At 50.9% G+C, this 140584-nt stretch overlaps 2 protein-coding genes across 15 annotated transcripts; one reads left to right on the plus strand and one right to left on the minus strand.

The window, feature by feature from the left end:
- Positions 1 to 2712: 2712 nt before the first annotated feature.
- KANK4 (KN motif and ankyrin repeat domains 4) lies at positions 2713 to 88346 on the plus strand. Of its 3 annotated transcripts, none has more exons than XR_016237304.1 (10): positions 2713 to 2907; positions 51578 to 51646; positions 58428 to 60344; positions 62478 to 62543; positions 65087 to 65305; positions 67358 to 67445; positions 68809 to 69028; positions 76352 to 76494; positions 81261 to 81461; positions 86569 to 88346. XR_016237304.1 is itself a non-coding variant. In XM_008265153.5 (10 exons), exons 2-10 carry the CDS (start codon positions 51631 to 51633, stop codon positions 86671 to 86673), a joined length of 3021 nt encoding a protein of 1006 aa, XP_008263375.4. In that variant the 5' UTR covers positions 2713 to 2907; positions 51578 to 51630; the 3' UTR covers positions 86674 to 88346. The 3 variants fall into 3 exon arrangements, 2 of the variants coding, with proteins under 2 accessions (XP_008263375.4, XP_051713650.3); XM_008265153.5 differs by having other exon boundaries at positions 62478 to 62589; XM_051857690.3 differs by lacking the exon at positions 2713 to 2907 and adding an exon at positions 45562 to 46202 and having other exon boundaries at positions 62478 to 62589.
- Positions 88347 to 110128: 21782 nt separating this feature from the next.
- L1TD1 (LINE1 type transposase domain containing 1) lies at positions 110129 to 125954 on the minus strand. 12 transcript variants are annotated; one of them, XM_089337285.1, is made up of 6 exons: positions 125384 to 125595; positions 124382 to 124448; positions 120805 to 120914; positions 119945 to 120049; positions 114552 to 115609; positions 110129 to 111720 (listed from the first exon to the last, which is right to left on the minus strand). In XM_089337285.1, the coding sequence occupies exons 5-6, from the start codon at positions 115467 to 115469 to the stop codon at positions 110488 to 110490; spliced, it is 2151 nt and encodes a 716-aa protein (XP_089193411.1). In that variant the 5' UTR covers positions 115470 to 115609; positions 119945 to 120049; positions 120805 to 120914; positions 124382 to 124448; positions 125384 to 125595; the 3' UTR covers positions 110129 to 110487. The 12 variants fall into 12 exon arrangements, with proteins under 12 accessions (XP_089193411.1, XP_089193409.1, XP_089193407.1 ...); XM_089337283.1 differs by having other exon boundaries at positions 124382 to 124475; XM_089337281.1 differs by having other exon boundaries at positions 124382 to 124483; positions 125384 to 125594.
- Positions 125955 to 140584: the final 14630 nt, after the last annotated feature.

Consider the following 140584-nt stretch of genomic DNA (forward strand, 5'->3'; position numbering starts at 1 on the left):
GTCTCTCTTTCTCCCTGTTTCCCGACATCCTCCTGTGAGCTTCTGAGGCCCCAGCTACCCGCCCCCCCCATCAGACCTTGTTCCTTGTGACTCAGCTTCACCCTCGAGACAGTGTCACTGTGAGTCATCGGCCGAGCGCCTGCTTTCCAGGACAGCGCCTGGCACCCCTGCTGCATCTTCCCGGGAAAGGTGTTGCCTCCACACCCCGGTGCCAGCCCCATGCCTCACTTGGCTCCCAACGCCCAGAAATCTAGAAACAAATTCTTCGTGTGATCTGAGAATGCAGAGGGAAACGACTCCAGCACCGGAAGCGCAGATGCGTAACTGTGTGACCTTGGGCTGCCTGTTCCTAGAAACAAACACCTCGAGTCTTTCCCACAAGGGTGCTAGGAAGCCCGAATGAAATAGTGTGCAATGCTCCAGACACAGGGCCACGAACCCCAGGTCTGCAAGCTGCATCTGCTCCATAAACCCTTTCATTTGCCTTGAACACTGTCCACATACATGAAGTATCGAGTGACTTCACTTAAATGACTGGGCTTATGGCTTCTCTCAGAAGAAGAGGCTAGCCTTTGAGGCACAGCATCTCCAGTCCTGGCTGCTCCACTTCTGACCCAGCTCCTGGGAAAGCAGCAGAAGATGGCCCAAGTGGTTGGGCCCTTGCTGTCTAGGTGGGAGACCTGGATGGAGTTCAAGGCTTCCAGCTTCAACCTGGTCATTGTAGCTATATGGGAAGTGAACCGATGGATTGAAGACACCTCTCTCTGTCTCTCGCTCTTTGTAACTCTGTCTTTCAAATACATAAGAAACAAATCTTTTAAAAATTATTGACTCTTAAAAGAACAAACAAATGGGAGGATCCGGCCTTATACACTCCTTTCCCATATACGCCCCTTTTCCCTGGAAGGCAAAAATCGCCTGGAACTGAGTCGCAGCAGCCTCTTCACTTGGAAGGGAGCCTGGAGCACCTCTCAAACTCACCACAGTCCTCTCCCCTCCCTATCATGCCCACCACTGGACCAAGGCTCTGTTGCCATTTTTTTTTTAAGATTTATTTATTTTATTTGAAAGGCAGATTACAGAGAGGCAGAGGCAGAGAGGTCTTCCATCTGATATTTCACTCCCACCCCCAGATGGCCTTAATGCAGGAGCTGCACCAATTTGAAGCCAGTAGCCAGGAGCTTCTTCCAGGTCCTCCACATAGGTGCAGGGGCCCAAGGACTTGGACCATCTTCTACTGCTTTCCCAGGCCATAGCAGAGAGCTGGATCAGAAGTGGAGCAGCTGGGACTCGAACCGGTGCCCATATGGGATGCTAGCACTGCAGGTGGCGGCTTTACCTGCTGTGCCACAGCACCGGCCTCCTCTTTTGCCATTTATTACTGTTTCTGTCCTTCGGTCCCTAGTGGAAGTGATGTCATTCCAATAACCAGGTTTCTGTCAAATGGAAACCGACAGTCCCAGAAATGTCTCTTGCTTCAAATTATTTCCTCCATCTGGGTCACAAGGCCAGCAAACACCGGGACACTGGGAAAGATGCTGGTGGTGGTGGGGTGGTGGGTGAGGGATGTTCAGCCCTGGTTGTGGAGTCCGGTGGGCTATCCCCAACACTGGACTAACCTTCACTGTTGGTCCTCTGTGAAGCAGCAGCTGCTTTCTCCTGGAGTGTTGTGCACAACCTGCTGAGCTGGGCATTCAAGGTTAGCCATTAAAACGCAAATATCTGGGCCAGTGTTGTGCAAAAGCTGGAGGGAGGGGGAACGACCCGAGGAGGGAGGGGGAACGACCCGACCAGCATCCCTTATGGAGTGCGGATGGAGGAGTCCGGATGGAGGAGTCCGTTACTCTGCTTCCCATCCAGCTCCTTGGTAATGCACCTGGGAGGTAGCACAGGATGGCCCAAGTACTTAGTTAGGTTCCTGCCAGCCATGTGGGAGACCAGGATGGGGTTCCTGTCTTCCTGCCGGGCCCATCCCTGGCTGCTGTGGGCACTGGGGAGTGAATCAGCAAATGTAAGCTAACTCTCTCTCTCTCTCTCCCTTTCTCTCTTCTCTCCTCTCCCCCACCCCTCCCTGCCTTCCAAGTAAATCAATAAATCTTAAAAAAAAAAAAAAAAAGGTAAAATGTAGCTATTTTGAATTAATAAGATTGATGGGATGGCCGAGTAGGAAGTGAAAGACAGGATTCTTGAATAAGGCTACGGCAATGACTGGGAAAGGAAAAAGAGCCAACCCAGGAGAGGTAGTTCTACCGCTGCCACCCCGGGCGACCTCACTCCCACACACCCCCTGGCTGGGGCCTCACGACATGTAGATTCCTAGAGTCCTGCCCTGGGCACTCATTTCTTGTCTGATGATCGTCTCCACCTATCTGGAGGCTAGAGGTGTCCAGATGAGCCGAGAGAAACGCACGCACGTGAACGCATTCTGGGAATGTGCAAAGCGCCATACACAGGCCACGAGTTTTCTGGTGTCTTTTCGAAAGTTTTCTTCCAAACCCTGCCTGAGTTCGGCAAGGCTAAGACCCTCCCCTCGCTTTCGCAATTCTGCCCCTTCCTGCACACCCAAGCCGGCGCCGCCTCAGGAACGCTCTTCCCCCGAATGAAGGCGGGGACTCGGCGGGGCTGGCTGCGGCGACGCGGGGCGCCCGGCCAGTCCCTCCTCCGCCGCGGTGGGTGTGCCCGCAGGGTGTGTGCCCGGCCCAGGCTGAGCCCGCCGGCGAGAGGGCGCCGGCAGGGGTGCGCGCCTGGGACGAAGAGGTGCGCCACCGGGGGGAGCGCGCCGGGACGCGGACCGTGCACAGTGCACCGCGCACCGCAGGCTGCGTGCGCCCCGAAGCCGCGTGTGCGCCCGACCGCGAGACCCCAGGCACCGCGAGCGCCTCCCGCCTATTCCCGCAGCTCGCCAAGGTAAGGGGCTCCGCGACCCCATCCTCGCGCAGTGAGTCTGCGGACGCGTCCTTCACCCCGCCCTGCGCCACCCGGGTCTTGGCGCGGGCGCTCTGCCACTCTCCTGTCGCCTCCGCCGCCCGCCTCGCCCCCTCCCCAGCGCCTTGTCCCCGGCTCCCTTTAAAGCAGAGGCTGCGGCAAACCGGGCCGACCCGGCGCCCCAAACCCCGGAGTCTGGGATCCGAAACGCGCAAGAGGGAGCTGCCCGGGCCGCCCGGGGTGGGCGTCGCTGCCTTCCCAGTTCTGCGGAGGGAGGGCATCGGTGGGGCGGGGAGGCCGCATCATCCTTGTATCCCAGGTGGTGCAGCCCCTGCCCAGCCTATCCCTGCGGGACGCAGCGGGAGCGAGGGCGCCCCGCCGCCGGCCGGGCGCTACCTGGAATCGAGCTCGTGGTCTGTCCTTTCGCAGAAGCCGGCCCCTACTTCTCACCCTATTGCCCGACGGCCCCTGGCTGAACTTTGCCGCGCTCCCCGGGGCCGCGACCTTGGGTGGAGGCAGTGGGGCGGTTGGGGGACTGGGAGCGGTAGACGCCCGGGAGGGCCCTTTGTCGAACCCAACTTGACAAGCCTTTGCGCCCGGTGGTGAGCTCCGTCCCCTCTCTCTTTTCTCCTAAGGTCAAACCGTTGACCCCAAGTTCTTCATCCCTGCAGAATGGCCAGTTACTTAGTATGGGAGTCAGAGAGTCCGGCCTGTGGCTCCCACGCGCGATCTGACCGCATTCTTGCCGTAAAACCTTGATTCCCAAGCCCCTGGGCTGCGGGCCTGCAGGGTGCGGAGGGGGCATTCTCCAGGAGAGGGAGGAGGAGATCCCTCCTCCCCCAGGGCTGACCCTCTGAAGCCTGGGCAGAGTTCTGTCTGTCGAAGGATAAGTCAGATGCAACATGACGAGGCTGCAACCCTGGGGAGGAGGCTGCGCCCTGGGGAGGAAGCATCTTGAATTAAGTGTGCTTCTGTTGGGGACCTGTCTGGAAGAAGCAGACCCTGGCTTCTTAGAGCATCTCAAGACAGGACCAGGGAACACAGAACAGGGGTCACTCTGATAGGGCTGTTCAAGTCCCACCCCCCTGCTGCACTTGCCCTAATGTGTCCCAGGAGCAGTGACTTTCGGGGATTGGCTCAAGGTCTAGACCACACGTGGGGTCAGTCCACAAAGGCTCTGTGCCAGGCACCAGGCGAGGTGGTGAGATGCGGGTGAGAGCAGGCCTGGCGCTCTCTGGACTCCTGGAGCGTGCTGCCCAGTGGCCGAGATGGACGCGAAGCCCATCACTCCAGTGTGTGCAGAACTCTGAGTGGGATGGGGTAGGTGCCCTGAGAACCCCCGTGGATCCAGTGTCACTCTGAAGTGGAGAGCAGGGAGGGAGTTGGGGGGGGGGCGGGAAGGAGCAGCATGTGAGAGCACCCTGCTCTGTGGCGAGCATCAGTAGAAAAGCCTTTGTTTGCCACGTGACCAGGAACTGAAATGGGCAAGTCCCTTAGTTCTGCATCCCATCAACTGACCCATCAGTGTCTGCCTGCCTGCCTCCTTTCCTTTAAGATTTATTTTTTTGAAAGGCAGAGTGACAGAGAGAGACAGACAGACAGATATCTTCCATCCAGTGGTTCATTCCCCACATGGCTGCAAAAGCAGCCAACACTGGGCCAAGCTGAAGCCAGGAGCCTGGAACTCTAAGTCTCCCATGTTAGAGGCAGGAAACCCAATACTTAGCCATCATCCGCCTCTCCCCAGGTTCATTGGTAGGGAGCTGGGTGGGAAGCTGTGCATCCAGGACTGGAGCTGGTACTCTCGTTTGGGATGCAGGCGTGCCAAGCTCCAGCTTAGCACGGCCCAGTGTCTTTTCTCAGCAGTAACTATGGGCTGGAGGAGGCCCCCTGCTAGGTTACCGTGCAGTGAGAAATGGAGAGAGGCTTGCATTCAGTCCACGCACGGGTGCTTACCATCAGCACCTTGGGCACAAGCCTGTGTCCTCTCCCAATGCCAAGAGCAGTGGTGCTGCTGTTCACTACTGCCCGTTGGGCTCCCAGCTGACCAAAGTTCCTGCCCAACCTCCAGGGAGAGTCCTGCTGGGAGTGCTGGCTCATCCCAGTCTTTGAATTCCAGAAGGAATTCGTTGCCCACAATGTAAATGTCATTAGGTGGCATACATGTGGTTTGCTAATCTTGGACCTGCCTGCCTCTCTAGCCTCCTTTCTGGCTTCTCCCCGTGCCCCATCCCCACCCCCCAGCCAGGCCCCTGCCATATTGTGTTCACAATTGCACTTCACATGATTCCTGGGCCACCCACTGCCTTTGCATGTGGTGCCCTTTGTCTAAAACACTCTCGCACTTGTTCACATGCTAAATGCCTACATAACCTACAACTTCAACCTTCAACCAGGGTCCCAAACTCCTCCGCAAAAGCCTTTCCCTCCCGGTCAACCACTGCCTTTTCTTTGTTTCTGAAGCTCCCTTGGATGTGTGTGTGTCGCAGGGAACTTCCACTGTGCTGAACACCATGATAGCGCATTTGTGTCTCGAGTACCTAGCACATAGTAGGACACATAAACAGCTCGATAAATGCTTGCTTGATGGAACCCAGCTGGTTCAGTATTTCTTAATTTCTTTAATGGGGGCAAGGGCTATGCGTATCTTTGCTCTTCAGGCAAAAATCATGGCTATTCACCTGCCAGTGCATGTAACTTAAGTTATCGTGCATGTGGTGTCACGTGATTCAGAGCCACCACCCACCCACCCCCCATCCACGCTGACCCCATGGCCAGAGCACTGGACTTTAATTTGGCAAGAATGGAAGGCTCGGTGAAGTGCACTGTCTCCCTTAGCAGCCACCGCTGGTTGAGAGCAGGGGCCCCTGAGCTCCTGACTCCCAGCCCAGTGCTCCCTCCGCCTCTCGGGGTGTTTCTTAGCCTCCTTTCGTGCCCGGCGTTTGATGAAGGCCGCTGCTTGGGGCCAGAAGATGGATGTCTTGGTTTTGCTTCAGTTCAGTAGCAGCCTGAGGTGTGACAGGGAGACAAATCTTATTATGGGCAGAGTTGACAGTTGGGAAGATGGATGGGCCATCTCCCTGGCCTGTGTGCCGCCCCTTGCCTGCATGTTCTTACATCTGTTTTAGCTGGAGAGGGGACCACGTGTGCTTCACAGTTGTCTTCTGGGCCCTGGATTGTGCCACGTGGGTCAGACTGGGAGATGCCCTGAGTGGGACCACGCAGACCAGGGACCCAGGACTTGGCCTTGCCTGCCCTCTCCCCCATCCCCTCCTGCCCCTGCTTTCTGCAACAAGACACCTGCTCCAGGCTCTGCCATGCTGACCTGCAGGCCACATTTCCGTTTGTTTGGTAATTCCTTGCGTCATTGAAACTACACCAAGCCTCTGCTCTGTGCCAGGCTCCGTGATGCTCCCAGTTTGTAAGGAAGGGTCATGGAGTGTGTGCCACTGTGTGCGTGGTTCTGCTTCTCAGAGAAAGGGAAGCGGTAACTCACTCCTGACTCTCCTGTACCTCGGGAGGTGTGGTAGGGAGCAGGTTTAGGACTTTTGAATGTTGCAAATGTGTTCACTTTTAAAACTGACCTTGTGAAAGTTGTATCATTTCTGGGGCAGATTTGATTTTTGTTAGCTGCAAAATGGGTTTGGTCAGGCCGGCGCTGTGGCTCAATAGGCTAATCTTCTGCCTTGCGGCGCCGGCACACCGGGTTCTAGTCCCGGTCAGGGTGCCGGATTCTGTCCTGGCGGCCATTGGAGGGTGAACCAATGGCAAAAGGAAGACCTTTCTCTCTGTCTCTCTCTCTCTTACTGTCCACTCTGCCTGCCAAAAAAAAAAAAGGGTTGGTCACAGTCTTTTCTTGCCTGTCTCTTGATGGTTGTGCAGACACAGTTATCACAGACCCACTTAACTGTGGGTGACACAGGAGCAGTGAGGTGTAGCCATTGCATGCACGGGTGTCACACCTCGGCACAGTTGATCCCCACGGTAATCCTAGAGAGAGTTCCTGTCGTAGTCCCCCACGTACGGATGAGGAAGGAGAGGCTAAGTTACTTCCTCAGGGTCACAGAAAGAGGAACCCACAAAACCGGGATCTGAGGAACTCTCTCCGAAGGCCAGCGGCTATTCCTTGGTGCGGTTCTGTAGGAGAGTGTGTGGGAGAAGCTGCAGGCAGGGAGGCCCCAGGCATCCTGGAACTGGAGACCAGATCTATTCTCAGCCAGCTATGTGGCTTACGGCTGGATGTGTAACCTCTCTGTGCCTCAGATGCTGATCTCCCAGGCAGAGTCGGGACCGAGAGGCTTCTTTTTTAAAAAAAAATTTTTTTATTTGACAGGTAGAGTTATAGACAGTGAGAGAGAGAGAGAGACAGAGAGAAAGGTCTTCCTTCTGATGGTTCACTCCCCAAATGGCCGCTACGGCCAGCGCTGAGTTGATCTGAAGCCAGGAGCCAGGTGCTTCCTCCTGGTCTCCCATGTGGGTGCAGGTCCCAAGCACTTGGGCCATCCTCCACTGCCTTCCTGGGCCACAGCAGAGAGCTGGCCTGGAAGAGGAGCAACCGGGACTAGAACCCGGCGCCCCAACCGGGACTAGAACCCGGTACCCATGTGGGATGCTCGAGAGGCTTCTAACAGGCCTTTCTGTGAACAGCCTTCCAGTCTACCCAGAGAACATCTCAAGCTAGGGTTAAAGGAAAGAAGAAGGGCTCTCCTGCTAAAAATACGCCTGTCACAGCTTCCAGGATAAAACAGAGGCTGTCCCAAGATTTCACGTCGATGGCTAACGTGATAAGCCAGTGGTTATAGACTGGTGTGTTGAAGAAGCTGGCTGAGCACTCTAGAGAGGGAGAGAGGCCTACAGTCTTCCAGAGGCGTGCGATGCTGTCTGCCCGGGCCCCCACCCTGCCCCTCGCTCAGCTTCCTGGGGACGAGGCATTGTGGGAGAAGAGAGAGAGCCCAATTCCCATCCCCCTCCTCCTTTTTTTTGTTCCCCCCAAAGTAAATAAAACTTGTCAGTCGACTGGATGTATTTTTTTTTTCATGTGGCTGTGGCTTCCCCCTCTGTGTGTGCAAGGATCCTTTGTCTGCAGAGTTTCCTTTGCTTTGTGTGTGACACAGGGACAAGGGGCAGAGACTGTGGCGCAGGTGAGAATTTGCCCCTCGCAGAGATCCAGGAGCAGCCTGCAGTGCCAAGGGCGCTGCACAGCCCGCCTCCTGCGCGGCGGCCACACACGCTGCCCTCGGCGCCATCGACGGAGATTCTCCATAGCAGGGCAGCGGGCAGCAGACAGCAGACAACGAGCTGAGTGTTTGCAGGTGCTGTGCTCATGGGCTAGTCCTCTCCCCGACTCCCTTACGCCCTGGAAAGTGTGGCTGTCCTGCTGTCCAGGAAAGGTTTAAAAGACAGACCATCAGGTTGGGTGGTGGTTGAGTATAATGGGGTGGTCACGGGTTTCCCTGTATTAGTTACTGTGTTCTGTGTGGAGGTACATTTGTAGATGATTGTCAGATATCATTTGTGGGATTTAAAAAAAAAAGATTTATTTATTTGAAAGGCAGAGTTAGAGAGAGGGATCTTCCATCTACTGGTTCACTCCCCAGATGTGTGCAATGGCCAAGGCTGAGCGAGGCTGAAGCTAAGGGCCAGAAGCTCCATCTGGGTCTCCCATGTGGGAGTGGCAAGGGCCCAAGCACTTGGGCCGTCATCTGCCACCTTCCCGGGCACATCAGCAGGGAGCTGGATCAGAAGTGGAGCAGCAGGGACTTGAACTGGCACTGGATGCCAGCGCTACTGGCTCATATGGGAAGCAGCTCCTTGACCTCCACAACACTGGCCACATGTGGGTAATTTTAAATCAATAAACAGTGAAGGTGATGATCTCCCTACTCTTCAATTAAAGGGAGAGGTGGAGCAGAAGAAGTGGAAAATGGACTCATCACTGAGTGGCCATGCAGCCTGAGCATAGTACTCAAGTTTACTGAACCTCAGCTTCCTATAACCCTGACTTCCAGCTCTTCTGATGCAGGAAACAGACTCCTTTAATCTGGTTCTAAGTGGGGAGAGAGAAGCCGGAAAATGCAGAATTGATTGCCACGCCCCAGGCCTGGAAGGAGGCCAGGCATCCTAGAGGTGGATGACGCCTTGAAGGGGGTCCTGAGTTCCAGGTCACTCCATTGGCCCAGCCGGTCATTGGTCAGTCCCTGGTCATCACCTTGTGGCTCAACTCAGCACCTACCCACCCCACCGCTTGCCATCCTGTCCCACAAACCTCACCTTCACTGCTTAGGTCAAGTTCTAGAGAAGGTCCCCTTGTGTGAGCTCGTCTCTAGACACTCCCGCTTTCTCAGCAGGCCTTGTCACAGCGGGCTCTGGCAGCCTGGGCTTGGGCCACGGCTGAGGTGGGCGTCCTCCCCGGGCCAGCCGGCTGTTGGATAGAGTCTTCACGGAGGGGGTCAGGGTGAGCGGGCACTCGGGAAGGTACTTGATGCAAACAGGAGGGTACTTCAAAAGTTGGTGGAAAATGGAATTAAAAGATGAGTTTATGTTGTGGTGTGAAAAACTTTGGAATCTATGCATTTTTTTTTTCACAATAAACATTTAACACAAACTTTTTTTTTCAGCCCCCCAGCCTCAAGCAGCCCCATCCTGTACCCTGGGGCTGAGCGCCGACTCCCCTCCACAAACTTTTTGAAATGCTCCCATACTTACTGAATTGGAAAGAACTTAGTAGGAATGCTTATGTTTTTTTGTTTTTTTGTTTTTTGTTTTTTTTTTAAGATTTACTCATTTGAAAGGCAGAAATACAGAGGGAGAAGGAGAGAGAGACAGAGAGAGGTCTTCCATCCACCGGTTCACTCCCCAAATGGCCACATCGACTGGAACTGGGCCAATCCGAAGCCAGGAGCCAGCAGCTTCTTCCTGGTCTCCCACGTGGGCGCAGGGGCCCAAGGACTTGGGCCATCCTCCCCTGCTTTCCCAAACACATCAGTAAGGAGCTGGATTGGAAGTGGATGCCAGCGCTGCAGGTGTGGGCTTCACCTACGGCACAGCACTGGGCCCCCTAGTAGGAATTCTTACCCTGAGGGGTCAACAGCCCCAGGGTGCTCATGAACAGAATTCAGAGGAGTCGGGACAGGCATTTTAACTGCAGTGGTGAAGACCCTACTTGGGATGCCCATATTCCATACCGGAGTGCTGGGTTCAGGTCTTGGCTGCTCCACTTGTCCAGCTTCCTGCTCATATGTGTCCTGGAAGGCAGCAGATGAGGACTTGAGTATTTGGGGCCACGTCACCCATATGAGAGACCCAGACTGAGTTCTGGGCTCCTGGCTTTGGCCTGGCCCAACTCTGGTGTTGCAGGTATTTGGGGAGTGAACCAGTGGATGGACAATCTCTCCCTGTCTCTCTGCCTTTCAGATAAAATGAAAATAAGCAAAAATGTAAAGGAAAATAGAAAATAAAGGATTCAGAGTCTGTGAATTTGGGTGGGAAAAGGAAGGACATCTTTATTTAGCATTTTCTTTGATTATAGATGTTGGCAACAGTGCATTTGCAACACTTGAAAGGTTGTGTTTTTTTTTTTTTAAGATTTTTAAAATTTATTTTACTTGAAAGAGTTACACAGAAAGAGGAGAGGTAGAGCGAGAGAGAGGTCTTCTCTCTGATGGTTCACTCCCCAAATAGCCACAATGGCCAGAGCTGCTCAGATCTGAAGCCAGGAGCCAGGAGTTTCCTCTGGGTCTCCCATGCGGGTGCAGAGCCCCAAGGACTTGGGCCATCTTCTACTGCTTTCCCAGGCCATATCAGAGAGCTGGACAGGAAGTAGAGCAGCCGGGTCTCGAACCAGCGCCCATATGGGATGCCTGCGCTTCAGGCCAGGGCGTTAACCCGCTGCGTCACAGTGCCGGCCCTGAAATGTTGTTTCCAATAAAAATGGCAGACATTTTCACTTTATATTTTGGTTGCTACAGATATTTAAAAATATTATTTACATCGGGACCTGAGCTATGACATAGCAGGTGGGGCCTCCACCTTCAGTGCCGGCATCTGTATGTGCGCTGGTTCGAGTCCTGGCCGCTCCGCTTCTGATCCAGCTCTCTGCTGTGGCCTGGGAAAGCAGTAGAAGATGTCCCAAGTCCTTGGGCCCCTGCACCCACGTGGGAGACCTGGAAGAAGATCCTGGCTCCTGGCTTCAGATTGGCACAGCTCCAGCCGTTGCAGCCATCTACAGAGTGAACCAGCGGATGGAAGACCTTTCTCTCTCTCTCTCTCTCTCTCTCTGCCTCTCTGTAATTCTGCCTTTCAAATAAAATAAATAAATAAATGTTTAAAAAACATATTATTTACATATATTATGGATTTGAAATTACAGTAGGCTTTATGCCTGCTGCTAGTGCTTGTTATTTAGTGCCTTAATAAAGACATGGATTGCTATATTTACTTCTTAATTTTAATAATGCTATTTCATTGTTGTTGGTTTTCTGTGTAGTTAAGCTATGTATTTTATTTTGTGCATTTTAAACAAAACGTCTTTGAGCATCACCAGTTTTCGTGTGCCGAAGAGGTGAAGGTACAGGAAAGTACAGGTACACTGCATGGAGTGAGTAAGCGGTACTCCGGATTTCCCTCCCGCTCTCACCCTAACCTTTCCTATACCCACCTATCTCTGTCTAATTAGTGGGAGACCTTCCTAAGCAATAGCAAATGCCATCTAGTAACTTGGCAAATTTACCAAAGCACAGGGTTTATGCTTTTAATAGAAGGTAGTGATGGGCATTCAGAGGTTGATCTCTAAATCACAGGCACACTGGGTGGCTGAGCCAACTCCGCACGAACCCAGCGAGCCTGCCCTGATTTCTCGGCCAGTGCCAGGCAAGCAGCGCCCTGAAGCAACCTCCATGTGGGCAGTTCGTCCTGAGAGGTGCAGGCGTCTGTGTGGACTCACGGATGAGTCACTCGATCAACTGCAAAGTGGACAGCAAGGAGGGAGACGAAGCTCCAGGAGAAATGGCTTTGAAGATGGGGGGAATGCAGGGGAGGTGGGAGCACCGACCAGATGTTGGTTTGAGGAGGAGTCCAGTGGAGCGGCATTAGAGAAATGGTCGCGTTTTGCTGCCTTTTGTTAGGCACTTAATGTCTGCAACTCCTTTGAATACAGCATCCATCTACTAACTGCCCAGAGAGGTATGGCTGTTCTGTTCCCATTCTGTTGGTGAGTAAAGCAAGGTTCAACATGTGCACTAGGCCACCAGCTCAGTCCAGATCTGGCAGATTCTAGAACTCCTACAGGCAACCATAGGAGAGTGTGTTTGAAAAACCCCAGGTTGGCTGGTGTCGCGGCTCACTAGGCTAATCCTCCACCTGCGGCGCCGGCACACCGGGTTCTAGTCCCAGTCGGGGAACCGGATTCTGTCCCGGTTGCCCCTCTTCCAGGCCAGCTCTCTGCTGTGGCCAGGGAGTGCAGTGGAGGATGGCCCAGGTGCTTGGGCCCTGCACCCCATGGGAGACCAGGAGAAGCACCTGGCTCCTGCTATCAGATCAGCGCGATGCGCTGGCCGCGGCGGCCATTGGAGGGTGAACCAATGGCAAAGGAAGACCTTTCTCTCTGTCTCTTTTTCTCACTGTCCACTCTGTCAAAAAAAAAAAAAAAAAAAAAAAAAACAGGCTGCCCTCTGGTCTCCCTAGCAAGTGCTTACTCTCCATCCTCGCCTTCCCCAGTTCGTGTCTCCAGCCTTTGGCCTGTTCTCATGCCCCTTCCCTTCAATCCCCTCCCCACCCTTAGCACACTCCCAGGAAAAAGGGTAGGGTGAAAACTGTAAGTGAAAGCTATGGAGTCCAGCACAACTGAGTTCCAGTTCTGGCCCTGACACTTGGCTGTGACCACGCGGAGCCTCAGTTTGCGCATCTGGGAGATGAGGGTAAAGGTGCCTCCTTCCTAGATGTGCAGCTCCCCTCTCCAGGGCTTTGCAGCCCCTTGGATAGATCTTTCCATTAGAATTCCTCCACTCTCCTCCTGGACTGAGTTGTCCCCATTTTCTCCCTCCCTGAATGCCTGCAAAAGCCGGTGCTGGGCCAGACTGAAGCCAAGAGTCTGTGTCATGGATGGCAGGGACCCAAGTTCTTGAGCCATCCCCTGTTTCCTGGGAGGGAACACATTAGCAGGAAGTAGGATCAGGAGTGGAGCTGAGACTTAAACCCGAGCACTCCAAAATGGAGCGTCCCAACCAGTGCCTGACCCTCTAGGCCAAACACCCACTCCTTCCCCACCCTTTTCACATATGAGTCTGATTCCCTGCAGCCCGGCCTGCGAGCAGCAGGTCTCACCTCTGTCGCAGTGGCTTTGGCCTTGGTGAAAAGCTCATCAGTGTTAGCGCCACCACGGCGCGGAAGCCCTTGCCCAGTACATGGTACTACAGCACCGAGTGCCGCGCTCTTCTCTGCGGAACCTTGATAACTGCGAATGAACAGGGTCCTTCAACACCCTCCACTCCCCTTGCCTATTCCCAGCACCCCCAGATCCCTCCAGACCCAGTTCGGGGTCCTACCCCTAGAAGTCTCTCACCTTTCTTTGGCCCCGGCCCCTGCTTCTTCCTCCCTCTGCAGTCTTTCCACCACCTCTCTTTGGCCGCTAGCGCTACTGCTCCAAGCGCGGGACTCGTGGGCTCCGTGCGAGTGCTTCCGGTCCTGCTGGGGGAGGAGGAAACCTCACCAGTTAGCTAGACCCCCTGTGCGGGCTTCTGGGTGGGGGCACTGAGGACCAGCCAGCGTGGGCACCTGGCCCTCACCGCACAGGGAGTAGCCGGCCAAGCCAGATGAGAAGCCCTGCCTGCCTGACATCGACAACGGCCATGTCTCTTGTCACTCGTCACTGGGCTGACCAGGGACATGTGAGAGTGCGTCCGTGGCAGCTGCTTGCTAAGACCCCTCCTGCACCTGCCTGGGGGCTGGCCTTCCCCCACCTGGCCCTCTTCTCCTTCATCCTGCCCCCATGGCCCTCAGTGTGGTCAGCTGCTCAGTGCAGCCCTGTGTTAGCCAGACCCGCGGGTGGGGCCCAGGCATCTGTGCTGAGAGCTCTGCCCACTGGCAGAGCTGAGGCCTGGCATTCTGTACATGAGAGCCATTCCTCGGGGTGACGTGGTCTTGGCAGAGAGCTATTGTCCAAACGCAAGTGTGGTCCCGGGTCTCCTGAGCCTGCCCGCCCACTGCCATGTGGCCCTGTGGATGAGCTGCCGGCCTTGGCCTTGGTTAACTCAGATCACTTCCCTGTCCCCCAGTTTCCTGTGTGAGAAATGGGGACAGGTGTTGGACGGCTACCCCAGGAGGAAGTGAGTGTGCAGGCCGTGTCAGGGGTCACGGATCAGCTCATTTCTTTTGTAAATTGCCAGGATTATTTGGGCACTTCCTTGGCTGAAGTCTTTCTCCTTAGTGTGTGTGTGTGTGTGTGTGTGTGTGTGGTGTTTTATTTCATTTTAAGATTTTTTTTTCTAATTATAAAATAGTTTTGAAGTTAATTGCTTGCCTTTAAAAAGCAGGTGAAAAGGTCTGATCTCACTGGTTCTTTGGTGCTTTTCTGAGCTACAGCTCCCGCAGAGACCAGGCCTGCTCGAGGCACTCGATGAAGGCTTGGAACTCCAGAACTCCTGTGTTGGAATCCTAACTCCCAATGTGGTGGTGTTAGGAGGCGGGGCCCCTTTTGGGAGGGTGATTTATTTATTAATTTGAAATGCAGTTACACACAGAGAGACAGAGAGAGAGAGAGAGAGCTTCCATCTGCTGGTTCACCCCTGAAATGGCCACAACAGCTGAGATAGGTCGAAGCAGGAGCCAGGAGCCTCTTCCAGGTCTCCCATGTGGATGCAGGGGCCCAAGGACTTGAGGCACCTTCCACTGCTTTCCCAAGCACATTAACAGGGAGCTGGATGGGAAGTGGAGCAGCCGGGACAGCAGTCGGTGCCCATATGGGATGCCGGCACTGCAGGCGGCGGCTTTACCAGCTACGCCACAGCACCGGCCCCCTCTTTCTTTGTGTGATCTACTAGAAAGATTGAAACATGCAGAGGTAATGGCAGTGCGAAATGCCGGAAACACAATGGCGAGGGCAGGGTGTAGCTTTTGGAGAGAACCTTGGTGTATGTGGACAGTAAATTGAGATGGATACTTAAGATGAGAAGCGGTGAGAAGAAATTCAAGTTAAGCAGATCCCTGGAGTAGGGGAAGGATTCTGATGGAGAAGATACACAGTGGCATCCTCCTGGGATGAGCACAGGCACCGAGGCATGACGTCATAGGGTGGAAAGGCAAAGGTGAGAAAGCACAGAGCTGTGAAGACACAGAGGTGTGAGGGCAGAGTGTGAAGTCAGGTGTGCGTGCAGAGGATGTGCAGGCATGGAGGTGAGAGGACAAAGGGTGTGAAGGCACAAAGGTGTGAAGACAGAGTTGTGAGGGCACGGAGTGTGAAGGCACTGGTGTGAGGCCCCAGGGCACAGAGGTGTTTTGAACAAATGTGTGAGGACAAAGAAGGGTGAAGGGACACAGGTATGAGGGCACAGGGGATGTGAAGGTGTAGTCCGTGTGGGTTGCGTTTGTGATTAGTGCAGGAGTTGGCGATGAGGCCACAGACAGGCTAAGTCCACCTTCAGTGCCTACTGGTGGGCACAGAGGTGGCGTTTGTCTCATTTGGGTTTGGTTTGACTTTCATCATACTTAAAACAAGAAACAAATTCAGTTAACTTTTAAAAAATCAGATTTTACATAAATCCACACTGCCAGCTGCATTTGAAAACATCAGGTCTGTTGGGCCGGCGCCGCAGCTCACTAGGCTAACCCTCCACCTGCGGCACCGGCACCCCGGGTTCTAGTCCTGGTTGGGGCGTCGGATTCTGTCCCAGTTGCTGCTCTTCCAGTCCAGCTCTCTGCTGTGGCCCGGGAGGGCAGTGGCGGATGGCCCAAGTGCTTGGGCCCTGCACCCACATGGGAGACCAGGAGGAAGCACCTGGTTCCTGGCTTCAGATCGGCACAGCGCGCCGGCCATAGTGGCCACTTGGGGGGTGAACCAACGGAAAAAGGAAGACCTTTCTCTCTGTCTCTCTCTCTGTCTAACTCTGCCTGTCAAAAAAACAGAAAAGAAAAAAGAAAACATGGGAACATTAACCATGAATGAATCCCTGAGTTGGCCACGCTTGGCCGGAAGGTGGGTGGTGGGTCCACAGCCATTCACTTGCCTGGAATCCGCAGCAGCAGGTCACTCTAGAGGTAAGACCGTGTGCTGGGAGTGCTCCAAATGAAATGTTAGTGCCTTGCAGGGGAGGAGACAGGAAATTCAGACCATGTGCAGTGGAACCCCTGTATCAGATCAGGGCTTGAATTTGACCGCTTCCTGGGAAAATGTTAATTGTGGATAGAGAGGTCGTTGGGTGGGACAAGTGGGATGCTTGAGGCCCAGTGGCTTGGCTAGAAAGCTCCGGGAGTGAGGGGCAGGGGCAGGGCGCCTGGAGAGGGGGATGTGAGGGAGCCCTGGGATGGGCCCTCTGCCCTGTGCTTGCCGCACTGTTCTGCTCTGCTTGTCTCCCGAGGCTGTCTTGTTCTGAACATACTGCTGGCCACTGCTTAGCGCCCGGGCTGTGGAACCGGACTCTGCAGCGGGAACCGCTGTTGGGCAGGAAGGGTTGGGCTTGAATCCCCGCTGTGCGCCCTCAGCCCCTCAGTAAAGTGAGGAGAATAATTCCTGCCTTCAGAGGTTCCCATGCTGGGGTAAGCAAACCATGACCGCGCTTCGCACACGCTTGTGGGTCTTGGGGAATCAGAGCCTGTCGCACCGTTGAGGAAATGCAAACCCTTCCTGCCCTTCCGGTTCTCTGGAGTCCCCATTCGCCACCCTTCGCCGCGGTGGGGAGGGCGCACAGAGAGAGTGGGTCGGGGCTGAATTAGAACTCTGCACAGTGGGGTGTGTTTCACATCCTCTTTTTTTTTTTTTCAAGATTTATTTTTTATTTTTTATTTATTTGACAGGTAGAGTTACAGACAGTGAGAGGGAGAGACAGAGAGAAAGGTCTTCCTTCTGTTGGTTCACTCCCCAAATGGCTGCCACGACCTGCGCGCTGCGCAGATCTGAAGCCAGGAGCCAGGTGCTTCCTCCTGGTCTCCCACGTGGGTGCAGGGCCCAAGCACTTGGACCATCCACCACTGCACTTCCGGGCCACAGCAGAGAGCTGGCCTGGAAGAGGAGCAACCGGGACTAGAACCTGGCGCTCATATGGTATTCTGGCACCGCAGGTGGAGGATTAGCCAAGTGAGCCACGGCACCGGCCCCAGACATCCTCTTTTCAATGGCAGGTGACATGCAAGGCTCGGGTGGCTCATGAACAGCCACGCTCGGGTTTTGTTTTGGACACTCTCCCGGGAATCACTTCTGTTTGTTCAGCTGCAAGAGAAGTCTTGGGCCGTGGAGTTCTCTGATAGGAAGGCGGAGCCGTGCTGGCTCCTGGGGGCGGGAAGCTGCTGCAGTGGGCGCCAGCCCCGCTTAGCACAGGCAGGCTTCCCACCTGGGCTTTGCAGATGGCGCCTCCCCTCCACTGGAGGTGACAACATACCCTTTCTTCTGTGTGGCACGCTGCTGTTCCCGTCACCTCATCAAAGCCTCTGGCAGCTCTGTACAAATGGGTCAGTGTTATTAGGTAGCAGGGGAAGCGGCTGTGGCCCGGAGAAGCTGTGCTATGCCTTCCACGCACACAGCGAGAGTTAGACAGATCTGGGTTAGGAGCTGGGTTTCTGGGCCTGTAAGCAGCACTGGTCAGGCTGGGTGGTGCAGCCTCCTTCCTTCACTGTGTCAGGCAGCTCCCATGAGGGAGGGCAGGGGAGGCGCAGTCAGCCCTGGCTTGGGCCAGTGTAGGGCCCGAAGGCAGTGGGTTTTTGGAAAGCGTGGGGTTGTAGGGCTTCAAGTCCTGGGAGAGCCTGGTGGGAGAACGTGGTGGTGGTGGTGGGGGGGTTGGAGGTCACCCTGAGGTCAGCGGGCGGCTGCATGGAAGCTGCAGAGGGACCTGAGACACGGAAGTGGGGAGCCAGTCAGCCCTCATCATCTTGGCGAGTCTGTGGCCCCTTGGGCCTTGCCTTCTTGCCCGCTCTGTAGCGTATATTCAGATCCTTGTCCACACCCCGAGAGGACCCCTCTGCTAATTCAGGTCCCGTCTCCGGGCCCTGCATTCCCATGTGCAGCAGATCACAGCTTAGTGCGCTTCCCATTCTGACAGAACAGCTGCAAGAGCTGCTCACGCGCACCCTGTGCTTAGGTGGACACACGGGCCTAATGCATTTATTTAGCCCACATTCAATATCGCAGCTGCCTCTTACACCAGCTCTTGACAGTAGAAATATAATGTGAGCCGCATTTAAGTTTGCCAATAGCAGGGCCTGCGCTGAGGCATAGCAGGTAAAGCTGGTGCCTGCAGTGCCAGCATCCCATGTGGGTGCTGGTTCAAGTCCCGGCTGCTCCTTTTCCGATCCAGCTCTCTGCTATGGCCTGGGAAAGCAGTAGAAGATGATCCAAGTCCTTGGGCCCTTGCACTCACGTGGGAGACCTGGAAGAAGCTCCTGGCTGCTGGCTTTGGATCAGCCCAGCTCTGGCTGTTGTGGCCATTTGGGGAGTGAAACAGTGGATAGAAGATCTCTCTCTCTCTCTCTGCATCTCTGTAACTATGTCTTTCAACTAAATAAATCAATCTTGAAAAATAATAAGTTTGCTTGTAGCACATTAAGCAAAATAAAAACAAATAAAATTAACTTTAACATATTTCATTTAACCCAGTATATCCAGAATATAAACATTTCAACATGTAATCAATAAAAAAAGAGCTTGCCTTCTTTTTTCATATTAAGTTTCAAAGGGAGCACTTTTTTTTTAATGAACTTCAATTTCTGTGTTTTTGTTGTGAATTGTATTATGAAACAGAGACATAGAGAAAGCGCTCATCAGGTTCCCTTTGCAAATGCCGGCAGTGACCGGGGCTTTGCTAAGTTGAGGCAGGAGCTGGGAACTGAGTCTGCCCTCCCACATAGGTGGCAGGGACCCATCTGCCTGCGCCGGCACGTGCTGCCTCCCCAAGTCTGCATTAGCACAAAGCTGGGTCAGGAGCAGCGCCAGGACTCCAACCCAGCCACTCTGATACGAGCTGTGGATTTACCAAGCGGTGTCCTACCCAGCTGTGCAGCACATTTCATTCACACATTTGAAGTGCACAGGAGCCACAGGTGCTAGCGGCAGAGGAGTTCTGAGCCTTCAGGAAGACTGTGGTGGGAGGAACAGCAGGGTGCTGGGGCTGGCTGGCAGCCAACTCTGCTGATCATGGCTATGACCTGTCCCCTCCTTGTGCTTGTGGACCTGGAGGACCTGACACTGAAAATGACCCCTTCCCCATTCTGCTCCCTTGTACACTGCATTCTCCACCTCTTTGCTCCTTTTACTTTAAACTTTACTGTTCCCTTGTTCTTTTTTTTTTTTTTAATATTTTATTTATTTGAGAGGCATAGTTACAGACAGAGAGAGGTCTTCCATCCATTGGTTCACTCCCCAAATGGCTGCAATGGCCGGAGCTGGACCGATTTGAACTCAGGAGCCAGGAGCTTCTTACTGGCCTCCCACATGGGTACAGGGGCCCAAGGACTTGGGCCATCTTTCACTGCTTTCCTAGGCCAAAGGAGAGAGCTGGGTCGGAAGTGGAATAGCCAGGACTCGAACCAGTGCCTATGTGGGATGCTGGCACTGCAGGCAGAGGCTTAGCCCATTGCACTGCAGTGCCAGTTCCATTGTTCGCTGGTTCTGACCCTGCCTTGGGACCGCTGAAGCCACTTTGCACCTGTGCGCTTTGACCTCAGCTGTCACGTGGCGACCCTCATCTTGGTCTCCGAGGCCTCACTGCCTGTTGCAGACCCCTTGCCCTCTCCCTGAGCTCCCAAGTGCACGCTCACAGCCATTGCTCCCCATTCTAGGCCTCGCCCAGCTGTGCTGAGAAGGTGGAGGCTTGTGACTTCAGCCCCTTCTGCGCACCTCCCTGTTCCTCTCCCTCTGCTCTCCTGTCCTTGCCAGAGCCAAGCCTTAGTCGCCTTCGCTTCCCGCCTTTGGAAACTCTCTCCATCAGACTGGCCCTTTAGGGAGAAGCCCCAGACGCTGGAGCCGGGACTTCTGGCTTCACCCTCAGCTCCGGCAGCCGCTACCATGGGGCTATGCCCATCCCCGCAAGACCAGGTGCCTTAGAGATAAAAGGAAGAACAATAAAATTACTGCACTCTAGTTCCAGAGGCCCGGAAGTCCAAGATCAAAGGGCTGGGAGGCTCAGTGTGTGTGTGTGTGGCGGGGGGGGGGGGGGGGGGGGGGCGGCGGGGAGGCTCTTCCTTGCTCACTGCCAATTGTCTTCCCCTGGGTCGGCACCTGGGGACTCTTAGGGCGCTGATCCCATTCATGATGGCTCTGTTCTGCCCACCAAAGGCCCCCATCCTAACTCCATCCCGGAGGTTAGGAATCCACACGACTTTTAGAAGCAACACAAGCATTCAGTCTCGCAGCTTCTCTGTGCCTAGTTGCCTCCCTGCGAGATAAGAAATAAAATAACGAAAGCAGCTAACTCCTGTGGCTGTGGCAGGTGCAGCAGGCGCAGCGCCTGGAGCTCACGGCGGTTCCCAAGCTATTTCCTCTTCCTGGTGTCTCCCCTGCTTCCTCTACCCGCAGACACGCTCCCCTGCCCTGGAGCGCGCCATCCCCCACCCTGATCTGCTGCCCGTTTCTCTCCTGCAGGCGCTGGGATCAGCATTTTATGCACCTCACTGCTCTTACGCTGCACGACCCTGTAAGGAAGAAAATAGTTTTTCCCAGTTTCACATGTGTGGACACTAGGATTTGGGTGTCGAGGTTGGAGACCTTAGTAACCACACACTGGTTAGTGGCAGGGCTGACACTCAAACCCAGACCACCTAGCTCCAGGGCCCATGACCTTGGTCTTTATGCTTTCCTGCCTCTGGCAGGTCTGGTCCCAGGCTCTGCTCTTTTCAGAACTCAGTAAGCACTGGATGTTGAATGCCACATGTGTGTACGGTCTTCTGTCTCTGTATAGTTTTTTTGTGTGTTGTTTCATTTTGAAAAATTCAAATAAATATATTCGAAAGGCAGAGTTCACAGAGAGAGAGAAAGAGAGACACATACACACACAGAGAAAGAAAGAGAGAGAGACCGTCCATCCACTGGTTCACTTCCCAAATGGCCACAATGGGTGGAGTTGCACGGATATGAAGTCAGGGCCCAGGAGCTTCTTTGCAGTCTCTCCTGTGGGTGGCAGGACTTGAGCTATCTGCTGCTGCTTTCCCAGGCACATTAGCAGGGAGCTAGATTGGAATTGGAGCAGCTGGGACTTGAGCCAGGACCCATATTGGGTGCTGGTGTTGCTGGTGGCGGGTTTACCCACCGCGCCACAATGTCGGCCCCTCTGTATAGTTGGTGTCTGTGTTCCCGCTATCCTGCTGTTCTCTGGGCTCCTCTCTGGTTTTCTCAGAGTCTGTGCCTGACACTTATTGTTAGCACTTAAAAGTCTTGACTGAGCCCGGGTCCCTGCTGTAAAATTGTGAAATTCAAGCACCCAGCAGCAGGGTGTGCACGTGTCTTTGAACAGGGCATACAGGTGGTCTTCTGAAAGCTCACAGGAGATGTGTATGATGAGAAAGCTGTGCATAGATTTCATTACTTTTTTGCATCAAAGTAATCGTGTGATTTCATTTCCATTTTTCCAAGGACTTTTTGAGGGACCCTTGAATCTCCCTTTCTCCCAGTCTCCCCATCTGTAATGAGGCAGGGGAGCAGCAGAGCTGCTGTGGCTCTTGTGCTCCGTGACCCTGCTCCTTGTGCTGCTTACCTGGGGGCCTGCGTGTGCTCGGCCCGTGACGCCCAGGACGGATGCCGATGCCAGCAGGCGGTGCCGAGAGAGCACAAAAGCCATTGTCACAAGCTGCACGTTAGCCCTGGAGGACAAACCCAGCATTCAGGAGACCGCCCCTAGAGGACATTATGTAATTATGCCCGCAATTTCAGATGATATACATTTGTGATGCTTCAGTAAAGGAAAAGAAAAGCAACTGTTCTCTTAAAAGAAAAAAGACAAATAAAAGAAGCATTTAGTGAAAAGCATTAAGTCTGGCCAGACTTCCTGTTAGACTTGCCTCTCTTTCTTCCTTCTCAAAAACAGTCCTTTGATTTTTTTAAAAATTCTTCAAATTTACTTATTTTCTTTGGAGGGCAGAGAGGCACAGAAAGAAAGACAGAGACACAGAGAGATCTCCCATTGGCTGGTTCACTCCCCAAATGCCTGCAACAGCTTGGCCAGGCTGAAGCTAGGAGCTGGAAGCTCAGCTGGGGTCTCCCACCTGGGTGGCAGGGACCCCAGTACTGGAGCCATCAACCCCTGCTGCCTCCCAGGGTGCGCATTAGCAGGTACCTGGAACAGGAGCAGAGCTGGGAGTGGATCCCAGGCGCTCTGATAGGGGATGCTGGTGCCCCAGGCAGCGTCACAACTGCCGTGCCAAATGCCTGCCTCGTCAGTCGTCGTCCCGTAAATATTATTGGGTGTCTGCTAATGGGCCGGTATCTGGGGGCGAACCCTCTCAGAGTTGTATCCAGAGCCCAGCTTTCCTCTCCTGCCCCGTGTAAGGACCCTGAAGGTTTGCTGCTCTGCAGAAGAGCAGCAGGGGGCTGACTTCGAAGCCCTGCCTTCCACATTCCCTGCCCCCGCCCGCCTTCTGGCTGCACGTGCCTCACTCCATCAGAGTGTTAGCATCTCTGCCCGGGAGCTGTTCCTCACCCTTCCAAGCACCGAGCACACACCGCATCTCTGATGCCTCCTGAGTTGCCTCTGCCGCTCCTGGAGCACCCCATGGCCTCGGGTAGCTCTCTGTGTCCCGCTTCAGACCGCATGGATTCCTAAGAGGAAGAACCTGCGCCCTGCTCCATGAACGCACAGAACGCAGCCTTGCCCCGGAAGGCCAATCTCTGGTGAGAGCGGGATTGCACACAGTCTGTCTGAACAGAAAGGCCCCCTCCCCGCCTCAGCCTGCTGGGCTGTGGCACTGTGGGCCTCGTGGCCCGTGGAAGCGACCGGAAGCCTCGCTGCTTCTTTCCCAAACGGCAGTGGGGACCGCCAGCCACAGGAGCCTCGTTGGCCCTGGAGGGCTGTGGTGAAGGAGGCATTTATGTTGGACTTGGCAGGCTGGAGGCCTTTGTGCTCCCGAGCACAAGTGGGCAAGTGTGTCCGGCAGGCTCTGGCTGCACATGCATGCCGAGGGGCCGGGCCCCAACGCCTTCTGACCTGGGAAGCAAAGGAGGCATTGTGTGTGCTGGCAGTGCGCCAAGGGAAATGTTCCAGTTGTTCTTCCATTTTGAGCCCCTTCTTTTAAAGTAAAAAAAGGCCAGAAGTGGAAACCTCTCTGCTGCTCCAATAGATCTACCTGCCGGTTTTATTTATTTATTTAATTAATTAATTTACTTTTTAAGAGTTTATTTATTTATTTGAAAAGCAGAGTTACAGAGAGGGAGGGAGGAAGAGAAAGAGAAAGAGAGAGAGAGAGAGAGAGAGAGGCCTTCCATCTGCTGGTTCACTCCCCAAATGGCCACAATGCCTGGAGCTGTGCCGATCTGAAGCCAGGAGCCAGGAGCTTCTTCCGGGTCTCGCATGCGGGTGCAGGGGCCCAAGGACTTGGACCATCCCCTATTGCTTTCCCAGGCCATAGCAGAGAAATGGATCGGAAGTGGAGCAACTGGGGCTTGAACCAGCACCCACATGAGATGCCAGCATTGCAGGCGGCAGCTTTACCTATTATGCCACAGCGATGGCCCCACCCGCCAATTTTAAATCAGCTGCTGTCTTCCAAACATTCCTCAATCTCATTTAATTCAAGTGCTCTGTCTTTCTGGAACATTCTGCTCTGGGTCAACACTCTACTGAAGGCACCAGGGAGGCAGGAACGGAGAATTCCCAGATGTCCAGATCCTCGTGGAACCTGACCCTGCTCCATCTCTTGGGCGTGGCTTCCCTCTGCCTCTTAGGGTTCTTTCCTGGAAGCCTCGTCTTCTGACTGTTCTTGGTCAGGTCTTGAATTGTGCTGCCTGGCAGGGTGTGTTGTCAGCCCACCACCTTCACGGACATGGAGCCATGTGAGTAACATTGTAAAATGGATGGTGTTCTCTTATACCCTCCATCTGCCGGTTTACTCCCCAAATGGCTGCAACAACCAGGGGTGGGCCAGGAGCCAGGAACTTCACCCAGGTTTCCAATGTAGCTGCAAGGGTCCAGGGACTTGCGCCATCTTCTGCTGTTTTCCCGGGCACATTAGCAGGGAGCTGGATCTGAAGTGGAGCAGCTGGGACTCGAACTGGCGCCCATATGGTCATGTACCACACAGGCTCTGGAGCTAGGAATTGTGCCTTGGTCTGTTAAGCTGTTCCCCATGCCTTCCCAAACAGACTGCACACTGGTCACATCTTGCTAAGTAGTGCTGAGGTGAGCAACGCCAGCATTTCCTGAGGTCCTGAGGGAAATGCAGGTTCCCAGGCCCCACTTCCTGTTAGCAAATTCTCAGCAGATATAAGAGGCACTGATGTTGTTTACAGAATGTTTTTAAAAGTATGCTAGAGAAGGGGCTGGCGCTTTGGCACAGCAGGTAAAGAAAGCCCCAGCCTGCAGCGCTGGCATCCCGTATGGGTGCTGGTTCAAGTCCCAGCTGTTCCTCTTCCAATCCAACCTCTGCTATGGCCCGGGATACCAGTGGAAGATGCCGCAGGTGCTTGGGCTCCTGCACCCACAAGGGAGACCCAGAAGAAGCTCCTGGCTCCTGGCTTTGGATCAGCTCATCTCTGGCCGATGCATTCACTTGAGAAGTGAATCAGTCGAATGGAAGACTTCTCTCTGACTCTACCTCTCTCTATAACTCTGTCTTTCAAATAAATAAAATAAATCTTTAAGGAAAAAAAAAAAAAGTATGCTGGAGTAGGAGCCGACACTTGGCCTGGTGGTTCAAGTGCAGATCGGGGTGCCCGTGTCCCATATCAGAGAGCTGGGGTTGCCATCTGGCTCTGACTGTGGCTCTGCTAAGGCAGAACCTAGGAGGCAGTGCTGATGGTTCAGGAATTGGGTGTCTGCCACCCCTGTGGGAGACCTGGATTGAATTCCCAGCTCCCAGATCCAGCTCGGCTCAGTCCCAGCTGTCGTGAGCATTTGGGGAGTGAACTAGCTGACTGGAACTTGCTCTCTCTGTTTCTCTGTCTGCTTCTCTAACAAATACATTTTTAAAGATCTTTAAAAATTGGTTTTTAAATGTCAGCTAGTACTTTTCAACTAGAGCGTGCCTCAGAATTATCTGGAGTGCTGGTTAAAATGCCCGTTCCTGCTCGGAGATCCTGATTCGGTATCCGTTGTTCTTTCTCGTTGGACCCCGCGCTTTCGTTTCATGGATGCCTTAGAGCAGATGTAGCAGGGTGAGCTCCAGGCAAGCTTCTGGGTCCAGTCTTGGCTTCCTGGCTTATACAAGAGTACTCCCGAAAGTTCATGGAAAATGGAATATATTTTGATGCAAAAAAATATATTTTGATGTAAAAATATTTTGATGCAAAAAAAATATATTTTGACGCAAAAGAATTGAGATCCATGTGGCATAGTGGTTAAAGCCGCCGCCTGCAACACCAGCATCCCATGTGGGTGCCCATTCATGTCCCCCCTTGCTCTACTTCTGATCCAGCTCTCTGCTAATGTACCTGGGAAAGCAGTGGAGGATGGCCCAAGTCCTTGGACCCCTGCACCTATATAGGAGACCCAGAAGAAGCTCCTGGCTCCTGGCTTTGGCCTGGCCCAGCCCAGCTAGCTATCATCTTTTCCTTCTCTCTCTCTTCCCTCTCTCTCTCTGTAACTCTGCCTTTCAAATAAATAAATAAGTCTTTCTTCAAAAAATAAATTGAAATCCAGCATAGTTTTTTCCCAATGTGCATTTTCCATGAACTTTTGGGAGGCCTTTTGGATCTGCCAGAACCACTAGCAAGGAGGTGGGCTGTACTCGCCCCTCCCCCACCAAGGCCCCCTGCAGCAGCCGCCCTGCGATGTGGGGAAACTGCCCATCTGGCAGGGAGCGATGTGTGTGTCCGTTATGCCAGCAGCAGCCACAGACTTCTGCATCAGCCGCTCCAGCCGCTCCAGCCGCTCCCTGCCCTGCCTGGTGAATGACAGAAACGAAATTAATTTGTAACCTAAACCCCTTGTATCTGGCCGGAAAATATGTCTTTCTAATGGAGAACCTGACAGAGTGCTGGAGCAGCAGAGAGCATTTTATATGAAATTGGTATCTGGGTAACGCGACTGCTGCTGTCTGGTTCAGTTGCAATTAGGCACCTCAAGCCTCCTTGGAACTTGAGAAGATTATTTGAAAAGTAATCGTGTTCTATTGATTAAATAATTTTCAGTTAATTAGAGGTCACTGCAGTTTTCAGTCTGTTCCTTCGCCAATAAATGTATCTTATTGTGGCACCCCCAAAACTATTGTTTTTATTTTAATCATCATCTGGTGTTTAATGAGCATGGTTAGTGATGGAGTTGAATGTGGGCTCATTCCTTTGCTAAATGCTGATGCCCGCCTCTCGCCTCCCCGTCGAGACTGCACTGGCTACTTGCTTCGTGGACAGTTACAGAAATAGGACACAGAAGGCAGAGAACATTGTGGTTAAGAGCTTGCTCTCCAGAATCAGACAAGCGCAATTTGAATTCCAGCCCTGCCGCATGTTAGACTTGTGCCCCTGAACCTGCTGTCTGAGAAAAGGATGTCATAGTGATAGGACCACTGTGGAATTAAATAACTTAGCATTTCTACAACACCACTAGCTGATAATAATAATTAATAATAATGGTGTAAGTATCTGCCAGTGTTACTATTAAGCTTCAATTTTTCTTTTCTTTTCTTTAATATTGTGTTTATTTATTTGAAAGGCAGAGTTGAAGAGAGGCAGAGGCACAGAGAGAGAGATCTTCCATCTATTGGTTCATTCCCCAGATGGCTACAATGGCTGGAGCTGTGCCAGTCCAAAGCCAGGAGCCTCTTCAGGGTATCCCACGCTGGTGCAGAGGCCCAAGGACTTGGGCCATTTTCCACTGCTTTCCCAGGCCGTAACAGAGAGCTGATTGGAAATGAAGCAGCCAGGACTTGAACTGGTACCCGCATGGGTTGCTGGCACTGCAGGCAGTGGTTTTACCCACTATACCAGTGCGCCAGCCCCAGGCTTCAGTTTTCTTTCTAAATAATAGGTGTGAAAGGGAATAATAAGAACATTAACATGTGAGTATTCAAAACTTTTTTAAAGATTTTATTTTATTTGAAAAGCAGATTTACGGGGTGGGGGGCAGAGAGAGAGAGAGAATGAGAGAAAATGGTCTCCCATCCACTTTTTCACTACCCAAATGGCCGTAATGGCCAGGGCTTGGCTAGACTGAAGCCAGGGGCCAGGAGCTTCATCCCGATTTCTTACATTGGTGGCGGGGGCCCAAGAACTTGGGCTATCCTCTGCTGCCTTCCTAAGGCAGGGAGCTGGATCGAAAGTGGAGCTGCTGAGAAATGAACCGGCACCCTTACGGGATGCCAGCATTGCAGGCTGCAGCAAAACTTGCTGAACCACACCATTGGCCCCCAAAACTTCTTTGTCGACAGGACATTCTAAACAATTCCCTTCCGAGGGAATCTCTGGCATAGCTTGCTTGGCTATTGCTCCCCGGCTGTTGTACGGATTGGGGCTCCAGTCATGAGACAGTCCTAGACACCTGGAGCCAGTACAGATAGCCCTCCGTATCCACAGGTTCTGCATCCATGGATTCAACCAACTGTGGGCTGAAAATAATTGGAAAGGGAAGTTGGCCTCAGTACTGAATATGTACAGACTTTTTGTTCCTAGTCGTGATACCCTAAATACTACAGTATGACAATTGCATAGCCTTTGCACTGTGTTAGGTGTTATAAGTGGCCTAGAGATAATTGAAAGCATACAAAAGAAGGTCCATAGATTATGTGCAAGCACCAGCATCTATGGAATTTGGTATCTGCAGGGGTCCTGGAACCAATCCCCTGTGGAGACCCAGGGGTGACTGTTGGAACTCCCAGGGCACAGGGCAGAGGGAGCCTGGCAGGGGATGGGTGAGTGGGTGGCAAAGGTGGGGACCAGGTGGAGGAATGTGCCCCGGGGACAGGGGAGCAGAGCGTGCTGCTTCTGGGGCATTTGCTCTGCTGGAAATAGATACTGAGAACAGCAGGGAGGGAAGAAAAATTTAAGACTTTTGCTTTGTGCTAAGAATGCACTTCCCTTGGTATTTTCTCTCGAGACTGCAGTGAAGGTTTGGATTGCTTCCAATTAATTTTTTTCTCCTTAACTGCTGTGGCTTTGAACACCACACCAAACTCAGCCTGGGCCGTGACGCAGCCATCTTTACCTCGTTTATAGAGCAGTCCTGACAACGTCTCCTGGGTAAAGGACCTACTCAGTGCAGAAGAGGTGTGTAGTTGATGGCGGTCACTGTTTGCACTGTGGTGCATCCTGCTTTTCCTGTAGCCAGAGGCTGCAAGTGAAGGTTGCCAGCCCCCGTTAAGCCACCATCAAACGGAGGGCACCTGCCTCCCATATTTTAAAGAAACCGCCAATTCCGTGTCCTCCAATATCACCCTGCAGCCCAGTGCTATCGGTGTGAGGCTTGTAACACTGCATCAGGAGTGTGCAAAGCAGCCTCCTGCCTTGGCCAAGCTGCATGGAATGAGAAAGCCAGGGAGCCTCAGTTTCCCCATCAATGAATGACAGTGATGCCCAGGGTCCTGTTTTATAGTTCTCTTCCCCCAGCAGCAGATAACCCGCAGGACTGACTGAGCACTTGCCACCTGCAGAGCTCTGGGCTGGTGCCACAGAGGCCAGGCAGAGGCACAGGAAGGGGCTGGCAGAAAGCTGTGAGTCACCTAACACAAACTCCAAATGCCTGGCCATCATGTGACACCTTTGAGCTGCTGTGGGCTGTGAATTTTGGCAACACCATTAAAACAAAGCCGAACCCAGACTACTGGCGGTTATCACCTTCCTTTGTACTGTCAGATGGGAATGACTCCCATGTCCTTCAAGGAGAGGTTGAAGTTGGCAGAAGCCCCTCGCCCTTGCCGCTTTCTGGTCCACCTCGGGGGATGCCTGCCCACCTGCCTGCCCTGCAGCCCACTTGGTGCTGAGGCCAAGCGTTCCTCATCCTCATTTGACCCACAGCACACTTGCACCTCTCCAGGCTGAATTTGCTAGAGGGTTAGGCGGATGTTGTGAAATAATAATAAAAGCCTTCCAACTTGCCCGAAAAATCTGACATCGCTGCTTCCACCCAGGGGTCTGGGGATCGCTTCTCGGGCTCAGATTGGTTTAAACAGACTTTCCTGAATGTGCAGGCTCAGTGTATTTGAGCCAAGAACAACCTTCCTCCCAACCCGGAAGGCAGATGTGACAGCCCACGCAAGCTCTGAACTGTCTGCACCTGCGGCTTGTACTGGGAAGCCAGCCTGATGCCTGCGATGGCTTCAGCTGGATTCCAGCCACGGACAAAGATGCTGCAATGGGAGCGGCCCAAAGAGGGTGGGCGCGGAGGTGCGCCCCCACGGAGCCTGTCGGCGCCTACCCTTGAGATGTCATCACTGACAGGGCCTTGGAGGGAGGGCGTGGAGCTCCTGGGAACCATTTGCTCCAAGTTGTGATTCCCAAGCACTCTTTTTTTTTTTTTTTTTTTTTTTTTTGACAGGCAGAGTGGACAGTGAGAGAGAGAGACAGAGAGAAAGGTCTTCCTTTGCCGTTGGTTCACCCTCCAATGGCCACCGCGGCCGGCGCACCGTGCTGATCCGATGGCAGGAGCCAGGTGCTTCTCCTGGTCTCCCATGGGGTGCAGGGCCCAAGCACCTGGGCCATCCTCCACTGCACTCCCTGGCCACAGCAGAGAGCTGGCCTGGAAGAGGAGCAACTGGGACAGAATCCGGCGCCCCGACCGGGACTAGAACCCAGTGTGCTGGTGCTGCAAGGCGGAGGATTAGCCTAGTGAGTCACGGCGCCGGCTACCCAAGCACTCTTGACAGTGACTTTGGTTGCACTAAAGTCCCTGTAGCCCACTGAGTCTACCCGTTCCCGTTTTCCAGTGGGGAAGAATCTGATAATACCAGAGGAGCAAAGGGCAAGAGGAGAACAAAGTGACAGTGCAACAAATACAGCACAGCGATCAATAGCAGCTCCTGGAAGTAATTTATGAGCAACACCAATTCATAGAATGGAAGTGATGCAAAAACAAGATAATGTCCATGCTGCATGGTAGCAGGCCAGGGTCACAGCCGCAAACAAGAGGAAGTGGGTGGAAGAGGGATTGCCGAAAGGGTGTCAAGTGGCCGAGCGGCAGCCACCACCCTCCCTGGAATCTGCAACCGTTCCTTTCCCAGAGTACTTTCTTCCACCTTGAAATCTGAGTCTCTGCCTGCTAGGCCAAAGTCACTCAGCCGGGCCCTAGCAAGAGGCAGGGTTGGCGCTGTGAATTCCGATAACCTTGCAGACGTGGGACTGCGAAGGAGGGAAGAAACCCGAGCTTAGGAAGGGTGTTCACGAGGCCTTGCACAGCTGCAGAAAGCACCGGTAACAGAAGGCCCTTCCTGAGAACTGCAGGAATTCTGGCTGCTGGCCTGGGTGCCTGCGAGGGGCTTTGCAGTGTGGCTTAGAGATGGGTAGGGGTCTCCCTCCTTTGTAGAACAGAGGATTCCTGTTCTCAGTAAACTCTGCCAACAGGCTAATTTGTGTTTCTTAATGCCGGAGTTTACTAACCCTCACTAACTCACCAATTACGTTCCCAGTTGTTTATAAAAATGAAACTCCGTGTGATTGTGTCACTTGCCTGTAAGAATTGAAGATCACACATGTATTAGTATCCGTTGATGACTGTTTTGGAACCCTTGCCCTCTACTGCTGGGCCAGGGGCTTTGCTTTGAGAATTACAGATTTCAGGAATGGAGACATACTAAATATAGTAAGAGCGCTTCAAGGGCCCTGGGAAGAGCCCTGGACACTGAACAACTCAGATGAAGTAGTCTTGGTTCTTGCCATCAAGAAGCTTCCAGTCTAGCAAGGGGGATTGGACAACTGCACAGCGGCACGGAGAGAGGCCAGGAGGAGACAGGAGCCATGAGGCAAGTTTGTTAACTTACCCCACCCATGTCTTCATAAATAATAAAGGCAACATTTAAACCTACGTCTGTTAGATTCCAAAGCTGACATTTTTTTTTTAAAGATTTATCTATTTGAAAAGTGGAATTACAGAGGCAGAAGATGAGGGAGAGAGAGAGAGAGATTTTCTATCTGCTGGTTCACTCCCCAAATGTCTGTATTGGCTGGGACTGGGACAGGCCAAAGCCAGGAGCCAGGAGCTTCACCTGGGTCTCCCACGTGGGTGGCAGGGGCCTAAGAACTAGGGCCATCTTCTGCTGCTTTCCTAGGCACATTAGCAGGGAGCTGGAATAGAAGGGGAACAGCTGGGACTCAAACCCCGTAGGGGATGCTGGTGCTGCAGATGGCAACTTAACCTACTGAGCCACAGCGCTGGCCCCCGACTTCTTCTTTAGCAAATACTTTCATGGATCTTCTGAATTTATTTCTTTATTATTTATTTTCATTCTGTTTGAAAGGGAGAGAGATAAAGAGAGATCTTCCACCCACCCTCTGGTCTGCTTCTCAAATACCTCAATAGCTAGGGCTGGGCCGACCCAAGCTAAGAAGTGGAACTCAGTCCAGCTCTCTCCCATGGGTGGCAGGGATCCACGGACTTGGGCCATTGCCTGTGGCTGCCTAGGATGTGCACTAGCAGAAAGATGGAATTGGGAGCAGAGCTGGGAACTCTAACCCAGGCACTCCTATATGGGGTGCAGGTGTCCCAAGTGGTATGTTAGCTACTACACCAAATGCTGCCCCTCTGGGCTGACTTTTGCCACTGCCCTGCCCACAGGCCGAGAAAGAGGTTGTTGGGCCGCTGATCTCCTTTTGTGAAAGAGGTGATCCGAAACATGTCCAGGTGTAGCAGACTGAAATTTTCTGCAGGCTTCCAGTGTTCACCTCCCACCAAAGTGTGCATCTGTTCTCAGCTAGAGGAGGCTCTGCTGGTTAGAAGTTGGATTCCTGATCCCATGTGGTCACACACATTAAGTAGTATTTCTCTACCGTGGGATTGCAGATGGAGAATCACACCTGAATGGGGCTCTCAAGATGCATTCCTCTGCAGGTGGATTTGATGGGCTGAGAGGGATGGGTGGGACATGGACAGGAGGAGATGTGAGTAAACAGTGATCTGGCCCAGTGGCACAGCCTGAGTAAGGGAAGAATCAAATTTGAAGCGTTTTTATCTAATTCGTTTTATTTGTTTGGAAAGCAGAGAGATGAAGATAGACAGGAGGGAGAGAGAGATCTTTTGTCCACTGTTTCACTCCCAAAATGCCAACAACCGAAGCTTGGAGGGTCTGAAACCAAGAGCTTGGAACTCTGGGTCTCGCACGTGGGTGGCAGGAACATAACTACTTGAACCATCACTGCTGCCTCGCAGGTGCACATTTACAGGAAGTTGGAATTGGGAGTGGAGCTGAGACTTGAACCTAGGCACTCCAACGCATTCCCAGGAGGGTCTTAACCATTGCACCAAATGCCTGCCCCTCAGATTTAATCCCTGATAGAGAGGTTGAGAGTGCAGTCCTCATCGAGAACTTGGCATGCTTCCTATGCACTGAGATATCCCTAGGTCAGGGTTATGAAGGAGAATACTGGACTGGGCCCTTGCATTGTCTCGGTGACACTGGATGTCACTTTCTTCTTATGAAAGCAGAGTTAGATGAGATGAGCTGTAAAAATCCTTTCCAGCTCTAATGAACCCTGAAACCATCATGCTAAGTGAAGGGATGCTGTGGCGTAGCGGGTAAAGCCGCCACCTGCAGTGCGGGCATCCCCTGTGGCCACCGATTCGAGTCCTGGTTGCTCCACTTCTGATCCAGCTCTCTGCTGTGGCCTGGGAAAGCAGTAGAAGACGGCCCAAGTCCTTGGGATTCTGCACCCGTGTGGAAAACCTGGAAGAAGCTCCGGCTCCAGCTGTTGCAGCCATCTGGAGAGTGAACCAGCAGACAGAAGACTGACCTCTCTCTCTCTCTCTCTCTCTCTATAACTCTGACTTTCAAGTAAATAAATAAATCTTAAAAAAAATAGACCATGTGTTGTATGATTCCATGTAGATGAAATGTCTAGAATAGGCGAAACTATGTGGACTGAAAGTAGGTTAGCGATTGCCTACGACTGAAGTGAGAGTGGAGAGACTGAGAGTGACTTCCAGAGTTAGGAGTTTCTTCCTGGAGTAATAAAAAGGTTCCAAAAATATATCTGATCTTTTCAAAAAATCGCGCTGGGGAAACGGAATATTCACATGCAGAAGGATGAGGCTGTACCCTTATCTTATATCATATGCAAATGGACCAAAGACCAAAACCCAAGAGATAAAACTGTAAGACTCTTAGAAGAAAGCATTGATGGAAATTGTCATGACATTGAATTTGGCAATAATTTAATGGATATCACACCAAAGCACAGGCAACAAAAGAATATATAGATTGAACTTCACCCAAGTTAATGACCTTTGAGCACTAAAGGATACTATCAAGAAAGCATAAAGACATCCTACAGAATAGAAGAAATCATTTACAAATCATGTGCCTGATAGAGGTTAATATCCAGAATATGTAAAAAGCCCCTACAACTCAACAGTAACCAATAAAAGCAAACAACTCAGTTCAAAAATTGACATAGGACTTGAATAGGCATTTCCCCAGAGAAGTCCTACAGTTGATCCATAAATACATGAAGAGATAACAAATATTGTTAGTCATTATGTAAATGCAAATCAAACTACAATGCAATACCACTTCATATCTACTACACCTACTAAGATGGCAGTCATTTTAAAAAATTATTGGTGGGAATATGGAAAATCTGGAACCCTCATGGACTGTGGGTATGAATATGAAATACTGCAGTTGCAATGGAAAACAATGTGGGGGTTTCTCAAAAGTTAAAAATAGGGGCCGGCGCGGGTAAAACCACCACCTACAGTGCTGGCATCCCATATTGGCACTGATTTGAGTCCCGGCTGCTCCACTTCTGATCCAGATCTCTGCTGGGGCCTGGAAAAAGAAGTAGAAGATGGCCCAAGTCCTTGGGCCCCTGCACCCATTTGGGAGACCCAGAAGAAACTCTTGGCTCCTGGCTTTGGATCAGCCCAGCTCCCCATTTGGGGAGTGAACCAGCGAGTTTAAGACATCTCTCTCTCTCTCTCTGCTTCTGCCTCTCTATAACTCTGCCTTTCAAATAAACAAATCAATCTTTTAAAAAAGTTAAACATAGTATTACCCAAAACCCAGCAATTCTTAAAGAACTGAAAGCAGGGACTAGAATATTTGTATACCAGTGCTCCTGGCAGCATTACCATGACAGCCAAAAGGTGGAAACAACCCAAATAGCCATCAACAGACGAATGGATAAACAACATGGTATGTCCGTGCAATGGAGTGTTATTCAGCCTTAAAAGGTAAAGAAGTTTTGATAGATGCTACAACTTGGATGACCTTGAAAATAAGCTAAATGAAATAAGCCAACAATAGAAGGACAAGGGAGTCTTTAAAATTTTCATGGAATATGTGTATTATGAAAAAACTACAAATATGTGTGGGTTTCAATTTTTTTTCACTCAAATTAACTTAACAACCAACCCAATGAAAAAATTCTGCACAGATCTGTATAGATATTTCTTAGAAGAAATACAAATCATCGAAAAAAATCTCAGTCATTAGCCATCAGAGAAATGCAAATCAAAACCATCATGAAGCACCATCTTATTCCAGTGAAAATGACTATTGTCAAAAATACAGAAAACACCGGCGCCACGGCTCACTAGGCTAATCCTCCGCCTGCAGCGCTGGCACCCTGGGTTCTAGTCCTGATTGGGGTGCCAGATTCTGTCCCGGTTGCTCCTGTTCCAGTCCAGCTCTCTGCTGTGGCCCGGGAAGGCAGTGGAGGATGGCCTAAGTGCTTGGGCCCCTGCACCCGCATGGAGACCAGGAGGAGGCACCTGGCTCCTGGCTTCAGATTGGCACAGTGCGCTGGCAGTAGTGGCCACTTGGGAGGTGAACCAATGGAAAAAGGAAGACCTTTCTCTCTGTCTCTCTCTCTCACTGTCTAACTCTGCCTGTCCAAAAAAAAAAAATACAGAAAACAACAAATTATGGCAAGGATGTGGAGAAAAGTGACCCCTTATACACTGCTGGTAGGAATGTAACTTAGTATAGCCATTAAGGAGAACAACACAGAGGTTCTTTAGAATATAAGAAATAGATCTACCATATGACCAGCTATCCCACTTCTGAGAATATATCTTAAGGCAGTGAAATCATCATAGGAAAAAAGATAACCCAGACTCCCAAATCCAAGGCAGCACAATAGCCAGGATAATGTAATCAACCTAGGTGGCCATCAGTGGATGAATGGATAAGGACAATGTGATACAGATATACAATGGAGTATTATTCCAGCATAAGAAAGAATGAAATCCTGACATTTGCAGCAATATGGATGAACTGGAGATCATTATGTTTAACTGAAACAAGCTGGGCACCGAAAGACAAATCCTGCATATTCTTCCTCATATGTGGAAGTTAAAAATAATTTTAGGTGCTGGTTCAAGTCCCGGCTGCTCCACTTCCTATCCAGCTCTCTGTTATGGCGTGGGAAAGCAGTAGAAGATGATCTGAGTCCTTCCCCAACCCCGCGTAGGAGCTCCTGGCTCCTGGCTTCAGATAGGCTCAGCTCCAGCTGTTGTGGCCATCTGGGGAATGAACCAGCAGATGGAAGACTTCTCTCTCTGTCTCTTTCTGTAACTCTGTCTTTCAAATAAATAAAATAAATATTTAAAAAAAATTTATGTAGGTTATATGAATATATATATAAAATTGTCTAAAATAAGTGACTACTGGAAGCTGGGAAAGGTTGAGTACTGAAACACAGTAGGGTGAACAGCACAATGGAGCAACTATGGCTTGCGATGATGTGTAATATCCCACATAAAAGAACATAGATGATGTATCTGTCCTCTGTAAATATATGATATGTAATGTCCTGTAGTAAAGAGCTGGAAGAGACCAGAAGAAGGAGATGGCAGGTTCAAAACACAAAGAAAACATAAGGAAGCAGAAAGACTGGTTGCCCAGTACCATCAGTTAGAGGTATGTTTATATGTTGAAAAGTTGCGTTGCACAATTAAAGTGTGTGCAGACCTTAAAAATGTGCAAATATTACATGTTCATCTACAATTTAAAGATAAAACAAAATTTAAAAAAAACTTTTAATTTCATTTTCTGTGAACTTTTTGAACTCCCCTCATGTGATTCTGCTTACATGAAACACCTAGAATAGGCAAATTCAGAGAATCAGAAAGTAGAGAGAAGTTACCAGGGCTGAGGGCACGAGGCAATGGGGAGCTGTTGTCCAGTGGGCCCAGAGTTTGCGTTGGCGCTGATGAAAAGTCCTGCGTATAGATAAGAGTGAATGCTAGATAATGTTGGGAATGCGTTTAAACTGTACACTTAAAAATAGTTTTAAAATTATAGATATCAATACTGTGTGTTTACACTACAACTTTTAAAAATTAGATGATGTTGATGTTAACTTTGAGCATACTACAATCAAATTTCACAATTTATATGAGTGAATTATATTGTGTGTAGATTGTATTTCCATAAGACTGTTTAAATAATACTTTCCAGCTGCTGTGACAGTCTCTGATCCGTCCATCCATCCATTTATTTATTTCTTCATTCAGTACATTTTTATTGAGTTCCTACCATGCCAAGTGTTAAGAATAGGTCAGTGAGGGGCCAGCGCCGTGGCACACTAGGTTAAACATCCGCCTGCGGCGCCGGCATCCCATATGAGTGCCGGTTCTAGTCCTGGCTGCTCCTCTTCCAGTCCAGCTCTCTGCTGTGGCCTGAGAAAGCAGTGGAGGATGGCCCAAGTCCTTGGGCCCTTGCACCCATGTGGGAGACCAGGGAGAGTCACCTGGCTCCTGGCTTTGGATTGGCACAGCTCCATTCGTCGCAGCCATTTGGGGAGTGAACCAACGGAAGGAAGACCTTTCTCTCTGTCTCTCTCTCACTGTCTGTAATTCTGTCTGTCAAATAAATGAATAAATAAATCTTAAAAAAAAAAAAAAAAAAGAATACGTCAGTGAATGAAACAAACATGATCTCTGCCCTTTCCTTGCTTTAAACGTGACTTTTGGGCTGGCTTTGTGGGGTAGTGGGTAAAGTCTCTGCCTGCCATGCCAGTATTCCATATAGACACTGATTTGAGTCCCAGCTGCTCCATTTCCAATCCAGCTCTCTGCTAATGGCCTGGGAAAGCAGTGGAAGATGGCCCAAGTGCTTGGGCCCCTGCTACTCATGTGGGAGACCTGGATCAAGCTCCTGGCTCCTGGCTTGGGCTTGACCCAGGTCCAGCCGTTGTTGCCATCTGAGGAGTAAACCAGTGGATAGAAGATCTCTCCCCCTCTGTTACTCTTTCAAATAAATAAATAAATCTTTTAAGAAACAAACTGAAAATTTTTAAAGACTTATTTATTTATTTGAAAGAGTTACAGAGAGAGGGAGAAACAAAGAAGACAGGAAGGGAGATCTTCCATCCGCTGGTGCACTCCCCAAATGACCACAACGGCCAGGGCTGGGCCAGACTGAAGCCAGTCAGAAGTCAGAGCTTCTTCTGGGTCTCCCACGTGGGTGCAGGGGCCCAAGCACTTGGGCCATCTTCTGCTTTCCCACACATGCTAGCAGGAAGTTGGATCAGAAGTGGAGCAGCCAGGACTCAAGCTGGTGCCCTTAAGAGATGCTGGTGCTACAGATGGCAGCTTAACCTGCTATGCCAAAAGCTATGGCCCCCTAAACTGCAAACCTTTAAAAGTAATCATAGCTAAATTCATCAAGTGTTTTTATATACCAGGCACCAGCAGAATCGCGTTGTATACCTTACCTCCTGCAGTGCACACCATACTGAGCTGTACTCTTCTTGATTAAAGGAATTGCACAAGGTCACACAGTCCAATTCGAACCCAGTCTATCTTAATCCCAAAGCACAAGCAGCTGGGTTTCAGCTACCTGGAATTGGGGTCTTTCTGGGAGACCTGTCAGGCTGGCTAATCACTGCAGAGAGAATTAGACACGAAGTGCGCAGACCTCCAGGTGGGAGAGGGTTTGGAAAATAAGGCGTAAGTCAGTGGAGTTATGTGTAGCCACTTAATGGTAAATATTATAAAGAAGGCATAACTATGCTTTTTTAAATGGTTATGTAATAGAATTTTATTGATTTAAAATTTTTAAATGTATTTATTCATCTACTTGACAGGCAGAGAGAAAAAGAGAGATCCTGTGCCCACTGACACACTCTTCAAATACCCACCACCGCCAGGGCTGGGCTAGGCTGAGGTCGGGTGGCAGGCACCCTTCACTAGCCCTGTCCCCTGCTGTGTTCCTCAGGACGTGCATTAGCAGAAAGCTGGACCTGGAAATGGAGTCCAGACTCAAACCCAGGTTCTCTACTAGCGGATGTGGGCGTCTCAAGAAATGTCTTAACCATTGTGGCAGACGCCTGATAAAGCTGATACCATTGTCAACAAAATTGAATTCATTATGGAATGCATTATAGTAATAGATAATATATTTGTTTATTAAGTATGGACTATATGCCAGTCTCTGTTCTAGGTTTATATGTGTTGTCATCTTTTTGAATCCTCCTATAGCTACATGACTTGTAGGCCATAATGTTCTATTTCACAAACAAGGCGATGGAGGCACAGAGAGGTTAAGCATTGGTCCAGAGGTTCACAGTGAGCGGTAGAGCTGAGATACCAGCCATGACTTGGAGCCAAGGCTCTTAACCACTTTGATTTGTTGAAATACGCAAAATAGGTGAACATGAAAATAGTCGTATGCAGGTGAAAGGGTTATGATGACTTTTGCTCTTCTTTCCCTCAAATAATTTTTTTATTTTTTAAAAATGCATCATAATACTGATGTTTTCAGAGCCAGGAAAGAAACCACATGTGACTGTGACCTTTCTTGTCTTCTTTAGCTCATGGCCATTTCATTTTGCTGTGTTTGGTTTTGACTCCACAAACTCAACAGTGCCACTGAGCACACAGGCAGGATACTGGGAGATGTTCACCACGTACCCGAAGTGACTGTGGCTCAGATACTGAGTGGGCTGCTCCTGTTCTGCAGCAGCCCCTGGGTCTGTGTCCCCTCCTCACCATGCTCTTAACATCGGTGAGGATCTTCCTTTGAAAGAAGACTTTTTCCTGACTTGGGAAAGAGTCTGTTGTACCATGACCAAGAGCATCATATTAGGGGCTGGCACTGTGGCATAGCAGGTTAAGCCTCTGCCTGCAGTGCCGGTATCCCTTATGGGTGCTGGTTTGAGCCCTGGCTGCTCTTCTTCCCATCCAGCTCCCTGTTAATGAGCCTGGGAAAGCAGCAGAGCATATGTTGCATCCACTCGTCAGCTAAAATAGAATATTACAGAAACCAGGGACAGTCACAAGTGAATTTTGTTGAAAATGAGAGGCAAGGCAACCGATCAGGACCGACACTCCTTACCAGGGTGCAGCCCCCAACAGCGATTACACAGCTTTTTATGGTATTTTGTCCACTAGGACTCACAATTTCAAACCCCTGGTATGCAGTGAACAATTAAAAAAAAAAAAAAAACCACACACCCAGAATATGGTTGTAAGATAACAGTTAACAATAATAATCCCAGGAACAATAACAAACCCAAGATATGGTTGTAAGATAACAGTGCAGGGCACAGTTCTGTCAACTTAGGCAGAACACTGGGGTTGTGTCCTTTCTCAGTTCCTTGGAATTTGGGCCCACTTGGTTTCACAAGATACACCCTTAGCCGTTGGCAAGCAAAGCTAATATGAACAGAAGCAAGAGATCTGCAATTAGCTTTTAGCCACGCTTACTCCATTTTGATTTTGACTCTACACATGGTCCAAGCCCTTGGGCCCCTGCACCCACATGGGAGACCCAGAGGAAGCTCCTGGCTCCTGGCTTCAGATCATCCTAGCTCTGGCCATTTTGGCCATTTGGGGAGTGAACCAGCAGATGTCAGATTCTCTCTCTCTCTCTCTGCCTTTCAAATAAATAAATAAAATATTTAAAAAAAAAAAGGCATGTTAGCATGAGAAAGACATGGCGCTGATAGTCTCTCTACCTGGGCAAGTGCTCTGAGCCTCCACTTTGCCCTTGGATAACAGAAATAGCAGCGCTGCTCTGTAGGACTTCTGTGGGAATTACACTGGCTAGCGTTTGGATTAGACCTAGACTGCCTGAGGTTAAACTTTTTTCAAATATTAACCATTTGTGTTTCTCTTTTTGATGAGTTGCTTGCTCCTGCCCCTTCCTCATGTGTCTGTTGGTCTCTTGACCTTACAGTTTGTTTAACCCAAGGGCTAAGAGCATTCTGGAAGCTTCTCAGTGGAAGGAGAGGTGTGGGGTGACCCCAGTGACCCCAGTGCTTTTCTTTTTCTCCCAGGAGAATTCCTTGCTGGTCGGGGTTGCCTGCCCTCTGCCTGCAGTTTTTCTCCCAGGAGAATTCCTTGCTGGTCGGGGTTACCTGCCCTGTGCCTGCAGTTCACCCTGTTTTACCCCTTTAGATCATTTCTGCTGCTTTAAAGAGTCCACTTTAGAGTAGCTGATTCCCATCTTGGGTTGCTGTGCCCACAGGGTGGCACCGATGACTTCTCGTTTCGTTCTCTGCACATTTGAGATGTGTTCCGTGAGAATGAGTGTGGCCACAGCAGGTCTGGTGTGCATATTCCTCAGAGCGTGCCCCTGCTTTGCCCTGTGAAATTGCCCAGACTACAGAGAGCTGCCCTTCCTAAGAAGGGTGCAAACACCTCAGGGAGCGTTCTGATGGGGGCACATTCCTAAGATAGCTGAAGGTCTTTTCCCTCTTGCCTCGCCCCTGTCTTGTCGCAGTTGGACAGTTCTTTGTTTTCTCTCTCTGGGAGCAGAAGGGACCTGGGTCATACAGGCTAAGGATCTCTGATTTGCAGAAGGCATCAACCCTCCTCTCAGCCAAACTGTTAGGAAAACTGGAGAAATTATTGTTACCTTGATTCTTTGTCTCACATGGAAGAAGAATTTCCAAGCGGACAGCAGAGAGATTTACATAGATTTATTAGCGTCAAAGACCTCCAGCCAGAGCGCGGTGGAGGGAGGCTTCCAAGAGAGGAAAAAGCCCAAAGGGTTGGTGGTCGTGAGGTTTTTTAGTACAATTTTGAAGGGAATAAAACTGAACAATCAGATTGGCATTCAGACTGGGACAAAACCCATCAAAAGGCCTCATTTACAATTCTCCATCATGTCTGGCCTGCTCAAGATAAAACAAAAAAGCCACCCAGAAGGGTGGGATAGGTAACTGGTTTTCACAGTTAGCTGTGAGCTCAGGAAGAGCTCCCTTGCTATTCTCATGGTAAACTTGGAGATTCCTAAGGAAGGTGGGGGAAGGAAGCAAATATTTTACACCCCAAATTCCACTGGGATCCCCTGACTACCTATTAACCCACCTGACTCCTCACCACAAGACTGTGGAGAGAGCACCCAACAGAAGCACGGACTCCCCTCTTGACAGGAGGGCGGACATTGTGGCACAGCAGGTTAAGCCGTCACCATGTGTGATGCCTGCATCCCCTGTGAGCATGCCAGTTCAAGTCCTGGCCCTTCTGCCGACCCAGCTTCCTGTTAATGCATCCTGGGAGGCAGCGGATGATGGCTTAAGTGCTTGGGCTCCTGCCACCCATGTGGGGCACCCAGATGGAGTTTCAGACTGGCCCAGCCCCTGGCTGTTGCAGGCATTTGGGGAGTGAACCAGTAGATTAAAGATATTTCCCAGGGCTGGCGCTGCAGCTCACTAGGCTAATCCTCCGCCTGCAGCGCCGGCACCCTGGGTTCTAGCCCGGGTTGGGACGCCGGATTCTGTCCCGGTTGCTCCTGTTCCAGTCCAGCTCTCTGCTGTGACCCGGGAAGGCAGTGGAGGATGGCCCAAGTCCTTTGGCCCTGTACCTGCATGGGAGACCAGGAGGAAGCACCTGGCTCCTGGCTTTAGATCGGTGCAGCATGCTGGCCATAGCAGCCATTTGGAGGGTGAACCAACAGAAAAAGGAAGATCTTGCTCTCTGTCTCTCTCTCTCACTGTCTAAATCTGCCTGTCAAAAAAAAAAAAAAAAAGATATTTCCCTATCTCTCTCTCCATCCATCCTCTCTGTAACTCTACCTTTCAAGTAAGCAAAAAATAACTAAAACATTTTTTTAAAGTGACTGGGGATTCCTGGGAAGACCCCTCTTCAGGGTGACATCACAGGCTGCCTGGACAACATCAGCCATGCACTTGTATCCCGACATTTGCTTGTCCATTGTTCACCTGCATGCCCAATTCAGGCTGTGTGGCTTAGCGTAGACTTTACTGGACTGGGAGGCAAAAAATCTGGTTTGACTTGGAGCTTTGCCTTTAAAATAGAAAAACAAGGTTTTGATTTTTTAATGTATTTATTTATTTGGAAGAGAGAGACAGACAGAGATTTCTCATCCACAAATTCATTCCTCAGATGTCCATAACAGCCAGGGCTGGGCCAGGCAGAAGCCAAGGAACTCAATCCAAGCCTCCTATGCGGGTGGCAGAGACCCAAGTACTTGACCTATCACCTGCTGCCTCCCAGGGTGTGCATTAACAGGAAACTGGAATGGAGAGAGGAGATGCCATTCAAACCCAGGCATCTGAAGTGGAGGTTTAACCACTGTGCCACACGCCCACCCCTACATTCCCTATCCCCCAGCCCCTTTTTTTTTTGACACTCTAACCTTGGAAACAGACTATTGCCTCCTCCAGAACACGGAAGATAACTTTCCCTGTTCTGTTACTTCCATGATTGACTTACGGGTTACAAAGACACTGAAAGAATTTTTCCCCCTAGACCTGGGTGGTCCCAGTGTCTGTCCCAGCACCTCCTGCTGAGCTTGAGAATGAGCAGTGCCGCTTCTGCACCGGAGGAGACACGGAGAAGTGAAGAAGTCAGGGGAACTTGACTTTGGTCGGAGTGTGTGTGTGTGTGTGTCTTTTTTTCCGTGTGTCTTCCGTGCTGGCATTTGAGCGAAGCTGATGGGTGGCACTGTCGGGGAAAAGCATTTCCTTTCCAGATGCTGCAGTCTTTTTTAACCTGATGAGAGGCCTGAAGATTTCAGGAGAGCAGCTCCCTTGGCTTGTAAGGGGGTGTCTGGAGAAGCCGCCTGTGCTGAGAGCCACAGGCACTGGGGTAAGCTCAGCTTCACAAGCTCAAGGAGCAGGTGGCTTGTGGTGTTGCCTGGGCTGCCAGACTTGGGAGAAGCTTGCCGAAGAGAGGGCAGACAGGCGCAGTGGCTGCCGGAAGGAGGGCTGGGGCACTTGAAGGGGAGCTGTGTGCTGAGGCTCTGGGGACAGGCAGGACCCGACCGGACAGGCACGTGAGTCAGCATTCCCCGGGGGAAGGTTGGGCCATGCAAGGAAGGCGAGCCAGCCTTTTGTCTCTTTGTCCTTGATAAGGAAGAATTTCTCCCTGGAGAGGGAAAGGGGATGCTAGTCTTGGTCACACAGATATAGACCAGAGGGGACCGTGGTGGTTGGGAAGGCCTGGGACCAAGTGAAATGGAGGGCTTTGGCCACTGCTTCCCACGGAAGTGCTGTACACCCCTAGCCAGCTTGGAGGGGCTGCCCAGCGATCATTTCTATTGCATCACAGATGCACTTGGTTCTTTAGGATGTTTTTCACATAACCTTAGAGTTCCCGGTACACTTCTGGGTCCTTTTTGTTTTGATGGTTTGGGTTACATACTCAGTTAACGTAGAAAAACACTTTTTTTAAAAAAAAAAGAGAGATTTATTTATTTATCTGAAAGGCAGAGTTATAGAGAGAAGTAGAGACAAAAAGAGATCTTCCATCCACTCGTTCACTGCCCAAATGGCTGCAACAGCTGGAGCTGAGCCAGCCAGAAGCCAGGAGCCAGGAGCTTCTTCTGGGTCTCCCATTTGGATTTAGGGGTCCAAGGACTTGGGCCATCTTCTGCTGATTTCCCAGGCTCATTAGCAGGGAGCTGGATGGGAAGAAGAGCAGCCAGCACTCAAACCGATGCCCATATAGGCTGCTGGCACTGCAGGCAGTGGCTTTACATGCTATGCCATAGCTCCAGCCCCAGAAAAATGCTTTTTAAAAAATTATTTTATGTACTTGAAAAGCACAATGACAGAGAGAAAAGGAAAGAGAGAGAGAGATCATCCACTGCTGGTTCACTCTCCAAATGGCCACAATGGCCAGGGCTGGACTAGGCTGAAGCCAGGAGCCTGGAGCTTCTTCCAGGTCTCCCATGCAGATGGCAGGGTCCCAAGCACTTGGGCCGTCTTCCACTGCTTTTCCAGGCACATTAGCAGAGAGCTGGATCGGAAGCCAAGCAGCTGGGACTCCAATCTGTGCTCCGATGTGGGACACCAGTGCCACATGTAGAAGCCGAACCTGCTGTGTCAGGACAGTGGCCCCCAGAAAGATGCTTTTACCATCGAGAAAAGTGAATGCTAGCATTCCATAGCCTTGTCCACCGTCACATCATCCTCTACTCTTCCGGAAGTGTCTGAGCCTCCATCTTGAGCAAGATATTCTAGAATCTTCCCAGGAAAGTAAATCCGTGATCAGTGTAGTAGGAAGAACACAGAACCACCCAGGAAGCTTCAACCCTAAGGAAGTCACGGAGACCATCCGTCTGTCCTTTTCTTTGTAGAGTACAGCACGGACACTCGCCCTGGTCTGGCTGCCCCGGGCACTAGTGTGAGGACAAATGCAGCCTGGGAGGGGAAGTGCTTTCCCGGTGTACCCGGATCAGTGCAGGTGGCGTGCCAGTGACGGCATTGATTTCAGGCGGAAGCTGCCTGGCCTTGGAAATCGCCTGGGGAGGTCAGAGCCACTCTGAAATGACTTACTGATGGGCTTCAATTCCTGGGACAGTCCCGCTCGCTCGCTCGCTCGCTTAGCGCCCTAGCGAGTCAAGGGGACAAGGTCCCCAGACTCCTCTTGCTAAGCCTGTATAAAGGAGCTCAGCGGCGGCCCCTGTCGGATGTCTCCAGCCCTCTGTATCTCCATCTAGTCCAGGAGCCTTGTGCCAGGCACCTCACCCCTGCCTCTGCTCCAAGGAGCGGCAGTGGCAGCTCTGGGCTGAATGGAGACTTAGCTGCCCTGCCTGGGACACCCCAGTGCCCTGCCCCCAGCGTCTCGGTCTGCACTGCAGACTGGAGCCACTGAGCAGTGATTTGGTCGGCACAGCAGGTATCTCCTTGGCTTTCTCTTCCTGTTAGAACTGGATGCATTTGGGTGTCAAAGGCAGCCGATGGGGAGAGGAAGCAGGAAGCTGGGTTGGCCAGTCTGGCCCCGGGTATTCACTGGTTATTGTTTCTGGCCCTGCCCTGCACGGACGGACTCCCATTCACTCAGTGATCAGAAGCTCTGGGTCCCGGGACTGCAGGAGGAAGTCTCTAAAGCAGAGGCGGGAAGAAAGCAGCGCACCCCTGAAGCGTTCAACTCCTAAGGAGGCTGTGTCCTCATTAGCAGCAGTTTTATTCACGAGCCACGTCAGCTGCAGGGTGGAGAAACGTGATGAAGGACAGCTGCCCAGCGCGGCTCCCAGATTTGGAGTCAGGGGGGTTGAGTGCTGTTTGGGTGTGTTTTCCGTACGTCGCTGCGAAGTGATGGCAGCTCCGGGAACTAACTTTACAGCAGAAGGAATTTGACCGTGCTTCCTCTTTTTGCAAGCTCCAGTCTGCGCTTATTGAGTGGTGCATTCCTTTTGGACCCCCACTCACCTATTCCCGGGAGCAAAAAGGAAGTCAGTGTTTGCTTTTCCAGCAAGGTCACGGATCACCTGACCCAGTCCTCTAACAGCTGGGAAGCAGACGGGGCTGTGCTGAACTCATTGTGCACAATCAGCGCTCATCCTGCAGCCCCCGACCTGGCTTTCTGGGAAGGAGACGCGGAAGCCGTTCCAGCTTCTGGTTCCAGGCTCTGCAGGAGAGGATGCAAAAGGAGGTAATGTGAGCAGAGCTTTCCTTGAGAAGCCCCAGAGCCAGCTGCTGCAATGCAGGCAAAAAAAAAAAAAAAAGACAGGCACTTGCAGAAAAATGCGGGCGTGGGGTTGATGAGATTGCGTGGCCGTGTTGCTTGTTGAGTCTTGTTTCCTGGGTCAGCAGAGAGCCGACCGGACAACTGGGCTGGTGGAATCCTGTGCAGGAGTGCTAAGCAGTGGCTGTCAGATGCCTCCTGCTGCTTAGCGCAGGTACCCTTTCCACTCGGAGGCTTGAGGTTCTGGGATGGGGCAGCTGTCCCTGCTGGGCAGGATCCGTCCAGGGTCTGGGTGATTTGTTTTCCCTTTTGGAAAGAGCTTTGTCTTTGCAAGTGACCGTGCAGGCATTGGCAGGGTTCCTGTTTGGTGCACTACCTTGTGAAATATTTGACTTTGTAAGGTTGAATTCTCCAAGAATTCTCATGGCAGTGAGGCAGGGCTTTGAGCTGAGCTTTCTTTTCAAGGAAATCCAAGGTGCTATTTATTTTGGCATGTAGCCTGTGCTGGGATGAAACACAGCATTTTGGTAATTGCAGACTAGAGAAATGTTTGAAGAGAACAAAAGTGTGGAACCAGGTTTCAGTTTCAGGACAAAATAAGGGAGCATTTCTTTACGATTGGATTTGAGGTTAGAAATGAGGTTGAGGGTGGCATCATGAAAGCAGTAAGGGTCGAGGGGGCGCTGTGGGTAATGCTGCAGAAGTTGGGCTGACCAGGAAGAAGGCCTTGCTCTTGGGCACCCAGGGTGCACCCTGCTGGCTCCTTTCTAACACAGCCTGCTACTTGCCCACGGACCGTCGCGGCCATCCCCATCTCTGCACTACCCAGTTGGCTTTGAAAGGTTCTGTGGAATGATGGAGTCGCATAAGCCATCCTGCCCCTAAGTCACTGAGAAACTTTAGGTTGGCCACTTAGCCTCTCTGTGCTTTTGCGTCCTCATCTGTCACTTGGACATGACACCCATTTGCCAGGGTTGTTTCTGGGAGGTGAAGGGAGGAATTATATCCATGACCTGACTCCCAGTGTAACTGCTTAGCTCCTGCTAGTTTTTGTCGTCATGGTTTCCATTTGAAGACAGGTTATTTTGCTCTCCTTTTTTGTTGTTCGTTTCAGAACTGGGAAATAAGTATCTGCCTCATGTTAGACATCGGGACTTGGGGGTGACATGGGAATGAGTCTTGCAAAAATTCTGGCCTTCACATGCGTACTAGTAGGTGAGAAGAGAGGCAGAGACAGAGAGAGAATGCTGTCTACCCTCAGAACATCTGCAATATGATGAGCTAATGAGGAAGGTTGGGCCTCAACTGGGGATCCTTGGGCTAGGACATACACAAATGAAAAGTTGCAGAACAACATCAGGCAATAAAAGAGGCTGACCCGGGTTGGCATTGTAGCACAGCGGGTTAAGCCACTGCCTGCAACCACCGGCATCCCATATGAGTTCAAGTCCCGGCTGCTTCACTTCCAGTCCAGCTCCCTGTTAATGCACCTGGGAAAGCAACAGAAGATGGTACAAGTACTTGGTCCCCTGCCACCCACGTGGGAGACCTGGGTGGAGCTCCTGGCTTGATTTAGACTAGCTCTGGCCATTGTGGCCATTTGGGGAGTGAAGCAGCAGATGGAAGATCTCTCTGTTTCTCTCTGCCTCTCCTCTTTCTGTAACTTTGCCTTCAAATAAATAAAATATTTTTTTTTTTAAAAAAGGTACTGAATCCTGAGGGATACAGCTTAACAGAATGAGTGATAAATTGCTTTATGTCAAAGCTTTAAATACTCCAGAGGGTTGCAAAATTCCTCTTCCAAAGAGAATTCTGTGTTATCGCAGAGTAGCTTTGCTCCTCCTTTCCACTCACCTCTCCACGTCAACCATCCGCCCCCCAAGAGAAGCCCCCTAGCTAAACTCCCACGACATCTGCCCCAAGGACCGTGGATTATGGTGGGAGGCTGGGGCGGTGGTTACGGTGGGAGCTAGACATGCCGTTCCTTCCTTTCTCCTTTAGAGGAAAAGTTGGCTGAGCCCCTTTCTCGGCTCCATTTGATTTCTGTAGCCTTGAAATCATTCATTCTAATAAAATTCAAGTCATAGAGAAACCTTAGGGGTTCCTATGTCGTTCTTTAGGAAACTGACCTAATGTGTGCTGGTGACTACCTGAGGCCGTAGGGTGAGATACACAGTGCGCAGAATTCCTCGTTCTGATGGAACGTGAGGGACTTCCTGGTGAGGATGGGAGTGTGTGCGGCCAGTGGTCCAGCTGCACCCAGGTTGCCCCACTGCCTCAGCAGGGGCCCGGCTGCTTGGTGGCCAGTGTGGGAGAAGCAGGGGAGCCTCCGTCCCCGCTTATGGAGAACTAGGGATCAGCCGTGGCCTCGGTGGCCAGGGCTGGCTTACAAGGTGGCCAGACGATTACAAATCACATCTGTTCCCACTGCAGGCTTGGAGTTGGCCAACCTTGAGGACAAATCCTGCCCCAGAACTTGCTTGTTATGTGCCCTTCAGTGGGCCTTTCAACTCTCTCAGCCTCAGTTTCCCTCTCTGAAAAATGAGAGAAGTAATCTTTTCTCTGGGGCCAGCATTGTGGCATAGTGGGTTAAGTCACCGCCTGCAATGCTGGCATTCCACGTGGGCACCGTTTCAGTCCTGGCTGCTCCACTTCCAATCCAGCCCCCTGCTAATGCACCTGGGAAAGCAGTGGAAGATGGCCCAAGTGCTTGCACCCCTATACCACATGGGAGACCTAAAGATCCAGGTGGAGCTCCTGGATCCTGGCTTCAGCCTAGCCCTGCACCCTTTCGACCCTTTGAGGCCTCTCTCTCTCTCTTTCTTCCTCTCGCGCGCGCTCTCTCTCTCTCTCTTTTTTTTTTTTTTTTTTTTTTTTTTTTTTTTTTTTTTTTTTTTTGACAGGCAGAGTGGACCGTGAGAGAGAGAGAGACAGAGAGAAAGGTCTTCCTTTGCCGTTGGGTCACCCTCCAATGGCCGCTGCGGCTGGCGCACCGCGCTGATCCGATGGCAGGAGCCAGGTGCTTCTCCTGGTCTCCCATGGGGTGCAGGACCTCAGCACTTGGGCCATCCTCCACTGCACTCCCGGGCCACAGCAGAGAGCTGGCCTGGAAGAGGGGCAACCGAGACAGAATCCGGCGCCCCGACCGGGACTAGAACCCGGTGTGCCAGCGCCGCAAGGCGGAGGATTAGCCTAGTGAGCCGTGGCGCCGGCCCCTCTCTCTCTCTCTCTTCCTCTCTCTGTAACTCTGCCTTTCAAATAACAAATGAAATCTTTAAAAAATTAATTTTAAAGAATCCTTTCTGAGTTATGATGAGGACTGCTTGAGATAATTAGCGTACATCAAGTGACCAAGAACAAGAGAGGGCTGCGGTGCTGGAGAGGGGGCCTGGGGTTTTCCCCCACCCCCCCTTCCCTCCCCAGGCATCACTTGAGCCTCTCCTGCCTGCCAGCAGTGCTCACTGCAGACTACAGGCCCGGGTGTGGAGAGGGGTAAAGTGTCCTCCGCCCGAGAGCCCGCTCTCTATAAAGAAGGGCAGAGGCAACTGGCCCTCCCTCTCCTCTCCACCGCCCACCCACTTTACAGCCACACTCAGCTGCAAGAGCCTGCTTTATCCCTCGCTTCTCTCTTCCACCAAACTAAACTCCAGGACAAGAGTCTTCAGGGAGCTCATGGCAAATGCGTATTATGAAATGATTATGCATGGATTTCAAAATGTTTTTGCACCAAAATAAATCCTTTCATGCCGTTTTCCATGAGTTTTTGTTTGCGGGTCAGGGACTTGCTCTGCGGGACTTGGTGTTGGCATTCCTTCTGCAGAGTGTCTCTGCTTCCAGAAAACCTGCCTGTCCTTTGCACTCCATCTGACCGCAGAGGGCAGGCCGCTGTGGTAGCTGCGTGGAGAAGGGTTTGCAGGAGCCAGGGCAGGAGCCAGGGCAGTGACCTTGGCGCACAAGCAGCACGCACAGAAAGAAGTCGTATTAAACTCCCTGTGGGCCAACTTCAGAATTCCCCTCTCACTTGCGGGCCTGGTTTTCCCAGCTCTCTTCTGTGACTTGTCTCGTCTCCTTTTCCCCCTCCTTGGTTGCCAGGGTGGCATTGTGGGGTGGGGGGATCACTCCTCATCCTTCTCTCTCATCCTGTTTTTCCCAGTCCTTTCCTCATCACTGGTCCACTTTTCTGTCTGGAGTTCATTGTCAAGTGTGTCAGGATCCCTAAAGTAACCCCACTGCTGCCGTGGCATCACACGTGTATCTCATTATGCTGATGTATGTGGAGTTACGATCATAAAAAGCCGATTTCCTGGATGACTGATTGTAGTGGGGGCAGGAGCTGGGTTGTGCACCATTTGAAGGAAGAATCTTGGGACTGGATTAAAACTTTGGGGAGACTGTGTGGTCGCACATCGTAAGGTACACTAATTGAGAGTCAGGACCATAGTTCTGATAGGAGCCAGCATTGTGGATGCCAAATGGAGACCCGGCTGCTCCACTTCCGATCCCACTCCCTGCTACTGTGCCTAGGAAAGCAGTAGAAGATGGCCCAAGTCCTTGGGCCCCTGCACCCACGTGGGAGACCTGGAAGAAGCTCCTGGCTCCTGGCTTCAGGCTGGTACAGCCCTGGCTATTGTGGCCATTTGAGGAGTGAACCAGCAGATGGAAGATCTCTTTCCCTCTCTCTCTCTCTCTCTCTTCCCCTCTGTTTCTCCTTCTCTCTCTGTAACTATACCTTTCAAATAAATTTTAAAAAATAGTTTCTGATGTGTTCTGGCCACCTGGGTTGAACTCATACTACCCGTGGCTAGAAGTCACCTCCAGGTAACGGCTGCTCATCGGGAGCAGATTGTCCGTCTTTGTCTTGTATTTGACGTGGATGTCACAGCTCTTACGTGGATGACACAGTTGTAGGCTCTCTGACTCCAGCTTTCTCATCCAGTGGAATAGAAGGACAAGGACAGATAGATTGCAACTCTTGAGATTATGGAAAGGCCAATGTGCTGGTTCCAGCTCCGCACTAATACACTGATCTTAAATCTTAATCATGTGAGATCTTAGATCTTAATCATGTGAGATCTTAGAGCAGCGAATGTCAGCCTCAGTTGCCTCTTCTGCCTAGTGAGAGGGGTTGGACCAAATGCTTCCTTTGTGGCCAGCGGTTGCCAGCATTCCACAGGACACACCAGAATCGGGCTCCAGGCGTGCGCCCAGGTTTGAGCCTCCCTCCTGGAGGGCCGGGAGCTCCGGGAAAAGCAGGGATGGGAGTTACTTTCTCGGGTGCTGTGCTTGCTCAGCTCTCTTATTCTAGTGTTAACGAGACTCGACCCCTCTGTCCTTTCTTTCAGAGTCCTCAGCTGGAGGAAGAGTGCCTGAGAGGCTGAGGGTGACACTGCCGAAAATGGAGAAGACAGACGGTAGGCGGGCTGCTTCCTGTTCCCAGGCTGACAGGGACCCTGTGGACTGCGAAGGGGTTGTCGCCGTAACCCTGGAAACAGCCTCCGAGAGGCCAGGCAGGCAGTGCTGGGAGGCCCACGCCATGTACAGAGCAGCAGTGGCAGAACTTGCGGCCCACGGGCCACAGAAGACCTGCAAAATCATTTGGTGTGGCCTTGCCAAAGCAAGCTCAGGCGGGACTTAAAGTCCAATAAATCTCTAGCAGGCCAATTTTTAAGTTGATAATTTTGAATTTGATAGCTGATAAATATCAATCCCGTGAATAATGTTGTAAATATCCAAATGGCACTTGGCAAAAAAAAAGTTTCCCTAGCCCTGATGTAGATGTAAGGAAGCCTTACAAAGTGTGGGAGGGTGGACTTGTGTAATATTTGGAGCATTTTCTCATCTCATCCGAGCACCAAGAAGGAACAGTGTGCTCCGTCTCCCTACTCTTGTTTTATAGATGTAGAACCTGAGGCCAAGGACAGAGGCATGCTACGTGGCGAGAGAGCCTCCAATCGAGTCATTTACTGTCTCGGAGCCCCAGGCCCCTCATGTACCAGTTAGCTTTGCTGTGCAACAAGCCACTCGAAAATTTAGCGACTTAAAGACATTCTTTCTCCGGATTCTGTAGCTTGCCAGGGCCTCTAATCTGGACTGGGCTGGCTGGGCTGATCTTTCCTGCGCTCATTCAGGTGTCCGTGGTCCTCTGGGTGACTTGGCTGGGGCCGAGTGGCTTAGAATGGCCATACTCACAAGCTTGATGGTGGACCTGTTGTCACCTGGGGCATGGGTGATGACTTGGCCACGTGTCTCTAATGTAGGAGGCCAACTTGGGCTTGTCCATGCGATGGTACAAGGGTTCAAGCATGAGAACACACAAACCGAAATGTTTAGGCATTGTTCACCAGTTTGCATGTGACGCATTTGCTGTTGACCCACAACCCAGTGTCAGCGGAGGAGCCCCTAATCCCCCTTGAATCACAGGGCCCATCCTTTAACACAGGATACAGGGGAAAGACACCCGCTCCAACCCCGCCTCTCCTCCTTTTCTCCAAATGCAGTGACCATGTGTTCCAAAAGTCTGACCTTCTCCGCAGAGAGCCGCCTTCACAGTGTGTCCCTGGAAGTGGTCCCACGGGACACCAGCCAATTCCCCAGTGCCCTGGAGCCTGTCATCTGGCCACCTGGCTGGGCCTGCAACCTCTGCTCCTCCCCCTCCCCCATGGGACTGTCCACAGCTGGCTCAGGACAGTCCCCTCCCTTCAGGCACAGGTGTCTCCCAGGACAAGGAGGGGGAAAGCTCCTAGGCTGTCTCCACCTTTTGAAAAAAGCTCGTTTAAGTCCCCTTCTGGCCAGCTATATTTTTGGCTGCTTTCTCTCTAGTTTCTGTTTTTCCCGTTTCCTCTGAAACTGAAGTTAGGCCTTGGGACTTTTCTTACTTAGGGTCTCCTGGTGAGCTCACGCACCTGCTGCTCACTGGCACTGGAGTGCCATTCACGCACTTGGCACTCCCTCCTGACCTCACCCCTCCCATCCTCCTCCCTCCTGCCTGTGTGTGACTCCCAGGCCGATGGCCGTGTCTCCACATCATTTACAATGACGCAGGGAGCTGCTATATTTTCACAGCAAAACTCTGCAGGCACTTCCAGGGAGCTCAGAGCCTCTTTTTTTACAAATGTATTTTTATTTTTTATTTATTTGAAAGGCAGAGTGGCAGAGAGAGGGAGGAACAGAGAAAATGGGTTCTTCCATCCACTGGTTCACTCCCTAAATGGCTGCAGCCCAAGTGAAGCCAGGAGCCAGGAACTCCATCTGGTCTCCCACATGGGTGCAGGGGCTCAAGCACTTGGGCCATCTTCCATTGCCTTCCCAGGTGCATTAGCAGGGAGCTGGATCAGAAGTGGGGCAGCAGGGATCCCAATTTCGGAAGCCAGTGTTGCAGGTGGTGTAACAGCTTAGACCACTGTGCCGCAATGCCGCCGCCCCCCTGAACCTCTTGAGTCTTACCTTCCCTTTTCTCCTGACTCATCTTCTTACTCGCCTTCCCCTCAAGACTGATTCGTCACACACAGAGCTCCGTGTTCCACGGAGAGCTCTCCGAGAATCCGCCCCTGTTCCACTCAGAACCTGCCCATCCTGCCTCTGTGTGCCTTTGGGCAGCCCCTGCTCTGTGCCGTGCGCTCTAATAATCAATCAGGCAGCGCCGCAAGCCAGACAACAGTGCCTCCCTTTACAGGTGGAGAAATGGAGGCCCAGGGAAAGGAAGTCGTTTCCCCAGAATCCCACAGGCAGGAGACGGCAGCCGGGATTCAAATCCCGCCAGCTTGGCCGTGTGTTGGTTCATCTGATTTCGACCATCATTTTGAGCAGACAGTCCTCTTAATTAATTCTTGCCCTGGCCCAGAGCCCGGAATTCTGAGCTCCTGCCTGCCTGTCACCAGGTAGAATTAGCAGGTGATCGTGGGCATCCCTGGATATCAGCTCAAGCTCACTGCCAGGTCCTGCACTGTCCTGTGCACAGGGAGAAAGAGAAGGAACGAGGAGTGACAGGTAGCAGGCAGGGCTCTATGATGGATTACTGTGTGCTGTGTGTGAGAGAAAGAAAGAGAGTGTGTGTGTGCATGAGAGAGAGAGAGAGAGAGAGAGAGAGAGAGAGGCTGGCACTGTGGCTTAGAGGTTAAGCCTCTGCTTGCATCACCAGCATCCCATATGGGTACCAGTTTATGTCCCGGCTGCCCCTCTTCTGACCCAGCTCTCTGCTATGGCCTGGGACAGCAGCGGAAGATGGCCCAAGTACTTGGGTCCCTGCACTCACATGGCTCCTGGCTGCTAGCTCCAGATAGGTCCAGCTCCGGCCATTGTGGCCATTTGGGGAATGAATCTTTTCTCTCTCTATCTCTCCCTCTCTCTCTGTAACTCTGCCTCTCAAATAAATAAATAAATATTGAGAGACAGAGAAAGAGAGGGAGAGAGAGCCCATAGGGCTAGCTTAGGAACGCACTCACTAAACTTGCCACCCTGGTTGGCTGCTCAGCTCACTCTCCCTTCTCTCCCTTGTGGAAGATTTCACCTCTGAATCTGGGATTTCCTTCTTGTGTGTGCTCTGGACCTGGTCCCGGGGCCACTGGTGCATCTGTGCACATCTTTTGCATAGAGGTGATAAGCAGGTAAATGATGCAGTCTGTCTTCAGGAGCCTCCTTGGCCTTCTGGGTCATCAGTCTGCTCTCAGCTTAGCCGTAGATGAACCTCTCCTCTCTGATTGGCCCTGTCCTAATAATCCGAGAGGCTGCTGGGGGACCAGACCATGGGAGAGAACAGCAAAATACAACTTGGAAAGGGCGATAAAAGACACTGCTCTCATATTGAAGCTGCTGGTGTGCTTCCTTGGGCATTAATGGGCACTTGTTTGGAGTTTTGCTGGTGCTGGAAGAACACTTAGTCCGTATCCACCTGCAGCCCAGGTACCTCCCACAGAAGCTCTGGAGCTCACTGGGGGCCATCCATGGGTCAGCACCAGCGCCCACCCTCTCCCTGCCTGTGACTGTGACGGAGCTGCCCTGGCTAAGAGCTCTTCAGCCTGCCAGCTGTACTCGGCAGGGAGGGCTGCTGGCCTCAGTGTCTCCACGACCTTGGGTTCAGCCTGGATGTGTCTGCTTGGTTTCATTTCGTTATTCGGTGATAACTGCACTTCCCAGAGCACAGAGAGCCACGTGGCAAGCATCATTAGAAGAGAGCAGAAGGAGACATCAGGCAGGCGAGGTGGGAGGAACGCAGCCCTAGTCTGTCAGCAGCCTGGGGGTCGGGTGGGGGGCAGCCTCAAATGTGCCCTAGGCAGTTTCATCATTTGGGCCTTTTGTTCTTTTTCTTTTTTAAAAAAGATTTATTTATTTGAAAGGCAGAGTTACAGAGAGGCAGAGGCAGACGCAGAGAGAGAGGTCTTCCATCCGCTGGTTCACTCCCCAAATGGCTGGGCCAGCCTGACGCCAGGAACCAGGAGCTTCTTCTGGGTTTCCACATGGATGCAGGGGCCCAAGCACCTGGGCCTCTTTCACTGCTTTCCTAGGCCCTTAGCAGGAAGCTGGATTGGAAGTGGAGCAGCTGAGTCTCAAACTGGTGCACATACGGGATGCTGGCGCTGCAGGCTGCGGCTTAACCCCCTATGCCACAGCACCAGACCCTGTGCATTCTCGTTCTAAGACACCCACGTGGATGCTACAATGCTTCTCACCTTAGCATCAGAATTCTCTCCACATCAATTCTGCCATATTCTTATATCACAGCAGTCAAAGGCCAGCCAGGATTCAAAGGAGTGGGGAAATGAAACCTACCACTCAGTGTAGGACTAGCTTGCTTGTCTGACGGGTTAGAGACTGATGGCGGCCAGCCTGGAGACAGAGTGCCACAATGCCTTTCATTGTCTTGTTCTAAAAAAATCCTTTTGTTCATTTAACACTGGTTGTGTGTCACTTTGGTGAAGTCATCCCTCTCCTACCGAGGCAAAATTTGCCTCCAAATCCAAGAATTAATTCTGAAAAACTGGAAAAATAAGAAGACTGTGCCTTGCAAGTGTGTCTGTTGCTTTCCTTACCATGGTGTGTGTCTGGACTCTGGCTTGGCCGTGCCTCTTCTTGGGGAGCAGGGCTCTACCTGATTGTTCTTCGTGTCTTTAGGCTCTGGCTTAGCTAATGACACATGGGTACTTCATAAGCCATGGTTGCGGCCAGTGGATTCAACTGCTGCTAGTTTATAATTGTGATTGTAACATTGTCATTATATATTTTTTAATTGTGATCAGTCACAGAGGATTTGTGAACCCCGCCTGTGTATGCAGCCATGAGTCACTGAAGTTGGTTTCCATTATGGTCTTTCATGTCTCTATACTGACTGGGAAATGGAGTTTGTCCTGAATGTTTGCTTTGTGCTAAGTATTGCTCCAAGCACTTTGTACTTAACGGAGCCTCACAATATTCTTGTTTCTGTTATTATTTCCACATTATTGGTGAGCAGACACAGAGCAGCTAGGTGGTTTCCCCAAGGTCACAGAACAGAGATGTAGACCAAACTCCAGAATCTGTATTCTTAACCTCTGTTTCTCTGCTGAGCCCAGCATGTTCACAGCACATTCAGTAGAATGGCACGTGTGATTGGGGCTGTCGCACCTGAAGAAGAGTGGCTGGGAGACCAGTCCCCGTGGATTCAAATGGTCCCAGGAGCAGCTTGCCCCCTGTGTGCTCTGTGTAGTCGGTGGTGGACACCGTGAGGGTGGGGCCCTGGAGCAATGGGGAGCTGGCTCCTCCCCAGAGTTTGGGCCACCTTGAAAAGCCATGAGAGCCACACCTCTTGGTGTCCCTTTTGATGTTCATTGGCCCTTTGCCCTCACTACTTTTCCCCTTCTGTGACAAACGTGGTATTTCCTTCCTTGGCATGGGTCTTTGAAAGCGGAATTCATGTTTGCTAAGCACGAAGCAACGTTCAGGTGGAGAAGAGCATTGGCTGCACATTAGTCTGTGTTCCAGTTCTTTCTAACCTTTGTGTACCTGCAGGCTCGGGCGTCTGAGGAAGCCTCCATAATGTAGAAGGCATAGCTCATATTTTTAAAAAAGATTTATTTATTTGAAAGGCAGAGAGAGAGGGAGAGACAGAGATCTTCCACCTGCTGCTTCCTTCCCCAAACGGCCACACCAGCCAGGCCTGGGCCAGGCTGAAGCCAGGAGCCTGGAACTCCATCCAGATCTTCCACGTGGGTGCCAGGGACTCAAGCACTTGGGCCACCTTCTACTGTTTACCCAGGTGCATTAACAGGGAGCTGGATCAGAAGTAGAGCAGCAAGGACTCGAAGCAGTGTTCATATGGGATACCATCATAACAGGAGGAAGCTTAACCTGCTGTGTCACAACACTGGCCCTGAAGCCGTAACTCATTGATACCTCTGCCTTTCGCAAGATTTCCTAGTACCTGTTAGAGTAATGCAAGTTTTTTCTTTAATGCTGAGACAGCTGTATCTCGTCCCCGAAAATCTGTCCTATCTATAGTTGCCTATTAGTGCCCTCATTTAGCAAATTCCTGCCACCTCAGTTCTGCCACTACATCACTCAGACCCAGGAAAGCAGCATTCAACAGTTTTGTTTTGCTGGTCTGCAGGCAGATTCCACAGTAGCAACGGAGATGACATACTGCAAATTAGAAACCATTCCCTCCACCTGTTTCCTCGTGGACTCTGGCTAAGTATACACTCATTTAATAAGATGTTCCAGAGGCTGGCGCTGTGGTGCAGTAGGTTAATCCTCTGCCTGCCTGTGGCACAGACATCCCATATGGGCGCCGGTTCTAGTCCCGGCTGCTCCTCTTCCAGTCCAGCTCTCTGCTATGGCCTGGGAAAGCAGTGGAAGATGGCCCAAGTCCTTGAGCCCCTGCACCTGCGTGGGAGACTTGGAAGAAGCTCCTGGCTCCTGGCTTCGGATCGGCGTAGCTCCAGCCATTGCGGCCATTTGGGGAGTGCACCAATGGAAAGAAGACCTTTCTCTCTTCTCTCCCTCTCACGGTCTGTAACTCTAGCTCTCAAATAAATAAATAAAATCTTTTTTTAAAAAATAAGATGATGTCCCAGTACAGCCCCAAAGACTGAGCGTCTCAGTGTGATTTAGAGGCCAGAACATTGAGGAGCATATCGTGTGTGGCCATTTGGCCTCTTTATTCTGTGATTCTTACTAACTTCGTGCTTTTTTTTTTTTTTTTTTATGTGTTGTGTCTCCCAGCCAAAGACCAGTCCTTTCCGGGGAATGAAAAGAAGAAAGACCCTCCAAAGAGCCATCCTTACTCCGTGGAGACCCCATATGGCTTTCACTTAGACCTGGACTTCCTCAAGTATGTGGATGACATTGAGAAGGGAAACACCATCAAGAGGATTCCTATCCACAGAAGGGCCAAGCAGGCCAAGTTCAGCACTCTGCCCCGAAACTTCAGCCTTCCAGACAGCGGGGCCCGCCCCCACGTAGCTCTTCCCCACCAAAACTGGTCCCCAGGGGTATCAAGGAAGGCACTGCTGGGGACTCGGGAGCAAACGCAGTCACTGCCCCTGGGTGATCCCCCGCAGGCCTCAGCCAGCAGCAGTGAGCTGAGCTACCATAGGAAGGCGCTGCTGGCAGAGGCCGCCAGGCAGCTGGAGGCTGCTGCTCCCGAGAACGCCGAGCTCGCCCCTGGGGGTGCACGACCCCACCTCCTGAGAGCGTCCAGCATGCCGGCCACGCTGCTGCAAAGCAGGGCCCCGGAGGAGTTGAGCCTGAGCTCAGCGCCCCCCATCCCTCCTGCCTTCCCTCCACCGCCAGGTGAAGGCAGTGTCTGCGATGGCACATTGGGCCCCGTGGAAGGGTTTGCAGCTGTACACAGCTTCAGCCCAGGAGTGTCAACCCAAGTGAAAGTCAGAGAGTTGGGAGACCTGGGGCCGGGGATTTCGGAGCTGGTCCTGGAGGCAGCCGAGCCTCCTGAAGGTGAAATGAAGGCTGTCAGTCACCTCCCTCTCCCAAGTCCTCCTTCCTCGTTCCCAATGGCGCTTGTGGTTCTGGAGGATGCAGAAGACAAAACCAGAGACGCCGACACGGTGTTCACCCCCAGCTCCCTGACACCAAGCCCTCCACCTCTGCCATCACCCATCCCTGAAAGTGAGCTGCCCCTAGAAGAAATTGAGCTCAATATCAGCGAGATCCCGCCCCCGCCACCTGTAGAGGTGGAGGTGCGAAGCATTGGCATTCGGGTAACGGAGGAAAGCCTGGGTCTGGCCGGGATGGATCCTGGCAGCATTTCCAGCCTGAAGCAGCAGCTCTCGGCCCTTGAGGGTGAGTTGTCTGGAAGAACCAAAGAACTGGCTCAAGTCAGAGCTGCCCTGCAGCAGCAGGAAGAGGAAACCAAGGCTAGGGAGCAGAGGATTCAAGAGCTAGAGTGTGCTGTAGCCCAACTGGAAGGAAAGCTTAGCCAAGGGAGCACCAGAGAGGCCGAGGGCCAGACTGATGCCACGGTGAACACTGACCCTCTCCATGGACTGGTGGCCAGGGAGTCATGCGACAAGAGCATTGGGGTCAACCTGGTGGGCATCATGGACTCTGAAAGCTGGGGGGTCAGAGGGGAGGAGAATGGCCTCCCATGGGGGCAAGACAGTCACTCACAAGGACTTGCAGAGCGTGTGCCACCACCCCAGCTGTCACTGCCACAGGGACCCAAGAGGGTCCTCACCTCCCCTTTACACAGCTGCCTCTCCACCGAACTCAGGATCGAAGAAGCAGGCTCTGAGCAGGAAGGAGACCCTCGGGGAGGAGCTGAGGGCCTGGCCGAGGGAGCAAGAGGCTCTTCATGGAGCAGCGATGGAGAAGCTCCCCCAGCAGGAAGAGAGGAAACCAGTTCTGAGCTCCCAGGCAAGGAGCGCCCAGGAAGACCACCAAGTTCGCCAACCGATGCCACGATTGGGCAATATGTGAAGAAAATCCAGGAACTGCTGCAGGAGCAGTGGAACTGCCTGGAGCACGGGTACCCGGAGCTGGCCAGTGCCATCAAGCAGCCGGCCTCCAAGCTCAGCAGCATCCAGAGCCAGCTGCTGAGCTCCCTCAACCTGCTGCTCTCTGCCTACTCGGCCCAGGCGCCAGCGCAGAAGGAGCCCCCTGCTCCCTCCTCCCCGCCAGTGGGTAAATACAGATGCCCGAGACAGGGACCCATTCCTCCCTCACCCCGCGACTCCGAGCAGGGAACAGTTTTAATGGCATGAGTATGCCTTTAAAAAATGATGCAGCACCTCCAGAACTGATCGGTGCAACAGCAGAGGCTCAGTACTGCTCATGCCTGTGCTCTGAGTCCGGTCAGCACGTGCAGCTGTACATGCAACGCACACATGCATGCCATTGTGTACATAGTTCATACATACGTGCTGTTGTACATATAGTGCATGCATGTAGGTGTGTTGCAGTGTGTACATACACACAGCTGTACATGAAGTGCATACATACATGCAGTCACATATATAGTGCATACACACATGTGGGTGTACATTTAGTGCATACAAACATGCAGTTTTGTGTATATATGCATGTACTTGTCTATACAGTGCACACATACACGCAGTTGTATAGAAGGTGCACACGGATGTGCAGTTGTACATGAGGCACATGCATGTGTGTGGTTGTATGTGCAGCACATGTATGCATGTGGTTGTATGTTTGGTGCATATGTGCAGTTGCACATACAGTGCATACACACATGCAGTTGTATATAAAACTGCATACCTACATGCAGCTGTGTGTACAGTGCAAATGCCAGCCAGGGAGGACAAAAAGGAGTAGGAAACCAGCCCACATGCCATTTCCAAGCCTCGTGCCTACAGCACTACATCCACCCAGAAAGGCCTAATCTCACTTGCATCGCACAAAGGCAAAGTCTAGGGCACCAATGCCCCAGCCTGGTGAACTCCAAATCCTCGTCTCCCTTCATTGTTTTTTTTTATTTTTATTTTTATTTTTTTTGACAGGCAGAGTGGATAGTGAGAGAGAGACAGAGAGAAAGGTCTTCCTTTGCCGTTGGTTCACCCTCCAATGGCCGCCATGGCCGGCGCGCTGCGGCCGGTGCACCGCGCTGATCCGATGGCAGGAGCCAGGTGCTTTTCCTGGTCTCCCATGGGGTGCAGGGCCCAAGCACCTGGGCCATCCTCCACTGCACTCCCTGGCCACAGCAGAGAGCTGGCCTGGAAGAGGGGCAACCGGGACAGAATCCGGCGCCCCGACGGGGACTAGAACCCGGTGTGCCGGCGCCGCAAGGCGGAGGATTAGCCTAGTGAGCCGCGGCGCCGGCCTTCCCTTCATTGTTTCTTAGATGCTTTTATTCCTTTGGTTCCTCCGGGTTCTCACACATTACAAGTGTTCTCTACCCTGGTTTTGGAGGAACAATAAGAGGAGTCTTTTAAAAGTTCATGGAAAATGCCTATTATCAAAAAGCTATGCATGGATTTCAAAAAAAAAATTGTGCCAAAATAAACTTCTCTTTCAATTCCATTTCTCCATGAACTCTTTGAGGTACCCTGATCTATACTGTGGTCTGCAGCAGTTCACTGACTATTCTTTCTGTGTGAGCATGTGTGTATGAGAGAGAAATTGAGCCATGCTCACACATGGAAATCAGCCCTTTGGCTGAGCCCCACTTCCCTTGTAACAGGTCATACACTCTTCCCTGTTGAGGGAAGTGGAACCATATTTTGCTTTGCTTAACAGGCAGCGTGAGTCTGCTTCCAGCCACAGACCCTGAGTTGGCTGCATTCTCTTCATTTCCGGGCTAGTTTTAGTCTTGCCCATTGTGAGAGGCCTCCCATATGACTGAGCCCAGCACCAGAAGATGTGTGCCCTAGCTCCCATGGCAACCGTGAGCACAGTGCCATCGCTACCCCATTTCACCTGTGTCAACTTGCATGTGAGCTGGGAGGGACTGCTGAGACGCCCGTGAGCAGAGGTGGGCACGGGACCACTCATCCAGGGCCCTAAGCTCTCCCCTACTCTGCCACTCATTGAGCAAGGCAGGGCCCCAGCTTTCCCTCGGCACCTAGCAGGTCTTCCGAGAATGCCCAATCCCACTCCTGTGTCGTCCAGGCATAGAGGGGCACTATCAACACAGACATCATTGACCGGAAAGCCAGCCCTCCCCCAAACCCCCAAACATTTCATTTGCATTATCCTGGTTCCCTGGCCCCTTCACACACCTGCAACCTATCTCCCCTCCCAGCCAGAGTGCTAGGTGTCCCCCAGATCATTCTAACCTGTGATGTTGTATCTACCTAGAGATCTCCCCGTCGACCAGCCTTAAATCCATTATGAAAAAGAAAGACTATGGCTTCCGTGCAGGAGGTAATGGGACCAAAAAGAACCTTCAGTTTGTTGGGGTTAACGGTGGGTAAGCATCGCTTGTAAAGCCCCGACCGCCTCCCCTGCTGCCCATCCTGCTGTTGTCCGTGGCCTTTTCTTTTCCTAGGGGGAGGCATCTGGTTTTCATTCTCCCCGGGAATTAATCTCTGTGGCCTTTTAAAGCTGCTCCCTCCCGCCCCCATGTGCATGGCTGGCTCCTTGCCAGCTGTGCTGGTCTGTTGCAACCTCTGTTTTTAATATGTCTTGGCTGTGGTCCCCCCAGGGCCCTGGTTCCTGTTGGAGGGGTCCACGGGCCTTTTGAAGTAGGCATTTAACCTGAGCCACATCATCAAAACCAGGACCAACTGTTATTTAGTGAACCTCAAATTTCATCCTTTTGACTCCTTTCTTCCTTTAACTGCAAACCAAACCTCAGTTTTTGGCAGGGACGGGAAGGGGGGAGTGAAGAAAAACAGCCAGTCTGTTGCCTTAGAATACGGATCAAGCCTTAGAATATTTAGAGAGTCGAACATTGGATTTAGAGTGTCTTCTACATCAGTCATTCAACAAACATTTATTCAATGCCAACGGTGTGCTAGGTGGTGGGGAGAAGGAGTCTGGGGAATCATGGGCCCTGCCTATAGCTCACAGGGAAGACAGGAAGTAGGAGGTGCTGGCCTGTCAAGCAGGGGAAGCGTGGATGCTGTGGACACCCACGCAGGAGGCCCCCAGCCCAGCCGGCAGCGGCTGCACAGCGCTGCTCAGAATCCCTGCTCACTCGCGTCACCAGCTGCAGACCAGGGGTGACCGCCACGGCGCAGGCGCCGGGAGGGAGACGGTAGCTGTGATGAAATGGGCTCTCGTGGGGAGCTATGGTTCCACTTCTGCTTAACGTGTGTCTCTGTGATTGAGACAAAACTGTTTTGAGCTTTCTCCAGTTTGTGTACGGAGAAATCAGCCAAACGTAGCTCCTCTCTCCCAGCTTAAACACCAGCATTTGTCCTCACTCTGTCCCAGCCTGGCAGGTCCAGACTGTGGCCCTGGCCTGCTCCATTTGCTCCTGCTGGCTCCTGTCCTCTGTCCCTTGGGGATTCGGGGTGCAGGTGCCTCTCCTCGTCGCCTCTCTGGACGTGTTACTTTAGCACAGTGCTTCTCCCTCGTGGTTGTGTGCTGGGAACACTGGGAGAGATTTTAAAAATCCCAATGCCTCAGTCCCAATCCTGAAGACTCTGGCTTAACTACTGTGGGGTGCATCTGCGTACTGGAAATTCTGATAGTCGCCAGGGTGCTCACGTGCAGCCAAGGTTAGGACCATCTGCCCTGATTAAGGTAGCCCTTCCTCCCATCACACTATCTCATGGCCCTTTTCCTCGCACTCGTTGTGCTTATCACTGAGTATAAAATAATATTTGTTTCCATGTTTATTTCCTGCCTCTCTCCACTGTATGCTCCAGGAGAGCAAGGACTTGGGTGCAGTGTTTAGACAATACCTGGCACACAGTAGGTGGTCAATAAGTGTCTGTTGAATGAATGATTGCATTTCCAGGTGAAGTTTTTATGGGAGCGATTCTAAGATGAGCACTGCTTGGTAAGTGCAATTTGCTGTCCACTCTCAGAATCACAAAACCAAAAGGCTGTTCCAAGCACCAGGGAGGAAGAGGTAGCCAGGGTTTGAACCAGACAGAACGCTTGGACAGTGAGGAGTGGGTAAATTTGCAAAGTGGGGGACATAAGGGCCACTGTTTCAAGAAAAGGCCTTTCAGGGGGCCCATGGAGGCCATAGCTACTGGCCCCTGTGGCTATCTGGTGGCTCCACAGCCCAAAATCTCTAACTTAAGCCCAGCGCTCCTTTGTCGGGGTCTCCTGTGGACATCAGTGGTGGGATCGGTAGGTCTCCCCAGACCTTGCTCCATGGCCTCTGTGTGACACTTCTATAGAGTCACTTGTCCCTGGACACAGGTGTCACTGCCGGGAGGGAGGGCTGCGGGCCCCGTGGCCTGTACCCGCCCTTTCACTGCTCCAAGCAGCAGCTCCAAGAGGCCGTAGCCAGGAAAGGTGGATGCTGTGTTGGGGCGTGGGCGCCCCTGAGTTCATGCCAGGCGCTACCTGGGCTGGAGCAGGGGGGCAGCGGGGGTGACCCACAGATGTGAAGACTCCTCAGGCAACTCGGGGCACTCAGTGTGGGGCGGGGTTGCCTGTTTTGTGGCCCTCTCTGGATCTCACCGGAGGATTCCAGAAGGAAAGGCTTCTCTGGGAAACGTGGATTGCTTGTCTGGACCGTCCGGATACATGACCACTTAGGGCCCAGGCTGTGGGTCGGTTTGCTGACAAGGGCTTGGCTCATTATCTCTTCTCTCCAAACGGCGTCCAGCGGCAGAGCCACAGCTCCTGGCCACCTGCTTCTCCCACTCAGATCCCCGGGGCTCCCATGCTCCAGCCTACAGTGGTGAGGGTGGAGGAGGTAATTCACAGGTGGTCCTCACTGATGCGACCGTGAGCACTGGGTGGGCAGGCACAGGACGAGCGCCCCCCGTCTGCTTCCACAGCTACGAGACCACCTCAAGCGAGGAGACCAGCGATGAGGACAGCACCCCGGAGGACTTGTCTGAAGGCGAGGCTGAGAAGAAGCGCGACGGTCCGGAACACAGGCGGGCCAGGGATGCCCACCCTAGCTGTGAACCCGGGCAGGGCGTCCCTGAGGACGCCAGCAACGCCGGCCAGGAAAGGGGGCCTGGGGAAGAAGCCCCCCACGCCAAGCCTGAGAGGTGAGTCAGCTGGCTGTGGAAGCGGCACGTGTTCATCTGAAAAGGCCCGGGGTGTGTGGTCAGCCTCTCGCTCCATCCTTTGTTCCTTCGCTTGCTCATTTGTCCATGCGTTCGCCAGTGTTCTGTGACAGGCACAGCTAGACAGATGTAGTTGCTGACTACACGGTGCCGTCACAGCCAGAGCTCTGCGTATAAAGCCACCGGGGTGGGATTTTCACAGCCAGAGCTCTGTGTATAAAGCCACCGGGGTGGGATTTTCAAGCGATACCTTGTATAACATTGAACAATGCTGCAAGGCAGAAATGATTAGAACCCGGACTTTACAGATGAGGAACCAGGCCTACAGCAGCGAAATGACACAGCTGGGCTGGTGGAGTGGGGATTCTGACCCAAGTCTTTCTGATTCTTTTCCTTTTTTTTTAAGATTTATTTTATTTATTTGAAAGGCAGAGTCACAGAGAGGCAGAAGCAGAGAGAGAGAGAGAGAGAGAGAGAGAGAGAGGTCTTCCATCTGCTGGTTCACTCCCAAATGGCCAGAGCTGGGCTGATCTGAAGCCAGGAGCCAGGAGCTTCTTTCAGGTCTCCCACACGGGTGCAGGGGCCCAAGTACTTGGGCCATCTTCTTCTGCTTTCCCAGGCCACAACAGAGAGCTGGATTGGAAGTGGAGCAGCCGGGACTCGAACCAGCACCCATATGGGATGCTGGCACTGCAGGTGGTGGCTTTACCCGCTACACCACAGCACTGGCCCCTGTTTCTGATTCTTACCCACAACCTTTTCTACCTCTTTGTTGGCCATACTGACGTGACTGTTTTTCAGAGTGACAGGAGGGGTGCTGGCATTGTGACGTAGCACATTGAACTGCTGCCTATAATGCCAGCATCCCCTGTTGGAGTGCCAGTTCAAGTCCTGGCTGCTGAGTTTCTGATGCAGCTCCCTGCTAACACTTCTGGGAAGGCACCAGAAGATGGCCCAGGTGCTTGGGAACTTTCCATCCATATATGCAACCCAGATGGAGGTCCAGGCTCTTAGCTGCAGCCTGGCCCAGCACTGGCTATTGTGGTCATTTGGGGAATGAACCAGTGGATGGAAGATCTCTCTCTCTGTCTTTCCCTCTCTTTCTATCACTCTGCCTTTTAAATAAATAAATCTGTTTTTTAATAAATGACAGGAGAGCATGCAGTGAGACCAGAGAAGAGTGCTGCTTGCACTGTCGGGCACACCTGGATTCAAATGCTGCCCCTGCCTTGGTGTTCCTTGAGACAAGATCCTTGTAAGCTGAGGTTGCCTCAGTTTCCCCATCTGTAACACACGGACAACAAGCACCTGCTAGGTCGGATCTGGGGACCATATGAGAAAAAGCAAGCAAAATGCCCAGCGCTGTGCCCGCCACAGAGTAGGCTGCTGGCGCTCAGTGGCAGGAATAAGACTAGGCAGTGCCTTCAGCCTCCTTGTCGCCGATGCAGCCTGGTTGCCGGGGGAGTGATGAGCAGGGCAGGGAGCTGCTTGTCAGGTGGGGCTGCAGTGCTGGGCAGTGTGAGAGGCCAGCGGGGGCGGGTGGGGCCTCTCGGGAACTGACACCGACGCAAAGAGGAAAGAGGGTCTGCCCAAGTCCCAGAAAGGGCGGAGCGCTTGCCACTGCGGCCCCACCCCCAGCGCCAGTCATTCACGTGCTGTTGGCTCTGGGAGTGCGCACGGTGCCCTTCATGGAAGAGCAACCTGAGAAGCTTGCTGGTACGGCTCGGATGCTGTGGCGGTTTCAGGTCACCCAGGCAGAACGTCCAGCGTCAGGAGACAGCCGTCCACTTGCCAGCGGCCCGCCCTGCGTGCTGCGTGCGCAGGCTCTGACCGCTGGCGGCATGGGTGGGGGGAGGGCCGCGTGCCCTTCGGAAGATCTCCCAAGTGGAGCTGGCTCAGGATGGTGTGTGCAGCCATCCTGACGACTTTCCCCTGCCCTGGGGTTGCTGCCCAGCTATTGAGAGCGAAAGCCTTTAATGGCAATAAAAATCAATATGGAGGACGGTTGTATAAGGGTATGTTTGTTTTCTTTAGATATAAACCCTCAGAAGAATTTCTGATTGCCTGTCGGGCCCTGAGCCAACACCTGCCAGAGACTGGGACCCTCACCGACGGACTCCCGGTACTTGGAGTTTTCGCTGCTGTGTAAAGACCTGTGTTGCGCTTCAGCCGGTAGCGCCCTGGGGTGACCTTGGGCCCTTGCCTGAGCAGCAGTGTGAGTGTGAACGCTGTGAGTCCTCCCAGCGCTGCCACCACGGTGGTGCCTGACGCTGGGGAGGTGGAAGCAACCTCTGTGCACAGACAAGCAGGCTGGGGGGCTCAGGGGCGTGTGCCCAGTTGTTGAGCGTCGCCCTGAGTGTCGTCTAACTCTGTGGCTTCAGCTCCACATAGCCCCATGGTTCAAGAGAACCGTGGGGCAGAGGAGTGAGCGTGTGAAACGGGAACTGGGAGTTCCATTCCCAGGACCCTCGTCACTGGGAAGTGGGGTGAGTCAGCTCTGTGTTCACAGCCTCAGTTTCCTTGTCGGTAACCTGGGGGTGGGGGGCAGCCTGTCCCCAGTCCTCTCCAGCCCTGAATTGAATTCTGTAGTTGTTCCTGTTTTTCTTGGATCGCACCTATGGGTCAGAATACCAAAACCAAGAAAACACCCTTGTTGGCGCCTTCAGGCCTTTGTAGTTCCATGAAGATTTAAATGTGGAAAGCGTCGGTTCTACTTTTAATCAACAGACACTGGTGCGGTGATATTTTCCCAAGTTACGATGGATGCTGGCTGCCCCAAAGTGGAACAGCCCCGTGGGCGTGTTTGCAACCCAAGCTGCTCCCCTTTGCCCAAGAGCCCCGGGAATAAGGCTGACCAGTTCTGCCGTGTTTCTTACTTGCCCAGCCCATTTTCGTTGCTTTATCTCGGCTGATCTGGCAAATGTGCCCAAAGTATTAAACGATACTCACACTCTGAAAATATTATTCAGGCACACCCGTTCAGGTTTTTATTTCAAGCATCAGTGGGATGTGTTGTTGGTCTTAGCTCTCAGCGTGCATTTTTCTTGTTTGTAAAATGCTGTGATGTTCCAGCTGTGTCCGTTAAAAGCACACAAGGTCCTGGCAGAGTCTAGGGCGAGTAGGGTCCGCGTAGGCTGATTGTGCGTGTGAAGGAGAGAGTGCTAGGCAATCCTTGGCTTACAGAGACGTGGCCTAAATGTAAAACAGAGCCAAACTGTCACCGGGAAAGTGCTTGTGTGACAGGTGATTGTGTCCCCCTGCCAATCTCCCTTTCTACCTTGTATGGGGGGGGGGGGGCACGCTACAGAGGATGTCACTGCATCCCCAGCCCTGTTGAACCTGAGGCCTCTTGGGAATACCTCACACAGGGAGCTGGAGGGCAGGGAGGGACAGGGCCGGAAGCAACCACAGCTGAAGGCTCTAATGGAGGTCAACGAGCCCTGGCTGGGGGAACCCGTTGGGATCAGACTCTTTTGGGGTTCCAGAGGCAGAGCCTGAATGCCATCAGCCAGGAGTGGTTCCGTGTCTCCAGCCGGAAGTCGTCCAGCCCTGCCGTGGTGGCCGCCTACCTCCTCGGGGTCCAGTCTCTGTCCCCACGTCTCCTGAAGCTGCTTGTCAACTTGGCTGACCGCAACGGGAACACGGCCCTTCACTACAGCGTGTCCCATGCCAACTTCCCCGTGGTGAAGCTGCTGCTGGACACAGGTCAGGGGTGGCGCCTCTGGGCGGGCTGGGTCCCTGACCGAAGGGGGATTCTCCTCTCGCAGGCAAGGAACTCCTTCCCTGTTCCCAGGGCCTCTTGTAGTCCAAGAGCTGGGCTAGGCCATGCTACTGTAATGCACCATTTACTCTTCAGGCATTCCTGTGGCAGGCTCAGGAGTGCCATTATTCTCATGCAGCATTTGAGAAAATGGAGGCTGAGTCTCTGGGTCGCTGGGCTGCCGGGTGGGAGGGTCTGATCAGGTCTGTCCAGCTCCAGAGCACTGGAGAGATGTCTCCTCTTCCTGTGACCCTAAGATACTTTTTAATCCAAGGTCATGGCTCTGTTTGACCAGTTTGATTGATCCATCCTTCATCAGATATTTATTGGCTACATATGAGGTCCACACTGGCCACAGCACCAGGTGTCAGCCCTCCATTTCCCAGGAACATACAGCCTGCCTGTTGGAGCAGATGATGGCTCACTAGAGAGAGAGGGATCCAGATGTGATTTAAGAACTCAGAAGAAGTGAGCTCATGTCCGGTGCAGAGAGCAGCAAAAGTGCCCTGGAGCAGGTGGGGTTCTAGCCGGCAGAAAAATGTCCCCAGTGCAGAGCAAGCAGCTCCAGGTACCTGGACACCAGAAGGCTTCTGGCTTGGGTGGGATGTGAATGAAGATCGGCAAGGTAAGTTAGAGCCGCAGCACAGCAGACCTGCAGAGCCAGGCCAATGCTGTTGGGAAGGCACCAGGGAGTCCGTGGCAGGTGCTTGTGCAGGGAGCACCCCTGCGGAGGTGTGCTCTAACAAGGGTCATGTGGCAGTATGGGTAAAGTGGAGGGAGCAAGGAGGAGGTGTCGAGACAGAAGGGAGGGGCTGGCCTTGTAGAGCAGTGGGTTAAGCCACCAGTTGCAATGCCTGCATCCCAGATGAGTGCTGGTTGGAGTCCCAGCTGCTCCACCTCTGATTCAACTCCTGGCTAATGCACCTGGGATGGTTGGTGGAAGATGGCCCAAGTGCTTAGGCCCTGCTCTCCATGTGGGAGACCTGGATGGAGTTCCAGGCACCTGGCTTTGGCCTGGCCCGGCCCAGCCCTGCCCCAGTCATTGTAGCCATTTGGGGAGGGAACCAGAAGACATTTCTTCCCCTTCTCTCTCCCCCAACTTTTTCTGTAACTCTGCCTTTCATATAAGTAAATAAATCTTAAAAAAAAAAAAAGAGGCCATTTCAGGGGTCCACAGAGAAGAGGTGAGGGCTCACGACAGGTGAGGGCAGTAGGAATGCAAGTGCAAAAAAGCCACTGGGGAGTGAGTGGCCAGCTGGCTGTGAGTGGCCAGGGCAGCTGGAGCTGTGGCAGAGCTGAGAAGACCTGCGTGGGACCTGCTGCGGGGGGGGGGGGGGGGGCAACTGCGGGGGAGCAGAAAAGGTCGTTCAGTCGGGAGTGGATTTTGAGCTTCCTGTGGGTCCTCCAGGCAGAAACGTCCAGAAGGCTGTTGAGAGTTCCAGATCCAAAATTTACAGGCAGAACTTCGGGCAGGGCCAGGTGGAACAGAGATGATGAGATCTTGTAGGCCGGGGAGAGAACCCTCTCTTATCCTGCACGGAGAGAGAGCAGCGCCACGGAGGAGACCCAGCTGGGGTCGAGTGGGAACCAGGAGAAATACCAGGACGGTGGCTGATGGAGAACGGCAGCAGTTGAAGATGTTGGGGGAGAAAGATGGGGGTCCTCTTGCTCAAATGCTGCACGGGTCCGGAAGGATGAGGGCTGGGCCTGGCAGGCGGTGGGACAAGTGTCCCTGGTGACTGTGGAGACAGCTGTTTCAGGGATGTTGGGGGAAACCAGCCTGCAGGATGGAGCAAGCCGAGTGCATGGGGAGGGCCTTGGTGTGCATTGCAGGAGGTGCAGTGCATTTGCTTGGAGATGGGGAGGTATTTGGATGTGTTTGTGGACAAAGAAGAACTCAAGAGAGGGAGGGAGCGTATCAGAGAGAAAGACAAAAACAGAGACGGGAGACAAAATGAGAGGTCAAGATAGAGAGAGAGAGAGAGAGAGATCCAAAAGATAGAAACGAGAGAAGCTACTTAATGGAGCAAGACCTTGGAGGTCTGGAGAAGCCTGGACTTCACAATGGATATAGGCGCGGTCAGCTTAGGCAAGGTGCTGTTTATTCCTCGAAGGCAGGAGCAGAAGGAAGGGAAGATGAGGTGAGACCCAGAGAGGTGTTAAGAAGCAGAGAAGGCTGGCGCCGCGGCTCACTAGGCTAATCCTCCGCCTTGCGGCACCGGCACACTGGGTTCTAGTCCCGGTTGGGGTGCCGGATTCTGTCCCGGTTGCCCCTCTTCCAGGCCAGCTCTCTGCTGTGGCCCGGGAAGGCAGTGGAGGATGGCCCAAGTCCTTGGGCCCTGCACCCCATGGGAGACCAGGAGAAGTACCTGGCTCCTGCCATCGGATCAGCGCGGTGCGCCGGCCGCGGCGGCCATTGGAGGGTGAACCAACGGCAAAGGAAGACCTTTCTCTCTGTCTATCTCTCTCATTGTCCACTCTGCCTGTCAAAAAAAAAAAAAAAAAAAAAAAAAAAAGGGCAGCAGAGCAGACAAGTGGAGGCTGCTCACTTCAGTTGGCCCCGTCTTCCCAGGAAACTGGGAGTGTGGTCAGGCTGGCAGAGACCGGAAAGCGGCAGTGAAAGGTCATCAGAACTCCATGAGCTTTCAAGTCCCATCCCCCACGTCACCTCCGTAGAAGTCTTGCTGGTGACTGTCTAAAGTGGCTGCCCCATCTCTCTAGGGCAGGGGTGGGCAATGTCCAACCTATGGGTTATGTAAGGCCCAGGAAATCAAGTGCTCTGGCCCTGCCAAGGCAGCTGCAGGGGGGACTTGAAATGCAATGAATCTGTAGCAGGCTAATGTTTTAGTTGGTAATTTTACATGGCCTGTGAGTGATGTTTTAAGTACCCAGATAGCCCTTGGCTGAAAGAAGGTTCCCATCCCTGCTAGGGCAACAGCCTTCCTTTAGGTTATCTCTGCTTGTCATTTCTACGCTGCAGAGCGCTAGTGCAGTTCAAAGGGGCTCCTGCCCATCTCACTCCTGTCTGTATCCCCGGGGCCTTGGCTAGTTCTGGCTCATAGGAGATGCTGAGTGAATGTGTCTGTTTAGTGAATGAGTGGTGGATGACTCCAGGGAGCTCAGTTCAAATTCCAGCAAGTTTCTGGGGCCAGCGCCGTGGCACAGCGGGTTAACACCCTGGCCTGAAGCACCGGCACCATATGGGCACTGATTCGAGACCCAGCTGCTCCACTTCTGATCCAGCTCTCTGCTATGGCCTGGGAAAGCAGTAGAAGATGGCCCAAGTCCTTGGGCCCCTGCACCCGCATGGGAGACCTGGAAGAAGCTCCTGGCTTCAGATCGGCACAGCTCCAGTAGTTTGGGGAGTGAACCATTGGATGGAAGACCTCTCTTTCTCTCTCTCTCTCTCTCTCTGCCTCTCCTTCTCTCTCTGTGTAACTCTTTCAAGTAAATAAATAAAAATTTTTTAAAAAGTTAAAAAAAAAAAAACAAATCCCAGCAAGTTTCTAATTCTGCAAAACTCTGTTTAGCAGCCTGAGGCTGAGCACCTGAACAGCACAGGTGCATACATGATGGCAATTGGTGCTTTTTTTTTTTTTAATGAGAACTGGAACTTTTTTATTTTTTGTGGAATGACTTCATCCTGCCTATTTATTTTTTAAATATTTCTTTTATTTATTTCCAAGGCAGAGTTACAGGGAGAGGGGGAGAGAGAGTGCGCTTCCATCCACTGATTCACTCCCCACTTGGCCACAATGACCAGAGCTGGGTCAAGCTAAAGCCAGGAGCCAGGAGCTTCATCCGTGTGTCTCATGTGGGTGCAGGGGCCCAAGGACTTGGGACATCTTCCTCTGCTTTCCAGGTGCATTATTAGGGAGCTGGATCACAAGTGGAGCAGCCAGGACTCAAACTGGTACCCATATGGGATTCCAGAATTGCAGCGGGTGGCTTAACCTGCTATGCCACAGCGCCAGCCCCTGCTCTCCTTTCTGATCTTTGCACTTTCAAGAACAGATTCAATTACAGGTCTAACACTGAGCCAAATGTATTTGGTTTCAATTCTTCCAGGATTCCCAGGCTGGTGAATGCTGGAATCACCATACCACATCAATAAGATGAGAAAGGCATGTGATGAAATGAAACCTTCCTCTGTGTCCCATTTTCCATGTCCTGTGTTAGGGTTTTTTTAGTGCAGAGTCTGAACAACAGTAGTGACTGCTTCTTTTTTTATATATATATAAAGAATTATTTGTTTATTTGAAAGGTAGAGTTACAGAGAGGCAGAGACAGAGAGAGAGAGAGAGAGGTCTTCCGCCCGCTGGTTCACTCCCCTAGATGACCACAACGGCTGGAGCTGGGTCATTCTGAAGCCAGGAGCCAGGAGCTTCTTCCAGGTCTCCCACGCGGGTGCAAGGACCCCAAGGACTTGGGCCATCTTCCACTGCTTTCTCAGGCCATTAGCAAGGAGCTGGGTTGGAAGTGGAGCAGCCAGGACTTGAACCAGCACTCATATGGGATGCCAGCACTGCAGGTGACAGCTTTCCCCTCTATACCACAGCACTGGCTTCACAACCACTTTTTGAGGGTCTTCCTTGTCCCAGACACTGGGCAAGGTGCACTCCACATACACACCACACTATGATCCCTACAGGACTGTGAAGCACATATGAACTGCATTTTCCTGGTGAGGAAACTGTGGCTCAGAGATGTCAGTAACGTGGTGGAACTAGTAGGTGGCTAAACCAGAATTTGAACCAAGATCTGTCACCTCCCTGCCTGGGTTTCTTCTGCTTTTCCTCAATCCAGATGAGACTTGAGGAGCACCTACTGTGTGTGCGACGAAGCCAAAGGTTAGGAACGGGCAGCCTTTATCTCTAAGCTTCTCATGGACTTGTTGGAAGGTGTGATTAGGCCAGGCCAGGCTGGAACTGACAACCTAAGATTTGGACGTGGTCCGAGTCTGCGACTGTGGCCTTGGAGTCCGTTTGCTACTCATCAACTTGTGAGCATTTCGGAGGCTTCGCCCTCCAGCGCACTGCAGCAGCTAAAGATCCACGAAGCGGGAAGCGGGCTGGGAGAACGGGCTGGAGGTCCCATTACTTCCCCTCGCAGCGCCAGTCCTGGGTCCCTGTGGGAGGCAGTTGTGAGGCATCCGGAAAGCACGTTGCAAACTGTAAAGTGCTGCACAGCGTGGTTCACTGTTGCGGCGAGTCCACAGCTCAGCCTTCGGTGCCCGCCTTTACTTCCCCGGAGCACCACTCTGGCGGAGCCAGCCTGTCAAGTCACCAGCTGCTCAACCCAGCGCCCTGCCCAGTGGGGTTGGCCTTGCTCCCTCGTGGCTGCTCCCAAGCACCTACGGTAAGGTCCTGGATCCTCAGTTCCTTTCCTGAGCCCATACCTCTCTCCTGAGCTGCGAATCAGGTTTCTGAAGAGATGAAAGGGAACTGGTAGCCTGGGGCTTGCTTACACATCTTGAAGGCAAACATGAAAGAGGAGTCGCAAGGCAGTGCAGCTGTCCCCGGCTTTATCAGGACGAGCTAGAGGTGATGCAGGAGTTATTACTCAGTTCGTGTAGCCTGTCTGATCATGACAACAGTCAAAGCGGCTTGAGACAACACTGCAGGTGAACAAGCCATACTGACTTGGCTTTGCCCACTGGCATCTTGGTATCGCCATGGCACATTCCTAAATAGTTGCCAGGTGGAGGGAACACTTAACCAGTATTGGCTTTTTCCCTTCGCACAGAACTTGTAAGTGACTCTACCTGTCATTTTTCCATAAATCAGATTTGTTGTAATGAATGCCTAAGTCTGTAAGAATATCACTCTGAAAATAACAGTAATAGCAGTTACTATTCATTGAGCATTTGCTGTGGGCTGAGTAGTGTTCTAAGTGCTTTGAATGTATTAATAATACAATATTAATACAATGTATTAATAATACAATAAATTGTACAATCACCCAATGAGGTGGCTTCTGTTAGTATCCCCATTTCACAGAGAGGAAATGCTAAGAAAGGTCCAATGTTTCAATCCAAAAGAGAAGGAGTGATTATTGCCCAAAAGAGCCGTATAGCCTTGTTGGGGGTAAGCAGTGGTGCACAGGTGATTTGGTTTTCTCACAATACTGCCCTTGAGAGCTGGGGTCATTTTCACAGCAGCCTCAGTCTGTGTGTGTTTTACTTGTTTGTAAGATTTATTTATTTATTTATTTGAAAGGCAGAGTTACAGAGAAGAGACAGACAGAGCTTCTATACACTGGTTCACTCCCCAAATGGCCCAGTGGCAAGAGCTGTACCAAGCCAAAGCCAGGAGCCAGGAACTCCATTCAGGTCTCCCACATGGGTAACAGGGACCCAAGTACTTGGGCCATCTTCCACTGCCTTCCCAGGTGCACTAATGGGGAGCTGATTTGAAAGTGGAGCAGCCAGGAGACATTGGCACTCACAGGGGATGCCAGCACTGCAGATGGCAGTTAACCTGCTGCGCCACAACACCAGCCCCCAGCCTGTGTCTGATCATCTCCTCCCTCTTGGGTGGAGAGGGACATGGGTATGTAACCCTAAGACTACAAAGGAGGGATTTCTTTTTGATTCTCACCCACTACTTCATCTTCAGAGGATGCCAGTTTTTCATTCTATTGTGAAATATGTGTTCCTAATTGATGTAATATAAAAACGATGGAGATTTTCTTCCCTTTGCTTTCCAAGTGAGTTAACAGTTCCCGGATTTCCCATGTCTATCCTGTAGCATTTTTCATGCCCAGGTACATCGCTAAGCAAATCACTAGGCCCTTGGAAAGGACCTTATAAGTACAGCCATCAACGTAAGACGTAAGACAGTGAGAGCGAGACTTAAAATGCACAGCTGTGTGTGGTGTGTGGCCAGGTGAGCCACGACCCCGCAGCCGGACTGATCTGAGTCCTGCCCCACTTCACCATCACTTGGACAGTTTCTGTAACTCCCTTGACCCTCGGTGTCTTCATCTGTAAATGAGATTAATTTCCTGTGCTCCTTAAGGAAATGAAGTCGTGATCATTGGCCCTGTTGACCAGTTCTGGTCCCATTACAGACCTCCCTGGCTGGGGATCCTCAGAAAATGTATAAAGAAAAGTGGCCGGTTGTAAAGCCTACGAAAAATGTAAACCAGTGGTTCCCCCACTGTCCCGTGGCTTTCTAACCAACGGGCAGCGTCCTATTGAACTGGCTGGCGTGGAGTCTGGCTTCTGGCCCTGGGGAACCGTCCCAGCCCTGTGGCTTCTCTTGCAGGTGTCTGCAATGTGGATCATCAGAACAAAGCCGGCTACACTGCTGTGATGATCACACCCTTGGCTTCGGCGGAGACTGATGAAGACATGGCTGTTGTCTGGAAGCTCTTAAGGGAAGGAAATGTGAACATCCAGGCTACGCAGGTAGGTGGTGTGGACATGATTTGAAATGGAAAATCCTACCTGGACTTGATTTCTTGGACCAAACATTCCTAAACAGTACATCTCGAAGAGGTGTTTGCTGGTTGGCTGTTCTAGGACGGCCCCTGTGGATGACCCACCTTGATCATGGCTCACAAGCATCTAAGTAGGCAGCTTCTCTTTAGAGGTCCAGTCTTTTCAAGCCGTTCTCACCCCTGTCTTCACATCTCTCACTCAAAGCCTTTGAACCGTGATGAAGTCCCAGCCTGGTGGAGAGAAAGTGTGGCTCTCCAGTGCAGACAGGAGCTATTGCTGCTTAGTCTCAGGGGATATAGCATCCCTCCTTCCCTGTAGGCCTCAGCTTAGCTCAGAGAGTTATTATACACTCTGCTAGTGACTAATCTTCCAGGCATACCTCCTCAGTCTTTGAAATCACCAGGTGTCAAGATATTCCCATCATTCCTAACTCCCCTCTCCCCAGTGTGAGTGACTTTGTTCTGGGCACACAAATCATGCCCAGGTTCCCAAATAGCAGAGACCAAGGCCAAGCTGGGAAGAGCTATTGCTGTAAGATCCAGTGGGGCGCTCTACAGAGGTGGTAGCTGGGAAGTCAGGACATGTGGGCTCCACTAGTTCACTGGATCAGCTCCTCCCCCAACTAAGGACGCCCTTAAAAATCACCTCCCTCTAGCTCCTATCCTTTTGCAAAACCCTACCAGATGGCCTCCAGCTTCCTTACAATGGTTTCCAACTCCATGACCTCCAGGGTCAGGAAACTCCTATTCTACCAGAACAGCCCATTTGTTAGTGGGAACAGCTCCAGTAACTTTCTTAAACTGACCCAAGGCAGGAGACTCTGAAATCTTTTGTAGAGTGATTAAAGCAAAGCTGCCTGGGGTTCACGTCAAAAAAGATCGTACAAACAGCAAGGGTGCACAAGGCAACTCAGAGGGTTGGGATGTCTCTGTTCAGCTTTTGGGTTCCTACACTTGACAACAAAGGGTAGGGATATGGCCCTTAACCAGTAAGGCTTGAATGAGACAAGACTTTGCATGGAAATTTGCATGGTCATCTGCCCAATTTTGACCACACAAGAATGAATAGAGTGCATTTAATTCTCCTTCCCTCCTACAGTGAATGTAGATGGTAGTGTAACTGTCAGGAACCGTGAAGAGTCTGAGATGGTATCTGCATTAAAGCGCACAGATTCGCCTGCAGTGTCATCGACGCTGGCAGGAGACACAGACAGAAGACAGGTATAACCCACTGCAAAGCAGCAACCACAGCGTTAGCACCGCCTAATTCCCAATCCCCACAGGACAGTGTGGGAAGGGACCAGGTACCTGAGCACCGAGTGGGTTGCATTGCTGAAGAGGAACTGTGTGCTTGGGGAACCTGAATCTTCTCTAAAGAACAGCAAGCAAGACTGCCCTTGTTTCAGAAAGAGACACCATCTTTGACTTCTGAGGCTATTCACCATCCCTACAAGATGACCTAGAGCAGAAGGGCAGATGGTGCCTCACAGACCCTCAGACAGACAGGAAACCCAGGGACAGTGGACTGGCAGCATGTACCTCTGTTCCACACTCCCCCAGAGTGATGGCAGACATCAGCCAAACCCGACGGCGAAGTCGCTTCAGCTCACGGCAGCCGCACTGATGGCAGGAAATACATATATGTAGAGCACTTTCTGGTTTTCAAGGTATTTCCTCCCACCTACAGCTCCTATTCCGGAAGACTGCATACAGTTATTTTCCTCTTGAATTCCGTGTTTCCCGTACACATGTTCATTTGCTTTGCTACACTGGCCCTCTTGCAAGAGGAGATGCGCAGCAGCCATGAAAGACAGCGCCTTCTTTTTGTAGAGGAGACACAGACGACACAGCCCAGGTCACCAAGGGAGGGGATGGGCCTTTATTGCTGCAGCTGCTCCCTTCCACTCACCTGTGAGGTGAGGCAGAGGTGCTGGTGACATGGGAGTGAGCTGGGGGTCCCTAGGGATCTACTACTTACTTCCCTTTGCAGTGCCTGCCATGTAGCACCACTCAATGGCCCTTGAATTAAATTTTATTGAGCTGGACTTCTAGGAGGAAGGAAGACGCCCTGAGTCAGGCAGAGGAGCACACATGAGGACATCATGCCTGTGTCACTTAGCTTTAACAACGGTTGGAGAGAGGGGTCTGGGTGAAACCACATGGTCTGTTCAGCCCAGTAAACAGCTATTCCCTCAAGGCTGAGTGGAAGCAAACCAGAAAAGCAAACAGGTTTCTCTGGAAAGATCTGTCAGAATTCCAGAGAGGTGGGGAACCAGAGCATCTAATAATAAGAGGGTACTTCAAAAGATTCCTGGAAAAATGAAATTAAGATATAAGTTTAGAGGTGGGCATTTGGTGCAGCAATAAAGTGGCCCTTGGGGCACCCGCATCCCACACTGGAGTGCCTGAGTTCACGTCCAGGTTCCACCTCCAATTCTAGCTTCCTGCTAATGTGCACCTTGGGTCAAGGTAGCTTAAGTACTTGGGCCCCTGCCACCCCAGATTGAGTTTTAGGCTCCTGGTTTCAGCCTCGCCCAGCTCTAGCTCTTGCAGACATCTGGGGAGTGAACAGCACCTGGAAGATCTCTATCTCTGTTGTTCTCTCTGTCTCTCTGCCTTTCAAATTAATCAAAACAAGTGCATTTAAAAGCCTTTTAAAAGATGTATCCTGGTGCAAAAAAAAGGTTGAAATCCATGTGTGGTTTTCGTGGTACACACCTTGCGTGAACACTTTGAAGACTGCTGGTTGTGCCCACATACCTGGGCACCTGTCGGCCGCTGTCTCCACCCCTCTGAGTGCTCATGATAGTCAACACTTACCCGGACTTGTTCACACTTTGGTCTCGCTGCTGCCCCATGAGGAGTTCCTGCTATTAACCATTCCCATTTTACAGACCAGGCAAGGTCATAGAGAGGTTAACCAGCACACATTCACCACGTGGCAGAGCCAGGGTATTTCTGATTCTAAGCCCCCTTCTTTTCTTGACATTGGAACAAGGAGGCCCAACTCGTCAGTGACAGCAAATTGCAGGGTTGTGTGGTTTTTTTTAAGTCTTATTTATTTGAAAGGCAGAGTTACACAGAGAGAAGGAGAGACGGAGAGAGTTCTTCCATCTGCTGGTTCACTCCCCAAATGGCCAAAACACTTCGGCCCAATCACTTCAGCCATTCTCTGCTGCTTTCCTAGGTGCATTAGCAGGGAGCTGGATCAGAAGTGGAACAGCTGGGACTTGAACCAGGGCCGATATGGGATGCTGACACTGCAGACAGTGGCTTAACCCACTGAGCCACAGCACCAGCCCCCAAATTGCAGCTTTAATTAGCTAGCACCCATCAAAAAACACATCTTAGCACTTGTCATATGTAAGGCACAGGGCCACAGGGGACACAAAGCCTGGTGCCAGAGAGACGCTCTTGACCTTTCTGGAGCCCTGGAAAACCATGAGGGCAAATATAATAAAGTTGCATGAGAAGACTGTAGGAAAATACAGAAATATGCACAGTGTATGCAAGATCTATGGGAAATGAAAAATAATGGGCGAATTATGATCAGAAAAGTTACCACCACCATACATTACTATGTATACATCCTTCATCTCATTTGGTTCCTGCAAAAGCCCTTTACGATGTTAATGTTTAAGGGAAAAAGAAGAAGAAGGAAAAAAAAAAAACAGGCAAGATTCAAGGAAGACAAGTGCTGTGGGCAGGGTCACACGCCAGTAAACAGCACAACCAGCGCCTGGACCTGCTTCCTGTCTCCAGTCGTTTGCTGTGTGCACTGAAAGATTATTGTTGATGCCTGCCAACAAGAGATGGCCATGGGGCATGCAGAGATTTTGTTGAGACAAAAGGCTTCTGGGGATCTGAAAATACCAGAAGCATTGAGCAGACCAAGGCTTCCTAGAGAAAGCTAGGCTGGGGTGGACCATAAGAAGTCTGTTGCAATACCCAAATCCTTAACGCTGGATAATATGTAAAGAAAAGAAGCTTATTTGGCTCACAGTTTTGGAGTCTGGAAGTCCAAGATCAGATGAAGTCATCAACTGGGCCTCCAGTGAGAACCCAAGGTCAATGGCATGACAGTGGTGGGAGTGCGTGTGGGAAACAGAGATCACAGTGTGACAGGAACCCGGGGAGGACACAGATCAGGCTGGCTCTTTGAATAAACCCCCTACAAGAGACCAGCACTAATCCTTTTGAGGGCAGTACTCCTTGTCACCTGTTACCTCCCATTAGGCCCCACTTCTCCAAGGTTTCATCACCTCTCACATCACCACACTGGGGACCACACTTCCAGCACGTGAACCCCTGGGGGACACACTCACACTACATCCAAACCCTGGCCGAAGCCATGGTGCTGAAGCTTCAGCCTTCCTCTGTTGCCTCAGCCAGCGCTCACCAGCAAGGACGTGGGGTTAGGCCCTGCAGAGGCAGAGACCTGAAAGGCTTAGACCCTGCCATCAGCAGTGTCACGGGCCGTGAGAAAGTGGTGCGCGCCGAGGGCTGGATCCCGAGCCTGGGGCGGCAGGGAGGGATTTGGAGAGGAGGTAGCATTTGACCAGGTTCTTGGAGTTTGCCGGGCAGAGAAGGCTGTGTCTCATACCAAGGGCAGAGGAGATTCCGACCCATGGGCATTCTCTTGTGAAGTCTTTGCTGAGCCCCCCCGCCCCACCAACACCAGAGAGGGCCCTTGCCCAGGACAACCTCACCACGTCCCTGTGGCTCTGTGTGCAGGGGGGCCAGACGGCGCTGATGCTGGGAGTCAGCCACGACCGGGAGGACATGGTGCAAGCGCTCCTGAGCTGCCAGGCAGACGTCAACCTGCAAGACCACGAGGGATCCTCAGCCCTCATGCTGGCCTGTCACCATGGCAACGCCGACCTGGTGCGGCTGCTCCTGGCACACCCGGCCTGCGACAGCAATCTGACTGACAAGGTGAGACTTGCAGGCCTTTTACAAAGCAGGGGCTAAACTTCCAGTCCTGAAAGTGCTTTGCCAGCCACAGGGCATTAGCAATAAAACCAACCTCATCAGGCTGCTGCGGGATTTAAGTGAGATGATGCATGGTAGGTGCTTGGTGGCTGAGAGCTAGGGAACCCCCAACCCCAGCCTTTCACAATAAGGTCCTGGGGGACCCTGAACCCCCTCTTGTCATGGCAGTAATAGCACGTGGGCTTCGTGGCAGCAGCTTAGATGAGCGAGCTAGGCCGGCCACTGGGAACCTGGGGATCTCGATGAAGGAACCCAGCTTCCGGAGGCTTCTTTGTGGTCATGACCTGCTGCACGGAGGGGCCCAGGTATTCAGACCAGCCAGCGTGGAGTTGCCAGACCCAAGCCCCTTCAATCAACTGCGTGGGAGTCGACGGCGGTGATGACACTGATGACGCCGATAGTGATAACTGACCGCTCTGTGCCAGGTGCCGCAGCAAGCATTCACGATGGAACATCGCATTTACACCCCTCTACCACCTCGAGGGGCTCACTCTACTGCTGTTGCATTTTGCTCCAGGGAACACAGACACTTTTTTTTTTAAAGATTTATTTTACTTATTTGACAGAGTTACAGAGAGGTAGGCACAGAGAGAGAGAGAGAGAAGTCTTCCATCCACTGGTTCACTCCCCAAATGGCGGCAATGACCAGAGCTGAGTTGATCAAAAGCCACGAGCGAAGAGCTTCTTCCGGGTCTCCCACGTGGGTGCAGGGACTTGGGCCATCTTCTACTGTTCTCCCAAGCCATAGCAGAGAGTTGGATCAGAAGTGGAGCAGCCGGGACTCGAACCGGCGCCCATATGGGATGCCAGAGCTGCAGGCTGGGCCTTTAAACTGCTGCACCACAGTGCCGGCCCCGCACAAGCGCTTAATAGTTAGGCTGCAAACCCACAGTCACACAGCCGGTGGAGCCCAGCCCGGTTAAACCCCCAAGCCCTTACTTACTGTGACTGCTCCATCATCCGCATTGTTGTCACGAGGCTGAAGCCATGCCTCTGCCTCCCTGCCGAGCCCCCTCCCCCGCCGCACCCGGCAGAGGACTCAACAGTGCCGTGAGCCAACCCCTGCCCTTCAGAGGCCAGTCGGTCAGCAAGTACTCCTGGTCCTGGTCACTACTGCAGGAGGTAATTTTCCTGGAAGACTTGGGAATTAACTTTTTCCATGCATTCCTTGTAATCCCAGTAACTCAGGTAGGTAGGGGTTGTGCCTGCGTTGTTTTCACTGATAAAGAACCAGAAGTCAACAGCAGGGGTAGTTCGAGCTTTCCCTTGGAAGATGAGAGAATTCTCGTCCTGCAATCAGTTTGCCTGCGCTGCTTCCACAGAGCCAACAAAGCCTTTGAGGTTCAGAAGGCAAAGCAAGGAACCCAGCCACCCAGTTCTCCGGGCTGCAGGAGTGAGGAGGACTTGGAGGGGGAGAGGGAGGAGTGCCCGCCAGGCCCCGGGGGCCCTCAAAGCACCTGTTCAGTTGTCAACTTCCTGATGGCCTCCATTATGCCTTGTCTCTTGCCTGCCACAAAGCAGGTTCATAAGTTTCTGTCATATTGAAAGACACTGCCCCACACCTCAACACATGCACACGCACAGGCACACACGCACGCACTGGCTGCCTGAGCCGCACACGCACGCACGCACGCACACACTGGCTGCCTGAGCCGCACACGCACGCATGCACACACTGGCTGCCTGAGCCTGCCCTCTCTTCCTGTCGCAGTCAGGGTCACCTTCCCCAGGCCTGCCTCCCATAGGAGCCGCTGGCCGTGGGCTGTCCCCAGGACTCTGGCATTGAAGGACCCTGTCCCGCCCCAGTGGTCCCTCAGCCCTTACCCATCAAGCCCATTCATCCTCCTATAGCAAATGTAAAAATATTCACACTAAGCTAAGTGAGGGTCACAGAGAGCCACGGTCAGGCTTCACCTCCAAACAGGTTGCCCAGAAAAGTGGTCTCAGATCTCTGGATGCGGGTGTAGCTCGCGGGCAAGTGACTGAGGCTGCGTCATGGAGCTCATCGTCCATGTGGCGCCAGCCTGTCCCTCCAGCTGGCCAGGGCCCTTGGACAGGAGCCCCTTCTGGCGCAGCTTCTTTAGACAGGACTGTCAACTTCCTGCACGTGCAAAAGTGTGGCTGAGCAAGGTAGGCTCGCCGCTCAGTGTGCACAAATGCTACCTGCGACTGGGACTTTTGGGAAGAGAAAGGTTTAATGGTGTGAGGCGTTAGCAAGGGTGCCAGGTGGTTACAGCCCAACTCTGTCCTGGTGGCGACGCTGTTCTGAAGGTTTGGTGCTTGGTGTAGCAGTTAAAATGCCTTGGCCTACATTGGAGTGCCCAGGTGAGTCCCAGCTCCAGCACCTGGTTCTAGCTTCCTGCTAATGTAGTCCCTGGGAGGCAGTGGATGATGGCTCAAGTGGTTGGGTTCCTGCCATTCACTTAAGAGACCTGGATTGAGTTTCTGGCTCCAGGTTTCAGCCCCAGCAAGGGCTTGTGGCAGGCATTTGGGAAGAGAACTAGTGATGGGAGATCTCTCTCTTTCTGCCTCAAATAAAGAAATCAATTTTAGCCAGTGCCGTGGCTCAATAGGCTAATCCTCCACCTTGTGGCACCAGCACACCGGGTTCTAGTCCCGGTCGGGGCGCCGGATTCTGTCCCTGGTTGCCCCTCTTCCAGGCCAGCTCTCTGCTGTGGCCAGGGAGTGCAGTGGAGGATGGCCCAGGTGCTTGGGCCCTGCACCCGCATGGGAGACCAGGAGAAGCACCTGGCTCCTGCCTTCGGATCAGCGCGATGCGCCGGCCGCGGCGGCCATTGGAGGGTGAACCAACGGCAAAGGAAGACCTTTCTCTCTGTCTCTCTCTCACTGTCCACTCTGCCTGTTAAAAAAAAAAGAAAGAAAGAAATCAATTTTTTAAAAAATAAAGCTTGTTGAAAAAATTTAAAAACCTTAGAGAGTGATTTAGTAATCTTTTTTTTTGCTAGATCCTATTGAGTTTTGTTTCTTTTTTTTTTTTTTTTAAGATTTACTTTATTTATTTGAAAGGCAGAGTTACAGAGAAAGAGGGAAGAAGAAAGAGAGATCCTCCATCCACTAGTTTACTCTCCAAATGGCCACAATAACTGGGTCTGGGCCAGGACGAAGCCAGGAGCCAGAAGCTTCTTCCAGGTCTTGCACATAGGTGCAAGGGCCCAAGCACTTGGGCCATCCTCCACAGCTTTCCCAGGTGCTCCAGCAAGGAACCAGATTGGAAGTGGAGCAGCCAGGACTGGCCAATGCCCATATGGGTTGTGGGTGCTGCAGGTGTCAGCCCAACTCACCACACCACAGAGCTGGCTGTTAGATCCTATTGTTGAAGAACAGAACATGAGGGGCCAGCACTGTGGCATAGCAGTTAAGCCACTGCCTGCAGGGCTGGCATTCTACTTGGGCACCACTTCCAGTCGTGGCTGCTCCACTTCCTATCCAGCTCTCTGCTATGGCCTGGGACAGCAGCAGAAGATGGCCAAGATCCACGTGAAAGACCGGGAAACAGCTCCTGGCTCCTGGCTTTGGATCAGCCCAGCAATGGCTGTTGCAGCCAGCTGGGGACTGAACCAGTGGATGGAAGACCTCTTTCTCTCTCTGCCTTTGCCCCTCTGTAACTCAGCCTTTCAAATCAATCAATCAAAAAAAAAAAAAAGGACATGGGAGGGGGAGGTTCCTTTGGGGGAGACTCCCAGATCCAAATCAGAGTTTCTTCGTTCAAGTTCCTGCTCAGCTCCTGATTCTAGCTTCTTGCCTCGGGAGGCAACAAGTGAAGACTCAGGTGGTTGGGTCCCTTGCACTCGTGTGAGAGACGCAGATGGAGTTCCTGGCTCCTAGTTTTGTCCTGGCCCAGCCCTAGCTATTGCAGGCGTTTGGAGAATGAACTGGCAAATAAAAGATATCTCTTTTTCTTTCTGTCTTTCAAATAAATATTTTTTAAATGGGGATAGGTGAGGCAGGTGTTGCGTGACTGGTGAAGCTGCCACTGTGATGCCAGCATCCCATATGGACTCTGGTTTAAGTCTTCCTGGCTGCTCCACTTTTGATCCAGCTCCCTGCTAATATACCCGGGAAAGCAACAGAAGATGGCCCTTGGGCCCCTGCACCCAGTGAGAGACCCAGAAGAAGCTTCTGGTTCCTGGCTCTGTCCTGGCCCAGTCCCAGTTGTTGTGGCCATTTGGAGAGTGAACCAGTGGATGGAGTATCTTTCTCTCTCTCTCTTCTCTCTCTGTCTCTCTCTCTTTCCTTCTCTAACTGCACCTTTCAAATAAACAAACTTTTGAAAATGGGGATTGGTTTTGGGAAAGAAATGGGAAACACAACAGGAGACTTTAAAATTTTGCGAGTCAAGAGGGTATCTATTGGGGGGTAGGAACTTGTCTTCAAAAGCACTATAACATCGAGTACCAGGTGCTAGAAACGTGCATGTTCCTCCTGCTGTGAGCCCATGTCCAGGAGTCAGCCCTTGGGAAATAATTAAAAATGGAAAAATAAGTTTTGCTTGTTTATATTAGTGGGAACTTGAGAACAACCTGAGTCTCCCACAGAAGGAGAAAATGGATAGCAAATTATAGGATATTATGCAGTCAAAAAATTCATGTATCTTGATGACTACATAAGAACAGGGAAAAATCTTGTGGCGTACCATGGTAAGTTTAAAATAAAAGCAGATATTCAAAATTGATGTACATTATCATTCCTCTATTTAAAAACCAATAACAAATTTGCATAGAGCAGACTGGGGAGACTTTCAGGTAGGTCTGTGGAATGGAACAGGAAGAGTGATTGTTCCTCTGGTTTTCAATTTTTGAAAAAAGCATGGCTGTTTTCCGTTAGCATTAGTGCAGTCCTCACAGTGAGTGGGGAAGGGGCCAGTTCTCCTGACTCTCATCCCACCTGAACCTCCTTCTCTCCTGGGGTCTGTGGATCCTAGGAAGAGACCCCAGCCACCTGTCAGACCCCCGACTCCCAAGCGTCCATTCCGTCTGGGCTGGGCGGCAGAGAGGATAACGTGGCTTTCTCTTTTCTTTCTCCCCTGTAGGCTGGCCGCACAGCTTTGTCCATCGCTCTGAACTCCGCCGCCCTTGTGGAAATGGCAGGGCTTCTGCGGGCCCACGCGGAGCAGGGCAGGTCCCTGGGGCTGTAAGGGCTGCCACAGAAGCAGCGAGGAGAACAAAAGCTCCTTCTCTGGACTCCTCCCTCGCCCTTGGAGAGAGCAGGGGTCAGAGCCAGAGGGCTGCCCCTCCAGAGAACAACTATGTCAAATATGCACATACATTCCTCTTGTATATTCTGCTCATTAGGATGCTTTGTAGTCTTTGCCTCAGGCCAAGCCCCAAAACTGCTCGGGCTCCAGAGCAGGGTGCAAAGTGCACGGGAGTGTGGGGTGTGCATTGGTGTTGTCCAAACATCCAAAACATCTTCCGCCTTGAACTCCTCCTGACTCTCCCTTCTGTAGCATCGTGTAGCAAGCAGGCAGGCAGGCAGGCTGGCACAGTCGCACATTAGAAAAGCAATACTTTTTACACGGAGTTTGAAAGTGCACCGTCTTTTTTTTTTTTTTTTTTTTTTTTTTGCAAGTATACCCAACTCTGTCCCACTGAATATGCACGCCTGGTGAGGAGGGGCAGCCACTCTGGCTGGCGTCCCCTGGTGGACCCGGGGACAGTCTACGCATAGAGGGGAGCTTGCTTTGGAGGGGCTTCACAGAATCTTAAGTTCCTAAATCTTCCAACAAGGTGGGGAGAAGCACATCGGCACCGATGCCAACCACACAGTCTTGACTATTTCTGAGCCATCCAGTGGCTCCAGTTCGCTCCTGGGAAATGTGACTTAGGAAATCCAGGCCGAGTCCGGTAACATCAGCTCTTCTGAGCCTGGGAAAGGAACAGACAAATCAGAATGAGCTTCCTCCCGGGAATGGGTTGCTGTCATCTGCACGTCACCACCTCCCCTCCATAGCCGTGGCCGTGGCCTCATGGTAATGCCTGGTGCTTCCCTGCATAGCCCTGTGAGCAAGCAGCTGCTGGGCTGCCCCAGGAGCGTGAGAGCAGGGCAGGGCCCTCCCAGACTGACAGTGCCCACCACCAGACAGCTCTTCCCTAAGGTGCCGTATTCCCTGAGGCCATGCAGGCATGGTTCATGTACCATAGCTCGCATCCGTGAGTGTGTACTTCCTTAAAATCTCTTATGCAAAAAATGCCCTTGGGAGGAGGCACAGCACAGTTGGTGAGCCTCACATGTTGGCGGGGATGCTGGTTTGCCTGGTGCTGTTGATGCTTCACAAAGCCTCCTTGGGCTCCAGTTTCATCATCTCTGAAAACAGAAATCATCATCCAACCCGCATCCCGGGGGGTGCCATGCAAGAAACAGCTGGTGGAAGTTTTGGAATCCAATTTATAACCCATAAAGGCTGTCTACAGGAATGGAGCCGCACACTGCTTTTGCTGCCGTGATTCCTAAGAGCAGCTCCAGGGCTCGGGCTGGAACACTGGCCGACTGACGTGTGTTGATGCTGCTCAGAGGCGGAGAGACCGGAGCACAGAGTGAGCTAAAACATGCTTTCAAAACACATTGCCAGAGCAAAACCTCCATTAATCCCCAGTCTAGCTCCGCGCTTTGCGAACGCTGATGTGCATACAAATCCCCTGGGAGCTGGTCAGCCTGCAGGAGGGTGGGGCAAGCCCTGAGCCTCTGCCCCTCTGCCCCTCTGCCCGGTTGCCAGGGGCTGCTGCTGCTGCTACCGGGCTCCAGCCGCACCTCGGCTGACTAGGCTGCGGCCTCGCCTTGTTGATGGTGTATTAAAATGCTGCCTCTCCATCTTCTGTCTTGAAGTTTCTTTGCATTTCTCTGCTCTTGGTTCTGGAAATCAGCAATGCGGGTTTTCTTATCCTGTTTTTACAGTTGGCAGAGGGTGGGGGGAGGTCCTGTGTTGCTGGCTTAGGATCTGTTTCCACATCTCACATGAGGGTGACAATTTTCATCGGGCCACTTAACAAATCTCAGTTGACTCCAGTTATTAAAAATAGTTTTTACTGGAGAAGACAAACTAGTTAGCTTGAAGTTTGAAGACAGCTACTCATCATTACCAAAAAGTCTTTCCAATCTGTCTGAGACTCTTAATTTGTTCCTTCTAGGCTTGGGTTTTGAATGTGGTTGCATAATCTCCTCCCTCCTTACCATTGCATTGCACTGAAACGCCTGAGCCCTCAATGTGCCAACAGGAGTAGGCGGCACCTGTCTCCCTCTCACTGACCCTCTGCTGCAGAATTCACTCAGCAGGTGTCTATCAAAATAGCAAGGTGCCTGATGCCGGCCGCAGCATTGGCTTTTTTTTTCTTAATTTATTTTTCTATTAAAGATAGTTACATAGAGAAAAATCTTCCATCTATTAGTTCACTCCCCAAATGGCCACAACAGCTGGGGCTGGGCCAGGCCAAAGGCAGGAGCCAGGAGCTTCTTCCGGGTCTCCCACATAGATGCAGGGGCCCAAGCACTTGGGTCATCCTCCACTGCTTTCCTGGGTGCATTAGCAGGGAGATGGATTGGAAGTGGTTCAGCCAGGAGTTGAACCAGAGTCAATATGGGATGCTGGCGCTGCAGACGGTGACTTAACTCACTGAGCCACAGTGCCAGGACATTAGCAGGGAGTTAGACCGGAAGTGGGGCAGTCAGGACAACTGTCACTTATATGGGATGCTGGCGCCTGCAGTTGGTGACTACGTGCCACACCACAATGCCAGCCCGAGCAGCAGCTTTTAAAGAGCATCCATTTTCCTGTAGAAAATTGTTTCCCAGGACTTTAAGGGAAAACTTGAAGAGAATAGAAACATAAGCAACAACTCTTCTGATTTACTTTTTCGAAAGGGCACCCAGGCAGACCAGTGCTGTGGCATAGCAGGTAAAGCTGCCGCCAGCAGTGCCAGCGTCCCACATTCGCACTGGTTCATGTCCTGGCTGCTCCACTTCCTATCTAGCTCCCTGCTGATGTGCCTGAGTCCTTGGGCCCTTGGCACCCAGGTGGGAGACCCAGAAGACGCTCCTGGCTCCTGGCTTCAGTCCATTGCAGTGAAACAGCGGATGGAAGATCTGTATCTCTGCCTTTCAAATAAATTTTAAAAAAAGGTGCTCCATTTTTTTTGTTCAACAAATCTGTGGATTGTCTATTCAGGCTCCTGGGCTCCAGAGTTCTTGGTTTGTGAAGGAGACAGACTATGGCTAATAATAAATACATAACAAATAAATGATGAAAGTCTGAACAATGCTGTGGAGCCTGATTGGGCCAGAGAGAGTCAGGAAGGCCTCATAGAAGAGGCAGCTTTTGAGTTAAGCTATTAGGATGTGTAGTTTGCCAGAGCATTCTAGATAGAAAGCAGGTGTAAAGACGTGACATGGAGAAAGGAATGGGCTGTCAGGCAAGGAGAGAACTTCAGAATGACTGCAGTTTCGGTAGCATGGGAGAAATGCTGGGAGAGCAGATTCGAGAGGGAGGTTGGGAGATCTGTCTCACTTGTGTGTTTATGTTGTCACTTGAGGTGCCTGTCTCCCAGGCCCTTAGAGAATCCAAAGTTTTCTTCAGAAAAAATGCACATCTGTGCAAAATTTGCCAACTTCAGGGATTCAGAAAACTGCATTTAAGAGAGTGGGTGTTTAGCCTAGTGGTTAAAATGCCTACATCCCATTTGCAAGTACCTAGATTCTATTCCCAACTCTGACTGCAGACTCCAGCTTCCTGCCAGTGTAGACTGTCAGATGCAGGGGTGATGACCCAAGTGACTGGGTTCCTACTGGTCTGATTGAATTCCCAGCACCCAGCTTCAGCCTTGGCCCAGCCTCAACCATTGTTGGCATTTGAGAATGAACCAGCAGATAGGATCTATGTGTGCGTGTCTTTCTGTCTGTCTGACTCTCTCTAAAAAACAAACAAACAAAAAAAATCTTCAGTGGGCAGGGGGGAGCCACTGAAAAAATTCTATGCAGTTTAGCCAACTGATCAGATTCACTCTTTGGGATGATCCCGGGGAGTTGGAAGCAAGTGATCTGTCAGTGAGGAGGTTCTCGAGAGATTCTGAGGACATAACAGTAATGGTAAGGATGAAAAGTGGAGCCTTGGTCAGGCACTGTGGCTTAGCAAGTAAAGCCGCCACCTGCAGTGCCAGCATCCCATATAGGCGCCAGTTCGAGTCCTGGATGCTCCTCTCTCTGCTCTCATCTGTTCTCTACGGAACAGCTCCCTGCCCACCCTTTCAACCTGCGTTGACCTCTACTCCTGCAAATTCTGCTCTGTCTTGTGCTGCCCTCAACCACGTGACTTCGCTCTCTTCTCACGCCCTAACCCTAAGGAGCCCCTGCTGCTGGTTGAAGCTCTTCATTCAGATTTGTCAAAAAAAGTCAGTGTTCCTGCCAGATTTCCACACTGGGCCATTTCAAAGGCACCGATTCACTTAAGGACTGGCTGCCTGGAGATACGGAGCCTGTATCCGGGAGTCTTCCAGGCAACACAAGGCTATGCTTTCTGCAGGGCTGCTGGCTGCGGGACTCCACCGTGAGCACTGCACAGGGCCTGATCTCACGAGGAGGATCCCTTACCCCAACCACGGAAAGGCTGCTCCTTCTAAAGGCCTTCCCAAGCTTCTCCCACCTTGACCTCAGCTACCCAGAGCACCAGACCCTTAAAACTGCCACGGACTGCCAAGTGCATCTGGGGCCTCCCATGGTAATGAGAACCAGACATGCAATGGCTGACGTGATTGAGATGATGATATCTTGCTCATGTGTCCATTCATAGCAGATAGAATGACTTTATGGTGTAGTGGATCTCAGTACCTGTGACTTGCTATCTCATCATCCCAAGGGCATGGGCCTCATCTTCATGGATCAAGGTCAATCGCTACCAAGTTCAAGCCAGTGGGAAGGGGGAATGCATTACACATCCCTTTAAATGCAGGACCCAGAGTTGGCATCCATCATTTCACACACACACTTCACTAACCAGAACTTACACAGCCCCATCAAGCTGCCAGGGGAGCTGAAAGGTGGAATGTGTGTTCTGGGTGCCCAGCTAAAAGTTGGGGATTCTATTACTGATGTAAAAGCAATGAATGGTTATCAGAGAACAACGGCATCCTATATGGCGCCAGTTGTTAGCAAAATTTTGCCCTTATCTGTGGTGCCATCTATGCCCCGGAAGCCATCTTAGGTTCTGGCCCCATTGCCACCTTGCACAGTAAGCTTCCTGTCCCAAGCCCCATGGCCCAACCACCGGTGTCAGCTCCACCCCCTCCCTACTGGGATTCACTGCTCCTATTTCCCCGCCCTCCCTCCCCACCCAGCTGGCAAAGGTTTAACAGGACCTGCTTCCTGCACACGTGCTCTCTGTTTCCACATCTCTCTTCACCCTCTCTCTCTCTCTTGATCTTTCTCTCCGGACCTCTCTTCCTCTCTTCTTTGCCCCTTCCCTCTGACCTGTCGGGTTTCCCCCATCAATATACTCTGAAAGGCAAGGCTACCACAAAACACACCAAACACTGGAGTAAGGGAAAAGGTTTATTGTCAGGTGGGGGAAACCGGACAGACAGCCTCCCTGGGCAGAGAGAGAACAGCAGCCCGTACTGGGAGAACAGGTCTTATGTAGCTTTGCAGAGGTAAGGAAGTGGGAGCAGCAAATCCCATTAGGGTGCGGGAGGAGCTGACCCTTGTGATTGGGCCATTTGGTCACCTGTCTTCTGGTAAGCCAGACTGGGCTTAGAATGTAGCTTAGTGTACAAAATGGTGAGGGGGCCAGCGTCTAAGATGTCGCCACAGATCAGGCTGTACCATTTTACTAACAAACCCTTTCCCTTACTCCGGTGTTTGTGTGGGGAGCAGCCCGGACTAGACTGAGTTACTGGAATTAAGACTTATTCTATGCATCTGCTCTCCCACAATATGGCGCTGGGAGAGAAGTAAACAGCTTCCGCACAGCTGCCTCCAGTTCAACCAATAAACTGTAGGACTTGCTCCTGATTGGAGGAGAGCAGCGTACTCGGCGTGTGGGCAGCCGAGTTAGGATTGGCGGAGGAGGACTATAAAGGAGGAGAGAGACGGCATGCACCAGGAACATCTAAGGGGAACATCTAAGGGGAACACCTGTGCAGCCCCCGAGAAAGCCGGCCGGCGGAGTGCCGCTCCCCTGCGGAAGTGGGGAAAGCGGCCAGGGGGAACTGCCCTTCCACGGAGGTGGAAGGGATAGTAGCCAACCCGGGAAGAACCAGCAGCAAACCCGGGAAGGGCCGAGCAGACGAAAGAACAGCGCAGGGTCCTGTGTTGCTCCTCCACGAAGAGGGGGAGCAACAGTTTGGTGTGCTTTGTGGCGGCCTTATACCAATTCAAGTCCCAGTTGCTCCACTTCTGATCCAGCTTCCTGCTAATGCAACCTGGGAGACCAGCAGAGGATGGCCCAAGTTCTTGGGCCCCTGCACCCATGTGAGAAACCCAGAAGAAGCTCCTGGCTCCTGGTCTTCGGCCTGACCCAACCCCAGCCATTGTGGCCATGTGGAGAATGAACCAGCGGCTAGTGCAAGATCTCTTTCTGTCTGACTCTCCTCTGTCTGTAACTCAGCCTTTCAAATAAATAAAATAAACTTTTTAAACTATTTTATTCATTTGAAAGAGAATGACAAAGAGAGGAAGAGACAGAGAAACCTTCCATCTGCTGGTTTACTCCCCAATTGGTCAAAACAATCAGTTCTGATCTGGGTTCTGCCACCTGGAACTCCCATGTAGGTGGGAGGGGCCCAAATGCTAGGGCCATGCTCTACTGCCTTCCCAGGTACATGAGCAGGGAGCTGGATCTGAAACAGAGCCCTTGGCCTAGAACCGGAGCTCAGGTAAGGGATGTTGGCCTCACAAGTGGAAGTCTAACCTGATACATCACAACACTGGGCCTCTTTTAAGAGTTTAATTAGCAAAAATCAGATTGCATAGTGCTTAGCCCCTGTTAGTAAAATGGCACAGTCTTATCTGTGGCACCATCTATGCCCCGGATGCCATCCTAGGCTCTAATCCCCACCACCATTGCTGGAAGCCAAGTGACCAGATGGCCCAACCACCAGTGTCAGCTCCACCCCCATCCTAATGGGATTTGCTGCTCCTATTTCCCTGCCCATCCCCCACCCCACAAAGGTTTAATAGGACCTGTTCCCAAACGCGTGTTCTCTCGCTTATACTCTCTCTCTCTTACTCTCTCACCCTCTTCCCCCAGCCCATCAGGCTCCCCCACCTGACAATAAACCTTTCCTCTAACTCCGGTGTTTGTTGTGTTTTGTGGCGGCCTTATAGCCCCTATGGCAAAGCTCAATGAACAGTAGACAGCTCCCTTCTTCCATAGACCTGGCCCGATACAAACAGCAGCTTGCCTTTGGTGAGTGTTCGGAACTGCCCAGACATCAGTCTGTATATTGAAGCACAGAGAGTTAAGTGACTCATCCAGGGCTGCACAGCCTTGAAGCAGCAGATCTGGGAAGTAAGCCAGGAGATCAAGCTCTGTGACGTCACTCCATCGCCTCTTGCTCCCTTGCCAGTGACGCAGGCTGGGGGAGGGGCGCTTGGACCCCGTTGAGAGGACAGAGCTGCTTTAGGGCCCAGATTATGTCAGCGCTGAGCTGTGGGTCCTGTAGGGTGGCCCCAGGACAGAGGGGACAAGCAGGCAGAGTGGGTGGGACTGGACCCGTGGAGGTGGCAGTGTGCCATGCGCTCTGCACTCCTGGGGAAGAAGGGACTTCTGTCCCGGGCACAGGTGATCTGAACCCCACACTGGCTTAATCACCCACCGCCAAAGAGGGAGTCCCCACAGTCCAAATCAATGCCTTCACCCCTCTCCATGCAGGGGAGAGGTGGCCCAGGGAGCCCCCTGGCATTTGAGAAGGTCCCACCGGACTTCCTCTCTGACCCCTCCTCGAAAGAGCTCCTGAGTCTTGGCTTTGAAGTAAATGGAACACTTCTTCCTTGGATGGTGGTCGGGACTACACATTTTCCAACCCTCCGGTTGCCAGGGAAGTGAGAAATTGCCGCTCTCTTCCTCAGAAAACAGAATATGAGCAAAAACTGTCTGCTGACCACCTCCCCGACGATGATCGCAGGGATGGGATCCAGGCCGGAAGCAGAGTGAAGCCTGGGCCCGGACTCTGCTCCACCTGCCTGCAGAGAAGCTGCAAGGGGTGTGTTTCCGTCCTCTGTCGGCTCAGCAGGGCAGTCAGCCCCACGGGGGAACTTGGCTCTGCCTGTGACCAGCGACCCAATGCGTCTGCGTGCGAAGTTCCAATGGCCACTGTGCAAATCTTAGCACGCGCTTCCTTTAAGCTTTGACCCGTGATCAGGTGGATCCCTGTTTCTGGTATACTTTTCTTCCAGCTGGTTCCCAGCCTGGAAATGAGAAAAGTGGTGTCGGGCATTGCCTCCTTTCCTCACCTACCCCTGGCTTTGAGAACGAGGCCCAGCCTGGTCCAGTAGGAAGAGAGGAGGACTGCAGACTGTGTACATCCAGGGCTTGCAGGGGCTGCTGGGCTGAGCCAGGGTTATGATATGAGAGTTTAGAGTGGGTGGACACAGCAAGCGGAACATTTCTGAGGCAAGGCGATCAGAGTTTTAAGAAATAAACTGGTGCATATTAAGGAGTTTAGCTGCTGATATTCACTTCAGTGTATTTTTTTTTTAATTTGATAGGTAGAGTTATAGACAGTGAGACAGAGAGAAAGGTCTTCCTTCCGTTGGTTCACTCCCCAGATGGCCACTACAACCGGAGAGCTATGCCGATCCGAAGCCAGGAGCCAGGTGCCTCCTCCTGGTCTCCTTATACAGGTACTTGAGCCATCCTCCACTGCCTTCTCAGGCCACAGCAGAGGGTTGGACTGGAAGAGGAGCAACAGGGACTAGAACCCGGCGTCCATATGGGATGCCGGTGCCGCAGGCGGAGGATTAACCAAGTGCGCCATGGCGCTGGCCCCATCAATGGTTTTTTTGAAACTTCCTGGAATAAACAATTACCTGCAGCTTTTACTTTCCAGGGTGGGAGTTTCCTGGAAGAGTAGTTATGTTCATGAAGACAATGGAAAAGGAAAGTCAGGTTAATGTAGACAATGGCTGTGTGGGTGTGGATGGTTTCAGTTCTTGGAAGTCAGATGGCCCAACTGAAGGGACTTGACAGCCACCGAGGCTGGGAGCTGGTGGACTTGGACACTCAGTCCCCACTCCTCCCAACACGTAGCCCTCTGAATCAAGCCTCACTGTTCTCTTGACCTTGACTTGTAGTCACTGATGCCATGGGAAGCCATCTGGTCTGTTCCCTTGACGTTTCCTCTCCTTCAGTCCTGACTTAGCCTTGACTCCATCATGGGCTACATTAGTGACCAAGTTCTGCACAGACTGGCTCTTTTCTCAGCCAGGACCCAGCTTGGTTTCTGTAGGTGCTGGTGAACAAGTCCCATATGATGACACTGGGGACATTTCCCACTCTGTGTGCAACCTGGAAGCAGGAGCTTCTGAGAGTCCTTCCTGTGGTAGACACAGGATGGGACACCAGGCCTGACGTACCTGGAAGCTCTGGAGTGGGAGGGGGCAATGACTATGACCTTCTGAGAGCCGCCATGGCGTTTCCACCTATCAACTCAACCCTCAGCACATGCACAAGCTCTGTGAACTGAGCCATGTGCTTAAAGGAAGCTTGCAGCAAACCTTCTCTGAAGTCAGGGGCATCTTCCCTGCCGTTCCCCCCGCCCCCACCACCTAGTTGACCTCTGACACAATTTGCGATCCAAAAGAAGGCACCAGTGTTTTCCACCAAATGTATGTGCTACACGGCTGGATGAAGGAAAATGTGACTCCTATTCTGAGAAGTCAGGGGGGTTAATGGGCAGTTAGGTTGGTCCCGGTGGGAAGGAGGAAAGGGAAAATCTCTGTGAGATGGTGCAAAATGCTAGTTTCTCCCCAAAAGCTGCCTTTAGCAAGACAAAAGTGCCCGTCTCACCCTTCAGAGTTTCTGTTCTTATCAGGAGAATAGAAGGAAGTTACCTTTCCCACCCTTCTGATGGGAAAACAAAAAATCTTTTATCTTGAGCAGGCCAGACAAGGCAAGCAAAATTACAAATCCGGCCTTTTGATGGCTTTTGTCCCCGACTTCTAACTCATTGTTAGCTGCTGTTCTGCTTTTCCCCAAAACTGTGCTTAAAACCCCGCTTCCACCGGCCTCTAGGGTCTTCCTCGCTTGGAGCCCTCTCCCGGCTGTTGCAGCAGGAGGTTCTGACTTATAAATTTCACTTTGCTCACTGCCTTGTTCATGTGAGAATTTTTTTTTCTTTCAAGATTTATTGATATATGTGAAAGGTAGAGTTATGGAGAAAGAGAGGAGACAGAGAGATCTTCCATCTGCTGGTTCACTCCCCAAATGGCCACAACAGCCAGGGCCGGGCTGGCCCAAAGCCAGGAGCCTGGTGCTTTTTTTCAGGTATCCCATGTGGATGCAGGGGCCCAAACACTTGGGCCGTCCTCTGCTGCTTTCCCAGGCACATTAGCAGGGAGCTGGATAGGAAGTGGAGCAGCCAGGACTCGAGCTGGCGCCAACAAGGGATGCCGGCACCACAGATGGTAGCTTAATCCACTATGCCACAGCACCAGCCCCATGACAATTCTACATGGGACAAGAACCAAGGTCGCCTTCCTATGTTGCTGTTTCACTCTTAGCACTGTGAGGAGTCACACGGGTCAGTAGGCAGTTAGGTTGATCCTGGTGGAAAATGAGGAAAGGGAGTCCCTTTAGGAGGGTGCAAAACGCTTGCTTCCCCCCAAAGTTACCTTTAGCAAGATCAAAGTGCATATGCCTCTCCTTGGGGGCTTCTAGTCCTGTCATGAAAATAGCAAGGGAGTGGCAATTCCACCCATCTGATGGTTTTTGTCTTATCAAGCTAGACAGGACAGGGAAGATTATAAACACAGGCTTTTGATGGGTTTTGTTCCCGGCTTCTGATTGTTAGCTGCAGTTCCTTTTTTTTTTTTCCCCAAGGGGTTCTGCCTCTCTTGGAGCCCCCCTCCAGGCTGCTTCGGCAGGAGGTTTCTGACTTAAATAAATCTTTCACACTGATAACAAACCAAGGTCACCTTTCTTTGCCTCTGTTTCATTAATGTAGACGTTAGCCTATGTGTGTGAGGGAACCAGTAGCCATGTGGTTGAGTGAGGCGTGCTCTGGTCTCACCCAGGTCTGCACTGTGGTCCAGAGGGCTAGGCTGCAGCTTGTGACACCAGCTCCCAGCTCAGAGCAGGAGCTCCTGCTGCTCAGCTTCCAATCCAGCTCCCTGCTAGTGCGCCTGGGAAGGCACCAGAAGACGGCCCAAGTACCTGGGCCCCTGCAGCCACGTGGGAGACCTGGAAAAAGCGCCTAGCTCCTGGCTTTGGCCTGGCCCAGCTCTGGCCATTTGTAGCCATTTGAGGAGTGATCCAGCAAATGGAGGATCTCTTGTTCACTCCCTTGCTAGTTCTCTCCTTCTCTCTGTATCTATGCCTTTCCAATAAATACATCTTTAAATAAAAAGTCATGCCCATGTCTGATAACCTTGTTAGGCGAGTCCCAGCCACCCAGCAGCCTAGGGAATCTTCCCCTCCCTGCGCCTGGAGGGCTCTGAGGTCCAGTAACACTGTGCTGATAAAGCCCCGGAGGAAGTTCACAGTTCACGATTTCCAACCCCAGAAAGCCCTTCAGGGGAAGAGGGAGGGAGCAGGAGAAAGGGCGCACCCACACCCAGCGATGCCCCAGTCTGAACACAGGCTGGGCCCTTGCTTCTTGGCTGGGAAGAAGTTCTCAATCTTATGTCTTATGTCTCTGTCTTATGTCTGAATCCTCTCCTTGCTGGAGCAGAGAGAACACCTTAAACGGCACGAACAAGTCTCTAATAAGAATCTCTCCAGCAGCTGGGAACAGGGTGACAAGCGCTGGAGGGGTCTGAGCCCATCCTTTCCAGAGCCCACCAGCACTTCCTTCCTGCTCTGTAGTCCTCACTCACTCCGGGCACATCGGGACCGAGGGCGCCTGCTGGGAGGGGGAGTCTCCTTCCTGGCCTTCTTTCCTGCTCCTCCACGTGCAGCTCAGACTGGCTGCCTGAGTTTATAGTGCTGTGTCCCTGGGCATCTGAGACTTCGCTCTCTCTCCAGTGTCCTCCCCATCGCCCCATTACAGGCTCCTCGCCCAGTGAATCCCTTCCACTTGGTTCCTCTAGTTTCTTTTTCTTCTCTCCCCCTTCTCCTCCAGACCTCTCAGGGCATCTACCTACCTACCCACTTTCATCTCTGCCCTGAACTCTCCCGAGGTCCAGTCCGTCCCCGACTCTGAGCACCTGATGTCCCACTTAGTCCACTGCCACTGACATCCGGGTGCTGACATCTGTTGAGCCCCTTCTGAGTCCATGGCAATCCACCCTAAATAAAAATGCATCAAGAGCTCCCCAACACCTACAGATAGTTGCTAGTCTCTAGGCTCGGATTCAAGATTGAGAGTGGGAGAGAGCTTTTGACTTTCCAGTTAACACCCTGGTAATGATGCTTGTTTGCATATTGGAGTGCTTGGGTTCAAGTCCCAGCTCTGGCTACTGATTTCAAATTTTTCTTGCTAATGCGAATCCTGGGAGGCAGTACTGGTGGCTCAATTAATTGGATTTCTGCCACCCACATGGGAGACCTGGATTGATCTTTGGTCTCAGCCACCTAGACCATTGTGGACATCTGGGGAGTGAACCAGGAGATGGGAGCTTTTTCTGTCGCTGTCTCTCTGTCTCCTCTCAATCTGTCTACTCGGAGTCTCTCAAAAAATAAATTTTTTAGAAAGAGATCCACTGTGGGCCCAGTGTCGTGTGCAGTACAGCAGGTTAAGCCACCACTTGCGATGCCCACATTCCATATCTGAATGCTGGTTAAAGTCCCAGCCGCTTCACTTCCAATCTCCTGCTAATGGGCCTGGGAAGGCAGCAGATGATGGCCCCTGCTACCCATGTGGGAGACCCAGAAGGAGTTCTTGGCTCCTGGCTTTTGCCTGGCCCAGACCTGACTGCTGCAGCCACCTGGGGAGTGAAGCAGATGAAAGAGCTCCCTCTCTACATACATCTCTACCTCTGTTTCTCTGTGTCACTCTGCCTTTTGAATAAATAGTAAACGATATAGGAAAAATATAGATGTGAGACTACCTATTCAATATGTTTGAAAATCCACATAAAATTGATGATCTGTTACTAGGAGCTGCCGGCTTGCCTTTGTTTCTTTGCACTGATGGTCAGAGAGTCGAAAGTAAGGATAGTAAAGCAAAAGTTTGGTGGAATATATTACAAGGGAGGAACGGGCCAGTGGCAAGAGGATGGCCCCCTAAGTCCCAGAGGAAAGGCGTTGATGACTAGTGATGTGGCCATGATGCTCATGATTGGCATTTGTGATTGGCGGCTGGGCAGCATTCTGGGGCCTGCACCATTCGGTTGGTGGTGAGACCGCCAAGGGGGTAGCCCACGGCTGGTGGGTCCCGGCACCCTGGAGGCCCCAGGCCTAAGTCCCCTGGCAGTGTCTGCAGCAGCACTGGGACACAGCTCATGTCCTTTCACAAGTTAAACCACAAGTGGCAGGGACTTGGAGTCACCACTGGAGGAGGGTCTTATGTCCCCTTCTCCAGTTGCTCGTGTCAAATTATCTGCCTGACACTTCTGTAAAAAATATATAAACATAACAGGATTGGAAAGAGAAAGCATAGACTAATAACATCGAAAAAAATAAAATTAGCTTTTTAAAAATATTTTATTTGTTTATTTGAGAGGCAGAGTTACAGACAGAGAGAGGTCTTCCATCTGCTGGTTCACTCCCCAAATGGCCACAATGGCCAGAGCTGGGGAGATCCGAAGCCAAGAGCTTTTTCCAGGTCTCTGATGTGGGCCCAGGGGCCCAAGTACCTGGGCCAACCTCTGCTGCTTTCCCATGTGCATTAGCAGGGAGTTGGATTGGAAGTGGAGCAGCCAGGATTTGAACCAGAGCCCATATGAGATGCTGGAGCTTCAGGCAGAGGCTCTATCTTCAGTGTCACTTCACTGGCCCAAGTAAAATTATCTTCAAAACCTTTAGTGCCCAGATCACTTCAAATGTGAAGCTTTCAAATGCTGAAAGAACTGGCATTTTTTATGCTGTTTAAACTCTTCACCAAAATAAAGAAGTAAATGAAGTAATTTATTTTATAAAAACAATAATTGAATAACCTAATAAAGAGAAAACTACAGATCAGTTTTACAGGTGAATGGAAAAGAAAAAAATGTTAATATATATACACACACACCAAACTGAATAAAGAAGCCACTAAAATAAAAACACAACCACATCACGTAGAAGGAATCAAGTAAGGTTCCATATGGATTAAAGAATTTAGTATTACAAATTGTCAAGTAAATCAAAATAAACAATGATAACCTTTATTAATGTTCACTATGCATGTCATAAAATTTCTACGCTTCCCCCTGACAAAGCTGTCTTAGCTGTGACTGCTTTGACAGGATGCCTCTCACTGGAACAGCACACGCTTGCTTCCTGATGGCTCTGGAGGCTGCCAGCTTGGTGGGAGTCTGTGCGCCCGTAGCCATTCTTGGGTCTCTCTTCTCTCTTCCTCTGATGACGAGGACGCTCCTCCCACCAGCAGGGCCCCACCCTCCTGACCTGATTTAATCCCAATTACCTCAAAAAGGCCCCAGCTCAGATTAGGGCTTCAGCATACAAATTCTGGAGGGACACACAGTCCTTAATGACCTCTTAATAAATAAATATACAGGCAGTTTCCAACTTACCAATGGCTTCATTTCACAAAATCAAAAAGTTTCACGCGTGCAGTAGCAACCATCCTTTGAATTGTGAGTGTTGCTCTTCCCCTGGGCTCGCGATGCAGGGTGCAATCCTCTCTCAGTGCTGGGAGGCGAGTCCCAGCTGCCAGCCATTCACGTGATCACGCAGGTGAACATCACACACCCTACAGTGTGCTGTGTGCTAAGCTATGCTGACAGGTGCAGTAAATGGTATTTTCCACTTACAATGGTTTGATTGGGACATAACCGCCTCATAAGTCACGGAACATCTGAAGAAGACTAATCCCTCACTGGTGAGTCCCAGAGGGCCATCTCCAGTGAGTGTGGTACCTTGGAATGCCAATAGATGGCACAATGGAGCCCATATGAAAACATTCTCCAAATCAAAGGCAGTGTATATATAATTTATTTGAAAGACAGTTACAAACAGAAATCTTTCATCCACTGGCTTGCTCTCCAAACGGCCATAACAGCCAGGTCTGGGCCTGGCCTACGCCAGGAACCAGGAGCTTCTTTGGTCTCCCACATGGGTGCAGGAGCCCAAGCAATTGGCCATCCTCCACGGCTTTCCCAGGCACATAAGTGGGGAGTTGGATTGGAACTGATGCAGCTGGAACTCAAATGGGTGCCCATATGGGATGCTGGCATCACAGGTGGCCCACCCCACTATGCTACAACACCAGGCCCAGCAGCATATATTTAATGCTAAACACATACTTAATGTTAGAAATATTTCTAATAAAATCAGATACAAGAGAGAGCCTGATGTCGCTGCTATTACTGAATAGTACTCTGGAAGATCTTGCCAAGACAATTATACAAGGACTGAATTAAGATGTATTGTCAGTAGATGTTTGCAAAGCTGTTATTGTTCATAGACTGCATGGCTATATCTGTAAAAAATAAACAGCTTCGAATTAAGAGTGGGGCTGGTGTTGTGGCATAGCAGGTGTGGCACCATCTGCAGTGCTGGCATCCCATATGGGCGCCAGTTCGACTCCCGGCTGCTCCACTTTCCATCCAGCTCTCTGCTATGGCCTCGGAAAGCAGTAGAGGATGGCCCATGTCCTTGGGGCCCTGCACCCACGTGGGAGACCCAGAAGAAATTCCTGGCTCCTGGCTTCGGATCGGCTCAGCTCCTGCCATTGCGGCCATCTGGGGAGTGAACCAGCGGATGGAAGACCTCTCTCTCTCTCTCTCTCTCTGCCTTTCCTTCTTTCTCTGTGTAACTGTGACTTTTAAGTAAAATAAATAAATCTTAAAAAAAAAAAAAAAAAGAAAGTATAGGCTGGCACCGCGGCTCACTAGGCTAATCCTCCGCCTGCGGCACCAGCACACCAGGTTCTAGTCCTGGTTGGGGCACCAGATTCTGTCCCGGTTGCCCCTCTTCCAGGCCAGCTCTCTGCTGTGGCCTGGGAGTGCAGTGGAGGATGGCCCAAGTGCTTGGGCCCTGCACCCCATGGGAGACGAGGAGAAGCACCTGGCTCCTGGCTTCAGATCAGCGCGGTGCGCTGACTGCAGCGGCCATTGGAGGGTGAACCAACGGCAAAGGAAGACCTTTCTCTCTGTCTCTCTCTCTCTCACTGTCCACTCTGCCTGTCAAAAAAAAAAAAAAAAAAGAAAAGAAAAAAGAAAAAGAAAGTAAGAAAGTATATGTATGAAACTAATAGTATTAGCAATATCTTATTTTAAATAAACTGTTTAAAATATAATGGAAGTTTTTAGGTCAAGATGATATATTGAAACACTCCAAAACACTACATTCCATGCTTAGTGCATGGAAATACTAGATAAAGTATTTTTGAAAAATATCTGAGGGAGTCAGTGATGTGGATAAATAGTAGATAGAGCCCAGGTGGGCTCTGGTTTGCATCCTGGCTGCTCCAATTCTAATCCAGCTCCTTATTAATGAGTGTGGGAAAGCAGAGAGGATGGTCTGAGTGCTTGGGCCCCTGCACCCATGTGGAAAACTCAGAAGCTCCTGGCTCCTGGCTTCGGATCGGCCCAGCCCATCCCCAGGCATGGTGGCCATTTGGGGAGTGAATGAGTCCATGGAAAATTTCTCTGTCTCTGTCTTCCCCCCTGGCCCATGTGACCCCTCCCTGCCCACCCCACCCCACCCCATAACTCTGTTTTCCAAGTAAATCAATAAATCTTTTTTTTTTAAAACTCTGGGGCAGATGCTGCGATGCAGGTTAAACCACTGTTTGGGATACCTCCATTTCATATTTGAGTGTCAGCTACTCCACTTCCCATCCAGCTCCCAGCCAATGCACCTGGGAAGTAGCAGAGGCAGGCTCGAGTCCTTGAATTCCTGCCACCCATGTGAGTAACTCGGTGGAGTTCTTGGCTCCTGGCTTCAGCATGACCCAGCCCCGGCTGTTATGAACCAGCAGATAGAAGATCTCTTTCTGTTTCTCTTTCTCTGTGTCCACCCCCACCTCCCACCTCTTTGTATTTCGGCTAAAATTTAAAAATTCAAAATCCAAGTTAATCCACTAACATAGACAGGTACCTGGAATTAAGGAGCCCTGGGTAGAGGCCACTGTGGAGCTGCCCCAAATGGAGACCCCCACAACCCAAGTCATTTGAGTACCAACCTCTTGAGTAAGAATGACAAGCGCATGAGGAGGTCCAAGGCTGTCTTGGGACAATCTTTGTGCTTAAGTGAGAACTCACCATGGAAAGATGAAGATCCTAGCATGATCTAAAAGGGAGACTAGGGCAGGTGTTAGGCCTAATGGTTGAGATCCCACATCCTGCATCCCACATCTGCATGCCTGGGTGACCTGACTCCAGTTTCTCGCTCATGCAGATCCTGGGAGGCAATAGTCATGGCTCAATGGGAGATCTAAACTGATTCCTGGCTCCCAGTATTGACCTGAGCCAGCCCTGGCTGTTGCAGGCATTTGGGGAATAACCCAGCAGATAAGAGCTAGCTCGCTCTCTCTCTCTCTCTCTCTCTCTCTCTCTCTTTTAAGATTTATTTATTTGAAAGTCAGAATTATACAGAGAGAGAAGGAAAAGCAGAGAAAGAGGTCTTCCATATGCTGGTTCACTTCCCAATTGGCCACAACAGCCAGAGCTGCACCGATCCAAAGCCAGGAGGTGGGAGTTTCTTCCTGGTCTCCCACATGAGTGCAGGGGCCCAGGGACTTGGCCATCTTCTATTGCTTTCCCAGGCCATAGCAGAGAGAGCTCTCTCTTTCTCTGTCAAATAAATAGAAAGTAAAATGTTTTTTAATAAAAGAGAAATTAAAACCAACAGTGAAGATATTCAAATAAAGGATAGCACCGTTTAGCATAAACAGGAGGTAACTCGGGCCAATAAGGCTTCCAGCTTCAGTCACTGAGTGTCAGATTCTGTTCTCCCCCACAACCTGGTTCCTGAGGTCCCCAGGGAACCACAGCCCCAGCCCTCAGCACTCACTCAATGTGATTTCTGTTTTGAGAACTTTGGACATCAAGGCATGGCAGTCCACATCTCCAGCATTCACTGGACACGCATTTCCAATACAAGGGCTTGTTGGAGGGGCTTCCACACTTTCCCGCCTAAGTGGCCCACTGCTGTCTTGGGCACTCTGCCTCCTTCACCCTGAGCTTAGCTTATAAAGGAATCAGGAAGGGGCAATGACTTTAAGGGAGACAGAAAATGTTGCCCTGGAGGCTCCTCCTCAAGGCTGTCCAGACTCCTGGATCTGTTGGTCTTGTTAAAATCCAACTCAAGGGGCTGGCACGGTGGCACAGCAGGTCAAGCCACTGCCTGCGATGCTGGCATCCCATATGGGCACCGGACCGTGTCCCAGCTGCCCCACTTCCAATCTGGCTCCCTGCTAATGCACCTGGCAAAGCAGCAGAAAATGACCCAAGTACTCGGGGCCCTGAATCAACATGGGAGACCTGGAAAAAGTTCCTGGCTCCTGGCTTCCCCGGGGTCAGCCCTGGTAATTGTAGCCATTTGGGGAGTGAACCAGCATATGAAAGATCTTTCTGTGTCTCCCTTTCTCTGTGTAACACTGCCTTTAAGTAAGTTAATAAATCTTTTTAAAGATTAAACTTAACGGCCACCCTTATATCTTGTATTTAGATCAAAACATCACTGACTATGACTAATTTGCATAAATGTGTGAATTTGATTTGGGTACACATTTCTGAATACCAGCAGCTGTTAATAAACTTATTTTGGGGCAAGCGTTTGACCCAGTGTTGTGACATCCAAATCCCACACCAGAAAGCCTGGCGTGCACCCTGGGAGTCAGCGGATGATGGCTCAAGTGGCTGAACCCCTCCCACTCACGTGGGAGGCCTGGGTTATATTCTCACCTCCCTAGCATTTGGGGAGTAAACTAGCAGGTGGATAATCTTCATCTGTCTGTCTCTCAGATAAGTAAAACTAGGGGCTGGCGCTGTGGCACAGCAGGTTAAAGCACTGGCCTGAAGCGCCAGCATCCATATGGGTGCCGGTTCTAGTCCTGGCTGCTCCTCTTTCAATCTAGCTCTCTGCTGTGGCCTGGGAAAACAGTAGGAGATGGCCCAAGTCTTTGGGCCCCTGCACCCATGTGGGAGATCTGGAGGAATCTCCTGGCTCCTGGCTTTGGATCGGTGCAGCTCCAGCCATTGGGGGCATTTGGGGGGTGAACCAGCAGATGGAAGACCTCTCACTGTCTCTACCTCTATGTCTGTGTCTTTTTTTCTTTAAGATTTATTTATTTACTTGAAAGTCAGTTACGGCAGGCGCCATGGCTTAATAGGCTAATCCTCTGCCTGCAGCACCGGCCCCCTGGGTTCTAGTCCCGGTCGGGGCGCCAGATTCTGTCCCAGTTGCCCCTCTTCCAGGCCAGCTCTCTGCTGTGGCCCGGGAGTGCAGTGGAGGATGGCCCAAGTCCTTGGGCCCTGCACCCCATGGGAGACCAGGAGAAGCACCTGGCTCCTGGCTTCAGATCAGCAGTGTGCCGGCCACAGCACGCTGGCCATGGCGGCCATTGGAGAGTGAACCAACAGCAAAAGGAAGACCTTTCTCTCTGTCTCTCTCTCACTGTCCACTCTGCCTGTAAAAAAAAAAAAAAAAAGAAAGTCAGTTACACAGAGAGAGGAGAAGCAGAGAGAGAGAGGTCTTCGATCCACTGGTTCACTCCCCAGATGGCCGCAACGGCCAGAGCTGTACTGATCCAAAGCGAGGAGCCAGGAGCTTCTTGCAGGTCTCCCATATGGGTGCATGGGCCCAAGGACTTGGGCCATCTTCTACTGCTTTCCCATAGCAGAGAGCTGGATTGGAAGAGGAGCAGCCAGGACTAGAACCGGCGCCCATATGGGATGCCGGCGCTTCAGGCCAGGACTTTAACCCACTGTGCCACAATGCCGCACACACAACGCTGGCCCCTCTACCTCTTTTCTATAACTCTGTCTTTCAAATAAATAAAATAAAAATAAGTAAAACTAAAAATCAGGATAGACTAAAAAAAGAAACCTATTTTAGAAAAAAAATGGAGAATGAACGTGCTGTCTAAAAGCTAACAGCCTACATGGCGAAGAAACAACATGGTATGATCCACTGACTCTGGGGAGCTGCAGCCCTGCGCCCAGGATGGGCGCACCAGCTCTGCAAGCTGAGCACAAGCCCATCTTGCAACAAACCCTTTCCAACCCTCTTACAACCAACTTAAGGCCAAAGCCGGCCTCCACCTGAACGGCACTGACCAGGTTTTCTGCTGAAGCGGCTCTCCTGGCTTTCCATCCCCTGACATGCAGTGCCCCCTAGAGGTAAGTGTGCTGCTGCGCTCCATGGCATCACGGCTGTAGGCCTTCCTGGCCTGGCCAAGCAGCCTTGCCTGCACACAAACCCAGAACCACACGTGCTTTCCTCTGTGCCACTTGACTGTGAGCTGACCTGACTTTAGTTTCCTTTTCTTTTAAAGGTTTATTTATTTGAAAGGCAGAGCTACAGAGATGCAGAGGTAGAAAGAGGTCTTCCTAACGCTAGTTCACTCTCCAGATGGCCGCAACAGCCAGAGCTGGGCCAATCTGAAGCCAGGAGTCAAGGTCCTCCACATGGGTGCAGGGCCCAAGGACTTGGGCCATCTTCCACGGCTTTACCAGGCCATAGCAGAGAGCTGGATAGGAAGTGGAGCAGCCAGGACTCGAACTGACACCCACATGGATGCCAGCACTGCAGGCAGTGGCCCCGGCTTCCTTCTTCCTCTGCCTCAGAGATGGCTTCTAGGTGGTGTAGGGAGACATGCGGGTGTGGAGACGGGATTGGCCTCTCCCCCAACTATCTCGTACATTAACATTGCTTTTATACAGAATTCACAGAAATCAGAGTAGGAGTATAGGCGAGATTGGCCTTTCCATTTTCAAGGGTCTACTTTAAGTACTCGCCATGCAGACTGACAGCTTGTCACTGTTGGACTTCCCTTGGCCAGAAGGCTTTTGAGGGGCCAGCTTGCCCCAAGAGGGCCAATCCTGACCCCAAACACTGATATTCTGCTCTAAGGCACAACCATCCAGCTCTCACCAACGTGGCCCTTCAATTAGCAAAAAACCTTCCCTAGCTGGGTCTCCAAGAAAGTGAAAAGGGCTGGGCTAGGGGCCAGCTCTGAAGCCTAGGGGGCTACGCTGCCACTTGCAGTGCCGGCATCCCATATGGGCGTTGTGGGAGACCTGGAAGAAGCTCCTGGCTCCTGGTTTTGGCCTGGCCCAGCCCCAGCTGTTGCAGTTACCTGGGGAGTGAACCAGCAGATGGAAGATGTCTCTGGCTCTCTGCCTTTCAAAAACAAATTCTCAGGCAGGCGTTGTACTGCCACATTACAACGTCTGCTCCCAATTTCAGCTACCTGCTATTGTGTACCCTGGGAGGAGCAGGTGATGGCTCAAGTGCTTGGGCCCCCACCACTCGTGGGACACCTGGATGCAGCAGGATCCTGATTTTAGCCTAGTCCAGCCCTGGCTGCTGCAGGCATTCTGAACCAGCAGGTGCAAGTCACTCAGTGACTTGAGCCTCACAGCTGCCTCCTTGTGTCTGCGTGTGTGAAGAGCTAGTTAGGAGCCAGAACAAGTTGAACCCAGGCACTGCAATGTGGCACATGAAAGTCTTAAGCACTAGGTTAAATGCCCACTCCATAATGGTGTTTTAATTTGGAGAGGATTGTCAAAAAGTTACTGTCAGCACATTCTAAGTCGCTGTCTCCTGTTGTCAGTTACTTCTGCCTCGGTACCTGGGGGAAGGCATGCTTCCCACTGGTTTCAAGAGAACTGCCCTGCGAGAAGTGGATCTCTCTTGAAGGCAAGCAACACATAAAGAGCCTGCTCTGCATTGATTAGGACCATGATCATGCTGTAACTATTAAATCCCAGCAAAAGCATCATCACAGATAAGGCTGTATTCATGTTTTTAATTTCACTGGCTTCCCAGCTTCCTCTGGAGTTCCAGTGTAAACCTGTTTCCATTCTACGGTTGTGCTCATTCTAAGAGCTTTAAGCCCCAAGAGTTTACATATGTACAAAGCTGAATTAAACATTTTTTTTTCCTTAGAAGCAGCTAGGTAGGTCTATGAGGCCTTCTGAGAGGTTCACATGCTGCTGCCAGGGTCCCCAGACAGCTTTTTGGCTTCAGCCTAAGTCTGGGCTAGTACCTTGCCTGGCCACCTGTCACCAGTGACTTCTGCCACTCCCTGTGCTCCTGCACATTTTGGTTTCCCCCACCCAATGGACATCAAGACACAGTAGGACTGGGCCAGGCCTGTGACACTTGTGCACTCAGAGACCACTGCTTGCACCATCCTCTTCCTTTTCAGTCCACCCTAGCAGGGCCGAGGTGGAGGACTGCCCCTCAGATGCTGCGGAGCCTCACAGCAAAACACTTGATGCAGGGGTCAAGACATGGGACCCGTCTGCACCTGGTGATCAGAGGAGCTGGGTTTGAGCACCAGCTCCACTCCCAGCTTCCTGCTAACATGCATCCTGGGTGGCAGCAGATGATGGCTCAAGTAATTGGGTCCCTGCCACCCATGTGGTCAACCTGGATTGAGTTCCCAGCTCCTGGCTTTAACCTGGCCCAGCCCTGGCTGTTGCGGTCTTTGGGGACATTCTCTCTTCCCCTCTTTCAAATAAATAACAGAATAAATTTTTTTTTCACAAAAGCACAACACTGTGATTGGCAATCTCACTTAAAGATAACTAGAAAAAACTGCCTCCCTCTAAAATGCAAACTTTGTTTGGATATGGCATCAAAGGGAGGAAAACGCTGCTGACGCTCACATTAACGGCTTTTTACCAGATGAAATGTATTTGGATGACTCAGTTGCTTCTGTTTTCCTTAAAATTTATTTATTTATTTATTGGAAAGAGTTACAAAGAGAGGAAGAGAGTCAGATCTTCCATCCAGTCGTTCGGCACTTACGGCTAGGCAAGGAGCCAGCTTTATCTGGATCTCCCATGTGGGTGGCAGGGGCCCAAGCACTTAGGCCATCTTCCGCTGCTTTCCCAGGCCATTAGCAGGGAGCTGGATCAGAAGTGGAGCAGCCAGGGCTTGAACAGACACCCATGTGGGATGCCAGCACCACAGGCAGAGGCTTAACATACTATACCACAGTGCCAGCCCCTCAAATTTTAAAACATTTTTAAAGTGTAGGTCATAAAAAGAGAAAGCACTTGGCAAAGATTTGATCTCGCCATGGATGGGCTTATACAATAAAATGTAAATGTGATTAGATTATAGACAGTAAGATAAAAGGCGCTCTTACAAAAATCAGCAAATGAAGCATATTTTAAGTTTTAATGTAAAGGTTGAAGATTCACATTATGAAAATTAAAAATCTATTCAAACCCCTCTGTGACAGGAGTCTCCTGTCACCATTTCCCAAGCCTGCCCTCCCCCTCCCATCCATTGATGATTCCCCTCCCACCAGCAGCAGTCTCCCCCTGTACAGGCAGATGGCTGTCATGAAACCCACTCAATGGATCCTTTGGCTACAGCAACACAAAGACAACGCCTGACCTTTCTTTCCCGCCCAGGTCCAGTAGGCCACTGGCTGTCCATCCTTCTGAGCACAGACTGGTGCTTTACATGACGTGGTGTGTGTGGGCAGGAGGAAAGCACACGGCATGTGTGTCTTGGGAGTCATTCTAGATGACTAAGCACATTCTCCAGCAATTCTTTCAAAGGGGATACACAAGAAACAAATGTCCTGAATTCCTCAATATCGAAAAATACCTTTGTTTTACCCTCAAAATCAAATGCTAATTTGGCTGGATACAAGATTCTCGGCTTAAAACCTTTTTCCTGCAGAACTTTGATGATATTGGCCCACTTACTCCTAGCATCCAGGGTGCCCAATGATAAGTCTGCAGTCAACCTGATTCTAGTTCCTCTGTAGGTTATTTCTTTCCTTTCTCTGGAAACCTTTATGATTTTCTCTTTATCACTGGAATTGCAAAATTTCACCAAGATGTGTCTAGGAGTGAATCTGTTTTCATCAATCTTACTGGGTATTCGGTGTGCACTGACAATCTCAAGACTTGAATCTTTCTTCAGCTCTGGAAAGTTTTCTTCAACTATTTCTCTTATTATGTCCTCTGCACTGTTCTCTTTATTCTCTTTTTCTGGAATACCTATCAAACGGATATTGGCACTTCTGGATCTATCCTCTATATCTCTTAACCTTTCTTTATTGATTATCTGTTTGGCCATTTGCATTGCATCCTTAGAGAATTCTTCTACTTGATCATCCAGACTATCCACTCTTTCTTCAAGTATGTCCATTCTGTTACTCAGGTCATTTACTGAATCTTTAATTTCCACGACTTCTGGATGGAAATGTTTTATGTTTTCAATCTCCTCTTGAATCTCTCTGAAGAGATGAACCACGCTTTTTCGAAAGCTTTCTTCTGTTTCCTGTAGTAAGTCTGCCTCTTTGGCAGTTAGCTCTTCTAATTTTAGAGTTTTGTGTTTCTCTTTCTCTGTTTTCTTTAAAACTGTGGCGATCCCTGATGAAGTACTCAAGTTGATACAGGACGGCTCTTCACACTTATTATAACTCTTCTCTATGGTGTCTTCTCCCTCTTCTTCCAGCTCCGAGGTCTCTCCCTCCTCCTCCTCCATCCCTGATGCTTCTTCCCCTTCCTCCTCCTCTTCCAGCCACGAGGTCTCTTCCCACTCCTCCTCTACCCAGGAGGCCTCTTGCTCCTCCAACTTGGGAGTTCCTTTTTCTTCCAACTCCGAGGACTCTTCTTCCTCAGACTCTATGCTCTTCACCTCTGGCTTAGCAATCTTTACCTCTTTAATAAACAGAAAGCTCAAGCCATCACTGGATGGTTCTCCTGCTCTAGGTTTTGAGTCTATTGATGTTTTACCCTGCAAGTTTAAAAAAAAATATTTAAGTCATGTCTTTAAGGAATTCAAACTTCCATTTCAGTTTCTAAATTTTAATGACTACAATTTTGACAATGAGCAGTTATCTAGAAAACTGTTTATATTACTTGTTCTTGAAGGCCTAGGTCCCCAAATAAGTCAAGTTTCCCTATGATCACCTCAACAGTTTTGTAGCCTCACACAATCCTTATAACATCTACTGTTTTCCTTTAAAAAGATGCATGCAGTTTTAAACACTAGGGGCACAGTGGGTTAAGCTGCCGCCTGAGATGCCAGCATCCCATGAGTGCTAGCTTGAACCCCAAGTGCTTCATTTGCCTTTATTTTTTTTTAAAGTTTTTGAGAGGCAGAGTTAAGCAGCAGAAGATGGCCCAAGTAACTGGGCTCCTGACACCCACATGGGAGACCTGGATGGAGTTCGTCTCCTGGCTTCAGCCTGATCCAGTTCTGGTCATTGTGGCCATTTGTAGAGTGAACCAATGAAAGATCTTTTGTGGTGGCATGGGAGTATATTGGTACAACCAACCACAAAATAAGTATTCAAATGATCCACTGTACAACAAAAATGAATCCAAATATACCAAAGTGTACACTGGAATACAAAATACACAGTGAACAAGTCAATAAAACCAGTGGACATTGCTGGCACCGCAGCTCAATAGGCTAATCCGGGCCAGTTCTCTGCTGCAGCCCGGGAGTACAGTGGAGGATGGCCCAAGTGCTTGGGCCCTGCACCCCATGGGAGACCAAGAGGAGCACCTGGCTCCTGCCATCGGATCAGCGCGGTGTGCCGGCCGCAGCACGCCAGCCGTGGCGGCCATTGGAGGGTGAACCAACGGCAAAAGGAAGACCTTTCTCTCTATCTCTCTCACTATCCAAAACAAACAAACAAAACATAACAAAAAAACCAATGGACAGAAGACTTGAACAAGCACTTCACAGAAGATAGATAATCTGTATGGTCATTAAAAAAGCAGGTTCAACTTCAATCAGGTAAATGAGATACCAAAAGAATTGACAACAATTACAGGGAGGGGAATGCTGGTCCACAAGCATAAATACAGGGATCTTTAAAAGGTTTACAGAAAATGCACATATGAAAAAACTATATATGGACTCCAAAATGTTTTACACTAAAGTAAGCTTATCTGCTATAAAAGAAAAAAAATTATTTATTTGAAAGGTAGAATGACACAGAGAAAAAAAGTTCTATCCACTGGTTGAATCCTCAAATAGCCACAACAGCCAGGTCTGCACTAGGCTGAAGCTAGGAGTCCAAACTCCAATCCAGGTCTCCCATGCAGGTCCAAGGGGCACCAGCAGGAAGCTGGGTTGGAAGTGGAGCCAGGACTCAAAACTAGGTGCTTGGTTGTGGAGCACAGGGTTTCTGGAGTGGAGGTTTAACCCACTGCCTCAAAACCCTGACCCTTAAATAAGTTCATTCTTGAGGGCACTATAGAATACTGGTTGGCAAATTAAAACCAAGGATGGTCAGTTATTTTAAGATCACAGAATTGAGCTAACCTAGAAATTTTTCAAAAAATTTTTTACAGTTGTGAAAATAAAAGCAAAAAATAAGTGACAGAGTGTGTGGCACCAAAAGCTATAATATTTACCATCTGGATCTGCCTAAATCCGGGAAAGAACGGTACTATGCATATTGTAAATGTTCTGTGTCTGAAAATATACTGTTTTATATGCTCACAAATACACATTATATATGTATTTGCATAAAGACTTTCTACAATGTACTTGAAGAGTGACAGGCATTTGGTGTGGAGGTTTAGGTGCTACTTGGGATGCCTATACCCCATATTGGAGTACTTGGCTCTGCTCTCAATTCCAGGTTCCTGCTAATGTGTATCCTGGCAGGCAACAGTGATGGCTCGAGTACGACTTTTTTCTATTTATTTATTTGAGAGGCAGAGTGACAGAGAGGGAGAGACAGAGGTCTTCCATCTGCTGGTTTACTTCCCAAATGGCCGCAACTGCTGAAACTAAGCTGATCCAAAGCCAGGAGCCAGGAATTCCTGTGTCTCCAATGTGAGTGCAGGGGCCCAAACACTTGGGCCATCTTCCACTGCTTTCCCAGGCCATAAGCAGAGAGCTGGATTGGAAGAGGAGCAGCAGGGACTACAACTGGTACCCATTTGGGATGCCAGCACTGCAGAGGCTTAACCTACTAGACCATAGTGCCGGTCCCTCTGTCTTTCAAATATAAACAATCACTTTATAATACATCTTAGGAACTACCATTTAAGATTAAGATTGAGGTGTTTAGAAAATGTTTTTAATATCAAAGATATAGGACATACTCTAATACAAGAAACAAAAACCTTAATACATGATATGGATCAAAACTGGGTACACATTAATAGATTATGATGGGCTTCAGTAAATTTTATTTGAATTTTTCCGGTTGCTACTGAGGATTAAAGGACTACTTTATATATTGAAAGTTAAACCTAGGGCCTAGCATTGTGGTGCAGTGGGTTAAGCCACTGCTTGCGATGCTAGCATCTCATACTGGAGTGCTGGTTCAAGTCCCAGCTGCTCTACTTCCAATCCAGCTCATTGCTAATGTGCCTAGGAAAGCAATGTCGTGCCATGGCTAAAACCAGCTGTGGCTATCTGAGGGGAGTAAACCAGTGGATGAAAAGTATCTCTTGGCAACTGTCTTTCAAATAAATAACGAAACCTACCTTAAAAAAACAAAGCCGAAGCTTTCCTTTAATTGATGTTTTCCCCCTTCAAAACAATTTTACCAATAACCAATGACACTTCATACCTAAGCCTGATATCTGTATGCTTACCAGTTTTTCTTGAATCCCGTATCTTCTTCCTCGATGTACTTTTTCATTTTGTGGGAATATATCTTGCAGTAATTCTTTCATAAAAGGTTTCTGACTAATAAATTCCCTGAGGCTTTGGAGGTTTGAAAATGTCTTTGTTTCACCATCACATTTAAATGCTAATTTAACATCACACAAAAATGTAGGTTCCAAATCATTTTCCTTTAGAATTCTGAAGATATTACCCCACTGCCCACTAACACCCAGCGTTGCTGACGACAAGTCTGCTGCCAGTGTAAGTATGGCCCCCTCATCAAACCATTCTCTGGGGGCTTTTTGACACTTTTCATTCCTGAAGCTCTGAATGTTTTTCTCCTCTCCCATTTCCTTGACTTCTTCACTCTGTGTGCTCTCATCCTCTTCATCTTCTATATGCATAGTGCTCTTTCCGTATCTGTCATCAATATCGTACAAGGCTTCTTCCACACTTACAGACACTTTCTGATTTTGGGATGACTTCTGACCTTTATTACTTCTGTTCTCTTCTGATTCATCCAACCTGCTACTGAACTCATTCATTTCTTCTCTTTTGTGGATTAAGTTTACAATGTCCTCTACTATTTTAGACTTTTTCCCTTCCATTTTTTCTACTAAATGTGTAGTTTGTGAGGCTAACTCTTTGACCTGTTGCCAGTCTTTCCTGCTTCTGGAGTTGTCTGAATTTTTCATTTCTGGTATTATACTTGTTGCTGCTAAATTTTGCTTTAGGTCATTTTTAAGACTTTCTCTTATCTCTTCAAACATCAGATCCTGGATTTCCATCAAGACCTTATACTTCTTCATAATAACTGCTGATATGTCTTTGTCCTTATCTGTTTCTATTAGCTGTTTTCTTTCAACGTAGGTGAGGTTGTCCTGTTTCTTTGGAAGTCTAGCCATGTTTTGATTGTGCCTTGGACTTTGGGGCTATCACGTAAAGAGTCTTATTTCTTCCTGGAAGAGTTTTTTTTGTTTGTTTTCTTTTTTGGCTCTTGCTCACCAGCTAGATTTCAGAAATACAAAATCTTAAAACATGTCATCTGAAACAAAGAAATTAGAAATTGTTTACTAAAGAACTTTAGCTACTCAATAACATAAACATGGCTAAGAAAATTGCTATGTGTAGCCCAGGAAAGTTTAATGTAAGAGTCACTAATGAGATGAGCATGAAAAATTTTTGTAGTTCAAATTTTATACAACATGGTCATTAAAACACCATTTAGATAAAGACTTGAATGGAACAGATCAAGTAAGCCGCCGATGACTAAAAATAAAGCTGCCTGACCATGGAGGAACTTGAGAGGCTGTCCCACTCCATTCCTTCACTGTTCACTTACCAGGGATGAGAAATGGCAAAAGTGCAATGCAGCCATTTGGACAACAGGTAGGATGCTAGTTTCTGCATCTTTCCCTCCACATAAGCTAGTAGACATTCAAGTGTTACCAGATGAGTTTATTGTTCATTACTCACAATTGCAGTAACAGCAGGTCATCACTGCTGTCAAAGACTTGATTTTATTTATTTATTTATTTGAGAGGTAGGGTTACACACAGAGAGAAGGAAAGTCAGAGAGAAAGGTCCTCCATCCATTGATTCACTCCCCAGATGGCTAACACCAGCTGGAGCTGAGCCGCTGGGAAACCAGAAGCAAGGAGCTTCTACCAGGTCTCCCACATGGCTGCAGGAGCCAAGGACTTGGGCCATCTTCTACTGCTTTCCCAGGCCACAGGCAGAGAACTGGATAGGAAGAGGACCAACTGGGACACAAACCAGTGCTCAGATGGGATGCCAGCACTGCAGGCACAGGTGCTACTATGCAATAGCACCAGCCCCTAAATTTTTTTTTTGACAGGCAGAGTTAGACAAAGAGAGAGAAAGGTCTTCCTTACATTGGTTCACCCCTGAAATGGCCACTAGGAAGCCAGGAGCCAGGTGCTTCCTCCTGGTTTCCCATGCGGGTGCAGGGCCCAAGGACTTGGGCCATCCTCCACTGCCTTCCCAGGCCACAGCTGAGAGCTGGACTGGAAGAGGAGCAACCAGGACTAGAACCAGCGCCTGCAGGCGGAGGAGTAGCCTATGAGTCGCGACACCGACTCCTAAATTTTTCTTACAAAGACTTCACTGGTTTGAGTCCTGGCTGCCTCTGCTTCTGCTTCTGCTCCTGAATCGTGGCTTCAGCTTGGCCCAGCTCACTAGGCTAATCCTCCACCTGTGGCGCCAGCACACCGGGTTCTAATCCTGGTCGGGGTGCTGGATTCTGTCCTGGTTGCCCCTCTTCCAGGCCAGCTCTCTGCTGTGGCCAGGGAGTGCAGTAGAGGATGGCCCAAGTGCTTGGGCCCTGCACCCCATGGGAGACCAGGAGAAGCACCTGGCTCCTGCCTTTGGATCAGCGTGGTGCACCAGCCGTGGCGGCCACTGGAGGGTGAACCAACGGCAAAAGGAAGACCTTTCTCTCTGTCTCTCTCTCTCACTGTCCACTCTGCCTGTCAAAAAATAAATAAATAATAAAAAAAGACAGGACACAACCAGAGATGGACAACAGCTAAAAAACTGGAGAATTATATGCTTTCATAATAAAATACAAATATTCCAATATTCTCCGAAAAGATATATAACTTTGAGAACAATGAGGAAAAAGTTAAGAGTTTTTGTGTCCCAGCTGCTCTACTTCCAATCCAGCTCCTTGCTCTTATGCCTGGGAAATGCAATGGAAGATGGTCCCTGCCACCCATGCGGGACAGCCCAAGGAAGCTCCTGGTTTTAGCCTGTAGTGACTATTAGGGGAGTGAACAGCAGATGGAAACTCTGTCTCTTCTTTCTCTCTGTAACTGCGTCTTTGAAATACAGAAGGCTATTAACACAGAAAACCCAATTGTATCTAACAAGTTGACACCAAGATCAAGTTGGGTTTACTCACAAGTTCAAGGACTACAGCTCTAAGATGGCATGGTACTTTCTAACAGATACTTGTACACTCTTATCCAGAGCAGTGTCACTGACAATAGCCAAATGTCTATCATCAGATGAGGGATAAATGAAACGTGGGCTACATGTGCAATGGGTATTACTCAGCTTTCAAAGGATGTGCTCCACACAGAAGAACCTTGAAGATGTAAGCTAAGTGAAACAAGCTAGACACAAAAGGAGAAATATTCTATCATTATCCACTTTCGTGAGGTTTTCAGAGTTGTCACAGTCACAGCAACAGAAGTCGATTGTGGTTGCCAGGGAGGAAAGGGAGTGCAGAGTCACTGTGTAGTGGGTGCAGAATTTCAGTACAGAAAGCAGCAGCTCTGGAGGCAGATGGTGGGATGGCTGCACAGCAATGTGAATGTACTGACTGCAACTAACTCTACGCTTAGTATGGTTGAGATGGTAAATAATTGGTTATGTTTGGGGCTGGCGCTGTGGTATAGCAGGTAAAGACGCTGCCTGCAGTGCGGGCATCCCATATGGGCACCGGTTTGAGTCCCAGCTGCTCCTCTTCCGATCCAGCTCTCCTCTGCTATGGCCTGGAAAAGCAGAAGATGGCCCCCAAGTGCTTAGGCTCCTGCACCAGTGTGGCAGACCTGGAGGAAGCTCCTGGCTTCGGACTGGCACAGCTCTAGCCGTTGAGGCCAATTGGGGAGCGAACCAGCGGGTGGAAGACCTCTCTTCTCTCTCTCTCCTTTCTCCATGTAACTCTGACTTTCAAGTACATAAATAAATCTTTTAAAAAAACAATTTGTTGTGTTGGACACATTTTTTTAAATGTTTATTCCTTGATTTTTATTACTTGAAAGGCAGAGCTACAGGGAGGTAGCTGCTCACTCCAGATGTCCAGAACACCCAGGTCTAAGCCAGGAACTCCTAGGTTGGTGCCAGGGACTCATTATTTCAGCCGTCATTTGCTGCATTAGCAGGAAGCTGGTTGGGAAGCAGAAGCAGAGGCGGGACTCCATCCCAAGTACTCCCACATGGGATGCATATGTCCTAAGGGGCAACTTAACCAGATGCACCACAACACCCACCCCAAGTTCTTAATTTTTATTAAGATTTATTCACTTGAAAGGCAGAATGACAGGGACAGATGCACCCCGCGGGAGACTGAGATGAAGCTCCTGGCTTCAGCCTGGCCTGGCTTGCCAGTTACGGCTATTTGGGAGTGAACCAGTGGATGGAAGAGCTGTCTCTGCTCCTCCCTAACTCTGCCTTTCAAATAAACAAATCTTAAAGGAAAAAAAATGATGCAACAAGGAAAGTGTTACTGAATTTGGGATAACAGATCAGAGGCTCCAGCATGGCCCAGCTCTGCCTCTTCTAGGTATCTGGGTAATGAACCAGCAGCCACTCTGCCTCTCAAATAAAATGTAAACACAAAAGCCAGGTAAGATTTTTCAAGAAGAAATTTTAAAATTACAATGTTTAAACTTAAACATGAGAAAGGAGGGACCAGTGCTGCGGTGTTGTGGGGAAAGCTGCTGTCTGCAGTGCCAGCATCCATATGGGCACCGGTTCGAGTCCCAGCTGCTTCACTTCCGATCCAGCTCTCTGCTATGGCCTGGGAAAGCAGTGGAAGATGGCCCAAGTGCTCAAACCCCTGCACCCATGTGGGAGACCCGAAAGAGGCCTTTGGATCAGCATAGCTCCAGACAGTGTGGTCAATTAGGGAGTGAACCAGCGGATGGAAGATCTCTCTTTGCCTGTCTCTCCTTCTCTCTGTGTAACTCTTTCAAATAAACAAATCTAAAAAACACACACACACACACACAGAGAAAGGAACTAGTAAAATGCTTAAGAAATGATTAACAAATACTGGTCATAGAAAAAGCTGGATGAAGTCATATCCTGCCACAAAACTTTGAAATAATCAAACTTGTTTCAAAAAGTAAAAACAAAAATTCCTCATCAAATCAGTTTCATAAAAACCAAGAAAATGCTAAACATTTTTATTTGAAAAGCAGAGAGACAAGACACACACACACACACACACACACACACACACAGATCAGCCTTCCATCTTCTGCTTCAATCCCCAAATGCCCACAGGTCAGGGCTTGTTCAGGCCAAGGCCAGGAGCCAGAAACTCCATCTGGGTCTGCGATGTGGGTGGCAGAGGTCCAAGCACATGGGCCATGATCTACTGCCTCCCAGGTATATTAGCAAGAAGTAGTATTGGTAGTGCAGAAGCCGGGACTGGAACCAGGCACTGATATGGGATGTGGGCATCCCAAGCTGTGTCTCAACGGCTGTGCCAAAGCCCACATGTCCAGCAATTCCATCTCTACAAGTTTCCATAGTAACTGTACAGAATATTTTTGTTAATCAGTTCTAAATGGCAAGAAACTACAACAGTTCACTGAAGAAGTATCCAAGAACAAAAATCACAACTTACCTAAAAAATCTCCATCAGCTTTATTTTCCAACCTAAATCAGGCAATGCTTCATGCTAAGTGTTCCAACAGGCTGTGCAGAAGAGCTTTGTTTTACAACAGAAGGGCTGAAAAAGGCAGAGACAAAAATCAAAGTGCAGTGATCATTTTTAAAGTTCCTTTCTTTGTAAGGTGTAGAAAGGAAGATAGTTAACATCAGACTTTCTTGGGTTACTTTTTCTAAGAATTAAGGGGTTAAAAGAGATAAGGATTGAAGCAAAGGGAAGTTGAAGGTCAAGCCCACTGGCTTGTTTGGTAAATGTCATTCTCCTGACTTCTGGGAGGACAGAATACTGAGCTCTGTGACACGGATCTTTAGCATGGGGGACTCCACTTTATTTGGGCGGACTCAATGCAGATTAGTCCAATGCTTCCTATAAAGTTTTATCTAGTAGAGGAGAAACATTTAAATTCTAAACTGAGCAAATAATCTTTAAAATTTCCTGAAGTTCATAACAACTGATAAGAAAAGTAAAACATTTAGAGAATACAAATCACTACTAAACAGGAGTTAGGGGTATAATCGGAAAATGAGGTAAGACCACTTTTATTCATCAGGAGTGGGAAATTTGAAAAATCTATTAAAATCAGAAAGAAGACATTACCATCTCCATCTTAAAAATACACCATAAGGCCGGCGCCGTGGCTCACTAGGCTAATCCTCCGCCTTGCGGCGCCGGCACACCGGGTTCTAGTCCCGGTCGGGGCGCCGGATTCTGTCCCGGTTGCCCCTCTTCCAGGCCAGCTCTCTGCTGTGGCCAGTGCAGTGGAGGATGGCCCAGGTGCTTGGGCCCTGCACCCCATGGGAGACCAGGAGAAGCACCTGGCTCCTGCCATCGGATCAGCGCGGTGCACCGGCCGCGGCGGCCATTGGAGGGTGAACCAATACAGCAAAGGAAGACCTTTCTCTCTGTCTCTCACTGTCCACTCTGCCTGTAAAAAAAACAAAACAAACAAAAAAACAAACAAAAAAACAAACAAACAACAACAACACCATAAAACCACTTGTACTAATAAACATATTAACAGAAAATTTGGTAGTGAGGTTCTCAGGTTCTCATGACCAAAAAACACCACTAAACTGGAAAACAATGTCTTTTAAAAAAAAAAATTTACTTATTTGAAAGGCAGAGCCACAGCGAGGCAGAGAGAGGACCTCCAACTGCTGGTTCACTCTCCAAATGGCTGCAATGGTCAGAGCCGGATCTATCCAAAGCCAGGAGCCTGGAGCTTCTTCCCAGCCTCTCACATGGGTGTAGGGGCCCAAGGACTTGGGCCATCCTCTACTGCGTTCCCAGGCACACTAATAGGGAGCTGGATCGGAAGTGGAGCAGCTGGGACTAGAACTGGCGGCCATCTGGGATGCCGGCACTGCAGATGCTACGAAACAACTCTGGCCCCCAACAATGTCTTTTAAATAAGGGTTGAACCACTTGAGTTCATGCACACCATGGGGATACCTAATACACAATGTATATCTACCATATGTAATATCTAAGACATTATAGGGAATTCCTAATCTGAAAAACTCCAAAACCTTTAACTCTTGAGTGGCAAAATTGGAAAATTCCAAACCATGAAACTTGTTTCAGGCACAAAACAAACACTTCTAGTCCCCAGCATTTTAGATAAGGGATACTCAGACCATGCGTACAATAAGTACATGTGAACATACAACACATGTTTATCTGTGTATATACACATTTACATAACACATCATTAAAAAACTGATTTCAGCCGGCGCCGCGGCTCACTACGCCGGATTCTGTCCCGGTTGCATCTCTTCCAGGCCAGCTCTCTGCTGTGGCCCGGGAGTGCAGTGGAGGATGAATGTCCAAAAAAAAACCCACTGATTTCAATTTTTTTGCATCAAAATACCTTATTTTTTGACAGGCAGAGTGGACAGTGAGAGAGAGAGAGACAGAGAGGAAGGTCTTCCTTTGCCGTTGGTTCACCCCCCAAATGGCTGCTGCGGCCAGCACTCCGCGCTGATCCGAAGCCAGGAGCCAGGTGCTTCTCCTGGTCTCCCATGTGGGTGCAAGGCCCAAGCACTTGGGCCATCCTCCACTGCACTCCCGGGCCACAGCAGAGAGCTGGCCTGGAAGAGGGGCAACCGGGACTAGAACCCGGGGTGCTGGCGCCGCAGGCGGAGGATTAGCCTAGTGAGCCAAGGCACCGGCCCAAAATACCTTTCTGTTAATTCTACTTCTCCATAAAATATTTGTTTTACCCACTGTGCCACAGTGCCAGCCTCTCTCCATAAACTTTAATATGGGTCCCAATTTGAGTCCCAGCTGCTCTACTTCCGATCCAGCTCTCTGCTATGGTCTGGGAAAGCAGTAGAAGATGGCCCAAGTCCTTGGGCCCCAATCTAGCTCCCTGAGCCCGGGTGAGCAGTGGAAGATGGTCCAAGCTCCTGGGCCCCTGCTACCTACAAGAATACTCATAAGCAGCTCCTGGTTCCTGACTCTGGCCTGGTCCAGCCCTGGCCTTTATGGCCTTTTGGGCAGTGAACCAGTGGGTAGAAAATACTTGTCTCTCCCTCTCTCTGCAACTTTGCCTTTCAAATAAATACATAAATCTTTAAATAAGTAACGTGACTGCAGGGAGCAGGGAAGGAGCGGTGTTAAGAGTCATAAACAGAGCCAATGTGTGGTGCAGTAGGTTAAGCTGCTGCCCACAATGCCAGCATCCCACATAAACACCAGTTCTAGTTCCGGCTGCTCCACTTCCACTCCAGCTCCCTGCTAAGGCAGCCTGGGAAGGCAGTCCTACCATCCATATGGGAGTCTTAGATAGAGTTCCAGGCTCCTGGCTTCAGCTTGGCCCAGCTTTGACTTATAGTCATTTGGCAACTGAACTGATGAATGGAAGATCCCTCTCTCCAACTCTTTCAAATAATAAATAGGGGCTGGTGCTGTGGTGTGATGGGTAAAGCCACCCGCCTGCAGTGCCAGCATCCCATATCATGTCCTGGCTGCTCCATTTCCAATCTAGCTTTCTGCTACGGCCTGGGAAAGCAGTGGAAGATGGCCCCAGTCCTTGGGCCCCTGCACCCACGTGGGAGACCCAAAAGAGGCTCCTGGCTTCGGATCGGCGCAGCTCCAGCCAGTGCAGCCATCTGGGGAGTGAAGCAGCAGATGGAAGATCCTCTCTTCTCTCTGCCTCTCTCAAACTCCGCCCTTCAAATAAATAAATAAATCTTAAAAAAAAAAAAAATTGTGAGCCAAAATAAAACCGATTAAAAAGAAGTCCTTGATATGTTAAGAGAATAAAAGTTGCAGAACATAAGCAGTTCAATCCTGTTTCTGAAAACACACACAGAAGCCTAATGGGCAATAAACGAACAGATGTTCAATTATATTAGGGGATGCAAACCAGATTCTAGCATTGGGGAGCCATGGTTACAGCCAGTGCTTGGTCAAAGACCCTCCCTCTCCATCTCTATGGTGGCCCCGGACACTGGGAGATCCCCTGGCAGACGCCCTATGATCTAGCCCAGCTCCTAACCGGCTTTCGTCCTGAGGAGTCATTCCCAGTACACAACAGGCATCATGCCTACCACCAGGAGTGGGCGACCGGGCCACAATACACCCCAAAACTGGAACCTTACACAGCAATCAGAAATGAGTCATGGGGGGGCGGCTGCTACTGGGTAAGGCTGACTGTAACTGGAATCCCACATGGGCGCCGGTTCGACTCCCAGCTGTTCCACTTCCAATCCTGCTAATGGCCAGAGAAAGCAGTAGAAGATTGCCCAAGTCCTTGGGGCTCCAGCACCCACGTGGGAGACATGGATGAAGCTCCTGGCTTCAGCCTGGCTCAGCCCTGTGATTGGGTTCATCCCGGGAGTGACCCAGTGGGTGGAAGCTCTCACTCTTTCTGGGCAACTCTACCTTCCAAATAAATTCATATTCAAAAAAAGAAAAGGGTATTTTTTAAAAATGTCCTGACCTAAGTGGAAGTTACCACGCGGGAGAGACACCCAGCCATACCCTGGGGGGCCAAGGATTGCGAAGGGTGTGGGCAACATTAACTGAGCTTCCTGGAAGGGGAAGGCTGCAGCGCCGCCAGCAAATTCGGGCGGAGAAAAGAGCCCACACACCTTTATGAACTTGAAATAAACATATGAACGGGTGGCAATCACAAGCCAAGAAAATGCAAATGACGAGAGTTTTTCTTCTCCCTCGGCCGGCCAAGATTAAGGGGAAACTTGCCAGCCGGCTCCACCCAGAAAAGGTGTGTGAATTACTCCGCTCGACCGCCCTGCGCCTCTGCTCCCCGCCCCACAATCATCTTCCCGCGGTACAGCCTTAAAGGAACTTCCGGCCGACACTAATCAGGGCTCCCAGCTCGGTCACGACCCCAGCCCCTTTCTGCGGCGGGCGAACGCTACAGACCTGGGATCGGCCGAGGTTGCTCCGGCCTCTGCCTTCCGCCGGGATCGGGGGGCTGGACCTGACGGGCCTGCGCACAGAATCCCGACTCTCAGTTCTCGGAAGCTAACGAGAACACGTGTGTTAATTTCCGGAAATCTGACTGGAGTTTAGCATTCCCAACAGCTATCAAAAACGCTAAGTTGTGCGAGCGTCCTAACCTGAGGTGCAAAACTGTTGCACCGTTCTCGCAACAACTTTACTGTGCCTTGCGCACTTGTGGATTCTGCAAAGCGCATCCGGACCCCACCTGGAGCCAAGGGCAAGGACTCCCCGTGGTCCTAGGCCCAGCGGTCCTAGCTAGGGGCGCACTCCGGACTCAGCAGTCCCCGCCCCGCCCCCGCCTCTTACCTGCTCCCCCACCCCCGGGGCCCCTGGCCGTGGAATCCCCAGCAGCTGCGTCCCGGCGCCTAGAAGTCCGCGATGGAGAGGTCAGCCCACTTTAGAACTCTCCAGCTGTGTGCTTGCTTAGCAAAACACCCCCTAGCCAGGGGCAGAGTCCGGGATTGGCAGTGGAGAGAGGGCGGCGAGGAGGGGTAGGGGTCCTACGTCTAAGACAAGCACCTCTTTTGGAGCGAAGGAGCCAGCCGGAACACTTGGAGGGTGCGTAGGGGTCTCCAGCGGCCTCCCCCACGCACGTCCCACCCCTCACCCACAGCAATGCAGCGAAGGTTGCAGACCACGTTCAAGGCCCCGCCCGCACGGAGTGCACACGAAGCCTAGGCCTGGCCCGCTCCCGAGCGCCCCCGGCCCGCTGCTCCCCAAAGCCCGTATCCACTAAAGCTGCACCCCCCCACACACACACCCCAAGCCAGCACGGGCCAAGCACCCCTTCTTCCCTCGACGCCGCTATTTTAGGGTGCTCGCTTTGGGGCACCGGAGGCTTCGCCAGGTGCCTCGCCCGCTGCCCCCCAGCCGGTGAGGAACGACGCAGGGTTGCGAAGGCCGCACCTGGGCCAGCCTTACCTGGAGAGGAAGGGAACCAGCCCGGAGAACCATGCGGCGTACACTCCGAAAAGCCAGGAGCGCCAAGTGAGGCGCTGGTGGACTCTGGCAGTCCTGGTGGCGGGCCCGCCCCTCCTCCGGTGGGTTTTCCGTTTCTGGGCCCAGCCCCCTCTCCTCCACACCGCCTCGCCTCCTCCCGGCCCAGCCCCAAAGCAATGGCTGACTTCCAATCGCCGGCGGCCAACCGAGTTCAATTCCCCTCCCCCTGGAAGCGCCCCACCCCCACCAAACCGGTCCGGGCTCACAGCCTGACGAAGACCCCGCCACGGGCCTGCTAGGGGCCAGCCGGGAGTCCGCTGTCTTCCCCAGTTCCCACTGTTACGCCGTCCCCAGGCCCTTGGATTTGCCCGCTGCAGCCCACCCATGCCCCGACAGCCCTCACCTGGCTCACTGAATTAGCCACCGACGGGTCTGGAATCCGCGCTGGCCCTTCTGAGAGCCTCCTCCCAAGCTTTCATTGCCTTCCCAGTTCTAACTCCTCACTCGTCCCACTCGGACTTTGAGCCTTGTTTGGGACTTCTCCCTCCTTTTCCTGCCGCAGGGTCTTTGCACCAGCTGTTTCCTCCGTGGGTTGTTTTCCTAGCTATTTCAACACTGGCCTCTCTCTGCTGAGGTCTCAGGTCAAATGTCAATCCCCCCCACCTCCCACATGGCCCTTAGACCACGCACGCTTTCCTAATGTGCTGTCTCCACATCTTCTCTATTTGGTTCTCAGTTATCAGAATCTGAACTCCTCTGCTTTGGGAAAGAAATGTGATAGTTGTCAAAATCAAAATGGAATTACCTGCAACAACTCTCACAAAAATATTAAGGCAATGAATCCGGGAAGTTATGGAGAAAGGTCCTTATGCATGATTGCCCGATATGAACAGTCAGAAAAGACTTCCAGAACCACAACATGGCAAAGAGGCCACCACAGCCTCATGCAACTATCCCTCTAGCCTGGGACTACATCATCACCTTGGCCAAAGATTGTGTTTCAAAATAACTGATGTGGGGAGGCCGCCATTGTTGGGCAGCCAGTTAAGTCACTGCTTGGAAGGCCCACATCTGAGACTGGAGGGCTGGTTCCAACCCAGCTACTTTGTTTCTGATCCAGCTTCCTGGTAACTGCCTGGGAAGCAGCCCGGGATGGCTCAGGTGCTTAATTTTCAGCCGGCTCACGTGGGAGACCCAGAATTCCTTACCTTGACATGGTCCAGCTCTGACTATTGCAGTCGTTTGGGTGAGTGAACCAGCAGACTGAAGACCTCTCTTTCTATCACTCTGCGTTTCAAATAAATAAATCCTAAAAACAAACAGAAGTGGGGTGGTGTTTGGCACAGGAGGTTATCCCTTATCGGAGCGCTCCGTTTCCGTCCCAGCTACTCCACTTCAGATCCAGTTTCCTGCCCCTGTGTCCCTGGAGGCAGTAGGTGATGTGCACATGGGACACCTGGATGGAGCTCTCGACTTCTGGCTGTAACCTGGTTCAGCCCTGGCTGGTGCGGACATTTAGGATGGGAACTAGCAGTTGGAAATTTCTGTCTCTGTCTCTCTGCTTCTTAAATAAAAGTGCATATGAGATGCAGGCATCCCATCGGCTGTTCAACTTGCTATAACACAACACACACTTCTCATGATCTTTTAAGAAGGAATAAGAAGATAGGCGGGTGGATGGATAAATAGGTTGGCAGTGATATCTATTTATATCTCTCTCTGTATATGTTTGTATCTACGTAGAAATTGTATCTGGGGAGGTGCAGCGTTGTGGTATAGCAGGTAAAGCTGCTGCCTGTGATGACCACATCCTGTATGGGTGCCAGTTCGAGTCCCGGCTGCTCTACTTCTGATCCTGCTCTCTGCTATGGCCTGGGAAAGCAGTAGAAGATGGCCCAAGTGCTTGGGCCCCTGCACCAGTGTGGGAGACCTGGAAGAAGCTCCTGGCTCCTGGATTTGGATCAGCCCAGCTGTTGTGGCCATTTGGAGAATGAACCAGCAGATGGAAGATCTGTCTCTCTCTCCCCATCCCTCCCACCCTCCATCCCTCCTTCCTTCTGTAATTCTGCCTTTTAAATACATAATTAAAAAAAAAAAAAGGAAGTGATGTCTGTATTATCAATTTGGATCTGTATTTGTGAGGTGAGTTGGTGTGTAATTGTTTTTTTGTAATGATCTTGTCAAGGCAATGCTGTTGAAAAGTGTGTCTCCATTCTAATTTCTCATTGCACTTAAATAGGATTGTTACAATTTTCTTCCTTACATTTTTATGGGACTAACCTTATTGAACACATATGGAACTAGAATTTTATTTGTGAGAATATTTTAAAATTACAAATGTTGTGGGGCCTGCGTTTGTGGTGCAGCTGGTTAAACCCCCATTTACAGCACCAGCATCCCACAGGGGCGCTAGTTCAAGTGCTGACTGCTCCACTTCTGATCCAACTCCCTGCTAACGCACCTGGGAAAGCAGCAGAAGATGACCCAAGTATTTGGGCCCCTGCACCCGTGTTGGAGACCTGGTTGAAGCTCCTAGCTTCTGGCTTCAGCCTGGCCCAGACCTGGCCATTTTGGCCATTTGGGAACTGAATCAGCAGATGGAAGACCTCTCTCTGTCTCTCCCTCTCTAACTCTGACTTTCAAATAAATAATAAATAAATCTTTAAAAAAAAGTTCCCAGGCCTCCATCTCCTGGAATCTGCCAATAATTTACTGTAGCATGCACATTCCCATCGTGGTGTTCTACTGTTCCCAAATGTCATCACCCTTTACAGAGTCTCTCTGATTTTTATTTTTTTTTTAAAGATGTATTTATTTGACAGGCAGAGAAGTGGGGGGAGGTCTTCCATCTGCTGGTTCAATCCCCAAAAGGCCACAACAGCAGGCGCTGGGCCAAGCAAAAGCAGGAGCTGGGCACTCTACCAGGTCTGCCATGCGAGTGGCAGGAATCCAGGTACTTGAGCCTTCATTTGCTGCCTCCCAGAGTGCATATTAGCAGAAAGCTGGACCAGGAGCAGAGGAGCTGGAACTCAAACTGCGGGACTATGATACAGGATGTGGGTGCCCCAAGCACCACAGCCCCAGCACCTGCCCTCACACTTTCTCAGAGCTCCAGCCTTAAATACCAGGTCCTAGCGTTACACAATTTGTTTCTGGGGAAAACTGGTTCCCACCTCCAGGATCAGAAAACGCCTTCAGTATTTCTCTGCTGTTCCTGGTTCTCTAACCTGAACCCTCTGCCCTTGCACTTGTTTAGGCAGCTGAATGGCTTCCATGTTCTGTGAGCTTCCGCGGTGGGAGGAGGGATTCACACCCCTGGGACAGGAAGAGTTATGTCTGCTTGCGAGACGGTTCCAATGCCCAAGGGCCCTATCTGGGTCCCTCCCATGTGGGAGATCTGGATGGAACTCCTGGCGCCTGGCGCCTGGCTTTGGCCTTGCCCAGCCCCAACCATTGCATCCCTCTGGGGAGTAAACCAGTAAGTGGATGGAAGATCTCTTTCTTTCTGTTTTTGTCTCTTTGCCTTTGTAATAAGTAAAAATAAATGTAAAAAATTAAAAAGGTATAAATCCTTGGTCTATGTCTATATAAATTCAATTTTTTGGGGTGTAAAGTTCTTTGGCTACAAGAAAGCACCTGTTGGGGCCGGTCTTGTGGTGTAGTGGGTAAAGTGCTGCATCAGTATCCGATATGGGCACAGGTTCGGGTCCTGGTTGTTCCAGTTCAGCTCCAGCTCCCTGCTAATGTGCCTGGGAAGGCAGTGAAGGATGGCCCAGGTGCCTGGGCCCCTGCACCCACTTGGGAGACCCAGAGGAAGCTCCTGGTTCCAGACTTTGGATCAGCCCAGCTCTGGGCATTTCAGCCATTTGGGAAGTGAACTACTAGACAGAAGATCTCTCTGTGTCTCTCTGTAATTCTGCCTTTCAAATAAATAAATCTTCAAAAAAACAAAAAAACAAAAAAAAAAAACTTCCTCAACTCTTTGCAAAACAATTTTTAAAAAATGTAAAAATGTTTGAGGGGCGAGTGCTGTGGCGCAGTGGGTTAACTCCCTGGCCTGAAGCGCCAGCATTCCATATGGGTGCCGGTTCGAGTCCCAGCTGCTCCACTTTCTATCCAGCTCTCTGCTGTGGCCTGGGAAAGCAGCAGATAATGGCCCGAGTCCTTGGGCCCCTGTACCCATATAGGAGACCTGGAAGAGGCTCCTGGCTCCTGGCTTCGGATTAGCGCAGCTCCGGCCATTGCGGCCAGTTGTGGAGTGAACCATCGGATGGAAGACTGCTCTCTCTCTGCTTCTCCTCTCTCTGTGTAACTCTGACTTTCAAATAAATAAATAAATAAATCTTTTTTAAAAAACGTTTGAAAAAAGAAACAAAGAATCAGAGACCCTGAACAGAAGCATCCCCGTGACGGTCGCCATGTCCTAATACAGGTGTGTTCAGAAAAGCGGTCCCGGAGAGAGCAATTCTCCTGCTCTTGAGTGGATCCCCAAGGCTTGTCTCTGCAGGACATTCAAAATGGAGACTTGAATTAATAATGCTTTTCTGCTGGTTTGTTTAAAAAAAAAAAAAAAGAAAAGCAAAAGCACATTTTATTTGCTTCACCAACACAAACAGCTGTGAATGAGGCCATGGAGCTCTGTTTCTTCTGCTGTTGATTTTTAACGTCGTTGCCTGTGATTCTGTGAACCCAGCTGAGTAGAGGGGTATTCAGCGCATTGATTCCCCCAAAAAGCACATGCCTCGTTATTGCAGTAATAAGGAAGCAGACGGGTAATGAAACTGCCCGATAGTTTTGAGGCCAATAGGTCAAACCTAAAGAGTTTAACCAAGGGGCTGGCGCTGTGGTGTAGAGGGCTAAGCCTCCATTTGCAGGGCCGGCATCCCACATGGGCGCTGGTTACAGTTCTGGCTGCTCCTCTTCCAATCCAGTTCCTTGGGAAAGCAGAAGATGGCCCAAAGTGCTTGGGCCCCTGCACCCACGTGGGAGACCTGGAAGAAGCTCCTGGATCCTGGCTTCAGATTGGCGCAGCTCCAGCCATTGTGGGCAACTGGGGAGTGAACCAACAGATGGAAGATCTCTCTCTGCCTCTCTTCTCTCTGTAATTCTACCTTTCAAATAAATAAATAAATCTTAAAAAAAAAAAAAAAAAAAGCCGGTGCTGTGGCTCAGTAGGCTAATCCTCCGCCTGCAGCGCCGGCACCCCGGGGTTCTAGTCCTGGTTGGGGTGCCAGATTCTGTCCCGGTTGTTCCTCTTCCAGTCCAGCTCTCTGCTGTGGCCCGGGAGTGCAGTGGAGGATGGCCCAGGTACTTGGGCCCTGCACCCCATGGGAGACCAGGAAAAGCACCTGGCTCCTGGCTTCGGATCGGCCCAGCACTGGCCATAGCGGCCATTTGGGGGGTGAACCAACGGAAAAGGAAGACCTTTCTCTCTGTCTCTCTCTAACTCTTCCTGTCCAAAAAAAAAAAAAAAAAAAAAAAGAGAGAGAGAGAGACTGAGAGAGATTTTAGCTGAGATTCAGGAATGAAAAGCCACAGGCAACATAGTATGAAGCCACAGAAGAAAGCCAGAACTTGTTCTTTCTGGCAATAGTGACAGAGAAGTTTCCACCACTTTCCAAGTAACTTTAGACAACCTCAGTACTGCAGCCTCTGCCTTAGTCTTGACCAGAGCGTTGCAGGAGGGGAGAGAAGAAAGCGAGGGAAAGACCAAGGCACCCCGGTCCCCCACCTCACCTGCCTGCCCTCAGGGACGCGTCTTCTCAGGCTCCATGTTTCCTTTGTAGCTGTCCTACGGCCTGCCTGGGAGCCTGCGCGGTAGGGCAGCAGGTTAAGCTGCCACTTGTGCCACCAGCATCCCATATCAGATCACTGTTCAAGTCCCACTGCTCCTATCCAGCTGCCTGCTAATGATGATGGCCCAAGGACTTGGGTCCCTGACACCCACATGGAAGACCTAATGGATCCCACCTCCTGGCTTCAGCCTGGCCCAGCCCCTGCTGTTGCCACCATTTGGGAAGTGAATCAGTGGGTGGAAGATCTCTTTGTAACTCTGTTTTCAAATAAATATTTAAAAAAAAAATCAGAGAGAGGAAGAAAGAGAGAGGGAGATATCTTGAGCCGTCATCCACTGCTTTCTGAGCATATTAGCAGGGAGGTGGGTCAGAATCAGAAAAGCCAGGACTTGATCCGCCCCCCCAGGATGGGCATTGCAGAGCAAGGCATTTCATAGAATTTGTGGGTGCTGGGACCTGTAACTATTTCTTGCTTCCTTGGTGGAGGTGAGGGTGGTGACCTCTGCCTCCAGCCCTCCTACTGAAGCTAGGACCCGGGAGCAAAGGCAGGGAGCTGATGAGGAGGGAATCCACCAACGGGGAGCCTGGGGCAGCTGCTCGCACCTGCCGTGAGACTGGAGCCTTCTCTTCCTTTCCTAGGGTGAGAGACCAACTGTTGTTCCTGAATTCCACAGAGACCTCCTTAAGGATGTCAACCCTCCCCCCGCAACACACACACCATGGGAGATCTGCTCAGGGATCTTTCTCTCTCTCTTTCTCTCTCATTCTCTCTCACCACCTGCAAAACGGCTCACAAAACTAGGTAAGTGAAAGTCCTCCAAGAACTTCTGGTGCCAAGTTCCCTTGGCAACCAGACAGGGTGCAGTCTGCAAGAACAGACGTCGCCACCTCTTTGCTTCAGTAAAGCAACCTGTCTCTGCTGAGGTTGATCTCCTTTTTGTCTCTTTTCTGGAGATGCAAAGGCAAACCTAACACCCTTCCTCTTTGCAGCCAAAATAAAACCAGGGAATGGGTAGCGATTTCCACTATTCGGGTCTAGAGGACGTGCCCTTATCTGCTACGCTCCATCTGGCGAAGGGTGGCTTCTGTGGAGAGGCGACGCCCAGCTACTCCCGTCTACCGGGAGAGCCCCGCTAGCTCTTCCTGACTTCGCGACGTCTGGGGCCCTCTTCTGGACTTGCCTGGTGAGATCAATCTCCAGCAACCAGAGGCGGGGAATGGAAAACCTGTGCCATCTTCTGGCCATGATGTGAGTAGCTTTCTGCAGCCTCGTGGTTCCTCATGATTAGACTTGTCTTTCCTTGGCTATATCTGAGATTCTTCCAACCTCAGGGGTGTGGGCACTTGTGTGTGTTCGATGAAAAATCCCTGAGCTGGGTTAAAATGCAGATTCTTATTTCTAAGTGTGCATCCTCCTTGATCCAGCATTCTGACGCAAACTCTTCACGGGCCTTACTCTGAGACACACTGAAATATAATAAGAGGGCCGGAGCTGTGTCCCAGTTGGACCTGGCTCCTGGCCGTTTGCAGAACTCACCATTCTTTTCTTTAAGATTTATTTTTTATTTCTTTGAAAGGCAGAGTTAGAGAGGGAGGGAGCGAGAGATCTCTGAGAGAGATCTTTCATCCACGGGTTCACTTCCCCAAATGACTGTAACGACCAGCGCTGGGCCAGGCCGAAGCCAGGAGCTTCCTCCGAGTCTCCCACATGGGTGGCAGGGGCTCAGAGACTTGGGCCATCTTCCACTGCCTTCCCAGGCACATTAGCAGAGAGCTGGATTGGAAGTGGAGCAGCCAGGACTCAAACTGGTGGCCATCTGGGATGCTGGCGCTGCAGGTGGCAGCTTTACCCGCTCCGCCAGAGCACCGGCCCCAGAACTCACCATTCTTGTGCCTCCCTTCAGAAACGCTGCTGTCCCCGTGCCACCCACCCCATGTCATTCCATCACTTGCCCCCTGGCTGGCTCCTGCTGCTTTGCCACCTCTGGGGCAGCGCTCCTGACCCTGGATGCCATGTGTATGTCCTCCGGTTCCCGGGGCTTCTCTCAGCCATGGCATCATCTCCCTCTGTGATCATCACTGTTCCAGTATCTGACTCTCCAGTACCCAGTGCTGGGCTGGGGCCAGGAAAGTGTCTTACTCAGTTCTGCACTCCCTGAACCTGACATGTAGTCAGCCATCATCATATTAAATGAATGCATAGAAAGAAAAAAAGAGACAAAAAACCCAAAAGAATAAAGGAAATTTACAAATTATATGATTAGATGAATCTTTTATTGTACCTCATTTGTATGTTTAAAAAGCCATTTTAATAACTTCTAAATTGGCTAACACTTTTGAAGTGCACCCTACAAACGCAATTCTCCTTAAAGTACACAAAAATGTAAACTGGCAACCAGACTCCTCCAGGGAGCAGGACCTGGGAGGGTGAAATGGGCAGGTGGGGGTGGGGCCACGGACAGCCACGCTCAAGCCTGCAAGCTTCACCTTTCTCTTACTGCTCACTGTCCAGGCACACAGTGGGTTGGAAGGGGAGAGTGTTTGGCACAGCTGTTGGGACCCTGCTTGAGAGTACGTGGGTTCAAGTCCTGATTCTGCTTCCCCTCCCTGCCTCCTGCTGAGGTGCATCCTGGGAGGCAACAGGTGATGGCTCAGCTACTTGGGTCCCTGGCACCTATGTGAGTGACCTGGAAGATCCTGACTTTGGCCTTGCCCAGTCCAGGTGGTTGAAGGCATTTGGGGAATGCACCAGCGGATGGGAGATTTCTCTCTGTGTGTCTTTCAACCGAAATGAGAATAAATTTTTAAAAAAGCAATTTAAACATGGTAAGAAGGCAACGGAACCCGGCACTCGCCAGGACCCAAGGTCTCTGAGAGTTAGTCTCCCCAACCACGGCGCAGGCATTCGGAAGCTCTGGCCAAAGGAACGAGTTTTTCCTTGGCTTTCGGCACGGGTTTCCAGAGCTCTCTTGCGCCCCCGCGCGGCCCTCTCAGGTCTCGCAGACTGCCTGGAACTGCGAATCCTCGGCAGTAGCCGAGAGGAGCTTGCGGGGGCGCGGATGGGCCCTGCGCCTGGGCTTTGTGTTTAGTCTAAGGACCGAGGATTTGAACGCCAACACCCGGGTGGTCTTCGAGGTCTGGAGCTCCGTGTTCTGTGGCCCCTCCCCCAAGGGCCCACCTCCTCCGAAAAGGATCTGTTAGCAGACTGTAGAGTCTGAATACTGTCACTATTGCTGAAGCTTGGAACTTCCCAGGCCACGACCTGCGGCGGCTGTCCTCAGCTCCGCGGCACACTGCGGGCCCTGGGGAGCTTAGACCACAACCAGCCAACCAATCTTGGATATCTCTCTTCCACCACGGGGGCCCCCCATGGCACCCCACCCCTGCCCTGCCTTTGGCCTGCTGTAGCCTGGGCCTCCTGCATTTAAAATATCCCCAGATGGTTTTCCCCTGCAGCCAAGGTTAAGAACCACCACCTTAAAGAGACGGGAGCTTCTAGACAGGTGGGGACTGTGTGTGGGGTCTGCCTACTCACACACGTGGGTCCAGATAGGTGGCAGGCTCAGGCTAGGGATGGCTGTCCAATGTCACGGCCATGCCGACTGGTATTTACCAAAAGAACTTGGCAACTGCGAATGCCACAGACTGCAAGAAAAAAGGTGGGGAGGGACTCCAGGCTGTCAGACTTCAGTGCAGGATCACCTGGGGAGAGTTTGTGGCCACACAACGCTCTTGGCATCAATGCAGAGATTTTGACTCGGTTGGTCCAGGGTAGAGCACCGGTTGGCAGGTCTCCAGGTGCTAAAGAATGGTGTGTGCAGAAGCCCAGGGGTGGGAGGGCTCACTTAGCCTGTGGTGTGCTGACTGACATGAGAGGTGACACTGGTTAACTAGACCAGCAGTCAGCCTGGCTGGACTTGGACGGAAGCTAAACTGTGAAGTCCCTGGCTGATCGCTGGACTTCACTCTGCGTGTACTGGGAAGCCACCTAAGGAGGTGTGCACATGTCCAGGGTCCCTGCGTGGTAGATGGTGGGGGCCTGACCTCAAGCTGCCTGCCCTGTGGGCCCTGGGGAGGCGATGGCAATGATGGTGCCTGCCCCAGAGCTGTGGATCCGAGAGGGGGCAGGGGGCTGGAACAGGGCTGAGGGCAGGGACCGGGTACACTTCCGCACTTAGCCTAAGGCAAGGCCCCACCTCGGGAGGGCTCTGCGCAAGGTCCCATGTCTGAGTTGGCCGATTTGATGTATCATCTTAAAGGATGCTTTTGGGTGAGATTAACATTTGAATTTGTAAGCAGATGGCCTCACAGAGTGTGGATGAGCCTCATCCAAGCAGCCGAAGGCCGGATTAGAATGAAAAGACCAGCCGCCCTGAGCACGAGGGACTTCTGCAGCCCGCTGACCTCGGGACTGGAACGGCACATACATGCACGCCTGTGGGTTGGCAGCCTGCTGGCCCTCAGTGCACATTTTGGACCTGCCCACCTGTGTCACTGCAGGAGCCAATTCTTTGTAAGAAATCTTTCTATAGACATACATATCCTACTGGTTCTGCTTCTGTAGAGAGCCCTAACATGCTGGACAGGACATTTCTGCTCACAACCCTCAAAAGCAGATGAGTCCTATTCCTTGTGGCGTTATGGCTGCTGGAGTCTGTTTTAAAATAGCAATCCTTGGAGCGACACTGTAGCATGGTAGGCTAAGCCTCCACTTGCCGTGCTGGCATCCCACATGGTTCATGTCCAGGCTGCTGCTGCTCCTGCTCCTCTTTGATCCAGCTCTTTCCTTGGCCTGGGAAAGCAGTAGAAGGTGATCCAGGTGCTTGGGTCCCTGCACCCGTGTGGGAGACCTGGAAGAAGCTCTTGGCTCCTGGCTTCGGATTGGCCCAGCTTTGGCCGTTGTGGCCATCTGGGGAGTGAACCAGCAGATGGAAGACCTTTCTCTCTGTCTCTTCCTCTCTCACCTGTAACTCTACCTCTCAAATAAATAAATATTTTAGAAAAAAACAGCAACCCTTGCATTTCTGGGAAAGTAAAGCATCGCTCTGGAATTGAGAGGAGTCGAATGGTTGGTGCCCTTTAATGTATCACCATTTCTTCTGCTCCTTTGGGAAAATAATCCTGGGGACACAGCCAGTGAAGCCATCAGGCAGGAAGAGCCACTGACGTCACATCCTCATAAATGTGGCTGCCTTGAGAATGCTGGACCCATGAGGGTCTCCAGGGTGTCCTGCCTGGGAGTCCTTCCCGGAATGTGGAAGTGCAGAGTCGAAAGACCAGGTCATCTTTGTCAACATCCAAAGCATATTTTTTGTCTTTGTTCCGTAGCTTTGAGATTTTTCAGTAAGTGTCTTCGTGTTATGGAACTAAGTTAGGAAAAGCTGAAATAAGCATTGGAAAATTCAGGCTACGTACATGGATGTTTACTGCCGTTTTATTCCTGATTGCCAAAATGTGGAAGCAACCAAGACGTCCCTCAGCGGGTGAACGGGTAAATTGTGGTGCATCCAGACAATGCAATATTATTCTGCACGAAAAAGAAAGGAGTTAGCAACCCATAAAAATGCATCTCACTGAGTGAGATGGGCCAATGTGAAAAGGTTACATATGATTCCAACTGTAGACCGTTCTGGAAAAGGCAAATCTATGGAGACGGTGAAAACAATCAGTGATTGCCAGGGGTTGGGAGGAGGGAAGGATGAGTAAGTGGACCACTGGGATTTTCAGGGCAGGGGAGATATTTTGCACGTTACTGTAATGGTGGATGATGTTGCAATAACGTTCATCTAAACCCATAGATGTACAGCACCTGGGTGAGTGTGGTGGTGCAGAAGGTTAGGCTCCGCTTGGATGCACTGCATCCCATATCAGCCTGGTTTGAGTCCCAGATACTCCACTTCTGATCCAGCTTCTTGCTAACGCACCCTGGAAGGCAGCAGACGATGGCTCAGGTGTTGGCCCTTGCCACCCATGTGGGAAATGTGTATGGAATTCTAGGCTTTCGGCTGTAGTCTAGTTCAGCCCTGGCTGTTGTGGGCATTTGTTGAGTGAACCTGTGGATAGAAGATCTCTGTCACTCTGCCTTTTAAGTAGATGAAAATAAACATTACCAAAAAAAAAGTACACCGTCACAGGGTGTGAACCCTAATGTCACCTGTGGACTTTGGGTGATAACAATGAGTCGGTGTAACCATTGTGCCACTCTGGTCTGGGATGTGTTAGTCGGGGAGGCCATGTATGGATGGCAGCTGGGGTACCTGGGGCATCTCAGTGCCCCCATCTCAATGTTGCTGTTAATCCCAAACTTAATAAATAAACAAACGTAGCACTAGAAAAGAATTGGGGCTAACTCAGAAGCCTTGTTGAGGCTGTACAAGAGTTGAAGTAATGAATTCCCGTTGGGTTTATGGCAGAGTCTTACTTGGGTGACTGGCAAATGTCTCCACTTGTGCAATGGGAGTGCTGGTGTGGCAGGCAGGACAGACTCTTTTTTTTTTTTTTTTTTTTTTTTGGACAGGCAGAGTGGACAGTGAGAGAGAGAGACAGAGAGAAAGGTCTTCCTTTGCCGTTGGTTCACCCTCCAATGGCCGCCGCGGCCTGCACCCTGCAGCCGGCGCACCGCGCTGATGCGATGGCAGGAGCCAAGTGCTTCTCCTGGTCTCCCATGGGGTGCAGGGCCCAAGGACTTGGGCCATCCTCCACTGCACTCCCGGGTCACAGCAGAGAGCTGGCCTGGAAGAGGGGCAACCAGGACAGAATCTGGCGCCCCGGCCGGGACTAGAACCCGGTATGCCGGCGCCACAGGCGGAGGATTAGCCTACTGAGCCATGGCGCTGGCTGACAGACTCTAATTCTAAGGTTGCTACTATTTCTAAAAATCTGATTATTTGGGCCAGCGCTGTGGTGTAGCGGGTAAAGCTGCGGCCTGCAACATCAGCATTCCATATTGGCCCTGGTTCGAGTCCCAGCTACTCTTCTTTTGATCCAGCTCTCTGCTGTGGCCTGGGAAAGCAGGAGAAGATGGCTCAAGGCCCTGGGCCCCTGAATCTGTGTGGGAGACCCAGATGAGCCTCCTGGCTCCTAACTTGGGATTGGCCCAGCTCTGGCCGTTATGGCCATCTGGGGAGTGAATCAGTGGATGGAAGACCTTTCTGTCTCTCCCTCTGTGTGTAACTCTACTTCTCAAATAAATATTTAAACATCAACAAAACATTGAACCCAATTGAATCACTGCCCAAAGGCCTCACCACTAAACACCCTGAGTGAATTAAGTTCCTGCCCTCCTCGTGCTGTTGACATAGGACTTTGGGGACCAAGCCTTTAGCACACGGACCTTCTTGGGGACAACCAAATTGATATCTAAATCATGGCACTTAGGACCCCCAAGACCAAAGCAGCTTACAGCCTGCTCTGCACCTGGACTGGGAATGGGAGCATTGCTCAGAATAGCGGAGGTTGAAGCTTTGGAGTCACACACTCACAATGGCTTTCCCCAATGTCAGTTTATTTCGCATTGTGCAATGTTTCTCTTCTCGTCTTTACTTAAATATAGAAAAACCTGAAGACTGAGGTTGGCAACGATGAAACATTGGCATCAGGATCACATCATACACTATTTATGTTCAAAGGTCTCCCTGTGGCAGACATTTGGCACAATGGGTAAGCCACCACTTGGGGTACCCACATCCTATATTGGAGTGCCTGGTTCGAGTCTCAGTTCTTGCTTCTGATCCAGCTTCCTACTGATGCACATCCTGGGAGGCAGGAGATGATGGCTCAAGTACTTGGGCACCTGCCACCCTTGTGGGCGACTCAGTGGAGTTCCAGGCTCCTGCCATTGGCCTGGCTCAGCCCTAGCTGTTGTGGGCATAGGGAGACAGAACTGGCAGATGGAAGACCTCTGTCTCTTTCTCTCTCTGCCTTTCAAATAAAATGCAGATAATTTTTTGAAAAGTCTCCTTGTTTTGGTTGATGCTCATAGAAAAATATAAATGAAATATAAAATCCAGGGGGAACTATGTACAAAATATTTCAATTGCTTAAAAAGAAAACCATGGCCTGTCACTGAGGCATAGTTGATAACGCCACTGCCTGTGATGCTGGCATCCCATATGGGCACCAGTTTGTGTCCCAGCTGCTCCACATCCAATCTAGCTCCCTGCTAGTGGCCTGGGAAAATCAGTAGAAGATGGTCCAAGTGTTTGGGCCCTTGCCACCACATGGGAGACCTGGAAGAAGTTCCTGGCTTTCAATCTTAAAAAAAAAAAAAAAAAAAAAAAAAAAAGAAAAACCAAAGGGAAGGAAATGCTCCCTGATCCAAGACAAGAAGGTGGTATTTCTTTTTTCCTTTCTAAGATTTTTAAAAGAGATTTACTTATTTATTTGAAAGGCAGAGCTACAGAGAGGCAGAGGCAGAGGCAGAAAGAAAGAGGTCTTTGATCCGCTGGTTCATTCCCCAAATGGCTGCAATGGCTGGAGCTGGGCTGATCCCAAGCCAGGAGCTTCTTCCAGGTCTCCCATGTGGGTGCAGAGGCCCAAGGACTTGGGTCATCTTCTATTGCTTTCCCAGGCCATAGCAGGGAGCTGGATTGGAAGTGGGGCAGACAGGACTCAAACTGGCACCCTTATGGGATGCTGGCACTGCTTTATCCTCTATGCCACAGTACAGGACCCTTCTAAGATTTATTTATGTGAAAGGCAAAGCTAGAGGGAGAGACAGATCTTCCATCTCCTGACTTATTCCCCAAATGGCTGTAACAGTCAGCTCTGGGCCATGTGGGTGGCAGGGGGCCCAAGTACTTGGGGAATCTCCCTCTGCTTTCCCAGGTGCATTAGGAAGCAGGACCGGATGTGGAGCAGCTGGGACTTGAACCAGCGCTGTAGTACGGGATGCTGCACTACAATGGCCACGCCAAGAAGGTGGTAGCTCTGATCCTGACAATGTGTAGGCCTTAGCAGGGGCATCCTTCCTAGGTCACAGTGCAGGTGTGGCTGTGGGCAGGGGGTTGGGAGGACCCAAGGACAAAGTCAAATGGGTTGGAAATTCTAAGCGTTGGGAGAAACCAGGAAGCTTATTGGTCCAGGGCTTCCCTAAGCATAAAATGCTTACGGAGTACTGAATAATCATGCTGTGAGAAAGCTATTCCCTTCAGCATCCTGCAGTCTGCTTTTGATGATCAGTGATAAAGGGCATTTGCTTCTCTGCCTGAAGGATGAAGTGCCACGGGACTGGCCCTCCACTATACAAACAGCAAGAAAGCCTGACGTGGTACACGAAACGGCGACTTGCAGATGCTACACCTCGGGCAGAACAGGATTTTGATCCTGAAAGAAGGGAAACAAATAAAGCAAGTTCTACAAATTGTCCCAGTCTAGTGCCTGGAGGCGA

Source organism: Oryctolagus cuniculus, chromosome 7 (genome assembly GCF_051225735.1).
Source record: "Oryctolagus cuniculus isolate XC-2025 breed Fujian yellow rabbit chromosome 7, ASM5122573v1, whole genome shotgun sequence".
Lineage (NCBI taxonomy): Eukaryota > Metazoa > Chordata > Mammalia > Lagomorpha > Leporidae > Oryctolagus > Oryctolagus cuniculus.

Coding starts and splice junctions, on each gene's coding strand:
- KANK4 (XM_008265153.5), top strand. Junction 60,345..62,477: donor TCCCTCCTCCCCGCCAGTGG/GTAAATACAGAT, acceptor GTATCTACCTAG/AGATCTCCCCGTCGACCAGC. Junction 69,029..76,351: donor GAAGCTGCTGCTGGACACAG/GTCAGGGGTGGC, acceptor CTTCTCTTGCAG/GTGTCTGCAATGTGGATCAT.
- L1TD1 (XM_089337288.1), bottom strand. CDS start 115,469: ATGGCTAGACTTCCAAAGAAACAGGACAACCTCACCTACGTTGAAAGA. Junction 111,721..114,551: donor ACGGGATTCAAGAAAAACTG/GTAAGCATACAG, acceptor TTAAACTTGCAG/GGTAAAACATCAATAGACTC.